A 121,896-nucleotide genomic window follows, 5' to 3' on the forward strand; every position below is an offset into this window, starting at 1 on the left:
AACATCCACATGGTCTACTCTGACTAACCTTGTATTTTTATATGTGGTTAAATATGAAAACCACTATTTTAACCCTTGCTAATGTATGAAGTTCAATAAGGTTCATCCAAAACGTGCACATCACAAAAAGAAACTGTCCACTACCCATCACATCACCTCCAGCTGCTCCTGCCCACCTGTGTTCCACTGTCCGTGTGACATTGTCTGTGTTCCACTGTCCGTGTGACTTATTGCTCATCCGACACAACGTCCGTCCTCCACTGAGACTGAATGCATTCCATCATTGTAGTGAACACCATATTTTGTTTGTCTACTTCATATTATACTTTATTTGTGATGTTGGGGATCAAACTCAGGGCCTTGAATATTTTAGGCATGAACCTGTAGGCATACACATTAAAAGTAAACTGAAATCTTTTTTTTTTTTTTTAAAGTAGTAAGAAGGCCGAAGGTGGTTTAGCACCAGCTTGCTCCTTACGGCTTGCTCAGCCTGCTTTCTTACAGAAGCCAGAACCACCAGCCCAGGGGTGGCTTCACCACAATGGGCTGGGCCCTCCCCCATCAATCAGTAATTAAGAAAATGTCTTGGGCTGGAGAGATGGCTTGGTGGTTAAGAGCACTGACTGCTCTTCAGAGGCCCTGAGTCCAAACTCCAGTAACCACATGGTGGCTCACAACCATCTGTAATGGGATCTGATGCCTTCTTCTGGTGTGTCTGAAGGCAGCGAAGTGTATTTATATAGAATAAATACATCTTTAAAGAAAATGTCTTACAGCTGGATCTTATGGAGGGGTCTTCTCAGTTGAGGTCCTCTACTCTCAGACCCTCTGGCTCGTGTCAGGTTGATATAAAAAGTAGGCAGCACACACGGTGAGTTTGAGACCAGCTAATCCAAATGCAGAGTTCCCCAGACGACAGCTTAGGGAAGAAAGGGTGAGATTGGAAAGTCCCTAGGCTTGACCTAAATATCCCAGCTCTATCCCAAAAGCCGCTGAAGGTTTCTGAGCAAGGCCTTGCCGTGGTGAACGTGCAGAGAGGATAGATCATGTAGAAATCTACATTAGTGATTAGCATCATGAGGGTGTTAGCATTTGCTCATAAGGAGCAGATGAGTTGCCATCTGGGAACCATTTGAACGGTCTCTGTCTTCTTGCAGCACCTATGCTCCAGTGAAGTCCTTCCTTCGAGTGGACAAAGAGAAGGTAAGTTCCCTCCCACTGGTCTTTTGACCCTCACCAGCATGGAGGTTATGCTGGCTTAATCAAGGTGTATGAAGACCATCAAAATCTGTGGGCCAGGCGGTGGTATTGCACATCTTTATCCCAGCAGTCAGGAGGCAGAGGCCGAGGCAGGCGGGTCTCCGAGTTTGAGGCCAGCCTGCTTTACAGAGTGAGTTTCAGGATGGCCAGGGCTACACAGAGAAACCCTGTCTTGGGGGAGGGGGGGAATCTGTACCTGCTGGTATGCCTGACCCCTGCACTGACCACAGGAACCTAGGAAAACCCATGCACAGCATTCCAGAGCAACTGCTAGAAGCTGGTCAGAGCCTGGCCCAAATCTCCAGACCTCCAAGCCCTTATTTTTTTTTTTTTTTCGGGAGCTGGGGACTGAACCCAGGGCCTTGTGCTTGCTAGGTGAGTGCTCTACCACTGAGCTAAATCCCCAACCCTCCTCCAAGCCCTTATTGTGTCTCTTACTCTCCTTGCAGGTCCAGATTTACAACCCAGCCTTCTTCAAGTACATCCATGACAGGTGGACCGAGCACCATGGCCGCTACCCCTCCACAGGAATGCTGGTGCTCTTCTTTGCACTACACGTGTGTGATGAGGTAGGCTCCGTGCCAGTCTAGAGAGGAAGTAGGAGAACCCATAGACAGAGGGAACGGCCCGTTCTCCACCTTAGCTGTGGTTCTAGGGAAACAGTTTCTATAGACAAAAACCATGTGGATTAGGTTTTTTTCATATCTGTTATTCCTATAAACAATATGTTTGCATTTCCCATTTTATTACCTTTTAAATTTTACTAACAAAAATTACTTCATTAAAAAGACAAATTTATAGCAGAGTCATGGTGGCTTCTGTAATCAGATACGGAGAGTCTGAGACAGGAGGATCATTTGAGGCCAACCCGGGCCTCATGAGACCCTGTTGTGGAAAAGCAAAACACAAATGAGAAAGAGACAGAGAGGCAGCAGTCCCCTCTGAGTCAGTGTCCTTGTGCAAGGCTTGGTTGTCCCCCACAGCGGTCCCAGACTCCCAATGATCCCTGTGCCATCCTCCTCACAGGTGAACGTGTATGGGTTCGGGGCCGACAGCCGTGGCAATTGGCACCACTACTGGGAGAACAACCGGTACGCGGGCGAGTTCCGGAAGACAGGCGTGCATGATGCCGACTTCGAAGCCCACATCATTGACATGCTGGCCAAGGCCAGCAAGATTGAAGTCTACCGAGGGAACTGAGCAGCCTCAGGCGCCTTCAGAACCAGTCACTTCAGGGTCTGGCAAGCGCCGGTTGCCGCCCACCAATCAGACTGCGCCGTCCCCAGCAACCAATCAGTGCTGCAGTTGGGAGGAGCTTCTTTCTTAGCCAATCACACAACTCAAGGAGAACTTCCGGCGCCGCCGTCTCCACCAATCATGGCCTTGGGAGGCGGCGGGCCTGGACCCCCTCCCCCAACCCCCAACCCCGCTTTGGATGAGAATTTTTCTGCTTTTTAAGAGGCCGGTCTGGGTCTGGGAGGGAGCACCTTGAACTGCTCATTTCCAGCTTAGTCCCGATGGGTGAGTGAAGCCCGCCAAAGAAATGTGGTCCCGGCGAGACACTTTCCAGGGCATTCTGTGGCTCACCAGCTAGTAGGGGGTTGTATTCACTCCCTAGTTGGGTTGACCTCCCTAGGGCCTCATTAGTGTCAGGAACGGGTAGGAAGCTCCACCGGGTCACATGCAAGGTGCTTCTCTCACGTGTGCCCTCACTCCTGTTCCCCACCACCTTCTCAGCGTCTGTCCTTAGGTCCTGGGTCTCCTCTCCAGCTCACCTATTGATTTGGAGACAAAATGAGACCACCGGGACTCCGCTGCTTGTGCTCTCTCACACGCAGCCCAAGTCTTTAGCCCTAAGGCGAGAGCAGCAGGGTTGGACAGTAGGCTGGAAAGGAGTGCCCTGTGCATGTATCTTTTTCTTTCATTGTCACCCCAAAGAGGAGCAGGCAGCCTCTTGCTTGGGGGTTGGATTTGCTTTGGATTCATACTTTAGTTACCCTCCAGCTGCCAGGGATGGCTATCCAACCAAGATCGCTTGACAGTTCTTTGCAGGCCTTGCAGATGGCTCGGAGCTTTGCTGGGGAGGAGCAGATTGGTATCTGCCATGCATGGCTCCTCCTGTCCGCCCCTTTACCATGCTTACTCGCCTGTTCTAACCTACTTTCCAGCTCCTAAAGGGCTGGTGAGTCAAGAATCGGGTTACAACTGGAAGCTATTTGCATGACTTGACCCAGGTCAAAGTTGAGGTTCATTTGGGAGAAAGGGCTTTCGTGAATGCCTCAGGCCCCAGAAAAGACTTCCCTTCAGTGTCCACATAATAATTTCCCATTCTTAATGAGTTGACATTACCAAGCAGCTTCCTGGTTGGGGGACAGTCACACGTAAGGAGTGTGTTAAAGTTTGGTATGAGGCAAGTACCCCTAAAAACTAATATATGAAGAACTTTGCTTGAATTTGTTCCTTCCAAGTTTCAAAAGCAGGGGTAGAGAAAAAGGGAGTACACTGAGCAGGGCTGTAGCGGAACCTCTCAGGGCTCTAATCATCGTGCAGTCACTGTACCAGTGGCCGTTCTTGCCTGTCTCAGCTCTCCCAAGAAGCTGCTGTGATGAGAAGTGGGAAAGTAATGCGATTATGCCAAACAGTATTGAGAAGAATAATTTATTTTTCCTCCTTTTGTTTTGCTTAAACCATGAGTCACCATTCTAGAAAAGGTAGGTCCCAGCACCCACATCCCTTTTCTTCTACAGTTATTTAAACATTCAATCTTTCCCTCTGTTTCTTTTCCTGAATTAAAAAGAACAAAGTCCATAGAGTTACTCATCTGTTCTGAACTGTACCCTCATAGGTGATTCTGAGGAGGTAAGGATGTTTGGGGGAACAAGGCAACTCTGATAACCTCTTACACCTGAGAAGCCTATTTCATGGGCTCTGCACTCCGAAGTCCCCCCACAGAGGGCTGAGTATTATGGTTTAGAAAAATCAATTTATTATGCCAGGCATGGTGGTATGTGCCTTTAATCCTAGCAGTTAGGAGGCTGCAGCAGGAAAGTAAGTTAAAGGCTAGCCTCAGCTATATGGTAACTTTCAAACTAACCTGGGCTATATGAGACCCTTTCTCAAGGGGAAAAAAGGGAGCAAAAAAAAATCCATTGTCCCCTCTTCAGATTCCTCTAAAAGAGTAATGCCTTGGGAAGAATTTCTGGTTCACCTGAAATGGCCTTTTGTAAATATAGGGTCTTTATTACAGACTCATGTTGGTTTATCTCAGCACCCATAAAGCGGTCCTCTTCCTGTGACTCTATGGGGAGTTTTCTCAGAAGTTTTGACATTTTTCTGCTGACTCCATCCACACTACATGTGGCCAACAGCTTGTTGACAGTACAACAGGGTGCTGTGCAAATGAACAGTTCTCACCTATCTCAGTTTGCCTATCACGAAGATGAATGCTTAAACCTCGGTAGGGTAACTGGAAAACCGGGGCAAATGTTGGGTCTGCACCTTAAACCACTACTAAAATAGGTGTCTCTCAGAACTAAATTTCAAACCCCTACAGGTGGTAACTTTTATTTTATTTTTTTTTTTCTTTCCAATTTAAGAGAGTTCCTCTGTGTAGCCCTGATTGTCCTGGGTCTCTCTGCAGACCAGGCTGTCCTCAAGTTCAGAAATCCTGCCTCTGCCTCCCACAGGTTGGGATTACAGATGTTCATTTTCACTGTCCAGATTACTTTTTTTCCAGTTATGACTCATTCCTACAGTCTGAGGGAGGTTGAGGAGGCATGCTAAATTTGTTTTGCTTTTCTTTTCTTTTTTTCCGGAGCTGGGGACTGAACCCAGGGCCTTGCGCTTGCTAGGCAAGCGCTCTACCACTGAGCTAAGTCCCCAACCCCTTGTTTTGCTTTTCTGAGAGGCTGTCCTGTACCTAGGCTCTGTAGACCAGGCTGGTCTCATTCCTAAAAGTTCCGTCAGCTTTGTCTCCTGAGTTCAGGAACTAAAGACATGTGCCACCACTGCCCTGTGAGGGGACTTGCTATTTAACTAAAAACAAAGACACTTCCTTGATAACCTGGGCCATGGGGTTTTGCCCTGTGGTTGTTTAACTCTTCTGTGATGGTTTCTCAAACTGGGGCAGGAAGACTGTTCTGTTAAAATAGGACAGATGTGGAGGCTGCGTTAGAGTTTTATGTCCAGAGACAGGACCTATCAGGACTGACACTAGGGTAGCTGGGTAGAATCAGCTATGACCTGGATGAGCTATTTTGCTCCATTCCTAGTCCACAGACTATCTGCCTTGTGATTTCTATTTTGCTTTTTTGGGACAGGGTTTCTCTTTGCAGACCAGGCTGGCCTCAAACCCAGAGATCTGTCTTCCTCTGCTTTGGAAGTGCTGGAGTGTGCCACCAGCACCCCACTATCTGCCCTCTTCCCTTTTTTAACTTTACATGTGTTGGTGTTTTGCCTGAGTATGTGTCAGATCCCCTGAAACCCGAGTTACAGTTCTGGGTTGTCCTGTAAGTGCTGGGACTTGATCCTGGATCCGCTGGAAGGGCAGCCACTGGTGTCAACTGCTGAGCTGTCTATCCAGTCCTTTCTGCCTTGTTTTTAAGAGGATATGTTCTTCATTTTCAGTGTCGCCATTTGGTCAGTATAGGTAGTAACTATTGTTCAATCTTGTTTTGTGCCTTCTCATGCCATTTCCCCTTTATATAAACTTCCCGAGTGCTAAAATGCTCACCACACACACACACACGCACGCACACCTTGCTGTCCCCTGCACTACCCGTCCCAGGCAGACCTTGATTTTTAATCTCATACTTTCTCTCCCATGTTCACACTCATTCAAGGGCTGAAACTCTAGCCTACAATACAGCTCTGTCTCATACTTCTCTTCTGTGGGACCAAAATATTTCAGATCCAAAAAGCTATCTAAACTCGTCTGCTTTCTCTTTTTCCTTTCTTGGAAAAAGGGCCAAATCCCTGACTTCTGGGCTCAGTTGATATTACATTGTCTAGGCTTACAACTGAGCACCAATACACCAGGCATCTTAAGATCTATGTGAACAGAAAAATGACTATTAGTTCTGTTTTTGAGCCATGTTCTCTTTAATTTTAGCTCTGGATATTCTGGAACTAAAGAGATCTTGCCACCAGAGTGCTGGAATTATTATGTGTCTGGGAGTAGGGTGCACATGACTGCCAGGTACCCAAAGAGAGCAGAGGCATCAGATTCCTCTGAAACTGGAAGTAACAAGCAGTTTGTGAACCACCTGACTAACATAATGTGGGTGCTGGGACTCAAACAAGGTCCTTTAAAGGACACCAGGTGTTCTTTACTGCTGGGCTACTTCTCCAGCTCCTCTCCTTATTAAATTGATAATATAAAGGCTGGAGAGATGGCTGCCCTTACCCAGAGTCCTGAGTTCAATTCCCAGCCACCATATGGTAGCTTCACAACCATCTGTAATGAGATCTGGTGCCCTTTTTTAACATGCAGGCATACAGGCATTACGAACATCGTGTACAGAATAAATGTTTTTAAAAATTTGATAATGTAAACCCCTTTAATCCCAGCATTTAGGGGGCAGAGGTAGGTAGATTTCTGAGTTTGAGGACATCTAGAGCTATACAGTGAGACCCTATCTCAAAAAACAAGTAGAAGGATTCTACAGAGTTGGTGGATTGTGACTTCAAATGTTCCAACACTGACCATAAGAATTCTACCCCCTGAGATCCAAGATGGACTGAGCCAGTCACTGTCACTGTAGGTAATGGAACATGGTAGAAATCCTCAGTCCCTATCACTGAGGATTGCTGATCTACACCAGGGGAGCTGCACATTAAGGCGACAGCTACTTTCCAGAGCCAAACAGGTGTAAAACTGAACCATCGGGTTACAAAATACTATGAAGGGGCGCACGTGTGCAAACAATAGCATATGTGGATGACACAAGCAAGAGTGGGACGTGTTGAGTAGGCTGGTAGCCATGGTGCCTCACATGCACACGGAGCACTTTTATACACATTTTTAATGAGCATATATTAGTCTAGTAAGCAGAAAAATACAAATAACAAATCATGATTAGTAAAATGTTTCTCATAATTACTTTAAAATTTCTTAGAATGATGTTATCACTGATTTATCCAATCTTATTCATACAAGGTATGAAGTAACCCATAAGTTTGCTAACAGCATAATTGAGAGTTTTTGCTTGGTCATAACTTCCTTTCTAAGTTGCTACTTGGCATGAAACCACATGGATTGGAACCAAACAATGGAGCCAGGCACAGAATAGATGGAATGAGAGGAGGAAAGACACCTCCCCCTTCAGTGGGATGGTCTGCCCAGTGACCGATGACCCTTGAGTCTGATTTGCTGACTTCCACTCTGTCTGCATCTGAAGAATAGCAATGGAACCAAGGTGCTCACCAGGGAGGAAGGGGGAGCAAGTAGAGTGGGGGTGGGTGGAGAACAGAGTCTCTACTGGTTCTCTCGGGGGCAGGTGGGCTACAGCAGTCTCTCCTGACCTCTCTGAACTGCCGTTTTTACTCTCATTTATTCAAGGTTGAAGGTTGGTCAAAACACAGGGAGCCAGCCAGTGGGCATCAAGGCCTACGGCCCAAGCATCAGCAACCGTATTACCATACAAGAGAACACTGGCTTTAGAGGAGAAGGGACCTGAGAACTCAGTTCTTCTCTCAAGACAAGGATGTAGCTCTGGCTGCCCTAGAGGTCACTAAGTAAATCAGGCTGGCCTCAAACTCACAGAGATCCACCTGTCTCTGCCCTCCAAGTGCTGGGATTAAAGGTGTGCACCACCACCAGCTAGGACTATTTTCTAAAATGTAACTTTCCTTAGATTTCCCCCATTTGCACAAATTTCTGTCAAGTCCAAACGTAATTCCGAATGAGGTAGGTAGTCTCTACTCAGACCTTGGTCTTTGAGGTGCCTGTCAAGGCCTATGCCATGAAAGCACTGGAGTCCCAGGCAGGGAGTGCTGAGGGTGGCGCCAGCCCCTGGAGAAGCTTCTCAGTTGGCTATTTTCTCGATCTCGTCCAAGTCATCTGTGTCCAATCTTTCTATCTTCTTATCTGAGGGAAAGAGAAAGGATTGGAAGACCACCGTGAACTACCATGGAGATGTGACAGAAGTCACCTAGGACAGCAGGGCAGTCGGGGAGGCACCTCCCTGTGGGACAGTGATGCTTCCTCTAGGCACAGGGCAGGCTTCCTGAGCCTGAGCAGACAGCACCAGGGCTCTGGTCACTGACACCAACGTGCCAGGAGTCAGCTTCTCCCAGCCTGGTCCCAGGGCACTGATACTCCAGTCCCCGAGCCCTGAATATGCAGGGACAGAGCCCGCCTCAGGGACTGAGGAAACATCCACTCTTCCACACCCCCTCTGAAAAGGGATCCGGCAGAGCCCACTCAGGGACTCACTGAAATGCTCCTGGATTCTGTTGAGGATATTCATGCTGTGCTTGCTGTCAACCATGTTTACTGCCAGGCCCCTCTTGCCAAAGCGGCCTGTGCGCCCAATGCGGTGCAGGTAGGTCTCATTGTCTGGGTTCCCGTCCTTGTCCACAGGAAGGTCAAAATTGATGACCACAGACACTTGTTCAACATCAATACCTGTACAAGGGAGGCAGGCAGGAGACAAGGGGGGGGGGGTTACCATCAGCCACACATACCCAGTGGCACTGGAGACATGGCTGGGACAGGTCACATGTGGCATGTGGCCACTGGAGAGCACACACTAAAGGGGCTGTAGCCGAGGCCAAAGGACACAACTCTACAAGTCAGGGAGCATCTGGAAACCTTCCCACCACAGCCAGACTGCTGGCTTCCCTTCCACCCAAAGGGATCAATCAGCCCCTCCTAGGAAGGAACGGCCCCCAACCCTCCCACCTCCAGGAGACCATGAGCACAAGAACTTTTCTTGCTCACAGGCCTGGGCCCCCCAGCCTGGTGAACGGGGCCAGTCTCTGCTCACCACGGGCACACACGTTGGTGGTCACCAGAACCTTCTCTTTGCCTTCTCTGAAGCGCTCGATCACAGCAGCCCTCTGCTCCACCATCATCTCTCCACTCAGCAGGGCCACCTGGTGGCCCTCTTTGGAGAGCTCTGCCGCCAGCCAGCTAGCTGTTTTGCGGGTCTGGAAAAACAGAAATATTAGTACCTAAAGAGACTGTTGTGGATCTAGACTGTAACCAGCTAAACATTAAATACACTAAAACTGCCAACCTGACTACAACAGTAAGCAGCAGTGCTTCAAGGGAAAAGATTTACAAAGTTTTTATTACAAAAATACACTTGGGTCTGACGAAATGGTTCAGTAGGCAAAGACTCGCTGTCAAACTTGATGACTAGAGTTCAATTCCAGAGACTCACATGATGGATGAAGAAAACTGATGCCTCAGATATCCTGACATGTTGTGCATGTACACACACAGAATAAGTAAATATAATAATTTTTTAAAAACCCTACAATTTTAGCACTTGGGAGTCTTGAGGTAGAAGAGCATAAGTTGATGGCCAGTCTGAGCTACACAGCGAGACATTCATCTCAAAACCAAATCTGAATGGGATTAAAAACAAAAGGGGGGGTTGGGGATTTAGCTCAGTGGTAGAGCGCTTGCCTAGCAAGCGCAAGGCCCTGGGTTCGGTTCCCAGCTCTGAAAAAAAGAAAAGAAAAAAAAACAACAACAACAACAACAAACAAACAAAAAAAGGGGGGGGGTGGTAGGGAAATTGGAGAAGTCCTACAACACTGTTGCCCCATTATGTGGATTCATTCTCTGAGATGTCCCTGTCCTGAAGAAACATGTCAGCCATGTCATGTCAGAGACATGAAGGGATGGCTCTGGGTAAGAGGAGTCTTGAGATGAGACTAAACGCGGTCAGCAGTCACTGGTTGGCTCAATTTTAAGCTAACACAAAGCAGTAAGGGCCTGAAGAGATGCCTCAGTAGTTCAAAGCCATACTGCAACTTTAGTTCCAGCGCTGAGGAGGGAGAAGCAGCTGGACGCCAGCCTGGTCTGAAAAGAATTCCACGACAGCCAGCACCATGGCACAGAAAAACCCGTTCTTGAAAAACAAACCAACAAAAAAACCCACCAAATAAAATCACAGCAGAATGTTCTGTACTAACAGGAGAGGATGTGTCTTTTGTCTCCTAACACTATTTTCAAGTGCTTCCTCCTGTGACAAATAAGCAACTTGTTACAGTTCTTCTTTTTCCTAGAAGTCATCAACGATTTTGCTTGGATTTTCCGATAACATATCCCCTACACACAGATACTGTTCCAGGAATGTTGTGTTAAAGCTATGTGAGCCCTAGAACATGAGGACTAAATAGACCACTTATTTTCTCCATCCCCACGAGCTAATTGCTTGCTACAGAGAAGTTGGTCCTTTTGAGCAAGGGGCTGAATGATGTAGGGACTGTGCATAAAGCAGGCCCGGGACGACTACTCACATGGCAGAAGATCATGGCTTGGGCGATGGTGATGGCCCCGTACAGGTTGCACAGGGCCTGGAACTTCTCCTCTCTGTTATTGCAAAGGACGTAATACTGTTTGATGGTGTCCAACGTCTCCTCTTCACGCTTCAGCTTGATGATGTTGGGGTCTGGGACCACCTTCTGGGCAAACTTCCACACTGAGTCTTCAAAGGTGGCAGAGAAAAGCAGCATCTGGCAGTTTCTGGGCAGCATCCTGCAAGGGGAGGCCCAGGCGCTTGGCAAGACTCCAAGGTTTTACAACCAGAAGGAGCACAAGCTCAGCCTCCCCGTCCTGGATGGGTCGTGGCCCCAGCAGGCTGAGGTGGGGAGAGAGCATCCTGGGGAAGGAGGAGCACACCCAGCATGGCACTGGGGCTGAGTGAGGGGCCCAGGTCTCTCTTCTCGACTCATGCTGGAAGCATGGTGACAGCCGCTGTGGAAATGGCCCACAGCACCAATGTAGCTGCACAGAGCAGAGCAAAGAACCCAAAGATGCAGGAGGAGCTCTGGCAAGTTCCCCCTGGCTCTAGTTCCTACCTCTGGATGCGGATGCTCTGGTCTTGGTGGCCCTGAGTCGCTATCATCACATCAGCCTCGTCCAGAACAAACACCTTGATCTTCTTGGGGTCAATGAACTTCAGTTTGGAGCACCAGTCCAGGACGGTCCCAGGGGTACCGATGACAATCTGCTCACCCACCTTCTGACCTCTTTCCACTGTGTAAAAGAGAAGTTTTCTTCAGGCATTCCAAATGCAAAGCCAGTTCTGGGGGGGAAAAAGTCTTCTACATGTCTCACAAGTGTCAGAACAAGTCAGTGTCAGATTTCTAAATGTGGGGGAGCTGGTAAGATGGCTTAGTATGCTAAGGCTATGTCAGATCCAAGGACTACATTCAATCCCTGAAAACCCACGGTGAAAAGAAAGAACGGACTCCCACAATTATCCTCTGATCTGCACACAGTCCCACCCCAATAAACAAAGAGGCGTCGTCCTCACGCCTCTCTTCAACTGTGGAGTAAAACACCAGTCATTGCACCATGGACACAAATGCGCACACTTCTTTCTACTCCCTAAAACCTTCAAAAACGTCTCTTAGTTTATACATGGGTGAAGAGTGGAGTGCTGTGCCTGGTGCCCGCAAAGTCCAGACGGGAGGGCCAGATTCCCTGGAACTGGAGTTCCTGACAGCTTTCTGTTGCCGTATGGATGCTAAAGAAACTGAACCTGGGTCCTTCTAGAAAAGCAGTCAGTGCTCTTCCCAACCGACCTGTCTCTCCAGCTCCTTCCACAGCTGAGGTCATGAAGCTCCTCTCTACCTCCATGTGTCTTTCCCTATCATCTTCTGCCATCTACTCTCCCGTGCAGGTCCCCTAGTTCACCTAAGCTGGTAGCTGGCAAGGATCCTGGCGACTTGTTCTGTTCCCTGGTCTATGAATATTCTACTTGTACAGCTAAGGACAAATCCCTTTAGTTTAAAATGACACACACCCTCTGAAACTTCATCGAGGTCAAGTTTAAACAAGTTCATGTTCACTTTAACATTCCATTGTAAGAAATTAGGCCACTGGTCAGGCATAGTAGCCCAAACTTACAAATTTCATCTCTGTTTAGCCCTTTTCCCTTATACTTACATTTATTGCCTCGAACAGCATAAGCTAGCTTCAATTCTGGATGAAATTTGCCCATCTGCTCAATCACTTTTCCTGTTTGCAGTGCTAGCTCGTATGTTGGGGACAGGCACAAACACTGGCAGAGAAATCATAGAAGGTGAGTTTAGTAATAGACAATGGGCCTAAGCCACTGGCACCCTGATGTTATTACCTCTTGAAATAGTGCAGGGGACCCACTCTCAGGCAGGCTCATCTCTCACATATTGAACAAATGTCTGTCAGTAAGGAACCTGGCCTTAGTGGGAGCCCTGGTTCAGAACTGGTGGAGGCCTTTAGAAATCACTGCTTAAAGCTGAGGTCTCCAAAAGAATCCTAATCCTGTCAAGGCCTGGAACACTAACCTGCTTTGAGATAGCCAAAGACTAAGGTGCCCACATCAGTCATACCTCAGTGTCACCAGATGACACTACTGGTCCTCAGGGCAGCCAAGCAACAGCTCCCAGGCTTCTAACACTCACCTGAGGGTGTCTGTCTGCTGGTTCCACTCTGCTGAGCATAGCTAAGACAAAGGCAGCTGTTTTCCCAGTACCAGACTGGGACTGTGCAATCAGGTTCTGTGGGCTGCATTGACAAAGAAACAAATAATATTGGAGTAAGGTGTGGTGATCTACACTTTTAATCTCACTTAGGAGGTAGACATAGGCAGATCTAAGTTTGAGAGCAGCCTGGTTTAGGTACCAAATTCATGGACAGTCAATGCTACATGGTGAGATCTTGTCTCAAAAAAAAAAGAAAAAAAAATATATATATGTATATACACACACACACATCCACTTAAGTTTCTTTTTATTTTCTGTTTCTGCACTGAACAGAAATTAACTTTCATACATTATTTCACTTGACAATCTGCCACCAAACTACATTTCAACTCCTACATTTTAAGAATGTTTTTATCATTCATTTACGTACATCTGTATATCTGTGTAGAGGTATGACATGTATGTGCAAATGAGTGCACACAGAGACCAGAAGAGGGAATCAGATATCACATCTCCTAGAACTCCAGTCACAGAAGTGTGAACCACCTGACTGAGTAGGCGGAACCAAACTTGGGTCATGTGGAAGAGCAGGATGTGTTCTTATAACCATGAGGCATCTCTCTAGTTCCTTCCAAAGATTTACAAATTAAGTTAAGTGCTTAGTGTTTTGGGGAGTGGAGATGTGCAAGTGTGAACTCAGAGGACAATTTTTAGGAGTTGGTTCTTTCCTTTCACCACATGGTCCATCTAACAGATGTCAATTATTGGAAGGCATATTTACTCTAAGCTACCATACCAGCTCCATTTTATTCTGTCAGTTTTTTTTTTTTTTAAACCAATTATTATTTAGATGGGTTCACACCAACAAAATCCTCATTCTGGAGTGTCCTAGTTTTAATGCCCAAGTGTCCCAGAGAGATCAAGCCTGGAGTAATATCTAGGCCATGGAAGCCCAGTGATGTTTTCTGCTGAGCTATAACATGCCCCTGAATTTCAGCTTCCTGGATACTCTTTCTTCCCACCTACACAGATGACTTAAGACACTGACTCAGTTGGTGAATTCTCCTTTCTTTCTTCAGGGTCTTATTATAAAGCTCAGGAGGTTGGCCTCAAACTTACAAACCATGATCTTACTTCTGAATACTGAGTTCATAATTAGGTGTAATGGGCGTTTTAGAAGGAACCTTTACAATCTACATCACCTCACCCAATACCATGGTGTTTTGTCATTAAAAAAGAGTTGAGGGGTTGGGGATTTAGCTCAGTGGTAGAGCGCTTGCCTAGGAAGCGCAAGGCACTGGGTTCGGTCCCCAGCTCTGGAAAAAAAAAAAAAAAGAAAAAAAGAAAAAAGAAAAAGAGTTGAAGCCATGTGTAATGGTACATGCCTTTAATTGCAACACTGAGGAGGTAGAAGCAAGTGGATCGCCGTGAGTTCAAGGCCAGTCAGCTCTACAGAGTGAGTTTCAGACAACCAAAGCTACATAGTAATAATCTATTTCAAAAAAAAAAAACAAAAACAAAAACAGACAAACAGCAAAAAAGAAGTTGATATAAAAAAAGTTCTACAAAATACAGTATCATTTATCTGGGTTTTAAAAATATACACGCTACCCTTCAGAGCCTTAGACACCTATGCACACAGTGAAAGGATTTAAAGACACACAAGGAGATAGCCCATGTCAGGAAGGCATTTGCTTCTGAAGGTGGGGTAGACGAGAGATGGGAAGAGTTCATGGGAGGTTCCACTTGCAACTTTATTAATGTTATACCGTAAATGCTGAATAGAGCTACAAAGATATTCCTGGTATTTTTCTATATACATTTTTTGTTGTGGAGTTTAAAAATTTCAAAGTAGTATTTTTAAAAAATTATTCTATGTGCATGGATCTTTAGCCTACATGTCTGTGCACCACTTGTGTGCCTTGGAGGTCAGAAATGGGCATCAGATCCCCTAGGACTAGAGTTATATACACTGTTGTGAATCACCATATGGTTGCTGAGAATTAAACCTAGGTTCTCTAAAGAGTGCTCTTAACTGCCGAGCCATCTCTCCAGCTCAAGATACTCGTCTTGTTTTTAAAGAAGCAGAGAGTAAATCTAGGTCATCAAAAATGCCCAGTGAAGGCCAGCAGTGTTATTTAGCGCATATGCCTTTAACCCCACCACTCGGAGGCAGGGGCAGGCAAGATCTCGAGTTTGAGGCCATCCTACTCTATAGAGCAAGGTTAAGGATAGCCAGGACTACACACAAGAAACCGTGTCTCAATGCTCCTCCCTCCCCGCCCCCCAAGAAGTATGTTTAAATCCCCTTGATTCTCTCTGCAGTTTTGAAGCTCTTTTCCTGAGAAAGCAGGTTGTCCCAGACAGCCCGTTCTGTGCCCAGAAACAATGAGAGCCATTTGTGAACCACTTAGTTAAACCAACTATGAAGAGGGACAGCCGGGTCTGCACTCACGGTTCAGCAAGCATCATGGGCAAAGCATTCTCCTGGATCTTGGATGGTCGATTGAAGCCCATGGCATAGACTCCTTGGAGAAGCTGTGGTTTCCTAGGAGGAAGGGTAGAGATAAGATGGGTTTCCAGCAATTAAAATGTTCTTAAAGACTCTCACCTTCCCTAGATCTACCTAGGTATGATGCTTAGCCAAACTGTTACTCTAAAATTTACATGTGGTTATTCTCTGTGTGTACGTGCATGTGTGCACGTGTGCATGTGCCATGGCGTAAGTCAGCATTCTCCTTTCACCGTGAAGGTCCTTGGGATTGAACTCAGGTTATCAGGCTTGGTAGTAAGTGCCTTTACCCGATTAACCACCTCACCAACTCCAAACTTTTGTAAAAAGATTCATTTTTATCTATGTGTACGAATTCATACGTGTATGCGTCGGTGTGTGAGTGCCTATGGAAGACAGAAAAAGGGACTGCGCTCACTGGAACTAGAGTTAACAAGCAGTTGTGAGCTGCTGGAAGTGGGTGCAGGGAATCAAGCTCCAGTCTACTGCAACAGCAGTGACCAGGCCTAATCCACAAGCCATCTCTCCAGCTCCGACACCATGCAAACCATCTAAAACCAGAGCCTCATCTTAGCCTTCTCTGTGACTATGACAGTTTCTTAGACGCTTTCAGCAGACCCACCCATCTGGTCAGATCAGGATGACAAGTGTTCCCTATACACAGCAAAGTGATATTTATTTCATAAGTTATAAAGGAAATTTCTAAAATAAACACTGCTTGCTATATTGTTGCAATGTAGAATTTCTTTAGAAAAATTGAATTTGGGGTTGGGGATTTAGCTCAGTGGTAGAGCTCTTGCCTAGCAAGCACAAGGACCTGGTTTTAGTCCCCGGTACCTCAAAAAAAAAAAAAAAAAAAAAGAATTTACGTAAAACTATTTTTCTTTCTAGGAGATAAGGTCTCTAATGGAGCCGGCTGTTCTGAAACCTGATATACCTCACACCCTAACTCATGTCCCAAGTGTATCACCACACTTTGTGCTCTACAGGGGCTGCAGCCAGGGCTTCATACATGCTAGGCAAACACTAGAGCAACTAAGCTACATCCCCAGTCCTGGCAACAAGTTTTCATGTAACTACATAATAAATATCAATTACTGTCACATTTATAATAACTTCTCTACTACCTCTATATTCACAAAGTATTTAAGAAAAACCCAAAACTTTTTGCTTATTTTTAATTTATTGTTTTTTTTTAAATAGATGTATTTATTTATTTTATGTATGTGAGTACACTGTCACTGTCTTCAGACACACCAGAAGAGGGCATCAGATCCCATTACAGATGGTTGCGAGTCACCATGTGGTTGCTGGGAATTGAACTCAGGACCTCTGGAAGAGCAGTCAGTGCTCTTACCTCTGAGCCATCTCTCCAGCCGTAATTTTTATTGTTTTTTAAAGGAAAGAGTTTATGTAACCCAGTTTGGATTTGAACCCACCATGTTGCTGAGGGTCACCTTGAATTCCTGACCACTTTACCTCTGCCTCTGTCCTGAGTGCTGGGACCACAGTATTTCCTATGCTCAGCTTTTCACAAAAAATCTAAAATGATGTCTCAAATCTGTAATCACAATACTCGGAAAGCTGATAGAAAGACAGCCTCGAGCACACTATCCTGGGCTACAGTGAGTTCTAGGTCAGCCTGAGCTACGGAGTGAGTGAAAAAAAAAAAGGGAGGGGGGGGAGAGACTAACAAGATGGCTATGAGGAAAGCCACTGCTACCAAGCCTGAGTTTGATCTGTTGGATGGAACCCAGATGATAGAAAAGGAGAACCGACTCCAACTCATCCTCTAGTCTCTACTCTTGTCTCTGTGTAGTTTGTACTCGTGCACACACGGAGATATATACTATAAAAAATTTAAAGACAGAAGGACTAGAGATGGCTCAGTAGCTAAGAGCACTAGCTGTTCTTCCAAAAGAAGCTGGTTAAATTCTCAGCACCCACGTGGTAGCTCACAACTGTTTGTAATTCTGTTTCTATGGGATCTTAATGACTGCACTCTTCTGGTCTCTAACGGGCCCAGACATGCCCTTGGTACACTAATATGTATATAATTATTTATACAAATATATATAAATACACACACAATGTGTGTATGTAGGCAAAACATACATAATGAAAATTTTATACTAAATAAGATAAAAATAGTAAATTTTAAAATATTTTAAAATGTTTAAGAGATGAACGAATCTCTAGAAAGTAAATTCTGGCATATGTAGGTTCTCAGACATAGCTAATTTTCCTATCAACAAAACCCTTCGGTATTCTCTATTGGGTAACGAAGGCAGCCTCTGAAATGCTTGTTAAAAACAGCACTACCTACTCAGTATTCACCAACCCAACGGGTTCCGCTGACTCATTGGTATTTTGCATTTCAAATCTTTAAGTATAAAACAACCCAAGCTAGCTAGTGGTGTGTGTCTGCAACCCGAGTGTATGGAAATGGGAGTGGGGTCTGAGTCCCTGGCTTGCCAACAGTAAGCTACAAGTCGAGTGAGAGGCAGGGAATGACACAGCAAGACGTCCAATATCAATCTCTGGCCCAAGCATGTGCACATACATTCCCATGCAGAGTAAGACTCAGGAAACAACTGAGCACATCAAACTGATGCAGTTGAGACAACTGGCTCCCATCTCTAATCCTAGCACTTAGGAAGCTGAGGCAGGAGGATAACTATGAGTCCTAGACTAACCTACACTATCCAGTCAGTCCTAGCTACCTCATGCTATGTAGTAAGATCTTAAGAAAGGGGAGGGATGGAGAGATGGTTCAGTGATGAAGAGCACTGGCTGTTCTTCCAGAGGACCTGAGTTCTGTTCCCAGCATCCACATGGTGGTGGCACAGCCATCTGTTACTATAGCTTCAGGTCTCATGCCTTCTCTGACCTCCATTTGCACTAGGCACACAAACGGTGCCCATACGCATGTGCAGGCAAAAGCACTCATATGTAAAATATCTAAATTAAAAAATATATTCTTGTCAGGCAGTGGTGGTGCACACCTTTAATCCTAGCACGTGGGAGGCAGAGGTAGGTGGATTTCTGTGAGACTAGCCTGGTCTACAGAGCCAGTTCCATGACAGTCAGGGCTACACAAAGAAACCCTGTCTCAAAAAACCTAAACCCAAATCCAAGCAAAACCCAAACCAAACCAAACCAAAAAGACTGTGCCAGAAACATTTGATATGAATGGGGTGCCGACAGCTCAGCTGGTAAAGTTCCACCACAGAAGCATGACGGCCTGGGTTTAGATGTCCAGCACTCAGGTAAAAGCTGAGTAGTGGTACACACCTATGACACCAGGGAGAGCAGGACGGGAGTGAGCCAGGAGGATCCTGGGATATCTAGCTGCATGGACATACTCCAGGTTCAGAGGAAAATCTGTTTCTCTCTCACAAGAGCTCCATCCGTCCTACATTTTCAAGTGGTCGGTATGGCAGTGCTGCCCAGTGCACAGTGCTATACAGCCCAGCCGCACTTCCAATAGTCAAACAAGAAAACCTCTTCTGAGAGCTATTAGGTGTATTTTATCATGAGGCACTCCTTTTACTCAAAGCCTGGCCTATCAAAGGTTGCACTGCACTCTCAGTACTGCCTAGAGCAACTCCAAGTATGGGGCCACTGCCCCCATTTTACTATATGTCATTGCCCTACATTCTCTTCAGTTACAGTAAGAACCATCTGACCTGTGTCAGCCCCATAAAGATAAGACCAATGCCTCAATAAATAAAAAAGCCTTGAGCCTCTACAAACATCCTGCTATCAACCACATTTTGAGACAGGTTACTCAAGGACTAACCCCAATTAAGAAATTTCTTCTCTATCATCTTCTGAACATCTGCTTGAGGTTTTAGGCTTTAAAAAGAGCCTGCTCCGTCCCATCAGAGAAGCAGCTCGGCCCCTGAATCTGACTGCATCCTTAGCCGGCTAGAAGTGCTTCCCACAGTGAGTAAAGGTGCTTCTGGTTTCTTTCTAACTTTGAAGGTTCTGTCCTCATTATCTGAGCAACCCCAGACCCCAACAGTATCAGAATCCAGGTTCTTCAGACACTTTCTAAAAGCAGATAAAAATGTGTGTAAACCCTGTAGTCTTCCAAAGGGCTTACCTAATAAGACATGTTCCTGACATCCAGAAATCACCTGTCAGCCAATATTTTATTCAAAGTTCTAAGAGTATAAAAGAAAAACAAAAAGACTTTCAGCTATGATGAATGAATCTGTAGCATTTCAGTCTCTACTAAGAAAATCAGGTGCACATGCACACTTGTAGTCCCAGCTACCCATGAGGCTCGGGTGGGAGGATCCTTGAGGCTAGGTGTCCAAGGCTAGCAAGGACAACACAGTGGGATCCCACATGCACTCTGTACCCCAAGCAGATCCTGAACTTCTGATCCTTCAAAGCAGCTGGATTATGGGCCTGCACTACCACCAGACCACTTGGGGATCCAGTGTCTAAAGAAAAAGAGAAAGCTATACTGGAAGAAAAAGGGTAGTCAGGAGAGCGATAGAAGATTATCACTGTATACACATGCATACAGTCTCGTGTGTCCAAAGCTGGCCTCAAACTTGCTGTGTTGCCTAGAATGACCTTGAGGTTTGACCTCCAGCCTGCAAAATCTCTGAAATGCTGGGATTGTACATAGGCATGCCACTCAATGCTTGTTTTGTGCAGTGCAAGGGATCAAACTCAGGACCTCACATTTGCTAAGCAAGCACTCACTCTACAACTACCTGAGACACAAACCTTGCCCCTCCCACACTCACATTTAATTATGTAGATTATCTCCTACTCAGAGACATAATATGATTTGTTTTTAAAAATTTAAAGCCAAAATGAAAGTCCAGAAGAATCCAAAATGCTGAAATTTTTGTTTGTTTGTTTGTTTGTTTGTTTGTTTTTGAGACAGGGTCTCCTTACGTAGTCTTGGCTAGAATGAACTCAGAGATCCCCTGCCTCTGCAGGGATTAAAGGCCTGTGCTACCAGGCCAAGTCTTGAGAACTGATTTATGGAGACTGAGGAAGAGCTGTTCTGACTGATGAGTACTCACAGGCGAAGCTCCTCGAAGGACTTCACTGAGTAGAGCGGGGAGCTCGGGTCCCTCTGCAGGACTTCCACTTGGTTGGTGTTATCCACAAGATTGCTTCTGATCAGCTTGTTGAGTAAAGACTGAGCAGCTCTGTCCTCTGTCAAGAGAGAACAGATTTTCTTCATCCACTGGGGAATTCCCACCCGAGGAAATTTCCCATCTCTGCTCTAGACAAGCAATCACGGTGGAGAAAAGCCACTCCTTGTACAGTTTAAGTTACTGGAGACAGGGTCTTACTTGAACTCACAGCATCCTCCTGCTGCAGGGACTGAGTACTTGGATTCCTGTCTCTGCACTAAGCTATTTTTGTTTTAAACTTCATTTGCCTCAGCCTCTCAAGCAGCTGAGACCACAAGCACATGATGCCTATTTCCTCAATCACCTTATAGCTATCGTGACGCCCTTTGGTTTGTTTTTCCAGTGATGGGGATAGAACTCACGGCCTAACACAAGTGTTTGGCCCTTGAGGTGCATGTCCAATCTGACACACCTGCTCTGCACATTTGTGCGTGTGTAATGTATGTGTTTGTATGAGTTCAAAGGTGCACATACGTGTGAAGTCTGAGATTGAGATTGTGCATCTTCCTCACCTGCTTCCTCAGCTCATGACAGGGTCTCAGTGAGCCTGCAGCTGACTAGTTGTTTAGAATGGCTGGGCGGAGAGCTTGGGATCGCACTGCAAGCGTCACACCACCCCTCCCTCAGTGCCAGGCTTACACACACATGCCACTGCATGTGTTTTCACGAGCTACAAACTGGGGGCACAACTCAGGTCATGCTTTCACGGAGGCACTTTAGTGAATGAGCCATCTTCCCAGATCTAACATCCTACTGCTGAAGAGATTTTCTCCAGCTTCTGGGACAGCACACTCTTCATCTCCCCTCACTTCCCTGTTCCCATAAGAGTGTCGCTAGCTCCAGTGGTTAGGCAGGGTCACATGAGGTCTCTCACAGCATACTTCAAAGAATGGTTACCTTTCTCTTCTTCCTCTGTCTTTTCTGCAGTGGTGCTGGTTTTGATAACACCTACACAAGAGAACAGCGGTCATTAGAAAGGCAACCACTAAACCCACCTACTACGGCTGGGACACTAAACACTAAAACTCACTAAGTGAATGACTGTAAGGAGATGACATTTCTTCACATTTAATGGATTTTATGCCTACAAAGTATGTAAGTGCATAAGAAAAACTTAAATTTGAACTGAGAATCACAAAAATATGTGGTTGCTGGTTACTTGATTATTCTAAAATACAGCATAGCATTACATAGTAAATTCTATTCTCTATCTTTTACCTATGACACTAGAAAAACTCTTAAAAGTGTGACTAAACATTTTGTGATGAGACTGTATGGAAATAGACACTTTCAGGCTCTGATAACAGAAATATAAAATCGTAGAATACTTACAGAGTATTGCATAGTGATGACTGAAATCCCAAGACTAAGAAAGCAGAATCAAGCTTACCCAGAATTTGAGGCTAGCCTGGTCTATATATAAATTCCAAGTCAGTCAAGGATATATATGGAGACCTTGTTCTAAAACACTAAAAATCAAACAATTTTGCAGAGGATACTTTGTTTTGTTTTTGAGACAGGCTGTCATGTAGTCCAGGCTGGCCTGCAGTTTGCTATGTAGCAGGGGATCACGCTGAACTTCTAACCCTCATGCTACTTCCACATATTTAGATTACAAAAAAGGCAACAGCATGACTGTCTTATATGGCACTAAGCTCCTGCATGCTACAATATCCTCACCCCTACTTTGAAAATATTTGTAAAAATTGAGAATGATTGGATAAAAGTATTTGCTGTCAAACCTGATGACCAAGTTCAATCTCCAGGTCACACCTGGCAGGACAGAACCAACTCCTGTAAGCTGTGCTCCGACCCACGTGGGTGTGACACATCAGTCTCTCACACACAATAATAACATTTCAAAGATTTATTTTCAAGCCTGCTGGTGGTGGCCTGCGCCTGTAATGACTGCACTTGGATTAATGCCTGCACTTGGAGAGGCAGGTGAAAGCCTGTCTCAAAAAACAAAAACAAAAAAAAAGAAAAAGGAAAGAAAAAAATTCTTTTAGATTAAATTATATATGTCTATGCACGTTCACAAGAGGGCAGGTGTCCTGAGGCCAGGAGGGCGTAGTTACAGGATGCTGTGAATCAACTACCTGATGGGCTGCTGAGAACACAAGCACTGAGAGATCTGAAGCATGGAGTCATCTCTCCATGCCGCAATGTTTTTTTCAAATGCTTATACTCTTGACCTAGCAAATATATCTTGAGTAAATTATTGTACAAAAACATTACACAAGGTAAAGTATTTCAGCTCACGGTGATTCTAAGATCTAGTTTATGATATCAAGTTGAGACAAACACGATTAATCTCAACCAACATAAGGGGACGGACACTGTGTAGTTCAGCTTGCAAAGAACTATGGGTGCACGAAAGAATCAATTCTGTGCATTATTTTGTCACCTCTCAGACGTAGGTTGTGACAGGGAAAGACAACCAGGAGATGACAAAGAATGAAATAGGAGTCCCCATACATAAAGAACCTTTGGAGCATCATTCAAAATTCAGATCCAGGCACAGTAACAGTCTGCAATCCTCAAACTTCGGATGCCAAGGCTAGAAGAATCTGTGCATTCGAGTCCAGCCTCAGTTATAGAGCACGACCTTGCTACCAAAAAACCACAAATGACCAAGCTAAGAGAAATGAAACTAAATTAAAATGTCCCTAACAGTCATCACTTCTGTGTCATGGACGGAACCCAGAACTCCTAAAATTTATTTATCCTTGTCCTAACCCCCTGTACCTCAGAAAGGGATCTTACCTGAAAATGGGATCACTGCAGATACCACTGCTTAAGTGTACCCTATCCAAAATGTTACTGAACCTATATAAAAAGGGGTACACCTAGGGCTAAGGAGTGACAGAGTATTTGCCTCAAGTGTTTGTGACTCTGAGTTTATTCCCAGCATTTTCAATCAGTCAATCGATGGAAGAAGAAAGGCTACTTAGGAGAATGCTATGTGAAGTGAGGGCAGAGATCTGAGTAAAATTGTTAAAACTCAAGAAATACCAAAGACCACCAGCAAAGCACTAGGAGCCAGGGCTGTGGGTTGGAGTTTGTTTCTTTGTAGCTCTAGCTGGTCTCTAGCTCGGAAGCCGGCCTGCCTCTACTTCCCCTGGGCACAGGCCTGCAGCACCCGGCAGCTATTACGATTTAAACAGCGCACCTTTGAGTGCTTCCTCAGAGGTTAGGGAGACCAGCAAATGGACGACGCCTTGGTGTGAGACAGTACTATAACAGCATGGAGGGGCGCCTTGTGCCTTTATGGATTTTCTGAGTTATTGATTTTTGTTTGTTTCTGAAACAGGGTTTTGCTATGTCCTTAGTAGGAGGGATCTAAAACCCAACAATCCTCCTGCCCAGGGGAATCACAGATGAGAGCCACCACGCCTGAACCCAAAGATTCAAACCTTAAACAGGAGAATACAATAGTGACTTTTGTTTTTAAGGCATCAGAAGCTAGAAAAATCTGGAAAACATTCCCTCTTCAGAAATGTACCCCAAATTCCTAATTCGGGCTCCATTCCAGGGCTGACATGTGACGCATGACTCTAGGACAATCTCACTGCTCGCTGCAGGGAGCCCTGGCACCAGCCCAGGTGTCCCGGGTACCTAGTCTGTAGTTACCGTTGACTCACCATTGGTGTCTGCTTTGACTTTCTCTTCCTTGATCTGCAAACTGTTCATCTGAGTGAGAACAAAAGGAAACAGTAAGCAAAAGACCCAACCAAGGAAGGCAGTGGAATGCCTCATAAGCGGTTAGCAGAAACTACTGCAGGGCTGGCTGGGGAGCTGGCTTGTTCTACACAATATAGAAGTACTAAGGGCCTGGGCAAACCATCTCATGTTTCCTCAGCAGCATAAACAGAGCAAGTGGGCATGGGGTAACCATAATGGTATGGGGACACTGGGAAAGAAGCTTCAAACATTTGCTTTTCTAACTTACACTTTTTCTACAACATCTCCAAGTTTCTGTTTGTTTGTCTGGGTTTTTAGTGAAGCTGGGGTCAAACCCAGGACACTAAACAAACTGGACAGGTGTGCTGCCAGCCTCTTTAACCCCAAACTTAAACAGCAGCAAGTTACCTGTCCTATCGACCACCTGCATGTAAGTTAGAGAGCAGCACAGTAAGCTGGTGCAGTAAAGCAGGCCTTTATCCAGTACCTGGGAGGCGGAGGCAGGAAGATCAGAGCTGAGGATCATGGAGTTAGAAGCCGGCTTGCACCAGGAGACTTACAGATGTAACAATCAGAGTCATAGGTATTTAATAACACAGAACTGTCCACAGTAAGAGCTGAAGGTGGCGTGGACAATCTTGATTGTCCACTCGATGGTATGTACAATGAAAGACAAGCTCCCGAGAGGTTCGCCTGACGTAGGAAGACCTACACTGAGGTGCAGGCTGCACCTTTCCCAGCCCTAGGGTCCAGGATTGAATGGGGAGTGAATGCAGCAGCAGCAGCAGCAGCAGCAGCAGCGTCTCTCTCCTGACTTGAGGATGTGGCACAGTTCCCTGCACCATGCCTTCCACCATTACAGACCATGTGCCCTTCTTAAACTAGGAGCCAAAAATACTTTGGGGGGGGGGGGCGGTGTCTATGACATGGCTCTTTGTGTAGCCATGGATGTTCTAGAACTCAACAGGTAGACGAGAATGGCCTCAAACTCAGAGATCCAGCTGCCTCTGCCTCCTGAGTACTTCACCAAGCCGAGATAAACTCTTGCTCTTGTCATGTATTTGTATTTTGCCACAGCAAAGACAACAGCATCTAAGACAGATGATTTAGGTTCCCGGAACCTTGGGTCTGTCCCCAAGAGCCCTAAGTTAACATCATGGGTTATTGGTGTTTAGAGACAGGGTCTTTGTGCATAGCCTTGGGTCCTTGAACTCAGAGATGATTCCCTGTGTCAGCTTCCCATGTGCTGATATTAAAAGTGTGAACCGGGCTGGAGAGATGGCTCAATGGTTTAAGAACATGGACTGCTCTTCCAGAGGTCCTGAGTTCAATTCTCAGCAACTATATGGTGGCTCATAACCATCTGTAATGGGATCTGATGCCCTCTTCTGGTGTGTGTGAAGACAGCGACAATGTACTCACATAAAATAAATATTAAACAAAAGTGTGAACCAACAACACACCTGGGGACTGTTACTCTTCCTAGAGCCACTGTACTGACTTTGCCAAGTGGTAATGTCCTTCCCAAGTTGCCCTCTCCAACCGACCTACTGTAGCTCAAAGTGGAGATGTGCGCTCCTGTGCCATTACTGAGTTCCTATTGCTGCGAGGAAACAGCATAACCAGGACAATCTACACAAGCGCTCCTCGGGCTCGTGGTTCTAGCATTAGTCTAGGGATAAGGGTCCATGAAGCAGAGCAAAGCATGGTGACCGGGGCTGGGTGCTGAAGGCCTACATCTTTAACTGTACTGGAAATCAGGCAGCCTCTAAGGGACATACTAGTATTCCCCAGCAAAGCCAAACCTCCTAAGACTCCCTAACCAGTAGCACCAAATGGGGACCAAGTGTCAAAATGTCCAAGTCTATGGGGACCATCTCATTTAAACTACCAGTTTAAGAGTTTAGGAACCAGGTTTTCTAGAGAAAAAGCAGGTGAACACAATTTCTCCTTTAATGGGGGAGAGGCCATGAGAAAGCAGATAAACCTGGGGAAGGTATCACACACACCTGTAGTCCCAGCACTTAGGAGGCAGAGGCAGGTGGATCTCTGAGTCTACAGAGCAAATTCCAGGACATCCAGGACTACACATAATTAAACTGGAGAAAAAAAAAAACAAAACTTGCAGTCACTATCTTTTAGGAATAATCACTAGATTTGAGACTTCAGACGCGACTCATAGGATTGCTCAATGGGTAGCTCACGTTACTAACCCCAACAAATTGAAGAAAGAGAATCTACCCTCACAAGTTATCTCCTGACCTCCACACATGAACTGTAGCACATGCATGCTCAAAATACACATATACATACACAAAGCAAATCCAAACAAAAACAAACAAACAAAAAGAAAAACAATTGCTGCTGGTTCTTCTACTGAACTGGTTCAGCAGTTAAGGGAGCTTGCTGCTCTAGCAGAGGGCCAGCACAAGTTTGAAATCCCAGCTCCAGGGGATCCAACACCCTCTTCTAACATATGCAGGCACAAGTGTGGTGCACAGATACACACAGGCAAAACACTACACACACACACACACACACACACACACACACACCCCATATTTATTAAAAGTATTGAGGCCACCCTGAGTTAAACAGTGAGGCCAGATGGGCTGTGTCAAAAACAAAACAAAGGCCGCAAACCGGTAACCCAAACACTAAGAGGAGGCAAAGAGATAGGAATTCAGGCTCTCATGGCCCGTCTCAGCTACACAGCAAGTCAGAGGGCAGCCTGGGCTACACTATCTCGAACCCTCCACCGCTCACCCCAAAAAAAAAAAAAAACCCAAAATCAAAACAACCTAATAAATAAAACTAAACGTCACTTAAAATAGTAACTAAACATGTATGTGTTGCTAAGTGAAGCATTAACACAAACAAAAAAAACCTGGTATTCTGGAGAGCTTCAAACTGCCAATTGGCAGTTAAGCATGATTGTAGTGACTGTTAGGTGAAAAGCAGCATGAACTCACTCAAAAACTGTCCCTCAACAATGAAAAAAAGAGAATTTTATGTTGCCATTTCTTATAAGAAGTCAAGAGAAGGGCCAATTTGGAGCCTCACACACATAATGAGGTACAGAGTCACCGCGGGAGCAACTTTTTAGTCCAAACTCGGATAAGAAGCTCACTGCGGGTTTTCTTCGCTCTAGGAGCAAATCAGCACTAAGTGATCGCCCGCAGCAGACTCCAGTGTGCGCGGGCCCGCCCGACTCGGAGGTTCGGGTGCTGGAAACTGGGTCCGCCTCAGTCCCCCATCCCCGCCAGGCCACTGACCGACTTGACGGCGGCTTCCTGCTCGTCCACCGCCAGCGCCCAGGAGTCGGTGGCCATGGTCCCCAAGACGAGCCGACCTGCAGAGAGGCTCCGCACGCTAACACCAGCGTTGAGTCCCAACCCGCGCCAAGTGCCACTAGTGCGGAGCGGAAAAAGACCTGCGCGAAGTTGACGTCAGTTCCGGCCCCTCGTGGCCGTCTTCCACCGGCGCTCCGCCCCGAGGAACATAAGCGTGCTTAGCTTAGCGCTTTAGAGTCCTACTTCGCTTATCTCGGAATTCGAAGCCAGCCTGATCTACCGAGAGAGTTCCAGGACGGCCAGGGCCACACACAAAAAAAAAAAACCCTTCCTCGAAACGCTAAAAAAGAAAAAAGAAGTCCCATTTCGCTAGGTGCAATCTCATTGAGTTAAGGTTCTAGAGCCCTGCAAAGAGTTACTTAGTATTCGCTCCATCACTTGATTTCATACTAAAATTCTTCCCTATTTTGGTTTTGAAACAAGGCTACCTTTCTTTAATCATCTCAAACGCCGAGATTACAAGGGATCGGACGCTCTCTAGTGGCCCTTGCGGTCATAGACACACATGCACGCACACACTTAAAAATAAGATGAGCTGATCGATGGTGGCACTTGCTTTTAATCCCAGCACTTGGAAGGCAGAGGCCACCAGAGCAAATTCCTGGACAACCAGGGCTACACAGAGGAAACCCTGTCTTCCCCACCCCACCCCACAAAAAAAAGCAATTAAAAACAACAGAGTAACATCCTATTTGAGTGGGTATGTATTTAGTTTTTGGTTTTTGAGACAAGAATCTCATATACCCCCTGGCCTTTTTTTCTGCCTCTGCCTCCCAGATACCGGGAAAAGAGAAGTGCTTTCTGCCTGTGATGCTGTTGGGATACATTTTAAGTCCTGATAGTTGTGTAAAGCTGTTTGAATGATTTGAACAGGAGCTTCACCAAAAAAAAAAAAAAAAAAAAAAAAAAAAAAAGGCTCTTAAAATAGTGCAAAATTAGGAATGGCAGTGAACACTTTTAACTCCTGTACTTGGGAGGTGGGAAGTGTAGGGAGGGAGAGAGTGCAAGGCCAGTCTCTGCTATGAGACCTAGTCTCAAAACACATGTATTTCCAGTCTAGCTATCTACTGTCTTCTGTCTTGAAATTTCACTACAAAGCATACCTGTTCTAGTACCAGGCACATGGTTCTTTCGTCAGTGTGTCTGCTGGGACATAATTCTTAGAGAAGACGTGGTATCTGGGAACAAGGAGTTCAAGTTTTGAGTTGTCATGGGTTTGCAAGGCATTTAGGGTTTGGTTTGATTTGGTTTTGATTTTTGAAGAAAGGGTTTCTCCATGTAGCCTTCACTTGCACTCAAACTCACTCTGTAAACCAGGCTGGCCTTGAACTCAGAGATTCACCTGCCTCTCCCTCCAGAGTGCTGGGAATAAGAGCAGGCACCATTGCCAGCTGTTAGGGTGCCTGATTTGCTGAAGAATGACACTCACCCCCCCCCAACCCAAACAGTATGTAAACCCAAAAAGTGTTTTATTCTGTAGAAGTTCAGATGCTGGGGTCTCGCCATTACCAAGATGGAGAGACACCCAAGTGAGCTTGCAGGCTTGATTTAGCACATTAGGGAATTCTGGGTTAGGTGACTTCTGTGTCAATCTGTTGTTCATCTCCGGACATTCCATTACTGAAGTGTGAGTGCTGGAAACTTGCTGAGGGGGTCTGGAAATGTTTGGCTGAGGAAGTAGCTGAGGAAGTCTGGAAACTGCTGCTGACCCGTTGTCCTTGCATCAGGCCAGGTGGTGGGGCAGCTTCTGAGACCTGGACTTGCCTGGAATTGCCCAGTTCTTGGAAATAGTTAGGCCCAGTCTCCTTAACTGCCAGTTTGAAGCTTGCATGGAATCAGCCTGGCCTCCTTACACCCAGCTGGCTGGCTGGCTTGCTTCCTTCTTTCTTTCCTTCCTTCCTTCCTTCCTTCCTTCCTTCCTTCCTTCCTTCCAGTCTGGAATTCTCAATGTAGAACAGGATAGCCTCAGACTTTCCGAAATTCTATTGCTTCTGCCTCCCAAGTGCTGGGATTACAGGTACGTACCACCACTCCTGCATTTAATGAGTTAAAAAACCAAACAGTTCTTTCATACCATCTCCATCCACTATGAGGTTGATTTCTGGTGGTTTAGGCTGAAGCCCCAAATGGAACAATGAAGCCACTCAGTTATTGTTGGAAACAGCTCTGGGCTATTCCTTACCTTCTGCTAGTACATTCATTCCTAACCCACAGCTAGGCTGTACACCCCAAAAGGAGTATAACCACGACGACTCCTTTTTCCACACCAAAGGCCAAAGAGAACGCACTTTCTGATAGTTCCTACCAAACACACAACACTGAGACAAGTTCTGACTCAGCTGCACACGGTAACATGACTTAACATCTATACTCCATTTTAGCCAGGAGGCCTAAAAGTGGTAGTAAGTTAAAAAAATTTTTTAAAAAAACTTCATTCTAAACTGAGCATGGTCAAATATGCCTTTAATCCCAGCACTGGAGAGGCAGAGGTAAGCAGATTTCTGAGTCTGAGGCCAGCCTCATCTACAGGGTCAATTTCAGGCTACACAAAGAAACCTATCTACAAAACGAAACAAGTAACAAACAAACAAACAAACAATTTTACACAGAATATTCGAATCATTTAGTTCTCAGCGTCCTTATGTCATCTCCATTTCCCAGTTGAGGCCAGTTGAGGCTGGTTGAGGAAACTCGAATTCTAGAAGTTAATTTTAACATCAGTAAACCTAACCAACTGGCAAATCTGACCTTTGATTTCAGGGCAATTTAGTTCTACAGCACAAACCCAAAACCTGGGAGAGGTAGCAGCTGACTTTCTTCACACTTAACCAACTCAACAAGCCTGCAACTTTGACCCTTGCTGGCATCTGATTGGCTAAAGCCAAATCAGTCAACCCAATTACTGGAGGACAATGTCCTTTTCTGGACACTTAACCTGCTCCTGGGTGTCTGGAACTGTCAATTTCTCATGTGTGAGGATTTTGTTTTCATCCCGGAGTCCCACGTTCACCATTGTGCTCATGGTAGGCACAAGAACTGTTAGGGAGGGAGCAAATCAGTCAGCGAATTTTCTGCTCCTTTACACTCCAGGTGCCTCTATATAGAGTAAGCAACAGGATGGCAAGGGCCAACGAAATGCTATAAAGATTCAGAAAAGAAACAAGGGATAATATCAGGTGCTAGAGTAACTGTGTGGCTTTTCAAATTTTTATTATATAAAAGAAGCCAAGCGCAGTGGTGCACACCTTTAATCTCTCACTTGAGAGGCAGAGGCAGACAGAAGCCTGGTCTACAGGCCAGTAAAGGCTACATAGAGGCCTTGGCCAAAAAAAAAAAAAAAGGTATAAAGGGCTGGAGATGCAGCTGAATCATCATGAGGGAAGCCTGGGTTTGATTCCCAGCACTAAATTAATTGTATGAGAAAATGACCGTGAAGCATTTTCTCAAGGATAAACATTTGAAGACATATTAACAGGGGACAGTTCTTTGCAACCCCTGCTGTTGCTATGTCTAGAATTCAGTAGTAAAGACATACTTCCAGGGGCTGGAGCTATGGCTCAGCGGTTAAGAGCAATGTCTGCTCTTCCAGAGGTCCTGAGTTCAAATCCCAGCAATCACATGGTGGCTCACAACCATCTGTAATGGGATCTGATGCCCTCTTCTGGCAGATTTACATAAGATAGCACACTCAATATATGTAAATCTCTAAAAAGCAGTTCTAAAATAGCATGAGACAAACATATTAAGAGTGTGGGGCCTGGATCCAGAAAGTCTAGGCCTCTTACTATTGGGGTGTTGTAGGACACTTCATATAGCCTCTCTGTGCGTGTTTCCCTATTTGTGAAACAGATCATAACACATATTTGCTGTGAAACAGAGTGAGTTCATTTACAGTAGACCACTTACATCTGCCTACTGAAACCTAGGATTAAAGCCATGTATTGCCACATCTGACAAGCCATTGTTTTGAGACTTGTGACACAGCAATGGATGACTGACCCAAAGGACTTAGTGTTTTTATTGGGTCAGGGGCAGGGAGCAAGACCCATGTTGAATTCCAGGTTTGTAACTTGAGCAAAGGTAACTGTTATGCCATTTTGTTAGGTCAAGTTGGAGGAGAAACTCAAGAGCAGCACTCACTTGGGGTTTGGGTTGGTAGTGTTTGCTGGGCTCCTTGTTGCTGATAACACGACTAGAAAATACCCCAGCTACAAGCCTACCCCAAAATTCATCAGGTCTTAGGATAGATTTTGGGGGTTTCCAGCAAACAGAGCCATAGGATGAACAAAGTTACCTATGGCAGACAAGAGAAAATGCCCAAGAACTGAGGTCAGTAGAGACCAAGAAGCTGGCGTGTGCCAACGGTGAACATTAGAACGACACTCGTCCCTTTAGGAAGTAGTTAGTACTGCTGAGGAACCTGAGTAGAATCCTCCATCACTCTGGGGATCACGTGTCCTCTGCTGGCCTCCACAGACACTGTATGTGGTGCTTTTTGAAGCTTTGTCCCCCAGAGATTCGTGTTTGAATCCTTGGCCTCAGCTATTAAGTACGGAGGAGGTGTGTCACTGTGTAGGTGGCCTCAGCTATTAAGTACGGAGGAGGTGTGTCACTGTGTAGGTGGGTTTTAAGCCTCTTCTGCTCAGGCTCCACCCAGTGTGGCTGAGACCCTCCTCCTGGCTGCCTGCAGATCAAGATAGAGAACTCTCAGCTCCCCAGCACCAAGTCTGCCTGCATGCGCCCATGCTTCCCACCATGACAATAATGGACTGAACCTTTGAAACTATGAGCCAGACCCAGTGAAATGATTTATGTATAAGAGTTGCTGTGGTTATGGTGTCTCTTCACAGCAGTGGAAACCATAAGACCCAGCACAAAGTTAATGTAAACAAAACACCCATACACAATTTTAAAAATATATTTATTTAAAAAGATGAGCAAATCTTAAAAAATAAAATTAGTGAGAGGCTAGGCACCAGTGCCCCACTAATGACAACTCCCTGAGGCAGCCAGTGCTCTCTGACCTTTAGGACCTGGATCAGTAATAACCAGAGTCACGCACTAGCCACAGCTTGATAATTTCTACGCATATTCAGCAGCCACTGCTGTCAGATAGCAAAATGAGCTGAACACACACACACACACACAAAACCAAAACCAAAAAAACCAGGCTTACTTAGCCACATAACTTGACTTGTTCCTTCAAGTGTGAATGGGGAGGGAGGCTTGCCCTCAGGGAATAATTACAACAACCTACACTCAGTAGGCTGCTTTTAGGTTGAAGAACTGGAATGGGGAAAACACATTGAACAACAGTAGTCTTCTAGGGAAACCTATTTCTTCCCTTGGCAAAAGCTAGCCACAATTCTGGGCTCAAAAAGACACAGAAGGTCTGCTCTCTCACCCTTGTCTCTCTCTGCCCATTAACTGTAGCTAAGACAGAGGGGAGACATGGTTCATGGACAGCGGGCATGTCAGGCATCACTGTAAAGCTTGACCTAACCTGATCATGATCTCACGACACAGTCCAGATCTCTGTAGCTCTAGCAGTACTCAAACGTTTCAACCATCAGCCCTGCAAGTGTTAAGATGACATCTGCAGGGCCACCATACCCTCCTCCACCTTCTAGTCATTCCCCACTTCATGACTGAAACTATGACAGAGCAGCCGCCTCCCTGCCCCTTCGGATTCTAAAGCCAAGACAGTTTGGAAGCCAAGACAAGCATGAGTCTGCACCTTCACACAGGGTTTCAAGCTGTTCTGGGAAAGTTCTATCTCAGCTAAGGACAAGAAAAGCGGTGTAAGTGCCTCAGCATAAGTTTCTTGGGTTAATTTCATGCCCCAGGGTCCTTTATAGAAGACACCTTAACAGCCAGGCAACAGAACACAGGTATTTATTCTCATAGAGAAGCAAAGCCATGTAAACTTGCAAGGAGTCCTCAAGAATCTGGTGTCTCTAATGAGGACCAAGAGAAACCGTCATTACCTGAGTGTGGGCAAAGGAGGCAGGCAGTCCAGTTCCCCCCTCCAACAACAGAAAGCCAGTTTTGCTACACTGATTTCAGAATTCCTCGTCCTGCTGCTAATGCTGATGTTGATGTCTCAGCCTCCATGCCCGCATGCTCACCTGTCCTCAGACTGCCCAGCCCTGGCTAGTCTGTCACAGCAGGACACTGGACTATGATGCAGCCAAAATTTAGTCACCAGGTCTTGGTGGCTCCTGCCTAGAATCCCAGCACTCAGGAGGCTGAGGTAGAATTGCCTTGATTTCCAGGCCAGCCTGTGTTGAATAGTGAGACCCTATCCCAAACAAAAACTAAAACAGCAGCAGCATTTTATCCTGTGACCCTGACTTTTCTCTCCCACTCATGGCCACCTGAGCTCTGTTTTCCCAGAATCTCTCTTCCACCCTTGTCAACTTGACTCAGTGTACAGAGCTAAGGCTGGCCTATTTCTAAGTAACCCAGGCTGGCTTTGAACTCAGCAATTCTGCCTCAGCCTCCAGGTGGAATGCCTTGAGGCAGCTTCTTGGAGCCTAGGTTAGCTTTGAACTCCTGAACTTCCTGCTTTCAGATCACAAATGCCAGGATTATGGGCATGAAGCACCATGCTCAGACTATTTTTTGTTTTGTTTTGTTTTTTGAGACAGGACCTATGTAGCCTAGGCTTACTTTAAACTCCAATCCCTCTAGCCTCAGCTTTGCTAATGCTGGGATTTACAGATACGGACTATCATGCTTGCTAATGCTGGGCCTGACTGGTATATACCATCACTCCTGGAAGATGCATCCATAGACTGACTTTATAGGCAGTGACCAAAATCATCCTGTTTTACTAAAGTGGGGTGGGGTGTGTGTGTGTTTGAGTTCCTCTGGCGAGTGAACAGAATCCTGGGTCTATAGAGATTCCCTAGTTGCTCATGCTAGAACAGTACCAACTAAAAGACTAATACTAGCCTGAGGCATTATTAACTACTTAATACATCAACAACCACAAAATGCTACTTCCTTCTTACAATCATTACTGTCTTAGTAACATGAATAATTCATAATTAACACCAGCAAAAACTATATCTTGCAGGATGTGGAAGTGCACACCTTTAATCCCAGCACTCAGGAGTCAGAGGCAGGTGGATCTTGGAGTTCAAAGCCAGCCTGGTCTACTACAGAGCAAATTCCAGGGCAGCAAGGGATACATAGAGAAACCCTGTCTCAAAAAAATCCGAACAAACAAAAACCCTAAACTCCCAAAAGACTATGTCTCAACAATTGATCAGATCTTATGCAAGCAACCAATAAATGATACTCTCAGAACAAAATACCTCAGTCTGGCACGATAGTACACACCTATAATTCTAACACTCAAGAAACTGAGGCAGGAATTTAAGTTTGAGGTCAAAGAGTAAAAATCCAATAAGATCTGTTTGTGGATAATGAATGTTACAAAACTTTTCATTAGACAAAAAATTCCTTTCCCTGAGCTTCTTTCTCTCCTTTCCCTGAGCTCCTGTGTCTGAGGGCTCGGGTTATCATTTCCTAGATACATAACTTTATTGACATCAGTCTAATCCCTGGTACCAAGGCTCTGCAAGCTCAATACATTCTGAAGGCTCCTAACAGTACGAACCTCGCCCTGGGGGACAGGTGGTGGCAGGAGTGAGTGTGGGCTGTGAAGGAATATGATCCACATGACACAAGTGACTTCCAGAGCCATCCACAATGTAGGCCTCACCTTTTTAAAAGGTGGATAGTCTTTTGGGAGTCTTTCCAATTAGTTTTTAACCTTAAACCAATGAATCCCCACAGACACCACGAAACCCATCCAGTTGATTCTTGGAGGAGCAAGACTCTAGGTGAGGAGGCCGAGCTACATTTCCACCAGAAGCCACTGGAGAGGCTGCTGCTCTCCTTCCCCATTCTCCTTCTCAGACTCAGGGAAGAGTCTCACACTTCTCCAACTACAGTCCTTGTTTTCAGTTATCTCAAGTTTGGTCCACAGTATTTTAAGAGAAAGTTTATTCTCTCCTTTTAAGACTCCTAAGATCAAAGTTGGCCAAAAGCGCACAGAGAATTCTATTCAAATACCCACTGGAGAAAGTAGAGAACTGGCAGGCTGTTGGTTTCTCTGTGACACTGAGCCACCCCCAGGTGGTAGCCATGGCACTCTCCTTTCCCAGGTGACAGAGCTGGCCTTAAGATACATGAACACAGATAAGAAGATCTGGGATCAATACCTCTCATCACAAAATTCTTCTACCATGGCTGGGAATAATGGTTAAGTGTAACGTGCTTACATTACAGACCACAGGGCTCTGGCTTTGAGTCCCAGCAAACACATACATGCAACAAAACAAAACAGGCCCTAGAGAGAGGACTCACCCCATGAGAGGATGCTTCTCGATCTTTCCGTTTGCGTCACTCAGGGTATCTATGACCTAACTGTGACAAATTCTGTTCCTATTGTTTGCTTTACTATTCTACTGACAGGTGCTAAGGGAAGAAGGAGCAAACGCATGGCGATTACTCTGTCTTGGACAGACAAATGGCTGTGGTCCATCTGCCCCTCATCACACTCACTTGTATTCATTCCAGGCACTGTGAACACAGACCATGAGAATCCCTGTAGACTCACAATGCTCAGTGTCTGTAATCACCCCTAGCCCTGACAGGACTGGTCTTTGGGAACCACCAACAAAGCAAGGATTTTTGGCAACTGCTCAGATCAAGGCTGCTTGCCCATCAGAAACTTGAAGCTACAGTACTCACTTAAAATCCAGATCTCAGGTACCCTTTTATTTGCCTGGGACGACTAACAGTCAAAGTGATGTTACAGATGTAAAAACAATGGTTCAAGTCCCCATGAACTAGGTGTAAGCCAAGGTACCACTAATCCTCTGACAACTGCCACACAGGTCTTGCTGAAGTATGAGCCGAGAACTCACAATACCAGATTTGCACTGCACACGACTGCTGCCTGCTGGAAAGAACATCACATTCCTGAGGCACAAAGCTCAACAGAGAGAGAGGGGGACCCAAAGGCATTTGGTCCAGCATACAAGTCGTTTCCTAAAGAGTGTCAGCGGGGTCTGGCACCATCCATCCAGCTCAGCCACTGCACACCACGTCCTGCACAGCAGTCCACAGGACAACTACCTCGTGCTACCTTCCTGACACATCCTTCTCCTACCTGGGGACTCTGCCTTTCTTGTACTACTGTGCGGCTACTTGCACAGGCCTGGCCTGAACACTCCAAGTCACACACAGCTAAGTTCTGACGTAAGGAATCCTTGGCGTATTGTCTAGATTAGTGTAAAGATGGGGAAATTCTGTCCAAAAAAAAAAAAAGACGGGACTTGTAAAAGGTAAATTTCTGTGTATTCATTCATGCCTAATCTTCCAAAGTTGTGTAAACAAATTTTCTACCATCCCTCATCATTTGCACAAATTTCTGTCAAGTCCAAACGTAATTCCGAATGAGGTAGGTAGTCTCTACTCAGACCTTGGTCTTTGAGGTGCCTGTCAAGGCCTATGCCATGAAAGCACTGGAGTCCCAGGCAGGGAGTGCTGAGGGTGGCGCCAGCCCATGGAGAAGCTTCTCAGTTGGCTATTTTCTCGATCTCGTCCAAGTCATCTGTGTCCAATCTTTCTATCTTCTTATCTGAGGGAAAGAGAAAGGATTGGAAGACCACCGTGAACTACCGTGGAGATGTGACAGAAGTCACCTAGGACAGCAGCGCAGTCGGGGAGGCACCTCCCTGTGGGACAGTGATGCTTCCTCTAGGCACAGGGCAGGCTTCCTGAGCCTGAGCAGACAGCACCAGGGCTCTGGTCACTGACACCAACGTGCCAGGAGTCAGCTTCTCCCAGCCTGGTCCCAGTCCCCGAGCCCTGAATATGCAGGGACAGAGCCCGCCTCAGGGACTGAGGAAACATCCACTCTTCCACACCCCCTCTGAAAAGGGATCCGGCAGAGCCCACTCAGGGACTCACTGAAATGCTCCTGGATTCTGTTGAGGATATTCATGCTGTGCTTGCTGTCAACCATGTTTACTGCCAGGCCCCTCTTGCCAAAGCGCCTGTCGCCCAATGTCTTGGTGCAGGTAGGTCTCATTGTCTGGGTTCCCGTCCTTGTCCACAGGAAGGTCAAAATTGATGACCACAGACACTTGTTCAACATCAATACCTGTACAAGGGAGGCAGGCAGGAGACAAGGGGAGGGGGGTACCATCAGCCACACATACCCAGTGGCACTGGAGACATGGCTGGGACAGGTCACATGTGGCATGTGGCCACTGAAGAGCACACACTAAAGGGGCTGTAGCCGAGGCCGAAGGACACAACTCTACAAGTCAGGGAGCATCTGGAAACCTTCCCACCACAGCCAGACTGCTGGCTTCCCTTCCACCAAAGGGATCAATCAGCCCTCCTAGGAAGGAACGCCCCAACCCTCCACCTCCAGGAGACCATGAGCACAAGAACTTTTCTTGCCCACAGGCCTGGGCCCCCCAGCCTGGTGAACGGGGCCAGTCTCTGCTCACCACGGGCACACACGTTGGTGGTCACCAGAACCTTCTCTTTGCCTTCTCTGAAGCGCTCGATCACAGCAGCCCTCTGCTCCACCATCATCTCTCCACTCAGCAGGGCCACCTGGTGGCCCTCTTTGGAGAGCTCTGCCGCCAGCCAGCTAGCTGTTTTGCGGGTCTGGAGTGAAAAGAATTGTTTTTAATGAAGAGACCTGTAAAACAAAAACAAAAACAGAAACAAAGATATCCACAAAATGGTGCCTATTGCCATTATGAAATGTGAAGACTCTAATGAATTCAGCAGGCTGTCCAGGCTTAACGTTTCTCACATGGGGGTGAAGGGTGGGCTGGAACATCAAGACCAAGAGGATGGGCATAACTGCAGTAAAACAGTGTCTCCTGGACATGACAGGACTACTGCAGTCATGACCTCTGAGTAGCTGTAGCTGCCTGAACAAGGCCTACACAAGATCAAGCCAGTCAACATTCTGGAATGTTGGAAGCAGGTTTACAGGAATTCAATTCCCAGCAACCACTTGGTAGCTCACAACCATCTGTAATGGGATCTGATGCCCTCTTCTGAAGACAGCTACAGTGCACTCATATACACACAAAAAAAAAAATAAATTAATTAAAAATAAAATGTTTGGGCTAGAGAGATGGCTCAGTGGTTAAGAGCACTGACTGCTCTTCCAGAGGTCCTAAGTTCAAATCCTAGCAAACACATGGTGGCTTACAACCATCTGTAATGAGATCTGATGCCCTCTTCTGGTGTGTCTGAAGACAGCTACAGTGTGCTCATAGACACAAAATAAGTAAATAAATTGAAAAAAAAGTTTGAAAAAGTACAGCATGTCTGGGAAAGGGCTCAGGGTATGTAGAGAGCCTACTAGTACAATCCTGACATCTTGAGCTCAGATCCCTGGAGCCCACGTAAGAATCTGATGCATGTGCTTATAGGCTAGTGAGCTTGAAGTACACAGTGTAGCAGCAAACCACAAGAAAGACCCTGCCTCAGCGACAGAGTACGAGATGAAGAACCCATTCTAGGAGACATTGCCCTGACCACCTCACAGTGCTGTTCCCAGGCCTGCATAGACATACCATTTATTTGTTAGACAAGGTCTCACTGTGTATCCATGGCTGGCTTTGAACTCACAGATATCTACCTGCCTCTGCCTCTTGCTGTGATTAAAGGTGTATAACACCATGCCTGGCTTTATGTTTTATTTTCTTAAATTAATTTATGTAGTGTTTGTTCAGGAGGGTAACATGAATGTGCTGAGTTTATGAGGCGATCAAATGAAAACTTCAGGATTAATTCTCACGTCCCACCATGGGTACCAGGAATTGAACTCAGTGGGCTGGAGAGATAGCTCAGCGATTAAGAGCACTGACTGCTCTTCCAGAGGTCCTGAGTTCAATTCCCAGCAACCACATGGTGGCTCACAACCATCTGGGATCCGATGATCCAATGTCCTTTTCTAGTGTGTTTGACAGCTACGGTGTACTCATATAAAAATAAATAAATCTTTAAAAAAAAAAAGGCACTGAACTCAGGTAGTGATGCTTGGCAGCAAGCACCTTTACCCAGAGTCATCTCACTAGCCTAAATGAACAGCTCACTTTTTTAAAATTTTATATTCATTTATTGGTATGGGTGTATATGTGTGTACATGTTCATGGCATGGTGTACACAGACAACAAATAGGTTATAGGAATTAAACTCAGGTCATCCATGGAATTCCATGCACACACACAATAATAATAGTAACAATAATAGTAGTAATAATAATTTTAAAAATATTTTATCAGAAAAAAAGAATTGTACCCAGGGCTGGAGAGGTGGCTCAGCAGTTGAGAGCACCCAGTGTTGAGTTCTCAGCACCCATACCGGGGGCCCACACCCGCGTGTAATTCCAGCTCCTTGGGCTCTAATACCTCTCCTGCTTTTCATATATACACAGAGAGGCACATACATATAAATAAAGATAAAATACAAATATTTAAATGTGTAAAGTGGGCATAATTGTGCATGTTTTCATTCTACCACGAGGCAAAGGAAGAGAGGGTGAGAGGGATAGAGACAGAGCAGAAGAATTTCTATGATTTCAAGGACAGCGAGGGAAACAGTGAAACCCTATCTCAAATACAGAAAAAAATTATTGGTGGATTTTCAATTTTTTGTTCTGCTTTGATTTTGTGGTGCTGACTATGGGATCGGAAGAACCATGCCTGCTACTCAAACCTGCCAGCACTAAGCTTCAGCTCGGCATTGGGCAATTTCTTTTTTAAAGGAATCTCTAAGCATAATCAACCAAACCGACTTTAAACTCAAAATCCCAAGGACACTATTGTCTGGACAGTGGATGTAGATGGTGGTTTCCCTTCACCAGTGTACAGAGGGGGATCTAGTCCTCCTCGGCTGGGTGGCGGAGATGGGGACTCATTAACCTACAAACAGCAGGGAAGGGCAGTGCATCAAGCAGACCTCGGACTACTCACATGGCAGAAGATCATGGCTTGGGCGATGGTGATGGCCCCATACAGGTTGCACAGGGCCTGGAACTTCTCCTCTCTGTTATTGCAAAGGACGTAATACTGTTTGATGGTGTCCAACGTCTCTTCTTCACGCTTCAGCTTGATGATGTTGGGGTCTGGGACCACCTTCTGGGCAAACTTCCACACTGAGTCTTCAAAGGTGGCAGAGAAAAGCAGCATCTGGCAGTTTCTGGGCAGCATCCTGCAAGGGGAGGCCCAGGCGCTTGGCAAGACTCCAAGGTTTTACAACCAGAAGGAGCACAAGCTCAGCCTCCCCGTCCTGGATGGGTCGTGGCCCCAGCAGGCTGAGGAGGGGAGAGAGCATCCTGGGGAAGGAGGAGCACACCCAGCATGGCACTGGGGCTGAGTGAGGGGCCCAGGTCTCTCTTCTCGACCCATGCTGGAAGCATGGTGACAGCCGCTGTGGAAATGGCCCACAGCACCAATGTAGCTGCACAGAGCAGAGCAAAGAACCCAAAGATGCAGGAGGAGCTCTGGCAAGTTCCCCCTGGCTCTAGTTCCTACCTCTGGATGCGGATGCTCTGGTCTTGGTGGCCCTGAGTCGCTATCATCACATCAGCCTCGTCCAGAACAAACACCTTGATCTTCTTGGGGTCAATGAACTTCAGTTTGGAGCACCAGTCCAGGACGGTCCCAGGGGTACCGATGACAATCTGCTCACCCACCTTCTGACCTCTTTCCACTGTGTAAAAGAGAAGTTTTCTTCAGGCATTCCAAATGCAAGGCCAGCTCTCCATTGTGAAATATTTTGAAGATAGTTTGTATTTAATACTAATGATTTTGTTAATATTTTAGGAAAAATTTAGGATGCTACCATAATATCTAATGGACACATAGTTAATCAAATTACGATAAATTATTTTTAAAATTTTATTATTTTTGGTTTTGTTTGTTTTTCCAGACAGGGTTTCTCCATGTAGCTATGGCTATCTTGGAATTTTCTCTGTAGACTAGGCTGACTTCGAACTCAGGGATCTGCCTACCTCCGCCTTCCAAGTGCTGGAATTAAACTAACATGTACCACCACCTCTTGGTGAATTGCTGAAATTATATATTAAAGATGTAACAAAAATAATGATAAAAATAATTTTAAGGGGTTGGGGATTTAGCTCAGTGGTAGAGCACAGGGGCCCTGGGTTTGGTCCCAGCTCCGAAAAAAAAAAAAAAAAAATAATAATTTTAAAAGGAGTCAGACAAAAAAAAAAAAAAAAAAAAAAAAAAAAAAAGGAGTCAGCTGGGCTGGAGAGATGGCCCAGCAGTTACGAGAACTGACTACTCTTCCAGAGAATCAAGGTTTAATTCCAAGCACCCACAGGCAGCTCACAACTGTCTATAACTCCAGATCCGATACCCTCACACAGCTATACACGTAGGCAAAACACTAACGCACATAAAATAAAAATAAATTATAAAAAAAAAGCCAAAAATGTGGGATATCTATACCCAGAGCACACAGGAGGCTGAAGCAGGATTGTGAGGGCAAGACCAACCTAGAATTCAGCAAACAAAGAAAATTTTAGGTACAAATGGGCAATAGTAGAGTCGATGTTAGTTTTCTAGGGAACTGTTAGTGTATTTGGTTGTAACAAGGGCATTAGGAGTGTATAATGTCCCTATGAGGTGCCCACTGAAAGATTAAGAACAGATGAATTTCAGTAAGACAATTTATTTTTTTTTAAAGATTTTTTATGTATACAATGTTCTGCCCACACTCCAGAAGAGGGCATCAGATCTCATTACAGATGGCTGTGAGCCACCATGTGATTGCTGGGAATTGAACTCAGGACCTGTGGAAGAGCAGTCAGTGCTCTTCATCGCTGAGTCATTTCCCCCTGCCCGACAGTTTACTTTTAAACACTTAACGACAACACACAAACGTATCAATAAAGAAAGCGTGGCTGGGGGCTGGAGAGATGGCTCAGAGGTTAAGGACACTGTCTACTCTTCTAAAGTCCTGAGTTCAATTCCCAGCAACCACATGGTGGGTCACAACCATCTGTAATGAGATCTGGTGCCCTCTTCTGGTGTCTGCAGGCAGAATGCTGTATACATAATAAATCTTAAAAAAAAAAAAAAAAAAAAGCGTGTCTGTGGGGTGGCGGAGGCGCTAGCGGGGCTGCAGCAAAGCGTTTGGAGTGTTGTCTCACACCATTTTGCTGCTCCAGCCCACTAGGAGGCCAGAAGGAGTCTGAGAATGAATGCGTGGAGGGAGTAAAATGTATGACTGAAGAGCATCTGAAGAGAATGAATCCCGACGGCCCTTCCCTCACAGAGATATCAGTCAGTTTGACTTTATTGACGACCTGGCAGATCTCAGCTGTCTTGCTTACCGAGCTGACACAGACACCCCAGCCGTAGAACAAAGACTGGATTGAGGGAAGACCATGTGCCTCTCCTGCCGGCCCGACAGGCTGGGCAGTACTTGAGGTGGAAGCAGTAGGGGCTGGGCTGGGCTTGCTCGGGTGCACAGCGTGCTGTGGTGAACCTTTCGTCCGATAGTGACCTGTCTCCACCATGTTAAGCCTAGCCACGCTGGAGTGTCTGATGTGAACCGTGAATGGTCTCCTCACTCTGAAGCCACCATTACCCCTTTGCTCCTTTACTTTCGTTTTATTACTTAAACATTTTTATGATAATTCAGACAGAAAGCATTTTTGCCATTTAAGGTTAGCTCCAGTCCTTGAAACTCTCCAAGTCTGCTTTATAGCAGTGAACGCACTAACCCTTCGTGGGACGTGGGGTAGGGACAAGGTTAGTTACGTCCTCTGGGAAAGTCTTAGTGGAAAATAAAAAATGTTCTGTAAAAAAAATAAAAAAAAAATGAAAATGTGGCAGATGTTAAGTTCTGAACCAAATGGGTAGGAGTCATGCATTCATTGAACTGTTCTAACTCTAACTGTTGAAATTCTTCAGACATAAAATGAGTGAGTGGTTATTTATGATCTAGGCCCCCATACTTCTACTCACATTTATTGCCTCGAACAGCATAAGCTAGCTTCAGTTCAGGGTAAAACTTGCCCATCTGCTCAATCACTTTTCCTGTTTGAAGAGCCAGCTCATAGGTTGGAGAGAGGCAGAGACACTAGAGGAAAAACAGAGTCCAGAATGAGAGCTCTTAACGACTGTGTGGCCAAGGGCCATCCCCCTAATACCCTGCTCATCCATCTGAGGTCAAAGAAAAAGAAATGTAGTACACAGAACTTCCCTTTATAAAAAATGTTTTTTTGCATTCATATTTTGCCTTCATCTATGTCTGTGTGAAGGTGTCAGATCCCCTGGAACTGGAACCACAGACAGTGAAGACAGAGAAGAGCTGCCAGGTGGTTGCTGGGAATTGAATCCCGGTCTTTTGGAAAAGCAGCCAGTGTTTTAACTGCTGAGCCATCTCTCCAACACACTGTATCACTTGTAAACTGCAGAGTCAAACACTAGAATCACTAGGGGTCAGACTATGGCCAGGTAAAGACATTGAAAGAGGGAGTGTCAGCCAGGCACTGTAAAACACCTTCAATCCTAGCACTCAGGAGGCAAAGGCAGCTGATCCCTTGAATTCAATGCCAGATTGTTCTACATAGGAGTTCTAGGACAGCTAAGGCTACATAATAAGAACCAGTCTCAAGGAAGGAAGGAAGGAAGGAAGGGAGGGAGGGAGGGAGGGGGGGAGGGAGGGAGGGAGGGAGGGGGAGGGGGGGAGGGAGGGGGAGGAAGGGAGGGAGCAGGGAGCAGAAGCTGGCCCTGGAGCACACAAACCTCCCTGGGAGCGATTGCACTAGCTACATGTCACTCTCTTTCTGGGACAGCAGCTGCAACTTCAGGAAGGGAAGTCCAGAGGTTTGGGTGGCCAGGGTCCATCACGCGGAGTCGGGAGACTGTAAAGTGTAAAGTATCTGCACACACTGCCCTTGCAGTCAGGAAGCAGGGAGGCAAGAGCCAGTGGCTTCCCTCCACACAGCACCCAACACTGACCAGTCTGGGATGATGCCATGCACATTCAAGGTTGGCTTCCTGTCCTCAGTTAAACTCAACCGGAAACACCATACAGACCGGCCCAGAGGCATACACACCTCGCAGGGGATTTTAACTCTCATTATGTTCATGATCAAGATTCTCAAACTCCAGGTGAGGAATAAGGGTTGTTTTTCAAGACAGAGTGTCTCAATGAGGCCTGGATGTTATGAAACTTGCTCTTTAGACCAGGCTGGCCTCAAAATCAGAGAACTCCCTGCCTCTGCCTCCCAAATGCTGGAGTTAAAGACATTACCACCTAGCTGAAGATTAGCCTCTTTTTCACTTAGAAATTTCTCAGAACTTTCTCTTCTTTTTCGGGGAAAGGTCTTGAGATATATATATATACATATATATATATACATACACATATATACACACACACACACACACACACATATACATATACATAGACCAATCTGACCTCCAGATGACTATGAAGCCCAGGTTAGCCTTAAACTCAAGCTCAACTTGCCTCAGCTTTTCAAATTCAAAGATTAGAGATATGTACCACCATGCCTGGCAGTTGTCATAATGTTCGAACCTATGAGAATAATAAAGTAGTTTTTCATACAAGTAAAAGCACCAAGATTTTTGGCAGTACTCTAGGACCCGCATACCATAGGAAGTTCAGTAGACTTTGTGTTCCCTTGAAACATTAGCCACTCTACTGCTGTTCAACTTGAGTTCTGGGTTACATAAGAAGAATCAAGTCAGCACAGGGCAGGCTCAGAAGGACTGCTGTATGCTCATAGCCAGCCTGGATTACACAGTAAGTTTCAGTACAGCTTCAACTACAAAGTGAGACCTTAAGAGGAAGAGGAGGAGGAAGACCCTATATAAAATAACGTCTTTAGTTTATTTAAGATGAACATACAGAAAACAAACAAACAAAAACAAAAACAAAACAAAACAAAAAAGATGAACATACAGGGGCTGGAGAGATGGCTTAGTGGTTAAGAGCACTGATTGCTCTTCCAGAGGTCCTGAGTTCAATTCCCAGCAACCGCATGGTGGCTCACAACCATCTGTAATGGGATCTGATGCCCTCTTTTGGTGGTGTATTTATATACATAAATAAATCTTAAAAAATATTAAAAAGAAAGATGAGCATACAAAGAAAATAAAAAATTAAATACTATTTAAAATTTGCAGAAAAATGGATGGAGTGGGGACTCTAGCATATAATGTACGTGTGTGTGTGTGTGTGTGTGTGTGTGTGTGTGTGTGTGGTGGATAAGGGAATAAAGATAAAGCTGACAGCTGCTGTAGTATGTCTGTGGTACACGCCCTTTAATCCCACCACTCAGAGGCAGAGGCAGGTGGATCTCTGTGAGTTCAAGACCAACTTGGCCTACATAAGTTTTATATCATAGGGACCCTGTCTCAAAAACAAAACAGACAGACAATATGATAATGAAAGTAGTAAGGAGCTGAGTTCTATCCCCAGCACCCACACTGTGGCTCACAACCATCTCAAACTCCAGCTCTAAGGGATATGCTGCTGCCTTCTGGCCTCTGCAGGCACCAAGCACACATCTGTATCTGCATATAAAATATACAGACAACATAAAATTAAAATAAAGAAAGAAATCCAGTGTGAAGGTCCATCCTTCAGATTGATTTTTATAATTATATAAAAACTGAAAATTCATTGACACTAGTTTGGCTAATCTCACTGTATGTTTTGTATCTGAAAATGCTTTCAATGAAGTTTTATTATATATATTTTTACTTTTTGAGATTATCCTTGCATCATTTTCCCTATTTCCTGCAAAATTTCCCTCATACCCCACCCCTGTTGATAAATGTGGGTGTTCGTGTGTGTGTGTGTGTGTGTGTGTGTGTGTGTGTGTGTGTGTGTGTATCTGTGCGTATGTATGTTTGTGCATGTGCACATGTTCCTAAACCTGTTCAGTTCAGTTACTTATATGTATACATTTCAGGACTCAAAAAGAAAAGAAAAAAAAACCAGGGTCTCACTTTGTAGCCCAAGCTAGCCTGGAACTTACTACATAGCGTATGCTACCCTCAAACTCTCCTGCCTCTGGCGGTCCTTTACTGGGATTACAAGTGTGAATACCTTGACTACCCACGCCTGCCTGTAGTCCAGGAACAGTGCTCTCTATCTACCCCGTTTAGGTTACATGTTAATAGAAAACCCAAATGGCCAAAGCCCTTACCTGGGGATGGTTGTTTGCAGGCTCTACTTGGCTGAGCATGGCCAACACGAAGGCAGCTGTTTTCCCAGTACCAGACTGAGACTGGGCAATTAAGTTCTGTGGGCTGCATGGAAAAGAAAATGTTTAGGAGCTTCAGCATCGTTGTAGTTTGAATGAAAATGGCTCCCATAGTCCCACAGGGCATAGCACTATTAGGAGGTGTGGCCTTGGTGGAGGAAGTGTAAGTCTGTCTCTGGGGGTGGGCTTTGAGGTCTCAGAAGCTCGAGCGAGGCCCAGTGTCTGTCTGTCTGTCTGTCTCTCCTCTTCCTGTTGCCCATGAACCTGGATGTAGAATTCTGTCAGCTACCTTTCCATGTCTGCCTGCATGCTACCATGCTTCGTGTCATGATGATAAACCTCTAAACTGCAAGCCAGCCCCAAGTAAATGCTGTCCTTCCTAAGAGTTGTCATGGTCATCGTATCATCACAGTAACAGAAGTCCTAACTAGACAACTATCAAGTTTTCACCGGGCTAGAAAGATGGTTCAGTAGTTAAGAACACCTGTTTTTCTTGCCAATGTTCTGAACTTGATTCTTAACATCCACATGGTGGTTCACAATTGTCTGTAGCTCCAGTTCCAGGGGATCAGATACTTTCCTCTGACATCCTTGAACATCAGGTATGCAGAAGATATATATACTCATGCAGGCAAATCGCTTTCACAAAAATTTTAAAAAGTTTTTTAAAAATAAAAGCAAATAAAGCTTCAAATGGGTTTTTAAATTTCATTTACAAAAGACGACCTTGGATTCTGTAGCAGAATTACACTTGATAGCTTCACATGTGCAGAATAACACAGATTTGTGGTAGAAGTTTTAAGCATTCTTTATCTTTACCTAGAGTTGAAGCAGCAGTGATTTCAATAAAGTTTGACTTACTTTGGGTCACTCCTATGCTCAAAAACCTAATCGATCCTTACTTCGCCCAGATTCTTATGTATGTGCACATACATGTGTATACACGTGTGCATAGGAAGTGCAGAAGTTGACATCAGGCATTTTCCCAGTGTGCGTTCTACTGTGTGGTAAAGACCACAGCAAAAGCGACTTGGGAAATGAAGGGTTGATTTGGCTTACGCTTCCCAAGTCACAGCATAGAAAGAAGTCAAGCAGGAGCCTGGGCAGGACTGAGTGCTGCTTATTGCCCTGCTCACCACAGCTCACTCGGCTCCTTCTTGATTTATTTTTCCCTTTGAGACAGTGTTTCACTGTGTAGCTCTGGCTGTAGATAAACCTAGCCTCAAACTCAGAGATACACCTATCTCTGCCTCCTGAGTGCTGACAGTAAAGGAGTGTGCCACCAGCTCCTGGCTCAGTTTGCTTCTTCATATAATACAGAATCGCTTGCCCAGGGGTGGTACCATTAGGTTGGGCTCTCTCACATCAATCATTAATCAAAACAAGTTCCCTCAGACTTGCCCACAGGCCTGGCTGATGGAGTCATTTTCTCAGTTAAGGTTCCCTCTTCCCAGCTGACCTAAGCTTATGTGAAGTTCACAAAACACTAACTACCATAGATTATCTTCCTCAGTAGCTTTCCATTTTTATTTTTTGATACAGTGTCTTTCACTAACCCTGGAGCTCTCTAATTTGGCTAAACTGGTCAGTAACTCCCATGGGTCCCTCTGCCTTGGCCCTTAAGCATGAGGACAGGATACAAGCATGGGTAACTGCTACACCTAGCTTTTGATGTGTTTGTTCGGGATCCAAACTCAGGTCCTCACACATGCACAGCAAACTTTACCAAATGAGCCATCTCTCTCCAGTCCCTCTCCAGATCTTTTAATGTCCTTAAAGGTTCTACCTGATCTGGCTCCTTGGTATCTCTCGGCTCAAATCTCTTTCTCTCTCTCCCAATCTCCCTCATCTCAAACCACAATTGTCACAATGTTGCTCTGCCATCTTAAGGCTTCTGCATTATCCCTACTTGCCTGAAACAATTGTACCCAAATGTTAGGTAACCATCTCCTCTCCTTCCTATAAAGCCTCAGATGTCATCAACCTGAAACTCAAACAAGCACTTGGCTTACAAAGTGTAACCTAGCGTAAAACTCCTTAAAACACAAAACTAAGGGTTCAAGTGGTAAGGTCTGTGAAAAAAAAAAAGCAAGTACCAAGTTCAAGTCCTTGAAGGTAGCAAGATGAAGCCCTAACATAGCCCAAGCAGCAGTCAAATAAGTGGATAAGAAACACTAAGCTTTCAGAAATAAACAAAAGGTAGATGTGTGTGTGTGTGTGTGTGTGTGTGTGTGTGTGTGTAAGTAAATATATCAAACTACCTCAAATGCATGTATGAAAATATCATAACAAAATCCATTATTTTGTCAATTAGTACAGGAGTAGACAAAAAACCTGAGAAAATACAAGTCAAGGCCAGGGCAGTCTCTGTCACAAGCAGAAATAAGGAGTTTAGGGAGCTGGGGATGTGTCTTAGCTGGCAGCCCATGTACCTCGCCTTGGGTTTGACACCAACGACTGCATAAACTTGTCTATAATCCTAACACTTGGGACTCGAAGGCAGGAGGATCAGAAGTTCAAAATCATCTTCTCTGGAGATGGCTTAGCATTTATAAATGCTTGCTGCTTTTCCAGAGAATACCAATTTGGTTCTCAGAGCCTAGACAGTAGGCTACCAACCACTTGTAATTCCCACTCTAAGGATGTAACTCCCCCCTCTCCTAACACATACAGCATATACTCAAACATTAAAAAAGAAAAAAGTCAGGCTGGAGGGATGGCTCGGCAGTTAAGAGCACTGACTGCTCTTCTAGAGGCTCTGATTTCAATTCCCAGCAACCACATGGTGGCTCACAACCATCTGTAATGAGATCCAATGTCAGAAGACAGTGATGGTATACTCACATACATAAATCTTTAAAAAAAAAAAAAAAAAAAAGAAAAGGAAAAAAAAAAGTCATCTTTAACAACATAAGAGAATGTGTGACCAGCCTGAGCTATACTGAGATTGTCTCAAAACAACACTATTAGTATCTCCAAAGTCAGCCTTACACTCTCCCAAAAGCAAGCAAAAACCATCAAGAAGATCCATAGTCAGAAGATATGTGAGAAGAATAAGATGCTAGTGGTAAAATCTAGGTAGTAGGTATATGGGCATTTCCCTATAAAATCCTTTCAAATTCACTGAACATCTTTTTTTTTTTTTTTTTTAAATACTTATTTATTATGTATACATCATACAGCTTTCTGCCTGCATGTATGCCTACAGGCCAGAAGAGGGCATCAGATCCCATTACAGATGGTTGTTAGTCACCATGTGGTTGCTGGGAATTGAACTCAGGACCTCTGGAAGAGCAGTCAGTGCTCTTAACCACTGAGCCATCTCTCTAGCCCCTTCACTGAACATCTTAAGCTTTTCCTAACAATATGTTCAGGTTAAAAATAACAACTGGGGACTGGCAAACTGGCTCAGTGGGTAAAGGTGCTTGCTGCCAAGCCTGATGACTTGAGTTTGATTCTCTGGGAACCTTATGTAGGGGTCAAGAACTGCCTCCCTCCATATGGCCTCTTACCTCCATACACATACCATGGTGCATTCATGTGCACGCACACACAAAATAAGTGCAATGAAATTATTTTTTAAATCCACACAAATAGTTGACATGCACTTTTTTTTAAAGGTTGGTGAGGCTGACCTTGACTTCATTTTATAGCTTGAGGAGAATTTCAACTTTTCATCCTCCTGCCTCAGCTTCCTAATTTTCTGAGTTTATAGGCATGAATAGGTTTAAATGTTTAAAAAGCATCCTAAACAGTAAATGACAGAGGTAGGTATTTTGGGTCACATACGGCTCAGCAAGCATCAAAGGCAGTGCATTCTCCTGGATCTTGGAAGGGCGGTTGAAACCCATGGCATAGACTCCCTGGAGAAGCTGTGGTTTCCTGGAAAAGACAATGGAGAAGAAAGTCACTGAGACTGAGGAACACAGCATTTCACTGATACACCCAGGATGTAGCTGAGAACCCCATGAGAGCCTTTCCGTAGCACTCAGAGCAGCTACATGCATATTATTAACCTCATTTGGTAAACACAATGCTGTATGAAAGATGTATAGCTAGGCCATGATCCCGTCTGAATGCAAGTAAGCAAGCACTCACAGGCGAAGCTCCTCGAAGGACTTCACTGAGTAGAGCGGGGAGCTCGGGTCCCTCTGCAGGACTTCCACTTGGTTGGTGTTATCCACAAGATTGCTTCTGATCAGCTTGTTGAGTAAAGACTGAGCAGCTCTGTCCTCTGTCAGGAAGAGAGAGCACTAGAGTTTTTAAAAGCTCTGAATTGGTCACTCATGGTGGCCCACACCTTTAATCCTAGCACTTGGGAGGCAGAGGCAGGTGGATCTCTGTGAGTTTGAGGCCAACTACACAGAGAGTTCCAGGGCAGAGAAATCCTGTCTCAAAAAAAAAGGTTCATGAATTTAAGTCATAGTTAAAGATATTTTAAGTAATAACATATATGTACACTGGAGTTCTTAATACAAATACATCAAGTTTGATATTTAAAGTATAATAAAAATGAAAATTTTCCCTGAAATATAGCAACCAACAATTCTTCTACATAATGACTACACTGAACTTCTACCCTAGCACTGTGACACCCATTCAATGTCATTGAAGTAAAGCTCCATGCTGGTGAGCAGACATGAAGGGTCTCTAGCAACCTGGCTCAATTAGTGAGCTCCCACCTCAAAAAATAAGGTGGGTAGGCCAGGCATGGTGGCTTTGGCCTTTAATCCCAGCACTAAGAAGACAAGAGGCAGAAGTAGGCAGATCTGTGAGTTCCAGCCAGTACATAGTAAGATTCAAGCTAGACAGGGCTATATAGCGAGACCCTGTCTCAAAAGCAAAATGAGGTAGAAAGTGGCTGAAGAAGATACCTGTAGTTAATCTCTGGCCTACACCCACATCCACACACCTACACCCACACACACACCCATACCCAAACTCATATAACCGCACCCACACATTCATACATCCACACACCCCCACACCACACACACCCACACACCCAAACCCAGACCTATACTCATCCACACCCTACACCAAACACCCCCACTCTTATCCACCCTCCAACTCTACCTCCCCCCACATACCCACACCCTCAAACACCCATCCCCACCCCTTTCACACACTCCCACCCCCAATGTGGCACATGCTATCAGTCCCAGCACTCGGGGTAAAAGAAAAAAAATGACCATGAGTTCAAGGCTAACTCAACTGCATAGAGTTCTAGGCCAGCAAGGGATTCAGTCTTGTCTGAAAATAACCTTAATAAATAAGTATGAATAAGACTTCTAGGACTGGGGATTTAGCTCAGTGGTAGAGCGCTTGCCTAGCAAGTGCAAGGCCCTGGGTTCGGTCCCCAGCCCCGAAAAAAAAAAAAAAAAAAAAAAAAGACTTCTTCCACCTTTTTCCTAGAACATGGAACCTCATTTATAACTTGAATGCTGTTACCTTTCTCATCTTCCTCTGTCTTCTCTGTGTTAGCACTGGTCTTAACAACAGCACCTTGGTTAGAAACAAAGTAGAGATGTTGTTTAAAACTTTATTCCATTTCTAGCAACCAAGACAATTCTAATTCTAGGGGGAGAAATTATCAAATTTTTCAACAAAACAAATAAGAAAACCAAGCCACTACTAAAACCATTTTATTCTTTCTACATAAAGCTTAGCAACACTGCCTTCTGTGATTATTTCCAGATCCCCTTACCCTATTTTATAAACAACTGCATACTTCTGTCACAGCAGTGACATTTCTGAAATAATACAGAATGATAACTACAATAGCATTAATTAGGAAGCATCTTTGTGCTCAATAAAACATCTGCAGTTGTGTCAATGTGAGCACAATGCCATAAAAATTCCGTGTAGTAAATTATTGACTAATAGAAATATATACTCAGGGCTGGAGAGATGGCTCAGTGGTTAAGAGCACTAACTGCTCTTCCAGAGGTCCTGAGTTCAAATCCCAGCAACCACATGGTGGCTCACAACCATGTGTAATAGGATCTGATGCCCTCTTCTGGTGTGTCTGAAGACAGCTACAATGTACTCATATATAATAAATAAATCTTTAATATATATATATATATGTATACACATACTCAAGCATTTGTAATTCAGCAAAATATATACAAGATTATATTTCTAGAATGAGGTAATTAATTAGCATTGCTCTGATATTGATTGATTTATGGTTGTTCTGTGGAACCTATTGCCTTGTGTGCTGATGGTAAGCACTTTACCATTAAGATAGAGTCCTAGTTCTCCACCTTCCACTTTTTAACAGATGTAAATTCAGGAGGATATTTAGAACATGTAAACTTACAAGTTTCTCAAATTTTATGCATCTCACCCCAAACTGAAGATAAAGGATGGTTTAAAAAAAATCGTCTCTGTCAATATAGTCCTATGGTTAAGTAATAAATTAAATAATTTACATGCTAGTTAGGTATTCTCAATTCTATTAAACATTCTTTGACTATACAGCCTAGTTTACTGATACCCAAGTCAAACAAATACCAATATTCACTAGTATTTTGTCTAGTATAAATGCACTAATTATTCAGGTAGTTGCTTTATCAAAATAGAAATAGCAAATCAAAAATGTTCATTTGTTTATGAACTAGCTTTAGCTACTCACCATTGGCATCTGGTTTGATTTTCTCCTCTTTAAGATGCAAGTTGCTCAACTAAATGTGGGGGGAATAGAAAGTGTCAGGAAATCACGTATAAGTCTCGAATCAACAGAGCCTCCCTAACGAGAGTGGAAGAGCAGCTCTCAAGGGTGCTCCCCAGCTACACTCAGTAAGATGATTCATTAGATTGTTCTGCTGGGTTCCTTTTGCTTCCAAATGGGTGAAAGAGAATAACAAAATCTCCCATAAATACAGTAGTAGAAAAAAAAGAATTATGCAGTAGCCCCAAACTCAGATGCCCTAATTACAATCTCTCGACAGAATTATACTTTGTAAGTTTCCTTCATGCTTTGATTTACAAAGACTTTCTCAGGGAGATGTCGTCGGAGCTGCCATTTTCTCATGTCCTGAAAGGAAAGAAACGTGACGATTGGAAAGTCGCAGTGTCTTTTCGACAGCCAACAGCGGACAGGAAGGATCATGGGCAGAGAGTCAGCGAAATGACTACTTATGTCTGGCTAAGTCCAACCAGACCACAACTGCACGCAGCGTCAAGCTCGAGCTGCCTTGTGCTACGGTCTGACAGTTTAACTGGGCACATCTTGGAGCACTGCAACACCAGGCATAACCAAACTGCCCAGCCAGGCTGAGGTGGGACAGGAAAAGAAGAAACAGATCAGAAAACTGTTCCAAGGCAAGAATTATCTGGACTTTGTCTAACAGTATAAATTTAGAAGTATACCGGCATGACCTATGTCTGCCCACGGGAATGTGAAGATCTTAATAGCAAGGACTATTTCTGTTTGCATCTAGCGCAATCAGACTAATCACGGAATATTGAGTGAAGACTCAGCTATCATCTAGTAAAGGCTAAAAAAGAATAACAAATCACTACAAAGAAATGGTTATTTCTCAAACCACAGACAGGCTCTCTATGTCTTTTCTCTAAATCCAAAAACAAAGAAAGGGGGAATGAGATTGGGAAGGCAGGAGAGAAAAAGTTGATTGGGTGGTTAGCTGCAGATGGAGGAACACCATTTGTCTTCATGAAAACTAAAATAAAACCTATGGTCTGTCTGCTTTAGTGTTACCGAGCAGCAGAGAGGAACGTAAGGGAGAGAGAGACAAAGGGAATTAGCAGAGGGGTTAGCATATTGTAAACATGTAAAAATCTTTCATTCATTCTGGGGATCAAGGACTCGTTAAGTGACAGTAAGTGCAAAGCCTCCAGTACACTGTGTGATAAAGAAGGTACTCCATACACGGAGGCCATTGCTAAAGCACTCCCCAGTTCCCTACCAGGAACACAGTCTAATTCTAGTACTCACAGACCTTTAAAGAGAGCTACTGAGCCAGGTGTGTTAACGCACACCTTCAGTCCCAGTGCAGGGAGGCAGGCAACTGTTGAATCACAGGTATGGGCCATGTAGCTGGGGCTACACGAGACCTGTATCTGGAGAAAGGAAGGAAAGGAGAAAGAAGAGACTATATTTAACACAAGAGAAGCAGGAATCCCTCTGAATGAGAATGAAAGCAAGGCTGGAGAGATGGTTCAGGTGTTAAGAGCACTGACTGCTCTTCCAGAGGTGCTGAGTTCAATTCCCAGCAACTACATGGTGGCTCACAACCATCTGTAATGAGATCTGGTGCCCTCTTCTGGTGTGTCTGAAGACAGCTACAGTGTACACACATAAAAATTAATAAAAAAGAGAATGAAAGCAAATCTGCTGTTTCCTCTTCCCTCACAAAATGTGTTCGAAACACGGAGTGGCTGAATGAGACTTAAAGTTATGACAGAAACAGTTGTTACAATGCTTTGTGAATTTAGACATCTTTTTTTTTTCTTTTTTTCGGAGCTGGGGACTGAACCCAGGGCCTTAAGTGCTCTACCACTGAGCTAAATCCCCAAACCCTTTATTTAGACATCTTGATACACAGACTGCCAGTCAAGAGCTAGGGAGTGAATTACTAATAAATAAAGAAACCACAAAGCAATTAAGAATTCCAAGCAAAATGAGTTTTATAGAGTAAGGGGATTGACTGCCCAGAAAACTCAGTGGGTGATGACATTTGCCACCACACCTGAAGACCTACAAGGAACAAGGACTCCTCCGGCTGTCTTCTGACCCTCACGCCTGTGCCATGGCAACATCTCTCCCCAACCCCACAAAAGCCAGATAAATATAATTAAAAATATTTAAAATGCTGGGCGTGGTGACATACAATTTTAGTCCCAGTACTTGAGAGGCAGTGGCAGGTGTCTCTCTGAGTTCGAGGCCAGCCTAGTCTACAGAGCAGATTCCAGGACAGCCAGGGCTACACAGAGAAACTCTGCCTCAAAAAACAAAACAAAAAACCCAACAACAACATCAACAACAAAAAACAACAATTTTTTTTTTCTCAAGCAGGCCACAGTACTCAGGAGGTAAGTGGTAGAAGATCAGGAGTTCCAGTCCACCCTGAGATATATATAGCAAGGTCCTGATTAAAAATAAAAATAAAAAAGGCTGGGTGTAGTAGAGCACACCTTTGATCCCAACATTCAGGGGGCAGAGACAGGAGGATCCCTTTGAGTTTGAGGGCAGCCTGGTCGGTCTATAAAAGAAGTCCCAGAACAGCTAGAGCTGTTATACAAAGAAATCCTATCTTGAGAACCAAAAAATATAAATAAAAATGACCCCTCAATGCACAAGCCCAAAATACTATTTCTCTTTAAACTATACGTACTATAATAAAAGCTTCGAGCCCAAATGAATTTTACTACTTTGTTGTATTGGGGTGTGTGTGTGTATTTCACAGATCACTATGCAGCCCAGGGTAGCCTTGTACTTGAGGGCAGTCTTCCTGTCTAATCCTCCAAGTGACAGGATGAGAGGTGCCACACCACAGTGCCAGGTTCAAACCTTTACTCTTTCAAAGTTAAGAAAAAATGAACAAGGTCCTAATTCGTGTTAAATTCATAGACATATATATTAAGAGTTAGGTTCAAAATTATGCTAGAACTCAGGATGTTTATAAGTTAATTCTAGCAATATTTAACTCATATCTTGCTACTATGTATCAGGTTCAGAAAATGAGTTAAGCCATCCAAAAGAAGACTTACTGACAGACCAGTCAGTCATTCACTGCCAATAACCAGTTGGAGGAGTCACACAATTATGAGTAAGACATCCTCCCTGAGCCCAAGAAACTCCGCTCTGAAGATACATACAACCATCCGAGTTTGTGAGTGCAATCACTATCAGTCCTGATTCCAGGAAGACAGGCGGCTGGCTGAGCACTATGGGGAACCGAACATACAACTTGAGTTTACACAAGGTGGAAGGGATTGGGTAATCAAAGCCAGCTCTGGGTCCGGGCCCCATGCCGCCAGGGTCCTCTGTCCAGTACCAAACAACCTAAGAAGTGTCCTTCCAAGGGACCGATACCCTGACAGCTTTGGCACCTGGTCCTCTAGCGGTTGGTGACAACTCACCGACTCAGCGGCGGCTTCCTGCTCGTCCACTGCTAGGGCCCAAGAATCCGTGGCCATGGTCCCCGGTGCCCCGGCAGCGCTGGCAGGTTTGCCCGCTTGGGCGGTGCAACCGCGGACTCAGGTGGGTGGCAGAGAGGTCCAGCACCGCCCCGGGGGAAATCATTCACCGCCGCTCAGAAGACCGGAAACGGCGCGCCACGGTGTCGTCAGAGTCCGCGTCAGCTCTGCGCCCCTAAGGTCTGGGGATCCAGCGCCACTACCGTCTTCTTCGGGTGCCCACCCCTCACCCCTCGCTGCAGATCTCCCTACAACTCAACTGAGGGAGCCAGCATTAACTGCTCTTGGACTGAAGACAGAAAATCACATTCCCGACTAGCATGGTGGCATAACTATTACAGTCAGAATACAGAAGCAAGTGTTTTAACTTTCCAGGATCTTTAAAATGCCTCAGTGTAAAAGTGCCTTACCGGACTTTTAGCTAAGGTCAAAATAGTAGCTGTTCTTTTGAATTTAATAAGACGTCTAAGCATTGGCAACCAGTCACGTGAAACAAAGGGTTAAGTGCTCAACGATATGCCCCAAATTGAGCTTTGAAATACCAAAGGAAGGTGCCAAGGAAAACATTTGGTAGAGATCAGAGACCAGAAAGAGTAAGCAGTTTATTCAATTAAACCAATTCTGTTCCCGAATGAATTGACAAGCGCAGTTTAATAGCAAAATACGTGACTTTTGGAGTTATCTACACTTTCTCCAGATGGCCAGCTCTCCTCTCCTCTCCTATGTAGAGGTTGTGTAGTTGGGGTTGCATTTTATAAAAAGAGAAGGAGAGAAGGAATATGTTTGGTGGAGGTGCAGTCAGGTATGGGGGAAGGGGTTGCCTCCGAGGGCCCATGCTAAGGCCTGAGGGACCAGTCACACAACAGTATAGTATAGAATAGAGTTTACTCAGGGTACATTTTATTCAGTTACTTTTGGGTAGTTTATAGATTTAGTCATTTAATTTTATGTGTACGAGTGTTTTGCTTGCATGTGTATGTGCACCACATGTGTGCCTGGTACCTAGTCAGAGAGGGTGTTGGATACCCTGTAATTGGAGTTACAGATTTACCATGTGGTCCTCTGCAAGAGCAACAAGTGCTCTTAACCTCTGAGCCATCTCTCCAGCCTTAATTTCGGGTAATTTTAAAAAGGAGGTACTAGTTCTAGTTTTAGAACAGTAAAATAAAGGAGAATGGAAATGCCTGCTTCCCCTAACTGGGATTAAATAGGCCTTAATTCCGTGTGTTCCATAGAAAGAAACAGCATTTTCCTGGAACTTAGGAAAACATTTTACTGTAAGCAATAAGTTAACCTCAAGAAATGCTGAGTAGGTAAGAATGGGGTGGCAGCAGGGGGCCAACAAGCACAACCAGGGGGCCAAAAGCAGCTAGATTTTGTTATTTTGTATTTTTCAAGACTACAGAAAGTTATTTAAAAAATTCCAAACAAATTTTATCGAAGTGAATTACTAAGTTATGCAAGATGTAATACAGTATGTGAACAGGTTCTACTTGTTCGCCAAAGACAAGCCGAACGCACATAGGTGTGTATACAGTCCTAAAGTCATCAGAAACACAACTAACAGGAACTGTTTATGAGGGGTTTCTCTAACTCACGTGACCTGCCTGCCTCAGTCGCCAAAGTGCTAGGACAGCAAGCATGAACCATCGCCATCTGCAATTTCATTTTATCCTCTCAAATTAATTTCTATGTGCTCATTTTCTGTTCCCTCCCTCCCTCTTTTGGGACAGAATTTAAAAAAAAAAAAAAAAAAAAAAAAAAAAAAAAAAAAAACAAAAAACAAAAAACAAAAACCATTGTGGTGAAGGCTGTGATCCCAGTGATAGGCTGAATAAGGAGTTGGAGATCAATGGGACCTTTCCTCCACCCCGCTATTTTTTGTTTTTGAGACAAGATTTCTCTGTGTAGCCTTGGCTGCCCTAGAACTCACTCCATAGGCCAGGTTGGACTCAAATTCACAGAGATCTACCTACCTATCCCTCCTGAGTGCCGGGATTAAAGGTGGGCACCTTCACTACCAGGTTAATAAAAAAAAAACTAAATAAAACACAGCTCAGTGTGGTAATGTAAGTCATTATAAATAAGCCCAGCACGCAGGGAGCACAGGCAGGTGAATCTCTATGAGTTTGAGGCCAGCCTGGTCGACATAGTTCCATATCACCCAGGACTACAAAAGACAAAATAACAAAAAACAAAAACAAAAACAAAAAACCCACCCCCCACCAAACCGGCCAAATTTTACTTCAGATAAACAACAAAGGAAATAACATAATAACAATTAACAAATACCTCAGCTTCTGGGGGATGGAAGGATTAAAGAGTTGGAAAACTCTTGATCAGATTGCTATGACCCTTTATGAAATTGCCCAAAAGTAAATTAAAAGTCAACCAGCTTGCCTCCCACCCCCCAACCCTGCCACACACACACACACACACACACACACACACACACACACACACAACCTAGGTTTCTATTACGAGACTCAAGAAATAAAATGTGGAATTAAAAGTAGATATGCCCAGCAGCACATTCTAGACCCTGAATGTCTAGTCACTCCAACATAAACGCGAAATTTCAACTGAAGCACTCTCCAAGTTAAGCCAAGTGGTTCCCCCATAATACTTGCATTCGGAAGGTGGAAGCCGTAAGATCCAGTTCAAGATTATCGTTGGCTATATATTGAGTTTAAGGCTAGCCTAGGGCAAGTAAGATCATTCAGAGTACCAACAAAGAATACCAAAAGCAGCCTCTGTACCCATCACAGGACATCCTATCTTGAATTAAATTAAGTGTGTTATCTTTTCTATTAAAATGAATATCTAAGCTGGGCACTGTGGCTTTAGTTAATCCCAGCACTTGGGAGAGAAGCAGGTGGATCTCTTGAGTTCGAGGCCAGCCTGGCCTACAGAGCAAGCGCTGTTACAGACAACAAACAAAACAAAAAGTCTAGACCCTCAGAGTCATCCCAACATAGTTGAGCAATGTTAGACTTCTGAGGAGAAAGAACGTGGTGTCTGTCCAAAGTGGGGTGTGAAGAAGGACCAACTAGGCACTTTAGTTCAGTCTCCTGTACTTATTATTTCCATGTAGCCGATGCCAGTCTGTTTCCTAACTCTTGGCAGGCCGCCCCTGGGTTCTGCGACATCTCAAAGGCCTGAGGCCTGGTGCTTTGCTGAGGGTCAAGTCTCCTCAGCTTTTAATCATTCCCCTACCTTCTTTCTAACAGCGAGAAAAGCGCCTAAAGATGTGGAAGGAAGGCTACCCACACAGATACTCACACCAGTCAGGGGCAGGGAAAGTGAATTCCGCGCTTGGGCACGGGCTCGGGCTCGGCCTCGACTAGGCCAGCAGCTCCGGCCATCGCCGCTCAACATGGCGGTTAGGCTTCCCCAACGGCCACTCACAGTCCAAGCCAAGCCTAAGCTCCATTGGCTGGGGCTTTGAAGTTGGCTCCTCCCACCCAATCATAAGAGGGGCAGGGAGCAGCTCTTGCTTGCGCATGCGCACTGAGAATATTCCCCCCCTTCCAGAGCCCCAAAGAAGCCTGCGCCAGAAGGTTGCTTGAAATTTCAAGTTTGTCATTTGTTGCTAAACTAACCAATGAGTAGAAAATCCTTTACAGCAGTAGCGTCTTTATTTTAAGAAACGCTGAACCCGTCCAGATGTAGTGGCACCTGTCTTTAACCCAGCCCTTGGGATGCAGAAGCAAGAAGAGCTCTGTGAGTTCAAGGCCATCCTGGTTTATTTCTTGAGTTCCAGGATAGCCAGGGGCTATGTAAAAACGGGAAAAATATATTAAAAATAAAAAGACATGGTCTTGCTTTATAGCGGTGACCAAAAACTCCCGAAAAGAGATTGTGTCTGCAGATACTGATTGAATGATTAGATCTGAGGTCAGTACTGTGGAGACAGGAATGTTGCAGGTCCAGAGGCTAATTTATCTTGGACTAGTTCTAGCCTTCTGAAAACAGCCATTCTTTGTCTATCTCTGTGTTGGAACTAAAATCTTGTACTCGTAGATAGAAACCATTTGGAATCTTATTAACTTACCAGACCACTAGCTTCCACCAACCAAAAAGCTAAGAATGCTATCAGAAAACATCTTGGGCCTATAGAAAAGCTTTCCTTCCATCTTGCGATAGTCACCTCTCTGATATAACCACCACTATATTTTTAAATTGTCTTGCTTTAGGACTCTCTTTGTTCTGTAAAACTGCCCAACATCACAAAATAGTTTCCGTGTAATTTGGAGTTTCCTCATCTGTGAAAAAGGGGATACTAGCAGATCTGACAATAGTTTAAAAATTAAACGGTGTGTGAAATTTTTAGTGTGATGCCTTGCCCATAGAGTTTTGGTTTCGTGTGTGGTATTTTTCTAAAGCAAACAGAGGGACAGATGTCCTTTAACTTGGATTACGCGTCATTTCGTCCTCTTCGAATTCAAGAAATTGGGACGTAAAGGACAAATATAAAGCTATGCCTGGTGGCACAGGACTATACTCCCACCTACTCTGGAGGCTAAAAGTGAAAAATTCAAGGCCAACCCGGACAATTTATCCAGACTCTGTCTCAAAGAGAGAACTGGAGGTATTGGCCAGTGCTAAAGCGCTTCGGCGTGGTTGAAGCACTTATTTCAGTCCAGAGTACCCTTAAACAAGACATACAAGTGTGGGCATATGTGGTGACAATAAGAACATTTGATTGGTCACACCTGTAACACTGGCAAAGTCCGAATACGAGGCCACCTTGCTCTCTGTTTCAAAAGGCCGAGAAATGAACCTTTGAGGTACGTGTATCACTTTGCAGTTAAACAGGAGTTCTGTGATCGCCACCAAATTCATGTTTTCATCCCTCTTGTTAACTGTCAACTATTAGGTTCTACCAGTAGAATCCAAAATGTCGGCCTCCTGAAGCCAATAGCCAGCCGTGTCACGTGACACCCCCATGTCCTTGCTTTCCTGAGCATTGCATCAGCCGAGCCCAGGAGCCTTCCCAGAAACCGGCTTGTTAGCTCATTCGCGCTCCGAATGATTGGCGTGAGAATGGACCAATAATATTAGTGGATGGCAAGGCGTAGCGGGTCACTTTTCATCAGAGCGCTCTGATTGGGTGGTGAGGTACGGGTCTGGCACCGGTTGTGGCGGGTGGGTATAGCTGTGTGTGCGCATCTGAGGGAGCAGGTAACTGCGGGCGAGTGGCGGTGGGTTCTGGTCAAGGCCCTGGGGTCGCGGACCCTGGGGAGAAAAGCGAGCCCTGAGAGCTCTACGAGAAGAGCCGGCGCTCGGAGGGGGAGGGGCAGCTGCAGCGGCTGCCGAGCGGTCCCGCCCCTAGCTTGGGTCGGGACCCAGACTCCGCAGGAGCACAATATCGAGAGTAGCTTTTGCTATTCTTTTGGAGCCTTGAAAGTGGTGTAGCTTCGGGTGGACTTGCGGAGGACCAAGACCTTGAGAAGATCGCGATTGCTCTCCAGTCACCGGACCCAGAGCTAAGGGTTTGTCTCCTCCAATTTTAATCCATTAGGGGTTTGGGGAGGCAGGCCTTAAGAACAGGGTGACCAAAATGGATGGAGTCTCTCTCTCTAAGAGGCATCTCCATTCATTCTTTATTAGGTTCTCAAACCTTACCCCAGACTGGCCTGAACTCAACTCTGTAAGCCAGGCTGGCCTTGAACTTGCGGCAGTTCTCATGCCTCAGCATTTCGAGTTCTAGAATTGCAGGCGTGAGCCAGCACTCCTGACTCGATTCTTTATGTTGTTTTGAGACAGGGTTTCACTATGTAGACCAGGCTGGCCTTGACTCACAGAGTCCCTCTTGAGTGGTGAGACCAAAGGCGTGTGCTCTTAATATTAACAGAATAGTTGATACCCTCGGGTTCACCCGAACAAGTATATTCAGCAGATTTTCAGACAGTCTGAGTTTCCTGGTGTGCTTTGGAGTTTGTTAATGCCCAGCATGCTATTTAAAGATGAGTATAATCAATCATGAGCATGCATTGAACGACCACTCTACTAGATACTTAAAAACATGTTGTACCGATGAACTGAAACCAGCCAGGACGACTCCTACTGAGATGTAACACATACTCTGATTGGGAGATGAGCGTTAAATAGTCCCGGCAAATTATCCTTTGAGGCTAGGAGACAGTAAAAGAGGGGGAACCTGGTGAAGAAAGGAAAGGTTTGCTTAAGTATGTTATCAAAACGAAGTCATTAGGAAGATGGGAAAGGAGTGGTCAGGCAGCATGCCTGGCTTATAACTGGAAGTATGTTACATTACAAGGTCCTGGGGCTGAAGTCACCTTGTAATTCCAGGCCAAGGGTTTGACCCCAAGCTTGCAAATACAAATAAATAAATGTCCTGAAGGTCTTTTAGCCCCTGGTGGGATGTATCCTCACCCTGTCCTACAGATCTCTTATGTATGTCGAGGAAAAAACAAGTTGGAATCGACTTATTAAGGTCGGGGTCCCTGATCTGGAACCTCAGTTTTCCTCCCTCAGACTCCTGAGCTCTGGGATTGTCTGGGTAGGGACACAGCTTTGAACAGTCTCCAGTCTCCATAGGGTAATAGCCAACACGTTAGAGCCCAGTATACCACACTGGTTATGTCTGTATGTAGTCACCTCCCTAAGGAGGGCACTGTTTCTCCACTGGTTCTCAGTTCATGACAAGAAGGCAAAGGTGGGAAGTTCAAATGTGCTCTAGAATGTTAACTTTACCTCAGCCTGTCTGTGTAGAGAAGCAGTTCATTTTCTTTAGCAACTATAACGTCAGTCTTGTAGCCAGTTAAGAAGGGCGGAAAAGAGAATGCAGCATGATAAGATTTCTGAGAACCTCAACTCCTTACGGTGAATAGCAAGACCCTATGGGAATGCAAGGCCATTTTTCCCCCTACTCAGGCTGTTGTACCGTCTTTTTTGTCCCTTTGGGGCTTCTGTCTGGGTGGTGTGCTGATTGAGCTATGAGTAGATCAGTTGGAGTTGTGGTTGGCTCTGAGTCAGGATGTTATGTGCTTTGTGGGTGTGTTTAAAAACTCTGCGTTAGTGGATGTAGAACAGTATCCGTTTCATTAATTTTTCTCTGATGCTCACAAGGTCCTGTTCCACACAGGGACGAAACTCTGGCTAAAGTGATGTAGCAGTTAAGTTCTCTAGAATTCTAGAGACGGTTGGATGATGTCACAAACGAGTCAGTTCTCATTTGTCAGGACAACCAGCACCGTAGAACGCTACCACACTAGACAGCAATTGGGGCACTCACCAAAACCGGTCATCCCACACCACACGCGCCCTGCCTTTCAGGGATATTATAATACAAATAAAAGAGTAAAGTTGCCTTTTGTCAATCTCCCTCAGTTCTGAGTCCCTGGGTTCGTTCTTCCTATAGCCCGCTCATTTTGAAATAATGCATACTCTGTCACAGTTCGTAGTAATCTCATGGCTAGAACCCAGCCCGTTCCCAGTTAGGGTTCTGGAGAGTTAGGGTACGTCGAGGTTGGTACCTGGATTCTTTAGGGTGAACCGTGGCACAGATAAGCTCGTCACTGGGATCACAGCCACTGACACAAGTGTCAGCCCAATCCTAGCAGCTCTGTCTTTGGGGATATGGGACTTTGTAGGTTAACAAACGACCTGGAAGCTCTTCAGAGGCCAGTAGATACAGACACGTCCTTTTGTTGAGGTGGCCATCGCCGATTCCTGGCAGTGGGTGCTCAGTGCATATTTGTTTAAATGAATGAAAAACAGGAATAAGGGCCCCGCTTTGCTTGAGGTCAACTGGGGGAAGATGGCCAGAGTCACTCTGCCGAGGCAGCAAAAACTTCACAGCGAGCGTGACTGTAACCTGGGACATTGCAACACGAAGGTTTTAGGATCAAAAAAAACCTGTGTCATTCTTTGACTTGGCCTGAGACACCATGAGTCTTGTGTAATGCCCACTTTTAGTTCTATTTCCCTAACTTCCCATCATTCCTTCTTCCAGTTAGTTCCCTGAGGAGACTTTCAGAGATGGACTCCACTCTAACAGCACGAGAGATCCGAGAGCGGTTTATAAATTTCTTCAAACGAAATGAGCACACCTATGTCCACTCCTCCGCCACCATCCCTCTGGATGACCCCACCTTGCTCTTCGCCAACGCAGGCATGAACCAGGTAAAGATCTTCCTTCCTCTGCCCAACTCTTGGAGTCAGGCAGAACCTGGGTTCTGTCACGCAGCAGGTAAACTTGTGCGACTCTCTGTGGTGAACCCGAGTTTCTGAAAAGAACAGTACTGCTTGTGTGCGATGGTTAGAAGTGAGTGAGAGGGGCTGGGAACATGGCTCCCACATTCAGCCAAGAAATTCTGTTTTAAATGAGTCTTGGAAAGATTCCTTGCTTTTATGGCATTCGAGATCAAGAATTTGATGGGGCAGGTGATAGCCCTGGTGTAGTGTACAAGGTTGAATCTTAGCAGTTGAGAGGCAGAGGCAGGCGGCTCTCCACTCAAGGTCATAGTGAATTCCAGGGCAGCCAGGGTCACAAAGGACATAACGGAGCGAAGGAGAAAAGGAAGGAAAAAAGGAAGAACACTTTTAAAAAGAATTTGAGGCCAAACTAGACTACATATAAGACCACGTCTCAAAAAATTAAAAAAAATTTTTTTAAGAGTTCAAGGGCGGGGTTGGGGATTTAGCTCAGTGGTAGAGCGTTTGCCTAGCAAACACAAGGCCCTGGGTTCGGTCCCCAGCTCTGAAAAAAAAAAGAGTTCAAGGGCAACTTATTTTTAAAAACACATTTCAAAGAGAACCCCAGAACAGGCAAAATTTACATCTGCAGCAGTTGCCTAGAGGAGAATGGAATGGAGACGAGAAGGGGAGATAAAAAACTGTGCTGTGGGGTTGGGGATTTAGCTCAGTGGTAGAGCGCTTGCCTAGCAAGCGCAAGGCCCTGGGTTCGGTCCCCAGCTCCGAAAAACAAACAAACAAACAAACAAACAAACAAAAAACTGTGCTGTTCGTGTTGAGCTGTGGTGGACAGCAGTGGGCCGTGTGGCAGGGAGAGCAACTGTAGAGAAAGTAAGGAAGTGCAAAGTTTCTGAGAGAGCATGCTAGAGCAGAGATAGAACTCACTATGTAGACCTGATTGGGCTAGAACTCACAGAGATCCACCGTAAGTAAGGAAGCCATACTTTTCTGAGTAATTGAGAAACTGGGCAGTCTTAGAAAGATAAATAACTACAGCCCTGTAAGCTATTAGCTTTCCCCTGCAAACCAAAATATGGTTTTAAGATTTTATTTTTTCATCTTTCATTGTCTCTTTCTTCTGAGGAAAAAAAAGACATTTTTATTAGAATGTTGGGGGCTGGAGAGATGAGGTGCCTCAACACTTGTGAGCACTGTCTGCTTGCTTGTCCAAAGGACCCAGGTTCAATTCCCAGCACTCACAAGGTGTCTCACAACCATCAATAACTTCACTTTCAGGGATGCAATGTACTCTTCTGGCTCTGTGGGCTCTAAGCACACGTGACACACATACATATACAGGCAAACACTGATTTCATAAAAATAAAAAATAAAACTGAAAAGTTTTCTTTAAAATATTTGTTTTCTTTCCTTTTTTTTTTTTTTTTTTTTTTTTTCCTTTTTTTTTTTTTCGTGCTGAGGACTGAACCCAGGGCCTTGTGCTTGCTAGGCAAGCGCTCTACCACTGAGCTAAATCCCCAACCCCTTTTCTTTCCTTTCTTACTGGGGATTGAACCTGGGGCTTCAAGGTATGATCAGCAAGCACTCTATATCCTCAGCCTTCTTGTTACATGTATGTATGAGCACCTGGCCCTGGAACTCGAGGATCTGCCTGCCCTGGTCTCCCAGTGTAGCTTGTCACTATAGCTGTCTTTTTGTTTGGTTTGGTTTTTTGAGACAGGGTCTCTCTACATAGTCCTGGAACTCACTATATAGATCTGACTGGGCTTGAACTCAGAGATCCACCTGCCTCTACCTCCAAAAAGCTGGGATTATATTCATGGACCACCAAACCCAGCCCTGGCAAACATTTTTTTAACCTTTTTTCAATGTTTATTTTGTTTTATAAGTATGGGTATTTTGTCTATATATCACATGTTCCTGTAGAGGAGGGGTTTAAAGCCCCTGAAACGGGAGTTTCAGATGGTTCTGAGCCATCGTGTGGGTGCTGAGAATTGAATCTGGGACCTCTGTAGGAACAGTCAGTGCTTTTAACCCCTGAGCCATCTCATCCATCCCCTTCAAATCTTTTAAAAACTGACTTGTTTCTATTTTATGTATATGCATGTTGCTTGCACATATTTATGTATAGCACGTACATACCGTGCCCACAGAGGCCAGACGAGAATGTTGAATCCCATAGGCCTGGAGTTAGAGACATGTGAGTTGCCCTGTGGGTACTGAGAACTGAACCTAGAGCCTCTGCGAGAGCAGCAAAATCTCTTAAATGCTGAGCCATCTCTCTGGCCCTCCTATTGATTTGAACTAATTTGTTTTCCAAGTTGGAAAACACCAAATTGTAGGAGCCTGGTAAAAACAGTAAGGCGAAGTTGTGTGTCTGGCAGTGACACATCAGCGTGTGTGCGAATGGTTAAATCCCCAGTGCAGGGACACCAAACCTGCATAGCCAGTCCTGTATCAGCTAGGGGGACATGCTTATCTGTCTCAGGACTTTCCTTCTGTCACCTTTACTCCCAAGTGAGCATGTTCATTTGTATGTGAGTCCTGGGGTGATCTTAAGATAGCCATTCTCAACCTGTGGGTCAGTGTTTACATTACGATTCATAACAGTAGCAAAATCACAATTATGAAGTAGCAACAAAGTAATATTATGGTTGGTGTCACCACAACACGAGGAACTTCAGTAAAGGGTCGCAGCCATAGGAACCGTGGGAACACACTGCTCTGTGACCTGGGAACCACATCCTGCAGGTGCTGCACACTTGACATCACCTGCACCGTTTAAAAGTCAGACTATTCCTTTCTCTCTTTTAGTTCAAACCCATCTTCCTAAACACAGTAGACCCTTCTCACCCCATGGCAAAGCTGAGCAGAGCTGCCAATACCCAGAAGTGCATCCGAGCTGGGGGCAAACACAATGACCTGGATGACGTGGGCAAAGATGTCTACCACCACACCTTCTTTGAGATGCTGGGCTCCTGGTCTTTTGGGGACTATTTTAAGGTAAGCTTAACATAGGTGTCTTAGTTTTTTTTTTTTTTTTTTTTTTTTTTTCCTCCTAACTCTGGGTTCATTTCCACAAAAGGGACGGGGTTTTTAATTTTGATTGTTCTAAAACATAAAATATCATTTAGAAGATTTGGAATGAAGGGCATTTAATAATCCTGAGACTCCCTAGAAAACACGCATCACGTGATGTCTCAGTTTCTGTTTCCTGTATAAGTTGGATTTTTTTGGTTTATAATGAAGATATTGTCGTTTTGAATCCGTGTTCTGGATCTTTCTTTTCATAGGAATTGGCATGTAAGATGGCTCTGGAACTTCTTACCCAGGAGTTTGGTATTCCAGTTGAAAGACTCTATGTCACTTACTTTGGTGGGGATGAGGCAGCCGGCCTAGAGCCAGATCTGGAGTGTAGACAGATCTGGCAAAATTTAGGGTAAGAGGGGCCTGGAGAGGTGGCTCAGTTGAAAGCTCATATTGCTCTTGCAGACTTAAAAAAATTCTTAAATCTTAATAAAATGGGGGATACAGATAAGAGTATAACCCACTACACGAAGAGAGAGAGTTCTAAGTTCAGCATAGTCAGGCTGGAGAGATGGCTCACTGGTTAAGAGCACTGACTGCTCTTCCAGAGGTCCTGAGTTCAATTCCCAGCAACCACATGGTGGCTCACAACCATCTGTAATGGGATCTGATGTCCTCCTCTGGCATGTAGGTATGCATGCAGATAGAGCACTCATATATATACATTATTTAAATAAATTTCTTTAGAAAGAAAAAGAATCAGGATGGTTACTCACCCACCCCAATCCTTCCCTCTTTGCAGTGAGTTCCAAATATACACTTGGCCACTCAACTATACCCCAGCCACTTGGTATTTAATTATTAGATTTCATCGTGATACCCAGGTTTGATGACATACCTGTAATCTTTATAGCCTGTTGGCAGAGGCGGCAGGATCCTGAGTTCGGGACCAGCTTTGGCAACATAGCAAGACCATCACAAAAACATAAAGAAAAACGTGATCTCTCAATTAAATGACTGATTGCCAGGCAGTGGGGCTCACTTCTTCATAAGGAATCATGGATCTGATGTGCGGTAGAAGCAAGTCTTGGAGGGATTTCTGGTGGCTTCAAGTGGTTTCTCTTCCTTATTCTGTGCAGACTGGATGAAGCCAAAATTCTCCCTGGCAACATGAAGGACAACTTCTGGGAGATGGGTGACACGGGCCCCTGTGGTCCCTGCAGTGAGATCCACTATGACCGCATTGGTGGCAGGGACGCTGCACACCTTGTCAACCAGGATGACCCCAATGTGCTAGAGATCTGGAATCTCGTGTTCATCCAATATAACAGGTAGTGTGGGCCTTTCTTTTTCCACTAAGAGCAGTTCCTTTTCTTTAACCAAACCTTCTTGACTGAAAGTTGTCTGTGATCTTTATTTTTGGAGCCAGAGAACAGCCCTGAGCTTCAGACGCTCCTGGGATCGTGTGGCACTGTATTGTCTGTCAGGTTTCCGTCTGCTCCCTGGGACAGGAATGGACCTGCTTAAAAACTAATCATATCTCATATACTGAGAACCATTTGCTTCCTGAACCATTTGCTCTCTGCTTTAAGAATAGGGCTCTGGGGGGTTGGAGATTTAGCTCAGTGGTAGAGCGCTTGCCTAGCAACCGCAAGGCCCTGGGTTCGGTCCCCAGCTCCGAAAAAAAGAACCAAAAAAAGAAAAAAAAAGGCTCTGGGTTGGAGAGATGGCTCAGCAGTTAAGAACACTCACTGACTGCTCTTCCAGAGGTCCTGAGTTCAATTCTCAGCAACCACATGGTGGCTCACAACCATCTGTAATGGGATCCAGTGCCCTCTTTTAGTGTGTCTGAAGACAGCTACAGTGTACTCATATACTATAAATAAATAAATCTTTAAAAAAAAAAAAAGGCTCTGGGTGTAGTGGTACATGCCTTAAATTTCAGCATTCAGGAAGCAAGGGCAGGCTCATCTCTGAGTTTGAGGCTAGCCTGGTCTACATAGTGTGTTCAAGGACAGCCAGGGCTGCGTAGAAAGACCCTGTCTCAGCACCATTCCCACCCCAAAATAACAAGTAGACAAGGAGACTGGGTATTCAGCCCCTCTTCACAATCCAGACAGTGGCAAATGGGGAATAATAACAATTTTCCAACAATACTGAGTGAATTTTAACCAACGGCCCAGAGAGGAGCAGCCCCGGCCTGCTTCAGTTTCCTTCTCGTCTCTGTCACACAGGGAATCTGATGGTGTTCTGAAACCTCTCCCCAAGAAAAGCATTGACACAGGGATGGGCCTGGAGAGACTGGTGTCTGTGCTGCAGAACAAGATGTCCAACTATGACACTGACCTTTTCGTTCCTTACTTCGAAGCCATTCAGAAGGTATTGATCATGTTGGGAGCATGGACACGTCTATGGAGGCCTGCGAGATGGACCGTTAGCACTGTCGGCATGGATGGATGCCCATGTGCTTTTATAGCCCAAAGTACTTGTTGCTCTCTGCCTACGCCATACTGTCAGCATAACTCTGAGTAGAGGCACGCTATGCCATTCGTCAGGGCTAGGGCCTGGCTTGAGGCTCTTTGGCTCCCTACCACCCCTTTCTTGCAGTTGTGGGGCATGGCAAGATCGTCGTCCTCTCCCAGAGCTCCTCACCCTCTAAAAGCCTGCTCATGTAAGCCAGCAGGAATAGGACTGTTTCATTACCCTCTCCTCTGGTCACCTGCAGGGTACAGGCGCCCGGCCGTATACTGGGAAGGTTGGTGCTGAGGACACTGATGGAATTGACATGGCCTACAGGGTTCTGGCTGACCACGCCCGGACCATCACTGTGGCGCTGGCTGATGGCGGGCGACCTGACAACACAGGACGGGGGTGAGTTAGTCACACTGTGGGCAGGGTTTGGGTGGATACCATGAGTGTTCTGACTGGAACTCAAAGCCATACTTAACTATGGTTTGTTGTTGCCTTTTGTGTAGTGGAGAGATCCCCTCCCTCCCCTCTTTTTAACAGCCAAAGGGGGTTTTAATGTATTTTAAGGCTATGCTATTTAACAGTTTCTACTAAGTACTGAGGTAAAGCTGGCACGAAAGCCCTCGGACAGGTCTTGGCAGGGTAGGGGTAGATACTGACTCAGCCCAGGAAACTGCATTCCTGACTGGGTGGGCCAGGGACCTCATACGTCGTTTGGCTTTGGCTTGGGTAGCTAAATAAACTGCATAAGCAGAGGAACAAAAGCTAATGTTGCTCGGCTTTGAGTGGGAGCTACCAGGGCCTCAGCCGGGGCTGTTTCCTAGCTGATGCTAAGGCCTGCCTCTCACAGGTATGTGCTGAGACGGATCCTTCGCCGAGCTGTTCGCTATTCCCACGAGAAACTGAACGCCAGCAGGGGTTTCTTCGCCACATTAGTTGATGTTGTCGTTCAATCCCTGGTACGTAGAAGACCCCTGCTTTCATCTCCGTGCTGAAGTCATAGTCTAAGAGGGATATGGTGGGTGCTGATACACTGTGAACGGACATCTTACAAGAGATGATGGGGGTCAGGTATGGTGGTGTACACTTTAATTCCAGCACCTGAGTGGCAAAGGCAGAAGCAGAGGCAGATGAGTTTGAGGCCAGCCTGACTGCATTGTATAAGTTATAGGCCAGCCAGGACTGCATATAGAGTGAATCCCCATCTTAAAAAAGAAGGGGGTGTGTCATGGAATAGTCTGGCCACCTGAACCCTTTCTGTCAGGGAGACGCCTTTCCTGAGCTGAAGAAGGACCCAGATATGGTGAAGGACATCATTAATGAAGAAGAGGTACAGTTTCTCAAGACTCTCAGCAGAGGGCGGCGCATCCTGGACCGGAAAATCCAGAGCTTAGGAGACTGCCAAACCATCCCAGGTGAGGCCCAGCTCTCACCTCCGCCAAGGCCGAATGCACCCCACTTAAACTGCTTTTGCTGTGCAGTAAGACTTGGAGCACAATGAACTATAAAAGAATTTACTGTGGTAAAACTTCAAACAGGGGTTGGGGATTTAGCTCAGTGGTAGAGCGCTTGCCTAGGAAGCGCAAGGCCCTGGGTTCGGTCCCCAGCTCCGAAAAAAAAGAAAAGGAAAAAAAAAAAAACAAAAAAAAAAAAAAAAAAAAAATTCAAACAACACACAAGTGAAAACCTTTTCCAAATACGTTTCTCAGAGGTAAACTCTTAGGAGTTGGCAAGATGGCAGCTGCCAAGGCCGGAGGATTATGAGGTCAAGGCCAGGCTCTGGGACACTTGTAACAAAATCCTATCTCAGGAAGTAAAACATAAGATTTTAGTGTGTAACCAATGCTTCAGGATTTTAATCTGTTTGCATGAGATTACGAATAGGTGTTTATGTCTGCATATTTTGCACATGAAAGTAACCTGAAGTCCACATTATCTTTCATCAGCTGAGAAAATTAATTTTTTCCCCTCCGTGATGTTTTGCTTCTTTTTGATTATGTGTGTGTGTGGTGGGGGAGAGTGTGAATGCAGTGCCCGCAGAGGAGAGGCGCTGGAACCCCTGGGGAATAATAGGTGTTGGTGTTTGTGAGTAGCCCACCATGGATACCCAGGTCCTCTGCAAGAGTGACAAGTGCTCCTGACCTCTGAGCTATCTCTCTAGTCCTGGTTATTTCCTTTTTAAAGAACTCATTCATAGTGCTCAGTTTAAGAAACATATTTACCAGGAGACCCTTTATCTTTCTTATAACTCAGGCCTAAAAGGTTTGTCTTGCCTTAACTCTGTTCACTCCTGTTCCTCCCAGCAGCGCCCTGGGAGGACTTGGCATGGGAAGAGAAGGGTCTGTCCATGTCGTTTTTGACACAGTTGCTGTGTACTGTGCAGGTGATACCGCTTGGCTCCTCTATGATACTTACGGATTCCCAGTGGATCTCACTGGATTGATTGCTGAAGAGAAGGGCCTGGTGGTAGATATGGATGGCTTTGAAGAAGAGAGGAAACTGGCCCAGGTAAGTAAGGAGTGTGACGAGTGACTCTAAGCACCTGTCTCCCCGCTCACCCCCACTCTTGGGGCTGCTTTCTCTTTCTTAAGGAAAAAACCTCTATTTCTGTTACCACCACCATCACAGAAAAGAATATGCGGGATGAGGTGAAAGGCAGCACCTGCTTGGCAGAAGACAACTTGATTCCTTTCCTTTAAGGTCTCCCCACCCCCAGCCAGCGATGCTCATCTCCCCTGGGCTGTCTGCAAATGTGTTAGAGGCATTCTCAGTTTTCATAACTGGGGCAGAGTTCTGTCATCTCGTCGGTAGAGCCTAGAGATGCTACTCCGTGTCCTGACATGCTAGAAGACAGCCCCCAAAGCAAAGGCTGGTCTGACCCCAAATGCCAGTAGTGTGAAGATTAAAGAACATTCTTCTTGGTTTTTCCGTGGCCCTATTTTTGCCAAGTCTCAGTTCTCTTTTTCTCCTAGACTGACGTAACTGAGATGCTCTTTTCTCTTGTTTTGACAGCTGAAGTCACAGGGCAAGGGGGCAGGGGGTGAAGACCTCATCATGCTGGACATTTACGCGATTGAAGAACTTCGGGCAAAGGGTTTAGAGGCCACAGATGATTCTCCAAAGTATAACTACCATTCAGACCCCAGTGGTAGCTACGGTACGCTAGCCTTCTACTTCCGTGCCATTTGACTTTTCATTTGGGGAGGTTCAAGAGACGAGTCTCAAGGTGCCCAGCTGTACTTTTATACTCATAGACGCCCTTGGCTGGTGGTCTCCTTAACCATATATTTAAATATAGTTACAGGAAGTTGTTTCTGTAGGGAGCGTCCAGCTACTCTTAAACCAATTTCCCTTAATCAGGAACACGTTGCAGAAAAAGGCAGGTGACCTAAAAACAGTCACAGTTGTAGCAGCTGCTGAACCCTGCACGGGAATAATAGAATAGACTTCTAGAAAATGTGAATAAACAAGTGGGTATGCACTGCATGGGCCCGGCAGACATCGTCTTATACCAAAATCATGTCGTGAGGCTGTTTGTTTCATTTTGCTTCTTTGAGACAGGGTCTTACTGTGTAGCTCTGGCTAGTGTAGAACTTCCTATTTACACCAGGCTGGCCTGGAACTCAGAAATCTGTCTGTCTCAGCCTTCCAAGTGCTTAAGACTGAACACATACGCTGCTGTGCCCAGCCCAAGTCCATTAGCTTTAAGTGTGTGTGTGTCTGTATGTGTTTGAGTGTCTGTGTGAGTATGTGTGTACACATCTGTGTGTGTGTCTGTGCATCTGTGTGCATGTGTGTGTACACATCTATATGTGTGTAAGTGGGTGTGTGAGAGAGAGAATTTAAAATATACTACTATAATTGTATGAGACAGAATTAGATTTACCAAGTTTGTGTCTAAGGTACAGGGTGACCAACTGTCCGGTTTATTCAGAAATGCCCCAGTGTTAACACTGAAAACCCTAGGAAATCCCTGTGGCCGAGCAGTGATTCTCTAGTGGGAAATCAGTGTGCTAGTTCTTTTATGAAGTCTAAGGGGCTGGTTTTCAAAATACAAATAGACAATAAGGACCAATAGCAATAGAACTTAGCAAAAAGCAAATAAGAACATGGGATTGGAGCCAGGTATGGTGTGATTTTAATCTCAACACAAAGGATGCAGAGGCAGGTGGATCTCTGTGAGTTGGAGGCTAACCAGGTCTACATAGAGAATTCCAAGCCAGCAAGGGCTACGTACTAAGACCCTGTCTCCAAAAAACCGAAAGAGAATATGTGACCTGGGCTGCGGCTGGGAGCTCTGGGGATGAGTGCTTGGGTAACATGAGGGTCTGGGTTCAAACTTCAGTCTCAGCACAGAGGGGGAATAAAATTATATATATATGTGTATGTGTGTATATATATACATATATGTATATGTATATATATATTTTTTTCCACCAAAGTCACTGACCTGTCTCCCCCTATTTCTGTATCTGTCGAGCAGTGTTTGAATGTACAGTGGCTACCGTGCTTGCTCTGCGTAGGGAAAAGATGTTTGTGGACGAGGTGGTCACTGGCCAGGAGTGCGGAGTGGTGCTGGACAAGACCTGTTTCTATGCCGAACAAGGAGGGCAGATCTTTGATGAAGGCTACTTGGTGAAGGTCGACGACAGCAGTGAGGATGTAAGGCCAAACTCTTTCTTGTTAGCTGTGGAAGGCAATCGGGATGAGGGGTCGGCGGTTGGGGGAGCTGGGTGCCTTCCCTTCTCCTTCACACTCTGAGCCTTGAGGGGGCTGACTTGACAGATGCTTGGATCTTATTCTTTTGTTGGTTTTTCTTCTGCAGCCAAGAGGGCTGCTGCTATTATTGTTGTTGTTATTTCATGTATATGAGTATACTGTTGCTGTCTTCAGACATACCAAAGGAGGGTGGTTGAGAGCCACCATGTGGTTGCTGGGAATTGAACTCAGGACCTCTGGAAGAGCAGTCAGTGCCCTTAACCACTATACCTGTTGCTGTCTCAGTTCTTAGGTACTGAGAGTCCCTTGCAGGCAGGATGCAGATGCTAACACTTATTCCTACATGCTTCCTTCTGCATAAGGAGAAGGACTCCGTTTTCACTTGCTGATGGGTATTCTTTGTTGGGCTTTTGAGGCAGAGTCTCACACTTATAGCCCAGGTCAGTCTTGATCTCTCAGTAAGCCTGCCTCCGCCTTTCCTGTGTTAGGAGTAGAGGTGGTCGTCACCATGCCTGACAGAGACACTCTTGAAGGACAAACATTCTTAGACAGCTCAGCCTCTAGTGTGGCCACTGCTGGCTGTTTGGTGCTGATGGCTCAGTCAGTTGGTCTCCTTTGGCAGCTGATTCCTACTGATAGGATAGGATCCATTTCAGAGGATTTTAAGGTGTTCTTCACTGAGGAAGCAGTTCTGTTTGTAGAACGCTTGCTTAGCATGCACACTCCCTGGATTCCATTCCCACATTCTCTAAAGCTGGGAGTGGGGCTATGCATGTGTGATCCCAGCACCTGAGAGAGAAGACAGGCAGGTTAAGAGGCAAGGTCACCCTAGGCTACCCAGTTCATCAAAGGGCCACGTGTACATCATCTGACGATAGGGGTGTGTCTGCCCATGAAAGAATTGATGTGTTTGAAGATTCTATTTACTTGTTGGTGTCCTTGACTCTGCAGAAAACTGAGTTTACAGTGAAGAATGCTCAGGTCCGAGGCGGGTATGTGCTGCACATAGGAACAATATATGGTAACCTGAGAGTGGGGGATCAAGTCCGGCTGTTCATTGACGAGGTAAGTTGCATATGCTAACCCACATGTGATGTTTATTTACTTACTTAGTGAGTCCGTCTCTTGAACACTTTGTAGTTAGGCCTTAGGGTCATCCTGTTGTCCTGTCTCCCGAATGCTAGAAGCATGGACTTGCACCACCCTGTCCAGCTCCCCATTTGATCTTGGTCGTAATTTTTTTTTTCTTTTCTTTTTTTTTGGAACTGGGGACTGAACCCAGGGCCTTTTGCTTGCTAGGCAAGCGCTCTACCACTGAGCCAAATCCCCAACCCGGTCGTAATTATTTTTAATACTTTTATTTATTTATTTTTGGTGTCTTTCTGAGCCAGAGAACCCTGGCTTTCCTGGAATTCATTTCATAGACCAGGCTGGCCTCGAACTCACAGAGATCTGCCTGCTTCTGCTTCCTGAGTTTTAAAGGCGAGCAGTACTTTGCCTGCCTATTTTTAATATCTTGTCTCTGTGCACATTTCACAGCACACATGCAGGTCGAGGGTGACCTGAAAGAGTCGGTTCTTACCATGTGGGTCCCAGGCATTGAACTCAGATTGTCAAGCTTGGTGGCAAGCGCCTTTGCCCACTGAGACATTTTGTAGGCCCCTCCTAAGTGACAGTATTAGCAAAGCACAGTAGTAATGTAGGTGCAGTTTGTAGTTTGTGTGGGACGAGCTAACCCTCAAGCCTATTTGGTTCAAAGTTAATCTTTTTGTAAGTGTTATTTAGTCTTTGACAGTTTCACACATGTATACAATTTACCCTGATCCTATCCTGTAAAGCATCCCCTTCGCCCATGGATTGCTTTTCAAACTCCATGAACTTTTTCAGAGTCAAGGAGCTTTTTTATGTTAAGAACTAGGAATTCAGGTGATGTGTGCACACCTTTGTGCTTGGCAGAAGCGTCGGGAGTTTGAGGTCAGCCTTTGGCTTGCATAGTGTGACCCTGTCTCAAAAACAGAAATAAAGCTAGGTTCTGTTGCATGTGACAGGCATCTACAGTAATAGCTCAGAAGCAGTATGTGTTTCACATTATAGATGTTAAAGGGCCAGCTTGTCTTTGATCATTATTCATCCCTAGGTTTGCTCAGGATTTAGTTTCATGGACCAAAGCGGTAGTTGTAAGATGCGTTATTCGGGCCAGGGGTTGGCAAGCTTCTTTTTGGAAATCCCAAGTAAATACTTTTGGCTCCTCCGGCCGTACGGTATCAAGCACAATTTCTCAGCTATGATGCGGTACTATATGTTTAATGTGTGTAAACAGATAAATGTAGTTGTGTTCCAGTAATCCTATTTACAAAACAGTACCAAAACCAACAAGAGGCCGGGCATGGTGGCTTAAGTCTTTAACCCCAGGAGGTAGAGACCCATGGGTCTTTGAGTTCCAGGCCAGGCCTATCCTAAAACAAAATCCAAGCAGACAACCAATCAGGTGCAGCCCATCAGCCCCAGTTTGTTATCCCTGTTCTGAGCAGAGGAAGATGGAGGGCGTACATTCCCTCTCACACCCTCCTGGCCAGAACTTAGTTCTATGCCCACTCTATAAAGAAAGCTGGGAAAAACCGTTTTTACCCTGAGCACCCTAGTATCCAGCAAGATGTTCTGGTACTTGGGGACAGCTCCGTAGCAGCCATCTCTGCCCCCTGCAGCCCCGGCGAAGACCTGTCATGAGCAACCATACAGCTACACACATCCTGAACTTTGCCTTGCGCTCAGTGCTTGGGGACGCAGACCAGAAAGGTTCACTGGTGGCTCCTGACCGCCTTCGGTTTGACTTCACTGCCAAGGGAGCCATGTCCACGGAGCAAATCAAGAAGACTGAGGCGATTGTCAATGGCATGATTGAGGCAGCTAAGGTAGGCTCTCCCGTGCCAGAGGAGTTCTTGCATCGGGAGGCTCACTCTTCCTGTACCATGGCTTTCTGTTGTGGAGGCTCGGAGGCCCAGATGCTCCCACTCTGTTGCACTGTGTCCTGACCCGTGCACGGGGATGCTGAAAGCCGTGTCTCCACTGCCTACAGTGTGGAGTCTCTGGTCTCCCACCCCCTTAAGAAGCCTGTTCTTGTAGTTAATAGTGTTCGCCTAGCAACACACAGTGGGGTTACAACCTCAGAGCCTGGGTACAGGCCCAGATGCTGGCCAGGCCGCTTCCTCACCGTCAGAGATTGCTCTAGCTTTTTTCCTCTCTTTTTACCGCAGCCTGTCTACACCCTGGATTGCCCCCTGGCTGCAGCAAAAGCCATCCAGGGCCTTCGAGCTGTGTTTGATGAGACCTATCCTGACCCTGTGCGAGTTGTCTCCATTGGAGTCCCGGTGTCAGAACTGCTGGACGACCCCTCCGGGCCTGCCGGCTCCCTTACTTCTGTTGAGTTTTGTGGAGGAACGTGAGTACCTTGGCAGGGACAGCAGTAGATGGGCTCACCTGCTTGTGGCCATCCCCCCTGAGGATGTGAAACTAGACTGGGCCAAAGGTCATTCCTTCATTCGTTTGTTTATGATTTGCTATGCTTTGATTGGCGCTCAGGGCCTCAGATGCTAACCGAGTGTTCTTCCATTGAGCCTCAGACTCCCGTTTTTCTAAGGGTAAAATGAAGTCCTCAGAAATGGACTCGCCAGATCAGATTTCCAAGAACCTTCACAGCCTGGCAGTCCAGCGAGACCCCTCAGTGTTCAGCGTTACCGTGTCTTGGGTTTCTAATGAAATGTCCTTTCCAGGATGAGGAGATGAAGACTCTGTCTGCACATTCTCAATTGCTGGCTCTTGTTTCCTGGGTTCACCCTCTAAGTGAAGCTGTGAGAATTCAGAAATGAGCAAGGCTTTAGATGCTCACGGAGCTTAGGCCCTGGCCCCAGGTCATTCTAGACCTGTGCCCCCTGAAGCCCTTTGCCAGAGCAGCATCTGGGGAGGGAAGCTGAATCCATTGCCTGAGAGCTCCTCAGGAGACCTGGCTTGGCTGGCTTGGGACCACTTGCTCTGCAAGCAGCACGGAAAGCATATCCCTGAAGGCCTGATTATGCCAGCCAGAGCCTCCGGCAGGCCTCAGGCCAGTGGGAAACATAAACAGTGTACAAATTAGGGGGACCCGAGAGGTCCAGTTCAGGCCTTTAGGAGGTCCCACTTATACTCAGGCACACACATTCACTGACACCTTCGGGCGTGGCTTTCCAAGACTCTACCAGTCTCTCAGAAAGTGACTGAGAGTTAATGCACCTCGGGCCCTCTGAGCAACTGGAGACTGAGTCCCATTATAGATCTGTTTGTTTAAGAGTACTAGGGTCGTGAAAAGTAGTCCTCAGTAGTCTCACCCAAGGAGCGTTTTTACATACAAGACACAGCTCTTGTTCCACCAAATCAAAATGTCTCCTGCACTCTAATAACAGTATTACTGAGTTGGTTATTAGGGGTTTCGGCATTTTGAAGACAGTCTCGTATGGTTTTCGTAACAGTCTGGCAAGGCAGACTTCTCTACTTTTCATACTTGAGAGAATTGAGGCTCGAAGAAATAGTGTCCTGCTCTCTGAGCATTCTGAAGCCCTGGCTTCCAGGCTCATCCCAACTCTCTCCCCAGCTCTGCTCCTTCTCTTTCTTGCCTTTGCTTCTGAACTGTGCTCATAAAATCCCTCAAGAGTGAAAGGCAGCTGGAGGTGTGGTGGCAAATGTCTTTAATCCCAGCACTCAGGAGGCAGACAGATCTGAGTTTGAGGCCAGCCTGGTCTACAGAGTGAGTTCCTGGTCAGCCAGGGCTACATAGTGACACCCTGTCTCAGAATTGCTTCCTAGGGCAAATGCCTCTCACCCAGGGCTCCACAAACTCCTTTTTCTTCAGCTTTGTGTGTGTGTGTTCTGCTTTCAGACATCTACGGAATTCTAGCCATGCAGGAGCTTTCGTGATAGTGACTGAAGAAGCCATCGCCAAGGGCATCCGCAGGATTGTTGCTGTCACAGGTGCTGAAGCCCAGAAGGTGAGCAGGTCAGGCTGACCTGTGGGTCCTGCCAGTCAAAGGAGCGCTGTCAATGTGCAGGGCTTCTAGCCATCATGTTTAATCTTTTATATTTGGGGGCCGGTCGCATGGCTCAGTACAAAATGGCGCTTGCCACAAAGACTGACAACCTGAGGTTGTGATCAGTGACCCACATAAAATGTATGGAGAGAACTGACTTCATAGAGTTGTTCTCTCTCACAGATAAACCATATACACACACTCATACACCGCGCGCACACACAACTCCATACACCACACATACATACACCCCCCCATACACCACACACACATCACACACAAAACTATAGGAGAAATTTCCAAAAAGCAAACAGCATCTAGGAAAGCAGAATACATAGATCCTGCGCCTTCCTCCTAGCCCAGGTCTGTGTGTGAGCCTCCTGCTTCATATGCCCTTCCCTCCACTTATCCCAGGGGTGGACACTGTGAGGAACGTGGCACCAAGGAGAGCCGTTCAGCTTTGTGGTAGATCCTGAGGAAAGGTCATTTCCCCAGGTGGAAGGGCTTCCGGGTCATGCGCATGAACCAGCTTTGAACAGGAGTTAGGTGCAGCCTTTGCTGCCCAGGCGTGTGTGCCCAGAGCCCTTGCTTCCTGAAGGAAAGGAATCCTCATGTTTATAGCTCTGATTGTTCTCTTCCTAGGCCCTCAGGAAGTCAGAAACCTTGAAGAAATCTCTCTCGGCCATGGAGGTCAAAGTGAAGGCCCAGACTGCACCCAACAAGGATGTGCAGAAGGAAATTGCTGACCTTGGTGAGGTAGGGATGGCCGCCCTCTGTTTGTTCCTTATATCCAACCAAGGAGTAAGACCCTCCCTGTGCTTAAACTTTTTGTTCCTTTATTTGTTGTGCTTTTTAAAGACGGGGTCCTATTCTGTAGCCAAGACTAGCCTGAAAGGCACTCTACAGCTCAGGCTGCCCTCAGATTTGCAGCTGTCCTCTGGTCTCAGCATGTCTCTGCAAACGTGAGCCACGTTCTGGGCTGGGGAGGGGGGGGGGAGATATCTAGTTCTTTGTCTGAGAAAGGATATCATGTATCCATACTAACCTGGAACCCCTGGAATTTCTTGGTATGTTGGGCTCCCTGCAAGTCTTTTTTTTTGGGGGACCGAACCCAGGGCCTTGCGCTTCCTAGGCAAGCGCTCTACCACTGAGCTAAATCCCCAACCCCTACCTGCAAGTCTTTGCAGGCTCTATTCACAGCTGGTTAGGACCAGGTCTCAATGGACGCCCCTTTTATCACACTACTTTCTGTCCAGTGATGGCTGCTGAGTTAATATAGTGACTAGTCTTAAAGCCAGCAGATATCTTGGTGGTTTCCTGTTTTCTCAGGCTCTGGCCATGGAAGACTTTGGTTCAGAGACAGAGGGTGTGGCAGAGTGGGCTTGAGTTTCACCTTACCTCCTATTGGCCCAGACCCCAGATGGTCTTCTGCTTTGGTTCCAGGTCCTGGCCACTGCAGTCATTCCCCAGTGGCAGAAAGATGAACAACGGGAGACTTTGAAATCCCTGAAGAAAGTCATGGATGACCTAGACCGGGCCAGCAAAGCCGATGTCCAGAAGCGAGTGAGTCTTGGTGGTGCTGGCAGCTGTAAGAGCCCACGGGCTTTCTAGAGAGAGGCTGACAGGGTTGAGAGTCTGCGCCCTTGGCCTAAGCCTTTCTCCTGGGCTTCTTGTAGGTGTTGGAGAAGACTAAGCAGCTGATTGACAGCAACCCCAACCAGCCTCTGGTCATCCTGGAGATGGAGAGCGGTGCATCGGCCAAGGCAAGCAGGGAGAGGGCCAGGGCCCTACGTCAGCTGGGGGGTGTTTGTCCTTCCAGCCTTGCCAGCCCTTTTATTTTGGGTTTGTGGTCACCGGGGGCCCACTGCTTGGTACTGAAGTTAGGCTGAGCCATGGAGAGATCTGGTGGCCTGAGAGGGAGGAGCTTCCTGTGCTTAGGAGCCAGGGTCTTTGCACGGGCTCCTGGGAACAGGGTCTGCTCTTAGGAAATGGGATGGTGCTCTGAGGGCTGAGTTCCACAGACTCCCTTTAGAAAGCAGGGCTCCCTGCCCCGGTGCTATGACCTAACACAAGATTCTCCCCTCAGGCCCTGAATGAAGCTTTGAAGCTTTTCAAGACACATTCTCCTCAGACATCTGCAATGCTCTTCACGGTAGACAACGAGGCCGGCAAGATCACATGCTTGTGTCAGGTTCCTCAGGTCAGAACTTCCTACAGCCTCAGTCCAAATCAAAGTCTGCAATCCCGTAGGCCGTGGGAAACACTATCTGTAGCTTCTCAAGGAGAAGACTGTGTTTGTGTGCATGCAGTCCTCATTAGAAACAGTTGATCTGTCGTTTGTCACCCCCGCTTGGTGCCTTTTACCCCTTAGGCTTTCTTTTGAGTGACAGTATTCACTACTGGCTTAGCTTTTTGTCCTCACCTTGGCACTGGCCATAGCTGCTCTCCTGTAACCGCTATAGAGTTAGTCTTGGCCTGTGGTAGCTTCACCCATGACACAAGTGGGTGTTGGGGGCTCCTGCCTTTCCCCACCTCAGTCCCATCTTTTATGCTGACTACCATTTTCCCTTCCTGTCTTCTAGAATGCAGCCAACCGGGGGCTAAAAGCCAGCGAATGGGTCCAGCAGGTTTCAGGCCTGATGGATGGTAAAGGTGGTGGGAAGGACATGTCTGCCCAGGCCACAGGCAAGAACGTGGGCTGCCTTCAGGAAGCACTGCAGCTGGCTACTTCCTTTGCCCAGCTCCGTCTCGGAGATGTAAAGAACTGATGGGAGGGAAGTCCTCTCAGGAAAGCATCTCCCCATCAACCAGTCATGTCCGGGTGCAGGAGTCCAGCCGGGAGCTCTCCTCCTGCCATTTGAGTCTTGGGACCTTCCAGCAGCCCTGTCCGTCCTGATCCAGCAGTAACTGGAACGCGCCTGGAGCTGTCCTGTGATTCATTGCCCCTTTCCATTCTGCTCTGAGCCATAATGTCAGCGCCATCTGTCTAAAGTCACTACCCAGGAATGCTACCTAACATCCTGATCGCGTCTAGATGAGGTCACTCTGCCATCCTGAGGCTTCTAGGTCTGCAAGTGGGAGGGAAGCCTTCCACTGCAGAAAATAAAAGGACCATGTGCAATACTAGATGATACCATGCTCTCCTTTCTCCTGAGGTTGACCTCAGCTCCCTATACATGCAGAATACAGGCTGTGAGTGGTTCTGGCTGGTTTCTGATTGATGTTATCACAGAGTACAGCCTCAGACTCCTGAACTTGAGGAATGGCCCCTGGAAGAGCAGAGCTAGAGGCAGAATGGGTGGGCTGAAATTGAGGCATTCAGTAAAAGGGGTGGAGGAAAATTCTTCTGAATTGCTTCACATGAAGAAGCACCATCTTAGTCTCTTGGGACAACCTCATAATGGCTTTCATCATGTGTGTTCAACGTGCCTCCCTTTGAAGCTGCTGATATGAGGTCAGACAACTAATGTAGGAGGTATGAATGTACAGATGTCTTCTAGTTACTGCCCCATCCCTGCTTCTTTAACCTGAAGTAGGTTCAAGACCCTGGCTCGGCCCTAAAATGCAATTTATATGAATCTACAAACAGCAGGGTCTGGAAGCTGAGATACTGCCTGCTTATGACAGATCTCAGAGTGTTAGAATTATTTATTATTCAGTTGTAGGAAGAGAGATAACATCCATTTATTAAACAAGTGTTGAAGCAAGCCAGGGGACTAACTACAGGAATGAACAAAAAGTTCTTTTTTTTTTTTAATTTATTTATTTCATGTATATGAGTACCCTGTACTCAGACACACCACAAGAGGGAATCAGATCCCATTACAGATGGTTGTGAGCCACCATGTGGTTGCTGGGAATTGAACTCAGGACCTCTGGAAGAGCAGTCAGTGCTCTTAACCGCTGAGCCATCTCTTCAGCCCGAACAAAAAGTTCTTACCTAGGGCAAGCTTATATAAAAACAATCTGAATGCAAAATTCAAGGAATGACAATAGATCAGGTCCTATGGAACCACAGGTCCAGCCAATACCTCGCCGTTCTTCCTCCATTCCGCTAGGTGGCAATGCGGAAACCTACCGCTCTCCCGACAGGCTCCGCGCGGGCGCGTATCTTTAAGCGAGCGGAAGAGCCGGTGCGCAAGGCATCCTGGCAGGCGGAAGTAGCTCGTACGCCGGTAGCCGCCATGCCGGGCGACCACCGCCGCATCCGAGGGCCAGAGGAGTCCCAGCCGCCGCAGCTGTACGCGGCCGAAGAAGACGAGACGCCCGCTGCTCGCGACCCGACGCGCCTACGACCGGTGTACGCCCGGGCAGGGCTGCTGAGCCAGGCTAAGGGCTCAGCCTACCTGGAAGCGGGAGGTACCAAGGTGCTGTGCGCCGTGTCCGGTCCGCGGCAGGCCGAGGGCGGTGAGCGCGGCGGCGGCCCCGCCGGAGCGGGCGGTGAAGCTCCGGCTGCCCTCCGGGGTCGCTTGCTCTGCGATTTCCGTCGCGCGCCCTTCTCCGGTCGCCGGCGTCGCGCGCCCCAAGGCAGCAGCGAGGATCGTGAGCTGGGTCTGGCTCTGCAGGAGGCTCTGGAGCCCGCTGTGCGCTTGGGACGCTACCCTCGTGCTCAACTCGAGGTGTCCGCGCTGCTGCTGGAGGACGGCGGCTCTGCGCTGGCCGCGGCCCTCACCGCTGCTGCGCTCGCCCTGGCGGACGCGGGAGTGGAGATGTATGATCTGGTAGTGGGCTGCGGCTTGAGCCTCACACCGGGGCCCTCCCCGACTTGGCTGCTGGACCCCACGCGACTGGAGGAGGAGCATTCTGAGGCCGGCCTCACGGTGGCGCTCATGCCTGTGCTCAATCAGGTGGCCGGGTTACTGGGCAGTGGGGAAGGCGGCCAGACTGAGAGTTGGACCGATGCGGTGCGCCTGGGCCTGGAAGGCTGCCAGCGCCTCTACCCGGTGTTGCAGCAGTGCTTGGTGAGGGCTGCCCGCCGGAGGGGTGCCGCCGCCCCGCCCTGATTGGAAAACTTGAGTGACGGGGATGCGGAGGACTGCTATCGCCTTTCTCTCCCAAAAGGACCAGCGCTGATGGTCGCCCGATTTCGCTGAGCTGAGACACGAGAGTGGGGGAGTGGTGCGCACAGAACCAAAGCTCTGCACAGCTGCGTTGGAAAGAGGTTTAAAAGGCCGTTGGAAACACGATCCAGTTGGAGAAATTTGAAAGCAGCCATACTCCTAAGTTGGAAAGGACTTGGGCTGGATTTACCTAGTGAATGAGACGTGGGGCATGGCCTTGTAAGGGATGGACCCTGTGCAGGCCAGCCGGCGGCTCCAATATATAATAAACTAATTCTTTTCTTTTGAGAAGATGGACAAGGGGACTTTGCCTTCTCACTACTCGAAGTAAAACATAAAAACATTTATATGCCTGGAAATAACATGTGTTGTGGTTTTTCTTGAGTTAAAAACAATGCTGTTCGGAAATGGGTGTGTGTTGTGTGTTGTCAAGGGTCCAAGTCATTACTGCCTTAAGTATTCCTGTTAGTCCGCTGTAAGTAAGAAAGGGTTATGTGCTTTGGAGGAGAAACCAGCTGCCCCGGGAGCATTGTCTAGGGCAGCTGCCGAGGGGATAAGACTAAGCAGATTTCAGGATAGCCAGAGCTACACAGAGAAACTCCCGTCTGGAAAAGTCTGGGGAGAGTTCAGAGGAGAAGCCTGGATGCACCCCTGTCCTTTCCTTTAGGACAAAACCATGTCTAGGAGTTAGGTAACTGAAAAGGATTATGCTCTGGAAGGAAGCCGGGTCCCATCCTGGTGCCTGTCCAGGCTTGGCTCCTGGGAACAAGGCTCTGGGCAGCAATGGTCTACTAAAATGGAGACCGCCTAATACTGTGGTATCATTTACAGCCTGGCTATTAAGGCAGAGCAGGCCTGACTGACCAGTATAGGGACTTACCCTGTTCTTCACAGGCTGAAGTGGAGGAAGCTGTGAGACTTATTAAGTATTCTAGGGGTCTGCTCAGCTTATGAGGACAAAGTAAGAACTCCTGACCAAGAAGAAGAAGAAATACATATTTTATTTTTTTTCCCATCTGACATGACTGTAGAACAAATCCAAAATTAGTGTTATACTTACTAGTGAAACTCAAGATAGAAACATAAAAGCTCCTTTATTCTGAAGGATAGCTTATGGCTTCATAGAGCACATGGTGGGTTTAACCAAAAGAGATTGCTTAGGTGGGCGCACACCATCAGGTTTAGTGTTGTGTGGGGAAGAGACAGTCTTCATTCCATGAGAGCTAATAGTGCCTTTTGGGCTCAGGGCCCTGTCGTGTGCCTCCTGCAAGACCACCACAGTTGAATGAAAATAGTGAGACACTGCTGGTCTGTGTGGCTTCCCTACCCTGCCCACAGCAAGACTCATGGAAAAAGAGAGTTAAACCCGCGACTACCGACTACCGGGAGGTTTTCTGGGTGGGCTGGCTGTACTGTGCTTCAGACTTTCAATACCCAAGCTCCAGAAAGGTGACTTCAAGTCACATGGGAGTGACTGGGGGCCTTCCAAAAATACAAGGCAAGAAAACAAGCCACCCAAGAGTACCAGTGAAGAAAGTCTGGAAGGTTCCCCACCTCCTACTGGCTATTCTGGTCCGATTTGTGATTCTTCACCTGTGGAAAACAGAGGGGCTAGTTTAGAGGGTGAGAGGCATGGCCACGTGCTAAAATCTAGTTCCTCCAGCTCTCCTCCTTCCCATTTTTGGGAAGCCAGAAGCTATTCTAGATTCTCTGGGGGATGGGAGGGGTGCTGGAAAGTGTCCATTCTAAGCAAACCCTGAAGCCTGGAAACCCAGAACCCACCAGCAGGAGCAAACATTCTCCCTGTAGCACATTGGTTTTCCAGGGCAGTTGTAACTGGGGCAGTAGGCGGGAACCCTCCTGAGCTCACCTAGCCTGGGGTATGCAGGGCATCATGAGGGAATTCACTACCAACTCTGATCTTGCTAAGCAGACTTGGGAAGTGCTAAGCACTGATGATGGAGGAAGAGACAGGGCAGAGAAAACCTCAGGCCCTTTACTGCTACACAAAGGGCCATTGTCAGTCCACATTTGGATTGCCTCAGCCTAGGAACATTAGCATAGCATGCCACAGCCCTGGGGAGGCAACCAAAAGGATGAGGCCAGAAAGGGGGAAGAAATTCGTTTTTTTTTGTTGTTGTTGTTTTAGAGACAGGGATTCTCTGTGTAGCCCTGACTGACTGTCCTGGAACTCTGTAGATCAGGCTGGCCTCGAATTCACAGATTCACCTGCCTCTGCTTCCTGAGTGCTGGGATTAAAGGTGTGCACCACCACCTCCTAGTTCAAGAAATCAAATTTTAAACAAGCTTAAAGGGGAGCAGGGGGAAGTTTAGCATATGGAACATACCTATTCCAGAAGATGGTGTTTCAACCCAGAACTGACCTAACCCAAGTTTCCAAATACCTGACAGTAGCTGCTGGTATAGCTGAGCTAACCAAGCCCAGAGGCAAAGGGCTAAACAGCAGAGGAGAGGGGAGAAGTGGCTGTCCTAGGCACTGATCTTGGGTATAGGTTGTAAGCCTATCTGTATCCTACTACTCTGTGTTCCTCCATAAACCAAGTCCCCTGTCTTTGCTCTCAGGCCCCAAGGACCCAAGTAGGGTGAAGGAGACAGAACACTCCCTGATTACCCCTTGTCTGTGTATTGCTCTGAGCTGTCTGCCTCTTGGTAGGCTCTCTAGGCCCTGGACATTTGGGGCTGATATGTTGGCACTAGGAGCCCTCACTTCTGGGACAGCTGTTCTCTTCACTATCCTTTGTTCCCGTTTAGAGAGCCAATAGCCAAAGTTCGGAGGTCCCAGCTGACTCGTCAGGAGCGTAGCCCTAATCCAGAACTAACTCCAAAGAACAAGGGGGAGAACGAGACCGCTGCTATGCCTCCAGGTATCTGGAGGGAACCGGGACAACCTAGAGATCACAGAGATCCCCTGGACATGGGAACAGCCAGGGGAAATGAAGTCCAAATGCTGGTGAAGAGGCCTACAGTCAGAGAAGAACCCCAGTGCCCCGGTATCTTCCGGAGCAAGAAAACCCCGGGCCCATGGGGGGCGTGGCCTGGGCACGCCCTTGAGTACCTGACTCCCGCGCTGGTCCCTCTGCTGCTCCATGGACTCCAGACTCTCCAACAGGCTGTCCACCCGGGCTTTGATCTTGCTCAGCTCCCTCCGGATGGAATCTAGCTCCTCCGTCTGGTCTGCTAAGAGGAGGGCAGAGTTGATGCCCACATGGCCACAGGGGGCCGCGGGGACTGAGCAGGTAGTGCTTTTCAGCCTTCCCTAAGGCTACCCAACTCCTCCCGGCGCTGAAGGTGCGGGCTGAGCCCCCTTACACTTTATCTGCCCCAGGGGGAGATGACTGCTCCTGAAGGTCTTGTGAGTGTTGTGGGAATTCTTGACCCCTGTACAAGTTCTTCGGCTCTTGGCTGGCACCTGATTGACGAATAGAGGGGTCCTCTTGCTTTCATCCACCCTAAAGAGACAGGAGAGGAGGGAGCAGTCAAGTTATCCTGCCCCTACCCCAGGACACAACGGGCAAGACCTACCCACTAACTAGTAGTGTACACCTTCTCTACTTGACTCAGTTCAATTCACAGGTAAGGGAAAGCCTGGCCCTCAGCTGAACAAATATACTCTCCCTCCCTCCTTTCCCTCTCTTATGTTGTCCTGATTGGCCTCAAACTCTCTGTGTAGCTGAAACTGACTTTGAACTTCCTGCCCACCCTACCTACACCTACAGCCCTTCCTTCAAAGGTCAGGATTCTACCTCAGAAGACACCTTTAGGCTCTTGCCCAAAGTCATTTTGGGAGACCACAACAAACCAGCTTCTCCCTGATTGGACTCTTAACCACTAGCACCACCACCCTATCCTCGCCCACAACCCCCGAGGTTCCAAGTGGCAGCAGGGTGACAATCCAGCCAGAACCTGGCCTTCCAAAGGCTCTTCTGCCTGACCCAGGCACTGCTGATCTTTGGCATCTTTGTACGACAAAGGATGAAAGGGAAGATAAACCAGAGCCCAAGGTCGCAGTGTGGGTGTGGAGACTTTAATCCCAGCGTGGGAACTGCCAGAATGCCGAGGTCAGCGTATGAGGGGCTAGTATGAGGTTAAGGCTGCCGCCAAGCCACCTGCTCTTGGCTGCGGGCCAGGGAAGAGGTCGAGCTCCGAAAAGGTGCCGGTCTCTTAAGGGCGGTCTCACCCCTTTTCACACGGAGATGGAGCGTCCGAGCAGACAATTGGGTCTCTAGTCCATCAATAGCCATTGATGCTAATACATGCGAATACACAAAGCATTAGGTCCCGCCTGGGATGAGGTTGGTGAACAAATTGAATTGGAGTAGCGTCTAAAGTTAAGAAACAACTTCTGGAGCTGTCGCCTAACGTGCCCAGCTCTCTAAGGCGACTCCGTGGACCAAATGAAGAGCAGGATGCCTTCATCTGTCCTTACAGCCTGCAGGGTCCCCACGACTGTGATGAGATTTCCGGCCACCTCTGCTTCCTGGCTTCCGGAGGTCTGGGTGGGCGGTTTAGGACACTCAGGGATGCTTCGGCTTCCGTCCCGTAGGAGGAAGAAAAAGCCTGCAGGCGCACATCACCGTAGAGAAGGCACGCATTTCTCCCTAGCCACTGCAGTTCAGATCCAAAAAGTGTTGTATTCAGAGCCCCAGATGAGGAATTTCAGAAACAGCAATGGTACGTGCGCTAGACTCGCGGAAACTAAATGCAACTAACAAAGGCTGTTCCTACAGCCAAGCATTGGTGGTTCAGTGGTAGAATTCTCGCCTGCCACGCGGGAGGCCCGGGTTCGATTCCCGGCCAATGCACGACTTCCTTTTCTTAAATGCTTTGCTCAAGAAGTCAGGAAAGAGCTCACAGAACTAAAACTAACTTCCGAGGGACGCCCTTCCGCGACTGCAAGAAGGAAGCCCCTCCCTGCATTGAATTGAGAGCACTCACTCCTTTTCTTAGTATTTCCTTTTTTGGTTGCACCGGGGCTAATGGCTGCAGTTTATCTAAAAATCTTGAGTCTTCCAACACACAGAAAGAGAGGAAAGGAAGAAGAAAATTAAGGAAAGAAGTTAAAAGGAAATTTAAGAAAGAAGAGAGAGAGAGAGCGATTAAGAAAAAGAAAGTAAGAGAGAAATTAAGAAACCCCAAATACACCATTTTGTAGGTGTCTCTAAAGGCAAAAACCGAAACTGCCTCCCAGAGCTTCATTTTGGAAAGGGAAGAAACCCTTGTGGACCACGCCTTTCCGCACATCATTCCCTCCGCGTGGACCACAAGAACTGACCAACTGTACAGTCCCCACTATCCTCACGATGACCATGTTAACAAAACAAGAATGATAGAGTTTCTGAGCCTTTTAGCAGAGAAGCCTAGTTTCCTTGGCTCCAGGAATTGAATTCAAGTTGTCGATCTTGGTGGCCCACTGAACCACCTCACCAGCTGGGTATTTATTTATTTATTTATTTACTTGTATAGGTTGTTTTGGTTTTTTTTTTTTTTAAGCAGGGTTTCTCTCTGTAACCCTGACTGTCCTGGAACTCAATCTGTAAACCATGCTGGCCTCTACCTCAAGAGATCTATCTACCTCTGCCTCCGGTGTCCTGTGTTTAAAGGTGTGGACCACCACTGATTGGCTACCTTTTATTTTTTGTTTTTGTTTTGTTTTGTTTCCAAGACAGGGTCTCACTATGTAGCTCTGGTTGTCCAGAACTCATTATGTAGCCGAAGCTGGCCTCAAACTCACAGAGATTCATCTGCCTTTGCCTCTCAAGTGCTGGGATTAACGGGAAGTGTCACTATACCCAGACTGTTACCATTTTAATATCTGATATGTCCTCTATTGAAGAATTATATAGTAAATGGATTTGTGGTTTAGAGAGACAGTCCCTGCTCTACCCATTGTCTCCAGGAAGGGTGGGTTTATTCAAACCTTCCATCCCAGCACGAGAGACAGAGGCAGGAAGATATTTGCCAGATTGAGGCCAGACAGAAGTACATAGAAAGATTCTGTCTGAAAGTTAAATAAATAAGTAAGAGGAAGAGAGAGGGGCTGGAGTGATGGCCCAGTGCTCTTGGCTCACAGCCATCTGTAATGGGATCTGATGCCCTCTTCTGGTGTGTCTGAAGACAGCTACAGTGTACTCATATATAATAAATAAATAAATCTTTAAAAAAAAAAAAGGAGAAAAGGGAGGTTTGGGATGGGAGGATTAGAGGGAGGTAAAGGGAGCTAGAAGATAATCTTAAAGATAAAACAAAAAATTACATAAACACACATGTGCACACTTACATCGCATATATACACCCAGATGCATGAATGCGCACATGCAAATTCATAAATGTAAGTATTCTAAAGCAGCAACTAAAACGAGGTTTTCCTAAAGAGAGGCCCGCCAACTCAAGGCCAAGATGTCATCTAGAAAGGTTCCCAAACATCTATATTTAGGAAAAAGTTTCTGATTCCTCCACAGAAGAGGGTCTCCTGGATAGACTCCCAGACTCCAGGGTGGAAAAGGAGCATCCTCCTACGTGAGGAGGATGTCAGATGTCAGATGTCAGCCTGAGAGAAAGTCAGAGACTTGGAAGTCAGTCAGCAGATGCTGAGATGCTGGGTGGGCAGCACGCGTAAGGAACCTTCTAGATTCCTTTTTCCACCTCAGGGGAACTCATACAAGTAGACAACCAGCCTGCCTTGAGGACAGGATAACAGGCTACACTCACCGGAAGATGATCCTGTCCTGTGGCCTCTTCTGGCCTGGATGGGCAGAGTCAGGTCCGGACTTTCCAGCCATGTTCAGTCTGATGGAGAGAGAGAGAGAGAGAGAGAGAGAGAGAGAGAGAGAGAGAGAGAGAGGTAGAGGGTAGAGGGAGGGGTAGAGAGGTGAAGGGATGAAAAAACGGGGCTGTAGGAGGGTGGGTCACGTGACACACACATCTGTGCTCCGCCAGCCTTGGACAAACCCGAGCAGCCCCTCTCCAGAGCTGCTCAACTGCAGGGAGCCATCCTGGGACTTTCCTAAAACAAAGAGAAAGGGTCCTTTCTGCTGTTTTTTTAAACCTAAAATGCCCTAAAGCTGAAAAGTATCCTTCAGCCCCAAACCCATGGCCACATTAACCTCACTGCTCAGACCCTGGGGTTTAGGTACCATCAAACGCAGGAGGAAGAATGTCTGTGGTCCGTGTCCTCTGAGAAGATACCTATCCCAGGGCTGGGTTAATTTTTGAGTGTCGCCGGGCGGGGACAGATAGTGCCCGTGCCAGCCACCCTGGCCCTAGCCATCACTGCCGGACCCAGGCCCAGCACCTGCTTCTGCGCTAAGCCTCAAAGAGCCAGGGTTGCTGGGAGCCAGAAACAAAAGGAACTTTATTTTTTTATTTTTTTTATTTTTTATTGTTGGGGCAGGGCACACACCACAGAGTGCAAACGGAGGTGGGAGGACTTGTTGGAGTCACAAGGATCAAGCTCAGTTTCTCAAGCTAGACCCACCGAGCCAGCCATCTTGCTGGCCTGAAAAAGGAACTTTTTCCCTAAATTTTAAATTCATGTTTGCCTTCAGATAAATAAACTCCTAGATTTCAGACAGAGTTTTTTTTTGTTGTTTTGGTTTTTTTGTTTATTTGTCTTTTGTTGTTTTTGTTTTTTGTTTTGGGTTTTTTGGGGGTGTTTGTTTGTAACTCTGAAGGCAGGACAAGGAGAACAGAGAGCCTGGACTACAGCTCTGTTTAATTTACTTTAATTTTATTTCATAAGCATTACTGGCTTTTCTGATCACCTGAGAGTTGGCCCTGCTTCTGCCCATGCGTAGTCAAGCCCCACAGTTCAGTTTGTAGTGAATGTGATCTGCACTGCCTCTGCTTCTGGGCCTCTCGCCTTTCCTCCCGTTCGTTCATTCGCTCATTCCTTTGTTTGTTTTCTTCCTGTTGGTCTACCTAGCAGACCAGGCCAGGCTCTAATTCATGACCCTCTCTTGTTAGTCAACCACCAGACAAGGCACAGGCATTGAGCACCATACCAAGAAAAATACTTTAAATTCAAAATAACTTGGCTCACATTGCGCATGAGAGAGAGAGAGAGAGAGAGAGAGAGAGAGAACCAAAAAAAGAAAAAAAAGAAAAGAAAAAAGAAAAAGAAAAGAAAAGGGAAGCAGAGAACCAAGTTCCTAGGTCGAAAGAGTCCTCGGTTGTTATGGTTACACTGCCTCCTGGTACTGTGGGCAGAAGGATCATGTGTCTTCCTAGAAACAGTGGGAAGATGGCTCCCATGGAACTTGTGGGCCAGCTGAGTTCAGTAGATTACAAGCCTAGGAGAAAGGTGCTAAGGACCTTGGGTCCCCCTCATCATCTCAAAGATGGCATCTGGGTGTCTGTGGTCTCAGTCCTGCCCCAGATTCTCTTGTGACCTGGAGAAAAGCTGCTAACAGGGAGTGGAACCAGCCCAGGAAAAACAAGTTTGTAGTCAACAGAGATGAAAAGGAGTTGAAGATCTGAAGACCGCCTTGACATCAGACATGGAGATGCAGAGTTTAGAGTTTGCCCAGATGGTTTCCGGTCTTGCTTTGGGGATTACAGTTAAGTGATTGGATGGATCTCAAAAGAGACCTTGAACTTTGGACTTTTAACATTGTTGAGACTGCTATTGACTACGGGGACTTTGGAAGTTGGACTAAACGTATTTTGCATTATGCTATGCTTATTAGGTATGGCCCCCATAGACTCATATGTTTGAACAAGCCTATGGAGGCCAGGGAGTGGTTTTGTATATGCTCAGCCCAGGGAATGGCACTATTAGAAGGTATGACCCTGTTGGAGTAGGTGTGGCCTTATTGGAGAAGCTGTGTTACTGTGGGTGTGGGCTTTAAGACCCTCATCCTAGCTGCCTGGAATCCAATCTTCTCCTAGCAGCCTTCAGATGAAGAGGTAGAACTCTCAGCTCCTCCTACATCGTGGCTATGGACACTGTCATGCTCCCGCCTTGATGATAATGGACTGAACTTTTGAACCTGTAAGCCAGCCCCAATTAAATGTTGTCCTTATAAGAGCTGCCTTTGTCACAGTTGGGGTTTAAAACTCAGTAGAGGGTTTCTCTGTATAACTGCCCTAGTTTGGTCCCCACTCTGGAAAAAAGAAAAGAAAAAAAAAAAAAAGAGTTGTCCTTGTCATGGTGCCTGTTCACAGCAGTAAAACCATAAGACAGGGTTTCTCTGTATAACTGCCCTGGCTGTCCTGGAACTCACTCTGTAGACCAAGCTGGCCTCCAACTTACAGAGATCCTCCTGCCTCTGCCTCCCAAGTTCTGGGATTAAAGGTGTATAGTATACCACCATGCCTGGCTCCATTTTAAAATTGTATTTATTGGGCTGGAGAGATGGCTCAGCTTAAGAGCACTGACTGCTCTTCCAGAGGTCCTGAGTTCCATTCCCAGCAACCACATGGAGTCTCACAACCATCAGTAATGGGGGTCCAATGCCCTCTTCTGGTGTCTGAATACAGCTACATACTCACATACTCACATACATACATAAGTAAATAAATAGATCTTTAAAAAATTGTATTTATTTACTTATCTTGTATGTGTGTGTGTGTGTGTGTGTGTGTATCTTCACATTTGTGCCACTGCATGTGTGTGGATCTGAGGACAACTTGTAGGAGTTTGTTTCTCGATTAATGGAACCAAACTAAGACAGAACCTACGAGACAGTTCCTAAAAGAAGTTGAATATTCCTTTCTCTACCTTCTTTTCCCAGCCTTCCTTAAAGCCAGGGCCTGGGGCGCATGACTTAGGACTGACAGTTAGACCTGAGGGCCCAGCTTTCAAAGATGGTGTCGGGGTTGGGGATTTAGCTCAGTGGTAGACCTAGGAAGCACAAGGCCCTGGTTGGTCCCAGCTCCGAAAAAAAAGAACAAACAAACAAACAAAAAAAACAAAAAAAAAAGATGGTGTCACCTCTGTCCCACTTTAGCCGCTTGTAGCTACCGAGGCAATGGGGTCTACACGAAGCCAGCTCTGCCATGCAATCTCTTCCAGATCTGATTCTCCTACTCTCCGACAGCCCTGGGGGCAGACAAATGTCCTCCACAAACTCATTTCTCCTCAGAGTAGTCGGAATTAGTTTCTGTAGCTTACAACCAAGATTCATACAGATTCAGGACGGAGACTACATGGAGTGGTAAGAAGCCCTGTGGGCAATCTAAGGCTCGTCAGTAGCCAGAGGGCAGTGAAAATCCAGCTAGTATTAAGGGAAGAGACTCCAGCAGTCTATAGCATGCTGTGTTAATCCTGTGGTCCCTTAAAACAAAGAACTCAGCAAAAGCAAAGCTTTGCAGAACCTAATGGCTCCTGCCATGGAAGTACAAGATCAGACTGAAGTCGAGTCAGAATCGTTGTGCTAATGGCCATAGAGTAAAGGGACGCTCCCCTGGAGGGCCCCACCCATCTGTTGGTACCCTAGTTAGTAAAGCTCATCTATGTATGGTCTCCTGGAAGCATGGATCATTGCCCAAGCACCCCAAACAGCCTCTTCAGGTGCAAAGCAAGCACATTATTAAGTGGGTTGGGAACGTAGCTCAGTGGTAAAGTGCTTGCCTAGCATGTGCAAGAACCTGGGTTTATCTCCTGTTACTGGGGAAAAAATTAAGACATTTACATTCATTGTCATGTTTACTCTTTAGGGTTTTTATTTATGCCTCTTTTGTAATATATGCATGTCTTAGTAGGGTTTTTATTCCTGCACAAACATCATGACCAAGAAGCACGTTGGGGAGGAAAGGGTTTGTTCAGCTTACACATTCACATTGCTGTTCATCACCAAAGGAAGTCAGGACTGGAACTCAGGCAGGTCAGGAAGCAGGAGCTGATGCTGAGGCCATGGAGGGATGTTACTTACTGGCTTGCTTCCCCTGGCTTGCCCAGCTTGCTCTCTTATAGAACCCAAGACCACCAGCCCAGGGACGGCACCACCCACAATGGGCTGGGTCCTCCTGCCTTGATCACTAGTTGAGAAAATGCCTTACAGCTGGGTCTCATGGAGGCATTTCCTCAACTGAGGCTCCTTTCTCTGTGATAACCCCAGCTTGTGTCAAGCTGACACACAAAATCAGCCAGTACAATACATCATACGAATACTACAGTACATGGACAAAATTCATTAGCAAATATATAAGCACGTTTAGGTTTTTACAGCCAGATGCTTGCAACCAAACCTACAAAACCACCAGGCTTCTGACCCAGAAAGGGCCTTCTAGAACCACAGTTAGAATAGCAGCTTAAGGGGTCGGGGATTTAGCTCAGTGGTAGAGCACTTGCCTAGCAAGCACAAGGCCCTGGGTTCGGTCCCCAGCTCCGGGGGAAAAAAAAAAAAAGAATAGCAGCTTAAGTCAGAAAGTATACCAAGGAGGTGTCTGCTTGCTTCCAAGGAAAACAAATCTTTGTCTTGAGAAGCCCGAATGGCTTGTTCTCCACTCTTCTTCTGCTTTTGGACATGAACTGGCTACTCTGAATTTGGGCCATGCTCCTGTTATCTCCCTCCTATCCCAGAAGAAGCAAAATACAGCCTTCCCAACTCCTTCGCTATGTAGTTGCAGGCTGGCCCAGAATGCAGAATCCCCTTGCCCTAAATTCTTGAACACTGGGATCACAGGTATATGACACTAAACCCATGCTACAAGCAGAAATCTACAATGAAGCACAAAACCTTTCTGATGCCTTAGCCAATGTATGTTTATTGAATACCTGTATACTTCCCTAGGACTGACGGCTATGTGGGATATATATCTCTACACCTCCTGAGACCCTAGCAGTGACTATGCTTCTGCTGGACATCTGCCACCTCTGGCAGCCCAGCCTGTTGAGCACAGAAATTGGGATGGGAGTGTCTGGCGTCCGAGGTTCCCCTTCTTCCAGTCTCCGTGAGGAACTACGGTCTCCAACATGCCTGCCCTCGGAGGACCCACCCTGCAAACATACATGTCACTTCCCCACCAATTCCCTGCAGAAAAGCTTGGGCCAGGTGACAAACTCAAGGAGCAGTGGGACGGATAAGGATAATGGGGAGGTGGACCAGACTATCCCAAAGGGATGGGGCGGAGCAAGAGTAGTAGGCGGGGCCTCGGGGCGGACAAGAAAGGGCATAGTTCCCAGCGGGAGATTGTTTTGGTACCTGATTCTTAAGGTTGCTTGTCTAAGTTTGCTTGTCTCCCCAGTACGACTCTTACTACAGGCAGCGGATATGGCAAGAACGTAGGGCCCTTCCATGCAGGGATCTGAAACACTGGGTAATTCTTGAGGTCTGGTTCTGGCAGACATAACCACATAATGAACTTTTTTTTTTTTTTTTTTTTTTTGTTCTCTTTTTTGGAGCTGGACCGAACCCAGGGCCTTGCGCTTCCTAGGCAAGCGCTCTACCACTGAGCTAAATCCCCAACCCCCATAATGAACTTTTATAGACTGGGGGGAAACAGATGCCTTGGCCTAGAAGAGTTTGCTACATCAAAGAAAAATAAAGTCCCCAGATGAAACTCCACAGAGATAGGCATATGGTTAGCCCCTCATGTGTCCATATTATGCGTGAAGGAAAAGCAGCCCTCTTCTGTGCCTCCCTGACTTCATTAAACAGGTTATATCAGTGAAAGAAAATAGAAGGATTGAATGATAGCCAAACTGACTGGGTTTGTTTCTCAGCTTTGTTACTTTGGGCAAGTCACTCAACCTCTCGGCCGGCATTTCTTCAAATGTAAGATGATATTTGATGATAAGGTGATACACGCACGCACGGACGCAAGGACGAATGCACGCACAGGCATGAATGAACGCGCGTGCACACAGGACAACACACACACACACACACACACACGCACAGAGCATTTCCCAGATTTGCAGGGTAGTCTCTGTCCTACTGTTTGAGGCACAATGCTGGAAGCTGCTAGGAAAGAAGAGGAGGGGAGGAAAGGGAGGAGGAGAGAAGAGAGGAGAGAAGAGGAGAAGTCACTAAAGCAAAGAGAGTCTGCTCTTATGTTACCGGGGAGCCTGAGGGACCGAGGACTAAGAGGAACCTGACAGGGAAGCACCACCCTCTTCTGATCTTCCCAGGACTCAGGCAGCTAAGGAAGGAGACTCTCTATGAGTTGGGGGTCAGGCCAGGCCGGGCGGGCGACAAGGTGAATTTAAAGCCAGCCTGAACTTGGTCAGCACAAGAAAACAAAACAATAACTGCAACAACAACACAAAAGTGAAATAAAATACACGGGGGCGGGGGGTGATGAATTGCAAAATCAGCTGATGCAGAACATCATTTAATTCCATGTAAACCCACTAGTCCTGAAAACTCCAGCAGCCCAAGGGAATCTATCTGGATGGAGCAGAGCAGCTTCTCCTAGCTACTGGCTCTGGCTTTTGCTTTCGGAGCCCACAGAAGCCCATCTTTCCCATCAGAAGCAGGTTTAGGAGCCTGGAGCTTCTCTTCCCATGCTAGGCTCCTTTAGGACTCCCTATTTGTCTCCCATAGGTTATACCACTATCCTGTTGCAGTATAATTTTAAAAAGCTCGTGACTGGTTCCCGCGAGGTTCCACGTGTGGATCCGAGAGCTCTAGCTGTTTCTCTGTCAGCTGCTTTCATGCGCTGTCCCCTTGGTGAGATGTTTCCATGCCTGACACATACATGGTGTTCAGCGGGCTGTGCTAGCGCAGCACCAAGCATTCTATAGCCAAGCATGGCTTCCTGTCACTGACTCTACTCGAACTACCAACAACCCAGTGAAGTCATGACTCAACAAACTGTAACCCAACAACCAGATTTATATGTTAATTACTCAATGTACAATGCATCCACACAATTAACTTACAACCAATTGATAAGGATATAAACCGCCCACCTACATAAGACATAGTTTGTTCATCTAGACACACAAAATCCTGTACACATCTATTCCTTAAGAATAGTCATAACAACCTGTAAATGTGCAGAGAGAAATCTTAACATCCGCCTCCATGTTCTCTCAGCTGCTCTCCCCCTCGCTCCTGTCTCCTCCCTCTCTAAAACTTTTCTCCCGCCCATCCTTCCTTCTTGTCCAATGACAGATCTCATTCTATCCTGTACCTGCCTTCACCCGCATAATGACACCAACCTACACTATCCTACCCAGCATACAGCATGGCAAGGTCTGAGACTGCTCGGGATGTTGGGCATTCAGTCTCAGCCAGGCACTTGTTTCCCACAGGTGAGCAGTCAAGGAAACGGTCTGTGCATTCAGAAGCTGGCAGGAAAGCTGTTGGGCCAGGCTCAGGGCCCCGGCTCCCACTGGGAATAGTGCTTCTGAGCTGGAATGGAAGCATAATAGAATGAGTCCTCCTCTCTCGATGCTATACTCATCTAGAAGAAGTCAGGGCTGTGATCTCTTGGGGAACTCCTGATTCTAGGTGGATGCTGGGAGCTGATGTTGGTCCAGGTTTTACTTCTGCCTCCTCCCCCAGATCTTATTGGGCTGTAGGAAATTCAGGCACAGTAAGGGAGTCTGACAGACTCCCCAGGTGATAGTTTTCATGATAGAAGGAGAGGAACCCTGGAAAACTCCCAAGCGAGATATGGGTCCTGTCTTGTTCCTCTGCAGGAACATGGTGTTCAAATCTGGGCCGTCATCATCCCCTTGGCTCCAAACAGTTGCAAATACAAGGCCCTGAGCAGGAAAACATCTCTGACTCTGAACCCAGACACACTCTGTACCTATGGCTTGGATAGCCTAGCAACATGGCACAGGCCGTTAGCCCTCCAGGAGAAAGGGAACAGAGGAAGGTTGCTGAGAGCGGGATCTCACCAAACTGACAGATATAACGGTTTCGAGTTTTACAGCGTTGGTCATTCCAGTTGAAGGCGGCAGATGCCTGCATTTCCACACAGTTCCCAAACCTGTGAGGTCAAGATAAAGAGTGCTTAGGTGGAGGGATGGAATTAGCAATCTAGTAGCGTCTCAAACCCTCCACCCACTAGGCCACCTGCACCTGTGAGGCCCTGGTGCTGCAGCACATGCAGCCGGGGCTGCTGGGAGTCAGTGACCATTCCGTTCCCCATACACTGCAGCTCTCCATACGGAAGCCGGAAAATCTTCTCTGTAACCCTCCACCCACCCCAGTCCGGCACTCAGCCACAGCAGAAATATATAGGACCACACCCTTCTGCCATCAAGAGAATATATGCTGGAAGTCCAGTCAGGCCTGACTGCCATGAGGGTGTGCTGGGGAGATATTTGAAGACCTTGGAGATCCTATAGATTCCTATAGATGGTGATCTCTGTCCCTGTGTGGCACTCCTGAGCTTTGAAGACCAGGGAAATGCCACATAGCCAGATGTTCTCTGTACGGGACAGCTGGCGGGTCAGCTGGAGGAGGTTTGCATGAAGGATGCAGATGGGTGGGTACCAGAAATGATGGGGTTGATGCAGGCAGTAGGCAGGTGAGGGACGGGGAACAGATATCAGTGCAAATGGCAATGATAGATGGGCGGAGACTCCTTGGGTCCCCTTTCTATGTAATGTGCCTTCTGTGTCTCCCTCACCTGGATTTGCATCAGCTGGGCCCAGGCTTCCCTGGCACCTACAACCAGGTAAGATCCAGACCTGTATAGGCTGGGTGAAGGTTTTTCAGTGGCATTTGAAGCTCAACCAGGCAGGCCCAAGTGGGAAGTGGACCCAGAAGAGGGTAAACATCCCAGACTCACCCCTGATTGTCAGGCTGCCCAAAGGCAAAACTGGTGAAGGATTGATGTTCTCCGGTAGTCCAGCGGAAGGAGTCCTTTGCTGCCTTGTAGGTGAGCCCTGAACCAGGGTAGCCAAGGTTGCCTACTATCTGAGAGTGCAGAAGCCTGCTGCCTAATGCCTTTTGAGCTCCCAGTTGTTAAAGATCTCTTTTCAGGATTCTCCCCACCCTGTGATACTTCCCTCCCTGCAGCCCTCTTCCCAGGGAAGGAGATTGTCTTGACTACTGACCCATGCTCCAAGCCCTTACCATACCCTTACATAGCCCATGTTTCCTGGAGCCTTGTAGAGCTTCAGTTCCTCCCATTTTACCACACCCTTCCACTGCCAAGCACTCACCAATCCAGAAGTTCTTGGTCTCAAAGTCACTGTCAGTCACCTTGTTGGTGGTCTCCAGGTGGTCCAGGTAGAAGGCAAGGATGTCTTGCACTTTCTGGCTTTCAATCTGGGCTAGCACCCCACCTTTTCCCTGTAACCCCACTTTGAGTCATATGGGACAGACTGTAGAGTTCAGGCCCAGAACTTTCTACCCATTCTGTTGCCCTACCACAGCCAGGATTCCAAATCCTGTGTGCACATAGCCCAGTTGGCAGCTCATAGGCTGAGCCTGGTCCTCCTCTCTCTCTCTCTCTTTTTTTTTCCTTCGGAGCTGGGGACCAAACCCAGGGCCTTGCGCTTGCTAGGCAAGCGCTCTACCACTGAGCTAAATCCCCAACCCCCTAGTGCTCCTCTCAAAAGGTCTTTGTCTCAGTCTAGTGTATTAACTAGATTTGGATCAATTGTCAATGTTATCAAGTCAAGAAAGACCAAGGAAAATCTGGGTTTCTGGCTTTAGAAAATCCTGTGTTGGGCTCGAGAGATGACTCAGTGGTTAAGAACACTGACTGCTCTTCCTAGAGGTCCTGAGTTCAGATTCCAGCAACCACATGGTGGCTCACAACCATCTGTAATGGTATCTGATGCCCTCTTCTGGTGAGTCTGAAAACAGCTACAATGTACTTATATATGATAAATAAATAAATCTTGAAGAAGAAGGAGGAGGGGAGGAGGAGGAGGAGAGGAGGAGGAGGAGGAGGAGGAGGAGGAGGAGGAGGAGGAGGAGGCGGAGGAGGAGGAGGAGGAGGAGGAGGAGGGTGGGGATTTAGCTCAAGGTAGAGCGCTTGCCCTAGCAAGCGCAAGGCCCTGTTGGGTCCCAGCTCTGAAAAAAAAAAAAAAAAAGAAAAGAAGACGAAAGAAGACGAAGACGAAGACGAAGACGAAGACGAAGAAGAAGAAGAAGAAGAAGAAGAAGAAGAAGAGAAAGAAAGAAAGAAAGAAGAAAGAGAGAAAGAGAGAAAGAAAGAAAGAAAACCCTGTGTTCTAGCTATCCCGACCTGGCATCCCAACATGTCACAACTACCAGCCAGAGCTGAGTCAACACAGTTCCTAAAATAGGAGTGGGGTAGGACTTTGTTCCTGGCTGCTAGGTGGGACCCTAGCTTGCATGAGCCTTGAATCTATGATTCCTGCTTTATACTAAGGAAGAAAGCGATGCCAGGGGAAGTTGAAGGAACTATCTCTTGGACCAAAGCCATTGCCACCCTGTTTGAGACCCCGACCCCGGGAAGGCAAGGGTCAGCCCTCACCTGACATTTCATCTTGGCTCCATAATAGGTGTCTGCCTCGGGAGACACCATGAAGCAGTCTCCATCAATTCTCAGGTCACAGGTATGAAAGGGAAAGTGCACCTTGGCTGGCGGGAGTAAGGAAAACCTGAGTTTGTGTGCTGACCTCAGAACCCTTACCCTCTCCTATCAGGCTGAGCTATGCTTCTGATGCTCCTGATGCTCCAACCTCTGGCTAACTATTCCAAAATGGAAGTGGGCAGAGGACAACAGTGTGCTGGTAACTTGAAAGTACGAGATCTCTCAAGAGAGAGAAAGAGGGGGGCTGGGGAATCCAGGGCCGGAGAGATGGCTCAGTGGGTAAAAGCACTTGCTGCCCAGAAGCCTGATGTCCTGAGTTCAATCCCCGGGACCCATTTAGTAGAAGGAGAAAGTCAACCTCCATAAATTGTCCTCTGACATCAACACCTGCTCTGTGGCACATGCGCACAAGTAAAATGTCATTAAAAAAAAAAAGATCGACAACTTATAGCATTTGCTAATTCCACCGGTATAAATACCCCACTGTGGTCAAGTCCAGGATATTTGGGTTGTTTTCCTGAACAAGGAGTTGGTAATAGCTTGACACATGGACTCTTACAAGCTGATAAAGTCAGATCCAGCACCCCACCGAAGAGGGGTCCGAGAAGAACCGCGAGTTGGAACTCACTGGCACACCGGGCTCCGCCATAGCCGATATCGCAGACACAGGAACATTCTTCTCTCTGGAATTGGCCATGCACACACTGTATGCTGCAGCGCACTGCCAGAACAAAGCAGACAGGTGGAGTGCTCCGTCTCAAACCTCCTGGACCCCATGCTCACCTCACAGGCCAGCCACAGCAAGACTACGCTCCCAGAGACAGAGCCCATGATGGGGCTTCCAGCTATGGCCATCCTTGGCTGCTTTGGTTTGATTCTCCTTGTAGAGAGAAGCAAACAGGTTTGGAAGACATGGGGATTCGAATATGCTTGGCCCAGAGAGTGGCACTACTGGGAGATGTGGCCTCGTTGGAGGAAGTGTGTCACTATGGGTGCTGGGCTTTGAGGTAATATATGCTCAAGCTCTGCCCAGTGTGACACACAGACAGTCTTCTCCTGGCTGCCTTGATAATAATGGACTGAACATCTGAAACTGTAAGCCAGCCTCAATTAAATGTTTTCCTTTATAAGAGTTGCCATGGTTATGGTGTCTCTATAGCAACAAAACACATAAAACACAAGATGTAAGGTCATGAAAAGTGGGCAGTGGGACAAGAGAGACCCCTTCTGTTTCTTAATTCTACCTTTGTTTCAATAGATAGCTTAAAGGGCCCTTTTTAAAAGTCAGAGTGTTACTCTATCTATAGCCTGAGCTCTCCTAGAGTTCACTATATAGTCTATGTTGGCCTGGAGTTCATGACAATCCTGCTACCTCAGTCTCCCAAATACTAGGATTATAGCCCTGAATGTTTTAAATCATACATATAGCACACGTTTGGGGCTCAATGAGCTTTTATTGAGTGAATGTAGCACTGTAAAAACCAATAGTCAATACTCTTAATGTACTGAGGCTCCCCTCAGAACATTCCAGTCTCTGGCCACCCCAGCCCTCCAGGTATCCCACTGTACCGGTACACACCACAAGACAGGTATATGCCTCCTGAGGCGAATCTCCCTCATGATCACCCTGCAGGGCAGCCTGAATAGGCACTGGGTCCTCACCTTGGCAGTACCTCCCTGTGTAGCCAGGGGGACAGTGACAGCGACAGGTGCTAATGTTGAGATGTCCGAGATTTCGGCAGCTCATGCGACATGGGTTCCTGGGAACCTCTGGTAAGAAGAATAGGTAACTTTGAGAAGGGGCCTCTTTCCAGCAGGTACTTTCCTAGGTGTGGAGGCCAAGGCTTCAGGGATAGCCCTTCGGGCTGTTAGTTCCCACCCCAGGCTCACCAGTTCCAAGGTCTCATGTACCTGCTGCTCCAGGAGGAGGCAAATAGGGTGGGACACTCACCACAGAGGCCCCCTGCATGATCCCAGGCCTTGAAGCAGCCTGATACACTGGCTGTGCAGAGGGAACACCAGGGGCCTTTCTTGTAAGGGGCGATCGTCTTCCCATTTATATCCCAGTTGCCTCTGTGAGAGAAAACATCAGAGGGTCTGGAGAACCTGGCCTTGGCCAGGCAGGAGCTTTGGACAGAGCTGAGGAAGAGCCCTGAGCAGAATGGGTCCTGGCTCCCTTCCCCATGGGCCCCTTTAGCACCTCTGACCCAGTTAGGGATTCAGGGAGCTGGAAGTGACAGGTAGGGAGGTGACTTTGTATCGTTCCTGGACACATTCCCTCTGAGTAGGGTCACACATTCAGGAAGGAGAATTCATGAACAAGTCCTGCTCTGCACGGCGGGAAACAACTCTATCTTCTTCCTTTCATCCTCTTGTCTCCCATGCACACCAAGGGCTAAAGGCATTTTGGGTGGCTGGACTTACATCTCACCCTAACTAAAAGTCATCCATCCACCCTTCCCACCTTCAGCCCCAGCCTCCCTGTCCTTTCACCCACCCCTACTCCCAGCTACCACCCAGCCTGTGGTAAGGAACTTACCCAGGGGAATAGGCACAGACGAAGGCTTCCATGGCCGCTTGGTCCACAAAACATGGCTGCCGCCCACAGCCCAGCTGACTGGAGGTGGCCCACACAAGCTGCGGAGAACACAAGGCTCAGAGACCCTTTCAGATGGGTTTTACTTCAGTCTGGGGGATCACAGGGCAGGCAGTGCACTCTTGGGGAGGGTTTGGCTTCGTCCAGGTGGACAGATGGCTCCCTTACCTGCCTAGGGCTCCGGGTTAGTGGCTATGCTGAGCACAGCCATCAGAATTGCAAGCTTTTGGAATGGAGGACGTAGTAGAATTAGGGTTACTAAGTGTCAAAAGGAGGGATGAGGGATGATTATAGACAGGTGGAAATAGTTACCAAAGAAAGACAGATATCAAGGGCCTTGTATAAGATGGTAAAAATGGCCACAAGCCATATATATATGGCAGACAGACAGACAGACAGAGAGATAGAGACAAGAGAGAAAAGGTCCTCACTATGCCGGATGCAGCATTGGACAAGAAATCACCATGTATAACAGGTTGGCTTCAAACTCATGGAGTCCCACTTGTCTCTGTCTCCCAGATGTTGGAATTATAGGCATGGTCCACCGCGCTCAGTTTATGGACTGTCCTTTTATGCTAGGGCCTGGTACATACTAGGCATGTGCTCTACCATTGTGCCACATTCCCCAGTCCACTAGCCCATGTTTTTTTTTAATAGTTATTGTTTAGGTTGGCCTCAAACTCTCCATGTATCCAAAGATGACATTGAGGGTTGGGGATTTAGCTCAGTGGTAGAGCGCTTGCCTAGCAAGCACAAGGCCCTGGGTTTGGTCCCCAGCTCTGAAAAAAAGAAAATAAAAAAACAAAAAACAAAAAACAAAGATGACATTGAACCCCTGATCCTCCAGCCTCTACCTCCTGAGTCTGGTTTACAGGCATGCACCATGTCTTACTTTAGACGATATACATTTTATAATTTTAGAGCTAGAATTATACCTCAGTGGAATTTTCCTATCACATGCAAGACTCTAGTGTGAATCACTAGCATTACACATACACAGACTTGGGGTCAGAGAAATGGCTGTGAGAACACTGACTGCTCATCCAGAGGACCCCGGTTCAATTCCCAGCAACCTCATGGTGGCTCACAATTGCCTGTAACTCCAGTATCTGACACCCTCGCACAGACATACACTCGGGCAAAACACCAATGCACATAAAATAAAAATAAATTGGGGCTGGAGAGATGGTTAGAGCACTGTCTGCTCTTCCAGAGGTCCTGAGTTCAATTCCCAGCAACCACATGGTGGCTCGCAACCATCTGATCACCTCTTCTGGTGTGTCTGAAGACAGTAACAGTGTGTTTGTATATATAATATAAATAAATTTTTTAAAAAAATTAAAACTACACAAAATTAAAGAATGAGAGATAGAGGAGAAGAAAAGGGTAGAATATATAATATATATTAATAAAAAGAAAAAATAATTACATACTTCAAAACAAACAACCCAGAACCACCACTGAAAACAACAACAATAAAACCAGTCTTACGTAATGTAAAAACTTACGGGATGAAGCTGGGCATGGTGGCCCACTCCTTTAGTCACATTGCTTGGAAGTTAGAGACAAGAGGTTCACAATGCCAGCCTGGGCTACAATACAAGGTAAGCTCAAGGCCACCCTGGGCTGCATGGGACCCTATCTCAAAAGAAACAACAGAACCAGAGTGAGACAGGAGGACTGAGAGGTGAGCCAGGGGGATTGAGATAAGTTTGAGGCCAGTCTGGCTATGCTAGAAGACCCTGTCTAAAACAGAAAGGTGGGGAGGAAAGGAAGAAAATTTAGAAGTTGAAAACCCTTAAATTCATATAATAGAAATGTTTTAAAAGATTTAATTAATGTAGTTCAGTTGGGAGAATGTCTTCCTGGTGTGCATGAAGCCCTGGGTAAAACCAGGTGCCTGCCTGATATCCCAACCTTGGGAGATGGAAACAAAAGGACCAGAAGTTCAAAGCCACCCTTGAGGAACTCTTAACTGTAAGAGTTAAAGACAGCCTGGAATACATGAGACCCTGTCTCAAAAAAAGAAAAAAGATTTTGAAACCAAAACCAAAAAAGACTTCATATTAATAAGATAAAAACCCACATCAGAAGATAAGAGTCTGGCAGTGGTGGCGGATGTCTTTAATCTCAGCACTTGGGAGGCAGAGGCAGGTGGATTTCTGTGAGTTGGAAGCCAGCCTGATCTACAGAGCTAGTTCCAGGATAGCTAGGGCCACACAGAGAAACCCTGTCTCGGGGTAGGGGGGTAGGGATGGGATGTGGAGGTTGGAAGGAGGTACAGAGGAATGAGGATGGACTGATAGCTCTCCACTGTAATTCAGCACTTGAGAGAAACAAATGGATCACTATTAGTTTAAGGCCAGCTTGGTCTCCTTAAGAAAACACAGCCAGGAGTCGCATCAAAAACACAAAACAATGGTTTGGGGAGATGTCTCATCAGACAAGGCACTTGCGTCTAATTCTAATTCAATCCCACATCCCCACATAATAGAAGGAGAGGCAATCACTACATGTCCTTTGAGCTTCAGATATATTCGTGGCACGCAAGGGCACATGTGCGTGACGAGTATACACATGCACACGCACACGCACACACACCCACACACACACACACACCATCAATACAAATTCAAATATTTAAAAAGCAAACAAATCGGAGTTGGGGATTTATCTCAGTGGTAGAGCGCTTGCCTAGCAAGCGCAAGGCCCTGGGTTCAGTCCCCAGCTCTGAAAAAAAGAAAAAGGAAAAAAAAAAAGCAAACAAATCACAAAACAATGGGTCAGAGAGATGACTCAGCAGGTTAAAAAGCACCAACTGCACAAAACTGACAGAGTTTAATCTCTGGGGCCTGTGCAAGAAGCCAGAGGACCAACTCCCCCAAATTGTCACTGACCTCTTCTCTGTGTAGAGGCGCGCGTGCGCGCACACACACACACACACACACACACACACACACACACACACACACACACACACACATAAATAAATAGACGAGATATTGAATTATTAATTAGTATTATAAAACAAAACAAACATAGTCTATTTACACAGGCACACATAGAAAACACACAAATACAGAATGAAACAAGGCTCAATGATGTTAGGGAAAGATTATAACAAATATCATATAAATTATTCCAGAAAACAGGAAATGAGACAAAAGGTCTTGATTTCACAGGTCATTTACTATCGTGATATCTATACTAAAGGCGTGAAAACCTTGAGAATTCAGTGCTGTGATTAGCCACTCAAACAGTGTCAGGTTTTGTGATTCGATAAGTATCCATACTTGTCGAATGGAGGAGACAAAGAAGGGGACTTTCTTGAGAATGAAAGGTGTGGTAACATCTAAATCTAGATGGCGTCCTTTTAAAGATAAAGTGTATCCTATTGGAAGATGGCTGGGGAGACTGTGCCCTAGCCTCGCCTTATCTGAAGTATACTCACCTGGGTGTAGTGGGCACAGGTGGCATTGTGGGCACACTCAGCCGACCCATGTCTGTACTGCAGCCCTTCAGCAAACCAGAGGTTGACCACTTCCACAAAGGATGCTGAACCCATGGGCAGTAGCTGCACATTCCAGCCCACGTCTGGGGTGTTCTGCAGGGTGGATGCCAGGTTCAGGGTGGCTGAGGTGCCACAAAGGGCTGCCCTGGCTTGGGCTAGTTGAGCCAGGCTCTCGCTCCAATCCTGGGAGTGACAAGAACGGACATCCTCGGGTGATCTATTCCCTCCCCTGCCAGTTACTGCTAGACAACTCAGGGGAGAAAGGGCTTATTTGGCTCACAATTCCAGGCCAGCACTGCAGGGACATCAAGGTAGCAGGAACTTGAAGCTTCTAGTCACACCCACAGTCAAGGGGATGGTGCTGCCCGCTTTTTTTCTTGGTGTTTTGGGGACAGGGTCTCTCTGCAGACCTGGCTGTCTTGTGACCCGGCTGGCCTAATACTCACAGAGATCTGTCTGCCTTTGCCTCCCAAGTATTGGCATTAAAGGCGTCTGCTACTATGCTCGACCAATGCCACCCATTTTTTAAACTGGGTCTTCCTATATCAATCAACATAATCAAGACCGTTCGCCACGGATGTGTTCACAGTCCAACCTAATCTAGACTGTTGTTCAGTGAAATTCCTTTTCCAGGTGATTCTGGTCAAGTTGGCACGATCAAAACTAACCACTACGACTGGCCTTTGGATAACAGGGCATCGAGCCAGTTCCCTCCTGGCTCTGAGTGTCCATGGGGTGCCCGGTCAGAGTGAGCAGGGCCATGCTCGCCTGCCTAAAGATCGGTGTAGTTTTTCTCACTGCACAGAGACACAGAAGGTTGAAGCAGGACCTCCAGAGCTACCCAAGATAGGTCAGGGAAAAAAATTGTGCCTCCATCCTCCGAGCCTTGCGATAGGCACCTTTGGCATCTCATAGGAAATAGAAGGCAAGGGGCTGGGCTTCTGATGTCATGTTCCACATCTAATAATCTGAGCTTAGAAAGTGCCCAGACTTGCAGGCTGGCTTGGCTGTGTTTTCCTTTAAGAGCTGGCCCTAGCCACAGTCAGAAGAACTCTGCTGCTCCCGTCTGGCCAAACCTGATTTTTCAACGCCCATTTAAACAAGGGTCTCCAAGAAAGATACAAACTATCAGTCAGTAAATCGTAGAGTCTACTCTAGGCTGCAGGGTTGGGCTAGGTATTGCAGCTTGGAAAATCCTGAATCCTGGCTGCTCAGGTCATGGGCACTGGGACACAGAGCAGGGCAGGGGAGAGAAGCAGACCCTCCCCCACCTCCTGGGAAACTGACCCCTGAGCTCTCAAGGTCACTGCCCACTGTGGCTGTCCACCTCTGAGGACTTTATGGGAGGTAGCCATGGGGAACCTTGCGCTCCCTTACCCATCCCACCCTTGTTCCCAGGTCTGTTCACGTGGGCTGCAGCTGTGGGTGGCGGGGTGGGGTGGGGTGGGAGTGGGGGTGTCCCAGATTGTGAAGGCAGCATGTCTAAGACTGCAGGTTGAGCAGCCCCAACCAACCCTGGTGCAGCCTCCATTGTGGAGGTTCTAAACTGCAAGTAAGTGAGCAAATGAGGAACTTGCTAGAGGTCTTCTAGTACTTGCTAGATAAATCCTGGTCACAAACCAGTCCCCTCCAAAGCCCAGCGAGATTCTTCTCCCTCTCTGTTCTCCATCCTCTCTGCTGGATTCCTTTGTGTAGCTCCTTTTCCGGGGATGGGTCGGGGACAGGACCTTGGCTCCTTCCATATCTGTTGATCTCCGTAGTGACAGAGTGCCAGGAAAGTGAGTTGCCCACAGCCCTGATCTCCTATACAAATGGCTTTCCCTGAAGGAAGAAAGCACATAGCTCCCCAACGACCAAGACCACGGCGCCCCTGGTGAAAGGGACACTGGGAAGGCCTCCTGAGCTCACTCTGGGGTTCAGTCCCTCTGGCAGCCCTCTTGACCCAGAGCAGTTGGGTCCACTCACCATTCTCTGCATGTTGGCTGCGGGAGGGTGGACCTGGCTGCGCAGACGGTTGTGCGCCGTGAGGATTAAGAAGCTCTCCTTCCTGCTCAAGGCTGGAGGCCAAGAGAGAAGGTTAAGCCAATGACCAGCAGCTCCTGGGACATTGCCATAGCCAGGTGAGGGTGACCCCAGCCCAAGGACACAGATCTAAGATGAGGAGAGGCAGTGGGAGCTGTGTAGGAAAGAAATCCCATTACGGAGACGGAAGGAGGACAGGAGAGAGGCAGGAAGATGGGTTAGGACAGACCAAACATAGAACAGTGCTGTGAGTGACTGGCTTGGGAGTGGGAAGATGATATTTGGGGGTTGCGGGATGCAGAGGGGCATGAGAAACTCAGTCCCGGATCCTGGACTAGAAGCAGGCCTTTCTACCACTGTGTTTCTTCTGAGGTCTTAGCTGTAGGCTCTAACCAATATCTTTCCTTAACCTCAACCGTGGACCAATCTGCTTCATCCTTCTTCCTTCCCTGTATCCTTCCATCCTCCCCGCCATCATCCTAATGGCTTCCCCCATCGTATCATATCAGCATAACACAGGGCTCAGTCCTGGGTTCCTGACTCCTAGAAATCCCTTTGCTACCCTTTCTCAGACTCACAACAGCACATCTTCTGTCTTTGCCCAGGTATCCCTTACCTTGCACAGGGGGAACTTGCTTTGGCAGCTGGGGTGGCTGCACCTCTGTCCAGGTGATGCCAAGGAGAGACAGGAGCAGAAGCAAGAGACCAAGCCACCGGCTCTGGCTTCCCAGCCACAGGGAGGGCTCGGGCTGAATGGCTGTTCTGCTTGGTGCTGCAAACATGGCTTCTCTCAGCCGTCCGACTAGCTTCCCAGGCTTCATGAAGCTATTCACAGTCTCAGGGAGTCAGGCTAAGCTGCCAGACAAAAGGAAGAAGCTAGTGAATCATCACTGTGTCCAAACAGCCTCCCCTCCATGGTACACTGGCTTTAAAAGAGACGTAGAACCCTCCTTCTAAATGCCTCCTTACTCCCGCTTCAGTGTCTGGCCAGCCTGCTCCACAACAGAAAGCAGGGCAGTGTGCTGCGCTGACCCTGTGGCCCCTGCTAATCATTGTCGGATTATTAGCACCCTCGGGGAGCCCCCAAAGACCCTGCTGATTGGCCTGCAGACATTCCAGGGCTGTGGGATTAGCAACTGATGGCTGTACCCTGGCAGGGACAATGTCCCCCAAGCCCATGGACAGCTTCTACTCCCCAGCCCCAGTCATGGGGAGGAGGCTGGGACTTTGGCAGTGGGCCAGTAAAGCAGGCAGGAACTGGGCAAGACCCCAGGGGAGTTCTCTTCTTTCTTGGGAAGCTCATCCCAAACCCTTAGCTATGAATTAAACATAAAGCAGGAAGGAACTCTTCACCAGACAGATGCCACTGGTGGGATCATGGAGGAGTGAGCTGGCACTGTACCTTCAGGAAGAAAGGTGTGACTTATGTGTCAGGGCAGTGTGAGAGGATGAGGCCAGCCCCAGGGCCCATTATACTTACCCATGTGACTTTGGGCTAAGACTGGGGCAAGGCAGACAGAGAGGAGGGCTTGTGATGGATGCCCTTGGCTGACTTGAGTCCTGTTGTGAACAAGTCTGCCTCTAGACAAACAGGTCACAGTGGCAGACGGCAAATTACCATGGTATTTTGGGCCTAGCTGAAGCCTACATAGTCCCACCAGGATCACTGAATTTCTAGCATAGCCAAATCATGTAGACCATCGTCAAATGCCCACACAGGTTACTCAGCCATTCTAAAGCACAGCCTTACAAGCTAACACTTTGCCCTTTTGAAGTTGGTGTGGTCCCTGACCCAGCACTCTCTCAGATGTCACCTCTTTGGAGATTCTGCTAGGGCACAGGTGGGCTGCATGGACTTCTGGAGAAACACTAACGGAATATGAATGTCATCATGGATGTCAGGCAATGGGGACAAGGCCAGGCAGCAAGGTGCACAGTGTTGTACAATACCCAGATCCTCGGGATCTTCTGCCTCAAGCAGATGGCCTGAGATCACCATAGCAGGTCCTATCCGTGATTAGTAATAGCTGCATTTTCATTTATATAAAAAAGGTATTGCTATTGAGTACATGTATGAGTACGGGTGTCGTGTGTGTGTGTGTGTGTGTGTGTGTGTGTGTGTGTGTGTGTAGTGTGTAGGTCAGAAGACAACCTGAGAGAGAGAGACAGAGAGAGAGAGACAGAGAGAGAGAGACAGAGAGAGAGACAGAGAGAGACACAGACACAGACATAGACACAGACACAGACAGACAGACAGACAGAGGTTTTTCTCCTTCTACTGTGGTTCCAAGAAGTCAAAGCAGTTTGTCCAACTTGGTGGCACAGACCATTTCCTACTGCAACATCATGCCAGCCTGGTAGCCACCCTTTTAACAGACCTTACAAAGCATGTTTATAAATGTAACTTCTTTGTATCACAACAACCTAGTACAGATATGGGGAAGCAGGATATGGTGAGTCTCAGGGATTTACCCAAGGCACATCCCAGCGAATTTAGGGTCTCTACATTTGCATCGCCAGGGTTTTAATTTACATACACAGTGGATCTTTTAAAGTTCAATTCTCAATAGCTTTGTTCTATGCTGGTGACTCAATTCCTGCTCCGGGGTCCCAGAGGCTCATTGTGGTCTGGCTTTGGCTTGGATAGGGGAAAATTTTTACCGGTGTAACAACTTTAAAATTTTTCCCTTTATTTTGTGTTTGTGGGTGTTTTGCCTGCATGTATATCAATGTGTCATGTGTGTGCAGTGCCTGCAGAATCAAAGGAGAGTGTCAGATCCCCTGGGACTGGACTTACAGACAGTTGTGAACTGCCTGTTGGTGTTGGGAATGGGCCCTGGGTTGCCTGAAAAGTGGTCCTTGCTTTAACTGATGAGTTATCTCTCCCTAATATGATGAGTTTGAAGTTGTCAGGCCGTCTATCAGAGGCAGAAGTCCAGGAGACTCTGGGTATTATATAACACTGTATACCTGACTGCCTGTCCTCCCCAACCCCCACTGCCTTATATCCATGATGACATTCATATTCCAACAGTGTAGTCCAGAGTTTGTGATCCACGAATTTGTGATCCATGCCTGGAATCCCAGGTAGTTTGACACAGCAGTGAAGGCTGGCCAATGCAAGCAGAAATACTCTTCAACTTATCCTACTAATGTCAGTAGTAACCAAAGCCAGGTCTAAGACATCACAGGCTACAGAAACCGCAGATTAGCACTCTACGAACACAGACTCCACCTTCTCTCAACAGAATATATCATCTGACTTAGCAACATACAAAGTAGATCAAATAACTACACTAAATAATACTTAATATAAGACTGCGAAGGGTTGGGGATTTAGCTCAGTGGTAGAGCGCTTGCCTAGCAAGCGCAAAGCCCTGGATTCGGTCCCCAGCTCCGGAAAAAAAAAAAAAAAAAAAAAAAAAAAAAAGACTGCGAGATTGACTTACTAACTGAAACTCTGGGTTAATAATATAAAGAACAAAACATACAAGGTCATCTCAACGATAGACAAAGTAAGGCTGGAGAGATGGCTCATTGGTTAAGAGCACTGACTGCTCTTCTGGAGGTCCTAAGTTCAATTCCCAGCACCACACGGTGGCTCACAAAACGGAGAGATTTGATACCCTCATCTGGTGTGTCTGAAGACAGCTACCATGTGCTCATATAATAAATCTTAAAAGAAAAAAGTAAGAAAGAAAAAAGTATTTGAGGGGGCTGGAGGGATGGCTCAGTGGTTAAGAGTACTGGCTGATCTTCCAGAGGTCCTGAGTTCAATCCCCAGATGGTGGTTCACTGTCGTCTATACAAGGATCCCTCTTTTGACATGCAGGTACACATGCAGCAGAGCACGCATACATAAAACAAACAAAATAAACTTTAGAAAAAGTATTTGATCTGGGTATAAAGTGTTTTAGAATGATCTCAGGCCTACTTCCTAGTGGGCGGGGCCAGGGAAAGTATTTAATAAAATCTGAAAGTAGTCAGTGGAATGGTACAATCCTGTTGTCCTGGGCACCTTGAAGGCTGAAGCTGAGGGATCATTTGAGTCTAGGAGGCCAGCGCCAGCCTGGGTAATGTAGCAAGACCCAGTACCAAACAAACAGAAAACCCTACCCAAAACTCGGTAAAAACTGGATGTGGTAGTGCACCCAGCACTTCAGTTTGGGTAGACCACACCCAGGCAGTAGTGCCCTTTAGGCAGAGGCAGAGAGATCTCTGTGAATTTGAGGCCAGCCTGGGCTACAGTGATGTGAGTTTCAGGACAGCCAGAGCTCTGTAGAGAGGCTCTGTTTCAAAAAGCAGAAATAAAAACCAAAAATTTTCAAAGTTCCTCAGGTGAGTATGGTAGTTTACGTTTCTAATCCCAGCATTCTAGAAGGCTAGAGGATTAACACAAATTTTAAGCCAGCCTGGGCTACTTAATGAGACCTTATCTAAGATAGATAGATAGATAGATAGATAGATAGATAGATAGATAGATAGATAGATGGATGGATGGATGGATGGATGGATGGATGGATGGATGGATGGATGGATGGATGGATGGATGGATGGATGGATAGATAGATAGATAGATAGATAGATAGATAGATAGATAGATAGATAGATACAAAATCCCTGCATCCTTGTCATGATTGTTTCATATCCTCCCAGTAGGTGAAATTTCTAACTCGAGTATTTTAGAACATGAGTTATTCAGTGTCTTTACAGGGTTAATTAAAGTTAAGTAAGTCTTTTCTTCCAATTCAAAAGAAAGGATTAGAACACAACACAGGGGGCTGGAGAGAGGGCTCAGTGGTTAAGAGCACTGACTGCTCTTCCAAAGGTTCTGAGTTCAAATCCCAGTAACCACATGGTGGCTCACAACCATCTGCAATGAGGTCGGATGCCCTCTTCTGGTGTGTCTGAAGACAGCTACAGTGTACTTACATATATATAATAAATAAATAAATCTTAAAAAAAAAGAACACAACACAGTTTTTCAGGGGAAAAGTAGCTCTCTGCAAGCTTAGGAGTGAGAGCCTCAGAAAAGCTAACTATGTCTGTACTTTGGTTTTGACCTTTAAATGATCAGAACTAGGAGAAAATACCTTTATAGTTAAGCTGAATAATGTATGGTATTTTGTCATGGCGGCTCTAACAAACAAATGCAGCGTTTACAAACACCAGCTGGCACAGCAGTGGTGAGACTAAAGGCTTTTAGTTTTTTTTTTTAAAGATGTATTCATTTATTATATATATATAAGTACACTGTAGCTGTCTTCAGACACACCAGAAGAGGGGATCGGATCTCTTCACAGATGGTTGTGAGCCACCACGTGGTTGCTGGGATTCGAACCCACTTCTATCTGAAAAAGCAGTCGGTGCTCTTAACCACTGAGCCATCTCTCCAGCCCCCAAGGCCTTTAGTTTTAAAGCCCTCTCCAGCTAATATAGACGCCTAAGACCATACTGAGGGACCGAATCTTCTGGGGTCAGACTCCATCTTAGAGAAGCTGACTTAAGGTTGAACTCAAGTTAACTAACAGGCCAGTACCTAGCATCAGTTTCCAGGGTGCACCCCAACAAAACCTGTGTCTAGCACCAGTTTCCAGGTTATTCCTCAACAAATCTCCACCCCCAGGTTACAAACCCACCCCTGACACTTCTCTTCCTAACAACCACCAATCAGGAGGAAAACAAAAGTTAAATTTATCATTTGGTTCCCAGCACCAGCCAATTACATTAAAGGCCATAATGCGCCCCGCCCCCCAATCAGATGTATGCCAGGCCAGACACCCCTTTCTTGCCTCTTTAAATGCTTGCCTAAAACTAGGCTCAGGGCTTCACCATCTTGCTATGTCAGGGTTGGCGGGGAGCCCATGCTCCAGCTTGAATAAAGGAACCCTAATGCGATTGTCTGGATTTGTCTTTGTGGTCTTTTTGGGGTTCATGAACTTTTCCTGGCACAACACACAGAGGGGAGGCCACACCTGCGCTCAGCTTCAGGTCAAATCAAGCCCAAAGTTCTGTTCATCCCAGGCACGGCTATAGTAGGAGACACATCAGAAATCATGTACTGGAGGAAATGGCCCGTCATTATTTCTATCTTTAATTTCTTTTGCGACAGGGTCTTACTATCTAGCTTGGAACTTACCGTGTAGACCAGGCTGGACTTGAACTCACAGAGATTTGCCTGCGTCTGCACCCCTAGTGCTGGGATTAAAGGCATGAGTCACATACCTGGCCTATTTCTATTTTTAGTAATCTAAATTTTTTCTAAGTTTGTTTTATGTGAATGGATGTTCATCTGCAATTATGTCTGTGCACTGCATGTGTGCCTAGTGTCTAGAGAGGCCAGAAGTGGGCATAAATACCCTGGAACTTATAGATGGTTGTGAGCTACAATGTGGTTGCTGGGATTTGAACTCAGGACCTCTGGAAGAGCAGTCAGTGCTCTTAACCGCTGAGCCATCTCTCCAGCCCCCGTGTTCTTTTTTTTTTTTATTTTTAAAGATTTTATATATATATATATATATATATATATATATATATATATTGTAGTTTTCTTCAGACACACCAGATCCCATTACAGAGGGTTGTGAGCCACCATGTGGTTACTGGGATTTGAACTCAGTGCTCTTAACCACCAAGCCATCTCTCCAGCCTTCATTTTTGTTGTTGTTTTGTATTTTGAGACAAGGTTTCTCCGTAGCCCTTATCATCTTGGAACTCCCTCTGTAGACCAAGTTGGCCTGGAACTCAGAGAGCCACCTGCCTCTGCCTCCTGAGTGCTGGGATTAAAGGCGTGTACCATCACCATCACCCAACCCCATTTTTTATTTCATTTTTGTGTGTGTGTGTGTGTGTGTGTGTGTGTGTGTGTGTAGTCCTATGTGTGAATGTGGGCATCTGAATGCTATGGTATGTGTTTAGAGGTCAGAAAACAACCTCTTGGGCCAATCTTTGTTTTCCATCTTGTTTGAAACAGATTCCTTCATTTTTAATGTTGTGCATGCAGGCCTGCTGGCCCATGAGTTTCTGAGGAGTCTCCGGTCTCTGCTTCCCAGTTGTCTGCACCAGTACTGAGGTTATAGAGAGATGCTTCCACGTCGAGCTTTATGTAGGCTCTGAGAATTTGAACTTGGGTTCTCCTGCTTGCAACAGCCCTCCTTCTTTGTGTGAGTGTGTGTGTGTGTGTGTGTGTGTGTGTGTGTGTGTGTGTGTGTGTGTGTGTGTGTGTACACCAGGGTCTCACTATTTAGCCACAGCTGGCTTGGTATTTAATGTGCAGCCCTGCAATCCCCTTGTCTCAACCTCCCAAGTCCTTGGCTTACAGGTGTACATAACCACACAGAGCTTGTCGGCTTGTTTTTTAACTAGGAATTGAACTCATGTTGGCTAGGGAGACACCCCACTACCCCAGTCTTCCTATCCACATTTTGCTGTTGTGTATTTGTTCGTTAGGTTTTTGCTGCCGCCGCCGCTGTTTTCTACCTTTTAGAGGCAGTCTCACTGCGTCTCCCAAACTCGGCTTGCAATGCATGGGCTTAGGATGTAGTTAGGTTGTTACAGCGTTTGTCAAGCATGCATGAATCCCTAGGTTTGATCCCCAACACCACATAAAGGTGACATGGTGGCACGTGCCTGAAATCTCAATACTCTGGAGGTAGATGAAGAATTCCAGATCATCCACCACCATAAGGCAAATCAGAAACCAGCTTGGACTAAGAGATACTTTGTCTTTATGGCCCTCTCAAAAACAACAAGAACAAAGAAAAAAAGGCAAAACAGTAACAACCAAGCAAATTTTAGTCCTGCAGCAGCCTCCTGAGTTGCTGGCATTTCAGTTCCCCCTTTCAAGGCTCTCTCATCTCCCTTCCTCCTCTATCATAGCAGTCACTCTGAGTTATCAGCCTTCATGGGGATTTTATTAGTCTGATTTGGGTTTCTAATTAATCCTAACAGTTCACTCAATGCATGATAAAGGGTGCAGGCTACCAGGTCACGTCGAGTCACAGGCTCTAGCGCCACCTAGTGGTCAGTATGAAGACATAGGCAGAACCAAATTCCATCTGGTTCTTGGGACAATTACAGTTAATCAGTTAAGATTGGCAAATGATCTTTTAATAAACTTTAAAAGGCACTCACCTGAGATTCTAGCTGCTCCTTCCTGTACAACCTTGTCAGCTGTAGGTTGACAGGCTGCAAGAGGCCTCTGGGTCTCAGGAGGTGCTGAGGGTGTACTGAGGGTGGAAATAACTAGAGGGTAACGCCCATCATCTATGCAGATATGGGGGAGTCATCTGTGCTGCATTGAGATTTTTAGGGCTCATTTATGTTCTTGTGAGTAGCCCTTCAACCATGCTCTGTAAGTAGGCCAAAGAAATTCATTTCTTTGCCAAGTTGGATTTGCTGGCATCATTACTTTGGTCTGTCATTTATACTCTATCTGGGGGTAATTAGATGTTCATGTCTCTGGAAGAGTTCATGCAACAGGAAGATGAACAAATAAAGGGATATTAGGAAGACATCTGGGGATGATGGTGCACAGTTCTTTAATCTCAGCACTTGGGAGGCAGAGGCAGGAGGATGGCTTTGATTTGAAGGCCAGCCAGGTCTACATAGTGAGTTTTAGGCCAGCCAGGGCTATATAGAGATATCCTGTCTCAAAAAGGGTGGGGGGAGTTGGAGAGATGGCTCAGCAGTTAAGAGCATTTGTTGCTCTTGCAGAGGACCCAAACTTGCTTCTCGGCACTCACACGGTAGTTTACAACCATCCATTATTCTGGTTCTGGAGGATCCAATATCCTTTCTGGATTCTACAGGGAACACATACACATGAAGATGCACACACGCACATACATGCGCACACTAATCTAAAAGGCTTTTTTACAACAGTATTTATTTATTATTCATAAAATACATTTTATTGAGCCCCTCAGTAATGGTTTAAAACAATAACATTTTTATTAGATATATTTCTATGCTTAAATTTCTTTTTTTTTTTTTAACAATTAAGTCAATTTATTTAAACAGTTGACTTAGGCATCTGCAATGGTGACTTCAACGTCCTCCACTCCTGGCTCAATACTGTTGGAAGTAATCCGCTTAACAATCTCAGAAGGACTGTGTAAGTCAATGAGTCGCTTGTGGATTCTAATCTGGAAACGATCCCATGTCTTGGAACCTTCACCACAAGGTGTTTTTCTGGTAGTGAGTCTCAGTGTCTGGGTAGACGTGCGCGCCAGTCCTTTCACTTTCAGATTCTTCTCCTTGGCGCCTCTGATCAAGTCCGCACAAACCTTCTCCAGCGACTTCACGTTGTGGCTGGTGAGCGTGATTCGAATCCGGTGAATCGCCACTTCGGGCTCCACCGGAATCTTCCCGGTATCTTTAAATGCCATGGCTGAGGCTCGGCTTCCTGGCCGACTTGTTCCTCAGCAGGAGCGAACAGCGGTGAGTCAGGACAGAGCAGACTGGACAAAGCTCCGCGACACACCACCAGGTCTCAGAATTTACTTACATTTCAAATGTTATTCCCTTTCCCGGTTTCCTGTCTATAAGCCCCTATCCCCTCTCCCTCCCCAATACAATTTATTTATTTTTATGTGCATTGCTGTTTTGCCTCCGTGAAGGTGTGTGTGAAGGTTTCAGATCCCCTGGAGGTGGAGTTACAGATAGCGGTGAGTTGCCATGGGGGTGCTGGGATCTGCACCCAGGTCCTCTGGAAGAGCAGTCAGTACTCTTAACCACCGAGCCATCTCTCCAGCCGCCTAAAAAGCTTTTTAAAAAGAAAGGAAAGAAGAGAAGACAACAAGGGACCCCAGTTGCCTGGAAGGGAAATGTTCCAACAAGGAGATGGAACGGTCATGGGCTGTATATTGAGTAAGAGAAGAAAGGGTCTTTCCAGAAAATTTGGAAAGGCAACTAGGGTCTTAAGATTCTGAATTCAGTCAGGCATAGTAGCGCACACCTCTTTCCTTGCACTTGGGAGGCAGATCAGGTGGAGTCCTGGTCTACACAGTGAGTTCAGGATAGCCAGGACTACAGAGAAACCTGTCTAGAAAAACAAGAAAAAAAAAAAGTTCAGAACTTTCCACAGCACAGAAGGAAAGATGTGAAGAGGGCAGACAGCTCCAAGACAGAGAGGTGGATTAGATCCAGTCTCAGACCCTGTATCACACCTAGCATGGTCCTAGATTGTCTAGAGTGCCAGTATTTGGAGAAGTATCTGCTCGCTCTCTCTCTCTCTCTCTCTCTCTCTCTCTCTCTCTCTCTCTCTCTCTGACACAGTTTTTTTTTTTTTGCTCTCGTTGTCCTAGAACGTGCTGGCCTCTGCTTCCTGAGTGCTAGGATTGAAGGCATGTGCCACCGCTGCCTGGCTGGAGAAGAGGACTTTCAAAAGGTATTTGAGGTTAAATAAGGTCCTTAGGTGTGCCCTAATCCTATAGGACTGATATCCTTTTTTTAAAAATTGCTAGGAGTGTTTGGGCATGGTGGCTCGTGCTTGTGATTCTGGCACTCAGAAGGGAGATCAAGAGTTCAAGGTCGGGGTTGGGGATTTAGCTCAGTGGTAGAGCGCTTGCTTAGGAAGTGCAAGGCCCTGGGTTCGGTCCCCAGCTCTAAAAAAAAAAAAAAAAAAAAAAAAGAGTTCAAGGTCAGCCTGGGTTTCATGGTCCCCTGGAGAGAGATGGGAGGGGGAATACATGAAGC

At 46.4% G+C, this 121,896-nt stretch overlaps 7 protein-coding genes and 1 non-coding gene across 10 annotated transcripts in view; 4 read left to right on the forward strand and 4 right to left on the reverse strand.

Annotated features, from left to right (window-relative positions):
* The window catches only part of St3gal2 (ST3 beta-galactoside alpha-2,3-sialyltransferase 2), a 48,130-nt gene extending 43,574 nt beyond the window's left edge, over positions 1 to 4,556 (forward strand). For both annotated transcript variants that reach the window (XM_032888223.1, XM_032888224.1), the window contains 3 exons: positions 1,158 to 1,203; positions 1,710 to 1,829; positions 2,287 to 4,556. In XM_032888223.1, the coding sequence (XP_032744114.1) occupies positions 1,158 to 1,203; positions 1,710 to 1,829; positions 2,287 to 2,460 (340 nt within the window). In that variant the 3' untranslated portion in view covers positions 2,461 to 4,556. The remainder of the gene's footprint in view (positions 1 to 1,157; positions 1,204 to 1,709; positions 1,830 to 2,286) is intronic.
* Positions 4,557 to 7,265: 2,709 nt separating this feature from the next.
* Positions 7,266 to 27,704, reverse strand: LOC116886716 (ATP-dependent RNA helicase DDX19A). Of its 2 annotated transcripts, XM_032888226.1 has the most exons (12): positions 27,546 to 27,704; positions 24,231 to 24,279; positions 21,484 to 21,534; positions 20,470 to 20,605; positions 15,362 to 15,454; positions 12,886 to 12,988; positions 12,389 to 12,503; positions 11,296 to 11,473; positions 10,735 to 10,972; positions 9,249 to 9,411; positions 8,696 to 8,887; positions 7,266 to 8,347 (listed from the first exon to the last, which is right to left on the reverse strand). In XM_032888226.1, the coding sequence occupies exons 1-12, from the start codon at positions 27,600 to 27,602 to the stop codon at positions 8,286 to 8,288; spliced, it is 1,437 nt and encodes a 478-aa protein (XP_032744117.1). In that variant the 5' UTR covers positions 27,603 to 27,704; the 3' UTR covers positions 7,266 to 8,285. The 2 variants fall into 2 exon arrangements, with proteins under 2 accessions (XP_032744117.1, XP_032744118.1); XM_032888227.1 differs by lacking the exons at positions 21,484 to 21,534; positions 24,231 to 24,279; positions 27,546 to 27,704 and adding an exon at positions 19,527 to 19,587 and having other exon boundaries at positions 20,470 to 20,571.
* A 7,925-nt stretch (positions 27,705 to 35,629) lies between these two features.
* LOC116886156 (ATP-dependent RNA helicase DDX19B-like) lies at positions 35,630 to 57,242 on the reverse strand. The gene is given in 13 exon segments (XM_032887523.1): positions 35,630 to 37,281; positions 37,614 to 37,699; positions 37,701 to 37,806; positions 38,162 to 38,324; positions 40,652 to 40,889; positions 41,213 to 41,390; positions 43,676 to 43,790; positions 46,897 to 46,999; positions 50,743 to 50,835; positions 51,052 to 51,187; positions 52,405 to 52,458; positions 53,594 to 53,642; positions 57,064 to 57,242. Coding segments are annotated over 13 exon segments (1,440 nt in total). The 5' UTR covers positions 57,121 to 57,242; the 3' UTR covers positions 35,630 to 37,219.
* Positions 57,243 to 62,255: 5,013 nt separating this feature from the next.
* On the forward strand, positions 62,256 to 83,704 carry Aars1 (alanyl-tRNA synthetase 1). Its single transcript, XM_032887444.1, has 21 exons — positions 62,256 to 62,304; positions 65,102 to 65,271; positions 68,116 to 68,304; positions 68,595 to 68,740; positions 69,468 to 69,659; positions 70,563 to 70,707; positions 71,054 to 71,199; positions 71,648 to 71,756; positions 72,062 to 72,212; positions 73,181 to 73,305; positions 73,810 to 73,954; positions 75,281 to 75,459; positions 76,468 to 76,581; positions 78,222 to 78,428; positions 78,771 to 78,955; positions 80,426 to 80,534; positions 81,216 to 81,329; positions 82,017 to 82,136; positions 82,250 to 82,336; positions 82,660 to 82,773; positions 83,156 to 83,704. Exons 2-21 carry the CDS (start codon positions 65,128 to 65,130, stop codon positions 83,339 to 83,341), a joined length of 2,907 nt encoding a protein of 968 aa, XP_032743335.1. The 5' UTR covers positions 62,256 to 62,304; positions 65,102 to 65,127; the 3' UTR covers positions 83,342 to 83,704.
* A 704-nt stretch (positions 83,705 to 84,408) lies between these two features.
* Exosc6 (exosome component 6) lies at positions 84,409 to 85,890 on the forward strand. Its single transcript, XM_032887443.1, has one exon. The coding sequence runs from the start codon at positions 84,638 to 84,640 to the stop codon at positions 85,574 to 85,576; it is 939 nt and encodes a 312-aa protein (XP_032743334.1). The 5' UTR covers positions 84,409 to 84,637; the 3' UTR covers positions 85,577 to 85,890.
* A 4,495-nt stretch (positions 85,891 to 90,385) lies between these two features.
* Positions 90,386 to 90,456, forward strand: Trnag-gcc. The gene has a single exon. It is a non-coding gene; the product is annotated as a tRNA-Gly (tRNA).
* Positions 90,457 to 99,811: 9,355 nt separating this feature from the next.
* Positions 99,812 to 112,407, reverse strand: LOC116886426 (C-type lectin domain family 18 member A-like). Its single transcript, XM_032887912.1, is given in 13 exon segments — positions 99,812 to 99,954; positions 100,449 to 100,540; positions 101,348 to 101,444; positions 101,724 to 101,853; positions 103,010 to 103,116; positions 103,698 to 103,790; positions 104,732 to 104,839; positions 105,021 to 105,142; positions 105,609 to 105,706; positions 109,117 to 109,359; positions 111,142 to 111,233; positions 111,815 to 112,034; positions 112,336 to 112,407. Coding segments are annotated over 13 exon segments (1,512 nt in total). The 3' UTR covers positions 99,812 to 99,916.
* Positions 112,408 to 120,179: 7,772 nt separating this feature from the next.
* LOC116886546 (40S ribosomal protein S20-like) lies at positions 120,180 to 120,587 on the reverse strand. Its single transcript, XM_032888065.1, has one exon. The coding sequence runs from the start codon at positions 120,585 to 120,587 to the stop codon at positions 120,225 to 120,227; it is 363 nt and encodes a 120-aa protein (XP_032743956.1). The 3' UTR covers positions 120,180 to 120,224.
* Positions 120,588 to 121,896: the final 1,309 nt, after the last annotated feature.

Source organism: Rattus rattus, chromosome 17 (assembly GCF_011064425.1).
Source record: "Rattus rattus isolate New Zealand chromosome 17, Rrattus_CSIRO_v1, whole genome shotgun sequence".
Taxonomy (NCBI): domain Eukaryota; kingdom Metazoa; phylum Chordata; class Mammalia; order Rodentia; family Muridae; genus Rattus; species Rattus rattus.

What these genes read in the sequence shown, in the direction of transcription:
- LOC116886716 (XM_032888226.1), bottom strand. Translation starts at nt 27,602, where the DNA reads ATGGCCACCGACTCCTGGGCGCTGGCGGTGGACGAGCAGGAAGCCGCC. An exon ending in CAGCAGACAGACACCCTCAG is followed by an intron (nt 12,504 to 12,885) that starts GTGAGTGTTAGA and finishes TTTCTCTGCCAG; the next exon opens with TGTTTGTGCCTGTCCCCAAC. An exon ending in CAGAATCCAGGAGCATTTCA is followed by an intron (nt 8,348 to 8,695) that starts GTGAGTCCCTGA and finishes TCTTTCCCTCAG; the next exon opens with ATAAGAAGATAGAAAGATTG.
- Aars1 (XM_032887444.1), top strand. Translation starts at nt 65,128, where the DNA reads ATGGACTCCACTCTAACAGCACGAGAGATCCGAGAGCGGTTTATAAAT. An exon ending in ACTTCGAAGCCATTCAGAAG is followed by an intron (nt 70,708 to 71,053) that starts GTATTGATCATG and finishes GGTCACCTGCAG; the next exon opens with GGTACAGGCGCCCGGCCGTA. An exon ending in TCGACGACAGCAGTGAGGAT is followed by an intron (nt 75,460 to 76,467) that starts GTAAGGCCAAAC and finishes TTGACTCTGCAG; the next exon opens with AAAACTGAGTTTACAGTGAA.
- Exosc6 (XM_032887443.1), top strand. Translation starts at nt 84,638, where the DNA reads ATGCGGAAACCTACCGCTCTCCCGACAGGCTCCGCGCGGGCGCGTATC.
- LOC116886546 (XM_032888065.1), bottom strand. Translation starts at nt 120,587, where the DNA reads ATGGCATTTAAAGATACCGGGAAGATTCCGGTGGAGCCCGAAGTGGCG.